At 40.5% G+C, this 144,179-nt stretch overlaps 1 protein-coding gene across 4 annotated transcripts; it reads right to left on the minus strand.

Annotated features, from left to right (window-relative positions):
* Window positions 1-25,935: 25,935 nt before the first annotated feature.
* LOC124795240 (cytoplasmic phosphatidylinositol transfer protein 1) lies at window positions 25,936-110,850 on the minus strand. 4 transcript variants are annotated; one of them, XR_007016665.1, is made up of 10 exons: window positions 110,668-110,850; window positions 109,954-110,102; window positions 88,281-88,369; window positions 88,147-88,154; window positions 79,377-79,448; window positions 79,274-79,282; window positions 78,704-78,802; window positions 64,061-64,216; window positions 28,418-31,850; window positions 25,936-25,968 (listed from the first exon to the last, which is right to left on the minus strand). XR_007016665.1 is itself a non-coding variant. In XM_047259186.1 (9 exons), exons 1-9 carry the CDS (start codon window positions 110,716-110,718, stop codon window positions 31,536-31,538), a joined length of 945 nt encoding a protein of 314 aa, XP_047115142.1. In that variant the 5' UTR covers window positions 110,719-110,850; the 3' UTR covers window positions 28,388-31,535. The 4 variants fall into 4 exon arrangements, 3 of the variants coding, with proteins under 3 accessions (XP_047115142.1, XP_047115128.1, XP_047115150.1); XM_047259186.1 differs by lacking the exon at window positions 25,936-25,968 and having other exon boundaries at window positions 28,388-31,850; window positions 88,281-88,366; XM_047259172.1 differs by lacking the exon at window positions 25,936-25,968 and having other exon boundaries at window positions 28,388-31,850.
* Window positions 110,851-144,179: the final 33,329 nt, after the last annotated feature.

Genomic DNA, 144,179 nt, shown 5'->3' on the forward strand with positions numbered 1-144,179 from the left:
TTATGCGATGAGGATTATATGGAACAACACAAGTCCTGAAACAGTTAGAGCGGTGTATTACGCTTGCATACATTCCCTATTGAGATATGGCATCATATTCTGTGGAAATTCTCCTCACAGCATAACAACATTCCGGAAACAAAAAAAAAAAAAGATTGTGAGGATAATGAAAAACGCTAACAGTCGAAAATCATACAAACCACTCTTTAAAGAACTGGGGATTCTACCCCTACCATGTATCTATATGCTAGAAGTTGTCATGTACCTAAAAAAAAAGCATGCTAAAAATGGAAATGTATTTATTCAAAAGAAATCTGTACATGAACACCATACAAGGGCAAATAGTGACATACACAGACATCATTGTTATACCACACTATGCAAGAAAGGTGTATGTCACTCAGGTTCACATTTGTTTAATAAGCTGCCAAGTAACTTTAAGGCCATAAACAAAATCCACAGCTTTAAAAAATCTGTAACTTCATATCTCTTGGAAAACTGATTTTACTCAGTAACACAATATCTTGAAAAATTAGCTAATTTCTGTTGTAACAATATAAAAATGTAATGTAGCAATATAGCAATATAACAATGTAACAATTTATAAATGTAATGTATACAATCAATGTAACAGTATATTAATGTAATGTCAATTTGTCCAACATCTAGGGTATAGCATATGTACCTCAAAGATTCAGGACGTAAATAAATAAATAAATAAATTTTATTTTTTATTTTAGGAGTGGTTTCGTTGAAACTCTTTATGACACCCCCTAAGGCCTTTTCGTGTCCACTCTGAGCGTCGTGGTGTCTGAAATGTTTTGCGTGGCCACCCATAAGAAAACCACGTGATTTCAACGCCGGGCGTTACGGATCTGACCTTCACCTGCCGAGGCTTCAAAAGAAGGGGTGATATGTGGGTGAGAGAGGGGTGGGGGGGAGGGCAACCTCCCCATCGTGTGCTAGTCCACAGTGGCACTGGGCAGAGCTGAGGTGAAATTTTTGCCTTTGCGACATCATTAACCCAACTTGCACTTCACGTAAACTTTTGAGCATTGCTCCTTTTCTCCGAGGTGTCGACACGTTGCTCTTTGAATCATTGCCGAGCCGCAGGGTGACATCGCGGGGCGCCACGCTTTTGCATCATTACAGAGGAAGATTGTAGGCACCTTTGAGCCAAATGTAAAAACTTACGTTTCTCAATGGGAGACAATTACGGCATTTTGAAAAAGTCATCCTTTAATTGTCTTGAGTAGTGTAATTTCATTAATTGTCTAAATACTGAAACAGCAAATACGTTTCCTCTGTCGAAGTACAGTAACTGGAAACCATCTCGGAGCCGTTAGGAACAAAGGGAGGTATTCAGAAAATCCCACTGTATATTTATAGCAAATGTGCTCTAACTTCTGCAGTCACCGTGATAGCAGAAGAAAAGCAAGAATTGATACAGAAAATGTAGAAATGCCTGTTGTTACAGGGAGGAGACGTACGTCTTTTTTAAGAATAAAGGCAGACATTAGTAGAAGCATGAACTACATTGATGAGTCAAAACATTATGACCACTTGATTAATACACTCCTGGAAATGGAAAAAAGAACACATTGACACCGGTGTGTCAGACCCACCATACTTGCTCCGGACACTGCGAGAGGGCTGTACAAGCAATGATCACACGCACGGCACAGCGGACACACCAGGAACCGCGGTGTTGGCCGTCGAATGGCGCTAGCTGCGCAGCATTTGTGCACCGCCGCCGTCAGTGTCAGCCAGTTTGCCGTGGCATACGGAGCTCCATCGCAGTCTTTAACACTGGTAGCATGCCGCGACAGTGTGGACGTGAACCGTATGTGCAGTTGACGGACTTTGAGCGAGGGCGTATAGTGGGCATGCGGGAGGCCGGGTGGACGTACCGCCGAATTGCTCAACACGTGGGGCGTGAGGTCTCCACAGTACATTGATGTTGTCGCCAGTGGTCGGCGGAAGGTGCACGTGCCCGTCGACCTGGGACCGGACCGCAGCGACGCACGGATGCACGCCAAGACCGTAGGATCCTACGCAGTGCCGTAGGGGACCGCACCGCCACTTCCCAGCAAATTAGGGACACTGTTGCTCCTGGGGTATCGGCGAGGACCATTCGCAACCGTCTCCATGAAGCTGGGCTACGGTCCCGCACACCGTTAGGCCGTCTTCCGCTCACGCCCCAACATCGTGCAGCCCGCCTCCAGTGGTGTCGCGACAGGCGTGAATGGAGGGACGAATGGAGACGTGTCATCTTCAGCGATGAGAGTCGCTTCTGCCTTGGTGCCAATGATGGTCGTATGCGTGTTTGGCGCCGTGCAGGTGAGCGCCACAATCAGGACTGCATACGACCGAGGCACACAGGGCCAACACCCGGCATCATGGTGTGGGGAGCGATCTCCTACACTGGCCGTACACCACTGGTGATCGTCGAGGGGACACTGAATAGTGCACGGTACATCCAAACTGTCATCGAACCCATCGTTCTACCATTCCTAGACCGGCAAGGGAACTTGCTGTTCCAACAGGACAATGCACGTCCGCATGTATCCCGTGCCACCCAACGTGCTCTAGAAGGTGTAAGTCAACTACCCTGGCCAGCAAGATCTCCGGATCTGTCCCCCATTGAGCATGTTTGGGACTGGATGAAGCGTCGTCTCACGCGGTCTGCACGTCCAGCACGAACGCTGGTCCAACGGAGGCGCCAGGTGGAAATGGCATGGCAAGCCGTTCCACAGGACTACATCCAGCATCTCTACGATCGTCTCCATGGGAGAATAGCAGCCTGCATTGTTGCGAAAGGTGGATATACACTGTACTAGTACCGACATTGTGCTTGCTCTGTTGCCTGTGTCTATGTGCCTGTGGTTCTGTCAGTGTGATCATGTGATGTATCTGACCCCAGGAATGTGTCAATAAAGTTTCCACTTCCTGGGACAATGAATTCACGGTGTTCTTATTTCAATTTCCAGGAGTGTAGCATGTTTGTCCACATTTGAAATGCAATGTAATGCAGCAGCAATTCTGCGTCGCATGGTTTCAACATGTCGTTGATTGGTTACCAGAAATACGAGACATCAGATATGGACATATCGCGCAGTTTCTATAAATTACAGGTCGGTGATTTCCGGATGCAGAAAAATTGGAAATTTGTAGTAAGTTCCTATGGGACCAAACTGCAGAGGTCATCGGTCCCTAGGAATACACACTACTTAATCTAGCTTAAACTAACTTACACGAAGGACAACACATGCACACACCCAAGCTCGAGGGATGACTCGAACCTCCGGGGGGGGTGGGGGGGGGCGGAGGAGAGTGCGAACCGTGGCAAGGCCCCGCAGACCGCGCGGCTACACTCAGCCCGATTCTGGACTTGTGCCACCGACTGTTATCCTGCTGCAAGGTGTCATACATTACGCGTGAAGGAACGCAACTGGTTCGCATTAATGGTTGCGTACTCCACAGCTGTCACGTGCCTTCGATTACTACCACAAGTCACACGGAAGCCCAGGTGAAAGTGACCATACCATAATCAAATGTTTTTTATTCCAGTCTTTGATCACAATATTAATTCTTTAGACGATGACCGGTTTCAGTCAGTAATTACCATCCTCATTACGGACTGAAACCGGTCATCGTCTAAAGAATTGATATTGTGATCAAAGACTGGAATAACATTTGGCAGTATTGGATCACTGTTTGTACACGCGACTATGTCGCAGTTGGTGATACCATAATCACTTGGCTGACGACCAGTTACGATGGCGACAAAAATTTCCACTTACTCCAAAACTGATATATTCCATATGATAATGTCTCTTCATTATATGAGTAATGGTGGTGGGAAGTTTGTCGTTTTCTACTACTGAGGTTGCGAACTACGCGGAAATCATGTACACTTACACCAAGAATTATGTGCGAATGATTTACAGAACCGCGTACAGCTCTATCGGCGTGCACAGCAGCAAATCCTCGCCAACCAGAACTTATTCTCTGACGTTCTTTTTCCTGACGAATGTCCATATCAAACAAAGAACAGGACATGATAAGTATGGAACTGCTGCTGTTTTGGAAAGTGATATACATTGGTTTTAGGAATGCTAATCTCCTGTTCAAGCTCACGTTTGGATTCATTACAACATAAGCGAGAAGAGTAACTTCAAATGGCTCTGAGCACTATGGGACTTAACATCTATGGTCATCAGTCCCCTAGAACTTAGAACTACTTAAACCTAACTAACCTAAGGACATCACACAACATCCAGTCATCACGAGGCAGAGAAAATCCCTGACCCCGCCGGGAATCGAAGCCGGGAACCCCGCCGTGGGAAGCGAGAACGCTACCGCACGACCACGAGCTGCGGACAGAGTAACTTCGGCGGCTTCGTCTGTGTGAGTTCTACGTAGATTGCGTTGAAATTTCATACGTGCTGAAGCGTTAACAAGAAGAGGAAACACCCGTCGGGAAGATGGGTCTTTGTCAGAATATTGTTCACATTAGAGTTTCTCTGCCTGAGTAGCATTATGACTACATTCAACGACAGTAAAAGAAAAGTAACAGGAGCAAATAGCACTAAGGGTAGATGACACATTAGTAACCGATGGGCATAGTGTGTCAAAACCTATTTAACAAGTACTTTATATCCGTTACTGATAGAATGGGATTGTCAGGATCAGTAAATAATGTCCCTGAATATCTGAAACTAGCCTTTACAAATAGCTTCAGGTACATGAATATGTCACTCACTTCACCAAAAGAAATAACTTCAATAACAATATCTTTAAAAACAATGCATTCTAGCGGTTACGATGAAATATCAACAAAGTTAATTAGGGCATGTTCTTGTGAGTTTAGTACAATTCTAAGTTACTTGTGTAATCAGTCAATTATAATTGGGACATTTCCTGAATGGCTAAGATATGCAGATGTTAAGCCTCAATTCAAGAAAGGGGATAAAGAGATACCATCAAACTATAGACCGATTTCACTTTTGTCAGCATTCTCAAAAATTTTAGAAAAAGTAATGTACAGGCACCTTCTCAACCATCTGACCACAAATAACATATTATCAAGAACACGGTTTGGATTTCTGAAGGGTTCTGATATCGAGAAGGCTATTTACACCTACAGTGAAAATGTACTTAATTCATTAAATAACAAATTACAAGCAGCAGGTATTTTCTGTGATTTGTCAAAGGCATTTGATTGTGTGAACCACAATATACTTTCAAATAAATTATAATTGTACGGGGTCGCGGGCAGCGCTGCAAAATGGTTCAAGTCATACCTCGCTAACAGGAAACAAAGGGTGTCAGTGCAAGGGACTAGTGAATTAAGTCATCAGTCATCATCAGAATGGGAAGAAATTACATGTGGTGTCCCACAAGGATCCATCTTAGGGCCATTGCTTTTTCTTGTGTACATTAATGATCTCTCATCAGTTACACTGCCAGAAGCAGAGTTCGTTTTGTTTGCAGATGACACAAGTATTGCAATGAATAGTATGTCCTGTGTAGTCCTAGAAAGATCTGCTAATGATATTTTGATGGATATTAATGAATGGTTTAAAGCCAACTCACTGACATTAAACTTCGAAAAGACTCACTATAGGCAATTCAGAACCTGTAAGAGGTTTCCACCCAGCACATAAAGTATGAAGAAGATCAGATAGAAGAGGTTAACAGTCTTAAATTTCTGGGATTACAACTTGATAATAAATTCAGTTGGGAGGAGCACACCACAGAACTGCAGAAACGCCTTAACAAATCTGTATTTGCAGTTCGAGTGTTAGCTGACATAGGCGACATAAAAATGAAAAAGCTTGCATACTTTGTATACTTTCATTCCATAATGTCATATGGTATCATATTTTGGGGTATTTCTACAAGTCAAACAAAATATTTCAGAGTCCAAAAGCGCGTAATACGTATTATTTGTGAAGTAAATTCACGGACGTCCTGTAGAAACCTTTTCAAAGAACTGGGTATACTAACTACTGCCTCTCTGTATATTTACTCCTTAATGAAATTTGTCCTAAGTAATATATCTCTTTTCCCAACAAACAGCTCAGTTCATACATACAATACCAGGAACAAAAATGATCTGTACAAGGACTTAAAAGCACTTACTTTAGTTCAAAAAGGGTCCACTACTCAGGAATACCCATCTTCAATAATTTGTCAGCAAACATAAAAGATTTAGTTACAAGTAAAGATCAGTTTAAAAGGAGCCTGAAAGACCTGGTGGCCAACTCCTTCTGTTTTTTAATAGAAACAAACGATGTATTGTATATATTCATACTATTAGTATTGTTATTTCAGCTTGAAAAAAAAAAAAAAAAAGAAGAAATTGACATGTTCCACATCCACGAGGATCTCCTCACCACGGATCTATGGAACGAAAAACTAATTTAATGTAATCTAAATGCAGTTTTTAACCAGGGTCTACCTCTCCTGTAGGCAACATAGTGTTTAAAATACTACAGCGTTGCACTATATGACCCATACTGTAAACAAGGAAACGTTATGCAATTACTTTTCTGCTGCCTCACGTTCTCCGTAGATGCGTACATTTTGTACCTACTCTTCGCTGGTGTACATTGCACTTACACAAACCGTCAACTGAAGACGACTGAGAGACCGACTAGTGTTCATTTCCTCGTGCTTTTATTTGTATACTGTAAACTCCAACAAATGGACGAATTGCGCTACCCCACGAACCTACACTGTGAGCTACGAAAGGTCTTCAAAAAGTGAGTTACACATTAGTATGTCAGACCAAACAAGTTTTATTGAATCCTGCACTACACTTGAAAGTGACACAGATATACAACACTCATTTTCAACAGAGCCAGTGGTTGGAAAATTCTACCAATTATTACTTTTTTTGTGGTAGGTTGGGTACAGCGTCAACTACGATCTCGGTCTTACTGTGTTGGTATAAGCGTAAATTTTTTCTATCCTGCAATGACATCATTCCAATGACATCACTGGAGTGGCCACCTTCCGACAGTGGAAGTTCAAGGTAGCAGGCAATCATTGATTTCCTCGGCGATAGGTGTCTGCTCCTTCGAGAAGCTCTGTGTGAACATCTTCACCTTTGGAAAATCTCTTTCCCTGCCAGTTTTCTTTCAGCTTCCAGAAAAGGTTAGCTAGACATTGTCGATGGCCTTCCTTCGTGACCATCCACGTCGGTGCAGCAGCTGCCTGTGCATTCTCTGGTTTCTAATTAATGCTTACCATTGTCAATTTTAGAGGTGTGATTGCATTGTGCATATGCAACAAACCGTAACTGGGGCAAGAGCTTCCCCATCACTAGTTTTGGGTTAAGGTAGGAGCACTAACTCTGGTGAGATTCCTCAGACAAACGTAATCCCGTACCTTGAGATTGTTAGGTCGTCTCCCTTTATTATGAAGTCTCGATTCATGCCAATAGGTGGCTTGAATTTTTTTCGTGGCCCAACACCAGTTCTGTTAGGTAGAAAGTCATCAATAGACCATAAATTCGGCAGAGGTGAATTCGGCTGAAAGGCAAATTTAAGGTCACCTCGAATGTCCTTATTGCCTCTTTTTTGGCAGTATTGAAACCAAACATTAACCACTCCAGTGTGTTGTCCCGCCGTGTATGGTCATGATTGTATAAGCAATTAATGTAGCATGAATGTTCTAGTTGACCCTTTCAGTCAGATATTAGTGGTGCTAGAGTGCCTCAACCCTAACGTAAAATAAAACTGTTTGAATACTTCAGACGCTAACACCATAGCATCATCCAACGCCAGAACCTTAGCCCTGATCCCCATAAAAAGTGGCTTTTTTCATTCCTTGCAGGCTCATCGTTTCAGACTCCCCATCGACCATTCGCATTTCACTACCGGCCCTCTGGCAGTTACCAAAAAAACTAATCCCTTCAGTTCATGAAATTCTTGGGATGTTGGGTAAACATTATCGACGATCTGTCCTGGGATTAATTGTTGGCAAACCTGTCTGTGAAAACTTTCAGTGGTTTCCCGTGACACTGCGGTCTTTGTCACCAGCTGAATAAGACTCCCTTTTACATGCGGATACAACATTTGCAGAATTTCAGTATCATGCAGCATAAACTCCTCTTTCTGCTCTTTGACCGACACCAAGTAATACGAGAACTGAACCGTATCACCAGTTGTGTCAACTGAACGCTTGTCCTTTCATAGTTCCCAAAACCACATGTGGCAACCTCGAAAACTGTCGCACTGGCTTGCCCTGGGAGCTTTCACCATCCTGTTCTGCGCTTACCACTTCCCTGTTACTCACAAGGGAACCTCCCCATCGCACCCCCCTCAGATTTAGTTATAAGTCGGCACAGTGGATAGGCCTTGAAAAACTGAACACAAATCAATCGAGAAAACAGGAAGAAGTTGTGTGAAACTATGAAAAAATAAGCAAAATATACAAACTGAGTAGTCCATGTGCAAGACAGGCAACATCAAGGGTAATGTGAGCTCAGGAGCGCCGTGGTCCCGTGGTTAGCGTGAGCAGCTACGGAACGAAAGGTCCTTGGTTCAAGTCTTACCTCGGGTGAAAGGTTTACTTTCTTTATTTTCGCAAAGTTATGATCTGTCCGTTCGTTCATTGACGTCTCTGTTCACTGTAATAAGTTTAGCGTCTGTGTTTTGCGACCGCACCGCACCGCAAAATTGCGATTAGTAGACGAAAGGACGTGCCTCTCCAATGGGAACCGAAAACATTTGATAGCAAGGTCATAGGTCAACCGATTCCTCCACAGGAAAACACGTCTGATATATTCTATACGACACTGGTGACGGCATGTGCGTCACATGACAGGAATATGTTGCCGACCCACCTAACTTGTACACTTGGCGAATGGGTAAAAAGATTCTTCTACCTTGCCCGATTTAGGATTTCTTGTGGATGTGATAATCACTCCCAAAAAAGTGATGAAAACAGAAGAGTTTGTCACATAAACTGAAAATAAAAAATTAAAGTTTTCTCTCGAGGGAAGACTTGAACCAAGGATCTCTCGGTCCGCAGCTGCTCACGCTAAACACAGGACCACGGCGCTCCTTATCTCAAGCTGTCCTAGTTGTTGCCTATCTTGTGCATGGACTACTCAATTTGTATAATTTGCGCATTTTTTTATAGTTCCACACAACTTCTTCCTGTTCTCTCGATTGATATATGTTCAGTTTTTCAAGGCCAATCTACTGTGCCAACTTATAACTAAATCTGAGAGGGGGTGCGGTGGGGAGGTTCCCTTGTCAGTACCGACGCTGCCGACAACATACTGTTTTATGATAACTCCATGTGTGCCTTTACCTGGAAAAAATTATCATGTGGCATTCCTGACCGGTAGGCGCCATCCGGGAAAGTTCGGCTGCCGAGCGCAAGTCTTATTTTAGTCGATGCCACATTGGACGATTTAGGTGCCGGTGATGAGAATGAAATGATAACGAGGACAAGACAACACCCAGTTCACGAGGAGAGAAAATCTCCAACCCGGCCGGGAATCGAACCCGGGTCCGCTGCATGGGAGGCAAGCACGTTACCACGGCTAAGCAGGCGGACCCTTTGCCTGGACCACTTCACTACTCTCCCCTTACTTATACAGAATTTTCCAATTACTCAAATGGTTAACATATGCTCTACCCTGGCCTCCAACCTCATCAGTTGGGACTGGGAAGGAACTTCCCCTTCCATAATTTAATAAAAGTCTCAGTCTCTTCCAAGGTTCACTGAACTGTTATTACGTCTTGTTGTCCCTGAGCAACTATCTAAACAGGCTCTCCCAGTACCTGAAGAAGCTGGTGCGTCAGCTTGGGCACCGTAGTTGCAGGGACCTGTTCATGAATGGCCTCTTTGCAGGACAGTTCCTCCTTACGGAGTCAATCTATCGCCAGAACATCTCTGACAGCCATACTGCAGCAGCAAAAAAGTGAACAGAAATAGTACCGAGCCTTATTCTACACAACAGCTACGCGTGTTCACAACACACAGCCAAGAGCTATCAGTTGGTGCTTAGGAAATGGCATTAGCAGCAACACCGACTGTGAGGTGGATGTGGCTAGAAGCTGTGGAAGTGTAAGGATACCCTTTATTAACAACACTGCTACTGAATACCATCACTAAACTTTAGAACGGAAAGTATCTGGTATGCCTTGCACAGAAGGTGACAGTAACAATTTGTTTGGAGAGCGAGTCTCATCGGCTGCTAAGTGGTTGAAAATTGTTAATTTGTACCATGACATCACAGAACCAGCCGGTAGACCCGCAATGATAGCTGCAAAAAACTTCCGCTATATGAGGCCTGTTTTACAGTGTGGTCACAGACATTCTAAACGACTAGCAAGGGAAATTTCAGGGTAGAATGTGCTGAGAAATAATTGTTAAGAAAAAATAGACACGTTGCGCTGTTTCCGAGATAATTAACATTGAAGTTAGCCAATCAGGCTGTTGCGCGCTCAAATTCAAGCGCCCCACATGATACATTTAGTGTCAGTTGTTACAGCTTAGATAATTGCGCTCTCTCGTTGTGTTTAGAAGACCAAGGAAGAACACGTTTGCCGACACTGTCTCTGGCGGGCCGCTTGAACTCGAGCGCAACGACCTGATTGGCTAGCTTGAGTGCTAACTAACACGGAAACCCCGCAACATATCCAATATTTTTCTAATAATTATTTCTCAGGACAACCTACCCCGCAACATCATTACACGGTTGTCGGACGGTTCCGACCACCCTGTATATGCGTAAGCATTACAAAACACACTGTGTAACTTACCAATCGGCGATACTTGGGGGCGTGCTATTTTGAAATACTCTCGGTCGTGCATACGTAGTACTGTCCTGCCATTTTGGTGAGGGGTGGACTTGTCCCTAGGCGATCAAGTTTAGAAATCTCACAAGCTTGAGAGAACTTGCAGTGCTGTTTGTGAAATCGAAAAGGATATCGTGATCCGAATCATTTCCCGTAGGAAGGGATTTGATTTGCACAATGCCTGTGAATGAACATCTTGGTCTCATGTTAAATTTCTCATGTCTCTAATTAAGGTTCAGGATAAGATTTTTCACGTGTGCACTTGAAATTACACTTATGATTGAGCACCTGAAAATCTACAGTCTAGACAGAATAAAATGTTTCTGTTTGCCTATTGTGTATAATCTGCACATGCATTTATGATGTGAAATGAATAGCTACCAGAATGCAGATTTTGCGTAGTAAGGGAGGATGGCTCTGCTAGCAGCTTCAACCTGTGCATTAAATGCTATCAGTGCAGTTTTCTTGACTACTAAACGGCGCAATGTCGCTGCGGGTCGATGATTTGATCTGCCTGCAAATGAGGCATCAATTCTTTTTGGTAGCTTTTGGTAGCCGCCCCATTCCTCACATGGCAATGCCGAAATGGCTAGAGTTTATACTGCTCTCCAACTTTCTGCGATGGATTTCACGCAGTGCACAGCCGATTCTGTGCTGCTGTCGTTGATCCAGTAACTGCTGAATGACATTCAGGCTTCCCGAATGGAAGTTCACTTTATGAGCTTCGAGTGGTGCGCAACAACTCTGTCCCAGCACACTGCCGGTGTGGATGTCAGATCTCATAAGTATTTAGTCACCATTTTTTTTAAAGAGATCTCAACATCTATTTCCGCATAAAACTGGATACAGACACATGAAATAAATATGCGTGATATACTGAGGAGACGAAATTCATGGGATAGCAATATGCACACATACAGATGGTGGTAGTATCGCGTGTACAAGGTATAAAAGGGCAATGCGCGGCGAAGGTGTAATTTGTCCTCAGGTGATTCACGTGTTAATGTTTCCGAAGATTGCGGTCGCACGACGGGAATTTACAGACTTTGAACGCTGAGTGATAGTTGGATCTTTACGCATGGGACGTCCCATATCGGAAATCGTTAGGCAATTCAGTATTCCGAGATCCACAGTGACAAGAATGTGCCTAGAATACCAAATTTCAGGCATTACCTCTCACCATGGACAACGCAGTGGCCGACGGCCTTCACTTAACGATTGACACTTAACGATTGAGAGCAGCAGCGTTTGTATAAAGTTGTCAGTGCTAGCAGACAAGCAACACTGCGTGAAATAAGCGCAGAAGTCAATGTGGGACGTACGGTGGCCGTATCTGTTAGGACAGTGCGGCGAAATTTGGCATTAATGGACTACGTCAGCAGACGACTGCCCCGAATGCCTTTCCTAACAGCACGGCAATGACTCCAGCGCCTCTTCCGGACTCGTGACCAAATCAGTTCGGACGACCGGAAAAGCGTGGCCTCATCAGATGATTCCCGATTTCAGTTGGTATGAGCTGATGGTAGAGTTCGAGAGTGGCGCAGATACCACGCTGTCAAGGTGCTGTGGAAGTTGGTGGCGGCTCCATAATGATGTGTGGTGTGTTTACTTGCATCACCGACGGGAAATTGTTATGTTCGTCTACTTACAGACCCTGTGCAGTCATTAACGCACTTCATGTTCCCAGTCAACGGTGGATTTTTTATGGATCACAATGTGCCATGTCACCAGGCCATGATTGGTCACGATTGGTTTGAAGAACATCCTGGAAAATTCGAGAGAATGACTTGGCCACCCAGACTGCCCGACATGAAACGAATCGAACATTTACAGGACGTTACACACAGTTGTCTAAGTCCAACATGCAGAAGCACCTCTGGAACAGTATGGTCAGAAAGTTGATCAAGACTGTCATCAACTAGGGATTCTTCTGCAGAAATCAACAAATCGTTTCTCATGAGTCGTCCTCACTGATGTCTAGATCCACTTCAGATGAAGTTCCCCTCCCAGGAAGTCAAAGTGAGTGTCAATCTGTATCCAGCCCGTCAACACGATCTAGTTAGCGACCAGATCCTGATTTATTTTCTTCACCCCCAATTTAGTTGCTATGCCCACGGCATATATTATACATGATAAGACTCAATTACAGTCGTACCTTGTAGGATGCTTCCAATTTGAAGAAAGACATACTGCAAAAAATATTTCAAGTCAGTTAAAGGATGTTATCACTTCATATAATTTTAAAATTACTGTCATAATAACGGACAAGGCTTCAAAGATGAGATCAGCTGCCATGTTTTCGAATCTTCTGTCCCATGCTTTGTACATACTTTAAACTTCACTGGGCAACACATCCAAGTCAACATAGAAAACTGTTGACAAGATCAAATGGTTTTCAGAGTCGATTTACCTTAGCAAAGTTGCTGACGTCCAAGAAATTTAGAAAGAAAATCCAATCGCCATAAAGGGTGAGAAATCAATCTGAGAGAACTTCAATGATATCACCAGTCACCTCCAAGGAAGTCACGACCTTAGATCTGCAGTGATGACCAAACTAGACAAATATTTGACAACTCGTATTTGCCTAGAAATTGACAGGTGATAGCAGGACACTGGGCTGCTGGAATAGAATGTCCAAATCCATATGAGAATACACTATAACGCAAGATTCAACCAACCCCTCCGAAAATGTGAACTTTAAGCAAAATACAATTAAAAAATATATTTCATAAAAATTACTGCGGAGAAAACCTTTTAGGCAGCAGGTTAAGTTATCAAACCTCTGACCGGATGGGCCCAGAACAGTGGTTCCCAACTTGGAGATAATTACCCACTGAGGGGCAAAACGAAATTTTCTGGAGGGTAAGAACACGAAATGTTAAATTACGGTTCAGTCCGGTAACTAAATTGCTTCAAAAAATCAATTTCACTACCTCATTAGACTAATAACTTTAAGAATGTTTGCTAATTCTAAAAGTGTCAAAAATGAGCATTAACGCATGACGGTACCTGGCGGAGGCCACAAATAATATATTAACAGACATTATTGGAACTTCGCGCGCAGTACGCGATAACAACTAGCTGCTGCAGGCTACTTGGCTGTATTGTTGCGGCAGTTCATTATTTACTCCGCCGAGTTACGTAGTTACCCTCTAGCTTATTTTGCTTCTCTCGTTAGTCACTTGTTAGCTCGCCAACCAAGTCGACGGATGCAAAGTGAGTGCCTCCGATTTCACTACCTTCTCGACGTATTTCGAATTGGGACGACAAACAGGTGACTGAAGTTCTTCCTATTCAAGCGCTTATTGTTGGGTAAGAAATTCCTAATTAACAACACTGCTTTTCGTTTACTACTGGACATAACAGTTGAGCCGATAAGATATAAGTAGGTTTATAAGTTTCTTTTTTATCTGTAGTTGTTGCCACTGAACAATAATCATAAAAAGATTACTACAATCTAAAAATTATTTAACAATAAGGACAGAGACAGCTGTATTATCTCAGACGTGGGCATGGTCGTGGTTAGAAGCTTGTGAGTTGAGGAAATCTAGAGGGAGAAAAATCCTTATGTAAGTCTGTGAGACTTACTCTAACAATATTCCAATTACAATGAAAAGAGATAGCATTCACTATCACCATAGTGTGGTGAATGGCTTCGCTTGTGACAAAGGCTACAACAAATTTAACACCTGGTCATGCTTCGAAAGAAAACGCACACTTTGCGCTACATACGGCTGTGTGTCCTCCCCATTTTATCACAACGCTTGTGTTCGCAAAGCTGTCTCCTGAAAACGCCTGACCTAGGCATGTATAAAAAAGGTGACAGCACCGCTCCTGTAAAATTCAGTACGCAATGATTCATTGTTCAAACTCACTGTCATAATTCTTTGTGGCAGACATTTTCGTCTTGCCACGCAAAGAATCGTGTGCCCATCTACGTAGATTTGATTCAAAATTGGTTCAATGGCTCTAAGCACTATGGGACTTAACATCTGAGGTCATCAGTCCCCTAGACTTAGAACTACTTAAACCTAACTAACCTCAGGACATCACACACATCCAAGCCCGAGGCAGGATTCGAACCTGTGACCGTAGCAACAGCGTGGTTCCGGAATGAAGCCCCTAGAACCGCTGGGCCACACCGGCCGGCATTTGATTCAAGGAAAGCATAAAGCTGCAAGTTGGGTCGTCTGCTGCGCCGCTAAAAAAAGTTCTTCGTGTAAAGGGACGAAAGCTACAACACTCGGTGAAGTAGTTTTCTTTCGGAAAATGGTTTGATTTTTGCATAAAAAATTAAAAACGACAGATTTTGGATTCGCATGTTTTTTCGCTATGCGGTCGTTGTGAAACTATTCGGTAAAAATGTTTGATTCTTTTGCATCTTAATCCGATATCGCAGTCTGATGATGACGATTCTTCGAAGTTGAGTAACTCACTTCCTGTTGTCCGAAAAATACGCGGTGAATTATGAGTGAGAAGTGCGACTGCTGATCCGTGGGAGGCAGAAATTAGAAGTCTGAAAATGCCGTCTTTTTCCCCAGATCCGTCTCCCAACCATCTCTACAAGCCTTTCGAAAACTTTTTTAGTCATCAGCACTCCATCCTCCATTTTTAGGTAACTAGAAGGTTCTACCCATGTGCGTTTCTTATTTGAAGCACCTCATGCATCCACCAACTTTTTAAGCAATGTTGCTACTTTTCGGTTGTTGCACTTGTAAGTCATATATTGCTGCAAACGAAAGTAGCTACCATATCGAAATAATTTTTTATGTTCATAATAGACCAATAACTATTTCTCGTCAGTGGAGATTCGTATGCCAGTCTTACGCATAATTTTAAAGTGTCCTGCAAAAGTAATCTGAATACGTTAAGGTCCATCTACACTAAGTGCTTCGCGTTGAACACGTCCCGCATGTTGCCGGTACTTCAAACGAATGTGAGTGTTCACGTTCATTCAGTCCGGGTGGGTCTGCGCCCCGTCGTGTATAGTGGTTCTCGCTAAGTCCCGCAACTGGAGCAAATTAAGACTGCAAGTGCCGCATTTATTGCGCTGTACCGTAATCTGAAAAACAGCTGCTGTCTGTGGTTAACACCGTAAAAGCTAGGGTAACGTACGGTGGAAATGTTTTCTTTGAACTAATTGCTCGGATCAAGGGCGAGAAGGGGGGGGGGGGGGGGAGGCGGCAAATCGGGTATCTGCTCCGGGCGGCAATTTCAGGGGGCACCAAATTCATTTCAATCAAAAAAAAAAAAAAAAAAAAAAAAAGACCTTGTTTCACAAAGTGTCTCAGCATCCAGAGCTCGTTGGCCTATCGGTTATTCTTATGATTTAGAAATTCATCCAGTTAGTTTTTGAACACATTCTAAGTTGATTTCTGAGAGAATCGTAAGTTGACTTTCTAATGCGCGCATAGTGTACGTGATGTCACTGCCAGGGGAATCCCTGTCGCATCTAGAAATGAAGAGACTTTCCCGCTGACGAAAGTGGACGGGGCTATACGAGCTGAGCCGAGTAAACCCGAACGGATGACTGCCAATCGCTGTTTATTTATGTGGTTGACTGGGTGTGTGAATGATCAGCACTGTCGTAATTATTAGCGAAATCCAGAGATTCAGACTACCATAGTGGAAATAAACGACTAACAGGAATAACAGCTCAGAAAGATTACATATTATCTTCTCGGTTTATCCAAGAAAATGAAATTTTGACAGAAATTTTTTTCCCCAGATCGGTACACTAACGGTTGTTCACTCTCCAGTAAGCAGCCGCTTTAAGTTTCTAGGAATAGCGCGGAAAACGCATTGTACGAATACGTAATAACGCTTGACCGGAGAATAAATACGGGATAACTCAACCTGTGTGTTAACCAGAGAATAAGTTTTGACAATGACAGAAATAGTTACAGAATTAGTGGAGACAAGATTGATTGTTAGAACGAGGAAGGAGAAGAAACGAGGACATCACACAACTTATATGGAAGAATATGACGATCCCAAATTTATATAAAAATTTCATACTACTACTTTCCGATCTCATGCTTGAGAAACTGGAGCGTATGAATGAGGTTTGAAACTATTTCCAAACTTAAAACTCTTTGCTTGTAGTAGACCTAATAGGCATTTGATATTGGTACTTCGTGAGTTATGTTCTGTCATGTTTCTATGTAAAAATGACCATTTGTGCCAGAACAGTCTCATTTATTTGGCTTGTGGTACAATTGCTGCAGTATTAGAATGGCCTGTTTCGTTTTATCTAGCAGACAGTGACAATACAGACCTAATCGAATTGAGAAACTACACGTCTTGCGTAGTAATCGTATTAACAACGTTTTCAGTATTAGAAAACATTTCGATTTTTCATGGAGCAAAATGTTTGACGAACTTTGGTAAGATAATAGATTCTTTCGCAGAAAGAAAAGCAAGCCTTGTAAAACTGTAGCAATTAGAGAGGAAAAAAATTGCTGGGACCTAAGGATTGGAGAAATGTGTACTGTCTTGCTAGCCTCTTGTCGTTATTGGTTTTATGTTTACTATATTTAATTTTATGTCATACAAAAGAGAAAGTTATTAGCTAATAGGCAATAAAGCGTTAAGATTTTCTCAAGAATTCTTATACTCCCAGTTACCGAGCCCCGTATCAACAATATTTCCTAATCGGGGCAAAAAGTTGATGGAGGCGCCCTGCCACTCCTCCCGCCCAATCCCTAGGTCCCAGCAGTTTTTTTTTTTTTTTCTCTCTCTCTCTCTCTAATTTTGCTACAACTTTACACGGCGTGCTTTCCTTCCTGCGACAGAATCAATTACCCGATCCATTAAAAATACAAATGTCGTTATCTAATAATGAAAAACCTGTTAATACGAATGGTACCTAAGACTGGTGTGGATTCTCGATTTCATTACGTCTATTTTTATCACTGTTGCTAGATGAAACGAAACAGGCCTTTCTAACATTGCAGCAGTTGTAACTCATGCCAAATAAGCGAGACCGTCTTGGCACAATGGTCATTTTTACGTAAATAACACGACAGAACATGATTCATGAAGAACCAGTATAAAATGCCTATTAGAACTATTACAAGCAAAAAGTTTTAAGTTAGGAAATAGTTTCACATTTCATTCATACGCTCCAGTTTCTCAGGCATGAGGTCTAAAAGTAGCAGTACGAAATTTTTAAATAAATTTGGGATCGTCATATTCTTCCATATAATGTGTGTGATGTCCCCGTTTCTTGTACTTCCTCGTACTAACAAACGATCTTGTCTTCACTAATTCTGTAACTATTTCTACCATTTTCGAAACTTATTCCCTTGTTAACTCCACTAATCCTGACAGAACCACAGGTTGACTTATCCCGTATTTATTCTCCGGTCAGGCGTTATTACGTATTCGTACAATGCATTTTCCGCGCTATTCCGAGAATAGGAATTATAGCGGCCGCTAACCTGGGAGCGTGAAACTGGTAGTGTAGTGATCTGGAAAAAAATTCTGTCAAAATTTAATTTTCTTGGAATCACCGAGAAGATAATATGTAATCTTTCTGAGCTGTTATCCCTGTCGATCGTTTATTTCCACTCTGGTAGTCTGGATCTAGGGATTTCGCTAATAATTATGACAACGCTCATCATTCGCACACCCAGTCAACCTCATAAATAAACAGGGACTGGCAGTCATCCGTTCGGGTTTACTCGGCTCAGCTCGTATAGCCCCGTCCTCTTTCATCAGCGGGAAAAGTTTTTTTTTTATTTCTGGATGCGACCGGGATTCCTCTGGCAGTGACATCAAATACACTATGCACGCATTGAAAAGTCAACCTACGACTCGCGCAGAAATCAACTTAGAATATGTTCGAAAACCAGCTGGGTGTGTTTCAAAATCATAAGAATAACCGATAGACCAACGAGCGCTGGATGTTGAGGTACTTTATGAAACAACGTTTTTTTTTTTTTTTTTTTTCTTTATGAATATGAATTTGGTGCCCCATGAAATTGCTGCCGGGGCAGATAGCCAGTTTGCTCCACCCCACCTCCTAGATTCGGGCCAGTGGTCACAATTAATCCCATCCAGTATAAATTTTGAGGTTTTTTTTTTTTTTAAGGGTGTAGGGTTTCAAACCGGCCAACTGGTAGCAGGAGCAGTCTCACAATACATTTTAATTTCCAGTGTCCTAAATGTAGGTTCGAGGGCTTCCATTACAAAATATACACGTTTGAATTCCACAGAGCGAAATACAGTGACGTGTGATAGAAGAATCCTACATGAAGAGGTGTGGCACTGCACTTTTGCACACTTAAGACCGAGTAACATGTCTTACATTTCCTCGAACATGTATGTTCTGTATATGAAACTCTTCAGAATGATGTGTTACAAAATGAACATTTTTTGAAAAATCGATCTATTTTTATATTTTTGCCACCCTGTCTATTTTTGAAAAATCGATTTATTTTTAAATTTTTGCCATCCTGTCTCAAATGCTTGAGGGGGGAGGAGGGGTGCGCCACTATCAAATTTTTGCCCTGATTCAGAAGTATCATAGATCCAGGGCTGACTACTTGTTGACAAAGTTGAACAGTTTGAAATTTTTTATTGAATGTCATTTAAGGACTTAACATCTGTTGTATATGAAAATCGAATAATGCACACAGATTACATAACTGCAATATCAAGCAAACTTTCTGGCAACGGCAGAATCCTTTGTGAGTTTCATGTATCATTCAATATATCAGCAGTTGTCACTGAAGTAAGTTTATTGTTCTTCACTTCATCGGTTTCGCATATGTTGCCCAGTCATCAATTAGTTTAGTTTTTTATGTGATATTTACTATCCTTAGAATCCCACAATTCCCAGTTTTCTCTACAAGGAGCTCTAAGTTGTTTAGTTTCTTTGTGGTAACGCTCCATACTCAGTGAGAACCAACTGGCGCAATGTGAATATAAACACTCACTGGGTCATTGCACATGCGAATATTAAGTCATTTATGCAAAATGTGATACGCTGCAACTTGTCAGATAGCACACTGCATGGCGGCACTGTACTATATTCACTTGTCAATTGTTTCTGTCTCACGTCAGCACTGGCAACCTTCCGCAACGCTGAGTATGAGAATCCCATTTCGGGTAGAATTCAAAATGCCTGGGAAATAGTCCTGCAAGCACCGGATCCAATATGCAGTGACATGAACTCAATGAGTTGCCGTCCGGAAGCAGCCTTGGCGACAGTGAGTAGCAGTTCTGCGTCTCACAATCAGAGCGTACTGGGCTTTAGACTGCTGCAGCGTATTCTTTTATTCCGATCATCTCTTTCTCAGACGTAAACTTGGTGCTGATACTCTGGTCAGATCTTCTCTTTCCTTTACCAGCTAATCGAGGGAGCTCCATGGTAAACTACAAATCTAAAAGCCTCGGGTTGGATCCCTGCTCAACCCTAGTAGTTTTATCTCTCACATAGTACTTCTTTCCGCTCTGGCATAGTTTGCTGGTGTGAAAAATGCCGAGTTATACTATGGTTCAGGATCTATGTTAGACAGTAGTTCCCTCCATAACAGGCTGGGTAAGTCAGTTGTAAAGTTGGAAGAAGGCAAGGTCATACCACCCCCAACAGGACCACATGTACTAAAACACTGTGGTGTTGAAAACAGTCTTTGGATTGATGAAGCTTTGCTTTACTTACATAGAGCAATATTAACATTCGTGTTAAGCTTACAATGAACAATAAAGCAAAAGTAATGTTGACACCCATGTTAAACTTACAATGAACAAAGTATAGCAACAGTATATTGATGATTCTGAGATTATGTCCAACTGCAGTTGAATTAATGCCAGGAGCAGTACGTAAATATGTATACACATCAGGCTACTAAAGGTGCTTTGTAATAACGTGTGGCAAGACATTTATGGCAAAACATAAATTATTTCAGTTGCAAATAGTCATAAACCAGAACTCATCAGTATCAGTTGCATTATGTTTTCTAACATTTTCGTGACCCTTTTTCCCTAAAACGCATTATGGTGTGCTTCTTTCTCAAGTGTCCACACTTCAGACAACTTTAAATGAAAGCCCCAGTGTGCTCTGTGCAGTGAATTGCTAACAGCAGAGATTATGAGAACCAGCAAATTAAAAGATCATTTTGAAAGAAGTCATGCAGAGTTCACTGAAAAGCCATTGAATTCTTCAAAACAAAGAAGTTGCACTCACAAGTTTACATATGGGTTCGGCTGCTTTCCTCAGTCGATAGAAGCTGGTCTTAAAGCTCCATACCAAATCGCTCTTCAAATTGCTGAAAAGGAGAAACCTCATACAATAGGAGACAATCTCATCAAGCCTTGCTTTCTAGATGTAGTGGTGTTAGTTCTACGAGAGCAACATGTAGGAAAGGTAAACAACATCTCTCTTTCTAACAACGCGATGAGAAGCCATGAGTTTGGATATTTTGAATACAATACTCAATGAAATAAGATCAAGTAGTTTTTTTGCACAGCAGTTAGATGTACTGAGTGATGTTGCATTTTGTTTCCAGCTGCTATGTTCGATACATAAAAGAAGATGACCTGAAAGAAGAATATTTTTGCTCAGAACCACTGGACACTACTACACGTGGTGAGGATGTTCTTCGACCAGTAAAGGATTTTGCTGAAGGAAATATGTTGCAATGGTCGAAGTTGGTGGTTGAATGTACAGACAGAGAACCTTCCATGTTGGGCATTTGCTCTGGATTCCACAGACTGTTGAAAGAAGTTCCTCCAAATGCAAAATTCAGCCACTGCATTATATATTGTTATGTTTTGGCAGTGAAAACACTTCCACCTGATGTGCTGAACATACTCGCCCAGCTAGTGAAGATTGTAAGCCATATCCGCAGAAGAGTTCTTGTTGGACCAAAATTTAATGTGCTCTTGCTCCACACAGAAGTTTGATGGTTGTCATGTGGCAAGGTGTTGCATAAAGTACTTGCGCTCTGACCCCAAATTGCTTTGTTTCTAGAAAAGGTGAGGACAGAGAAGGAGAAAGACTCATATGCCAAAATAACAGATAATATACTTATTTCCAATCTTTAAACTGCTGCACAGGAAAGTGAAAATTAATTGAACCACTACACCGTCTTTCTTATGTAACCACATCCAACTGCTTAAGCATATGTAGCACTATAAGAGCGACAGAATTCAGAGTCTGCTGAACCAGAACAGTAAAACAGTGCAATAACAGCATGGCACAGTTTATAAAAAGAAATGGGCCAATAACAACTTAATTGTTTGGCACACAGTACTTATAGTAACAAACTTCTCACCCACAAGAAAAAGTGCAGTCAGCAGCAGCAGCAGGAGCAGCGAGAAGGCCAAAGACATCATGCGATTCATAGGACAGGACACAGTAACGTGCAGGCGTAAACTGCCCACGCACAGCAACAGCTTCCACTATGGGCACTGCTAACCCCAGTTCTGCTATGCCAAGGAGGCCTCATGACATGAAGTCCCATCTACTGTACCGCCTCCCCGCGTCGCATCAAGCCAACAGCAACTCCTCCTTGCTCTAGCATGGGCTACCCACCCAGACCAAAACCGCCCAACCACTTTTCACACAGGCGTACTGCCCTTTCCTGATCATCCCTGTAACTCTCTCTCCAACTTTGGTGCAAATCAACCGACTTAATGACCATCCTAGCCCACTCCATTAAATCTTTATGCAACCAATCATGGCACAGCATAGGCAAGCGAAATGGAAGAGCCGACATACAATCAGCATCAAAGATAAAGAATAGGTGCTATGGCTCAGAAACAATGATCCTTTAAATTCGTGGGAATCCAGAAAATTGCTCTGCCCAACATTTTGCCAGCTACTTCTGAAAATATTGTGTATTCTAGCTATGTTGGTGCCCTGTAGGTGTATCTTTTCAACACCAGAAAAAATATACAATAAAGAAAGAAAACAATTCACCTGGAGTAAAATGTGTAAAATTTTATTTCTAAGTCATAACACTGACTAGATTTTTCTTCTTAGACAGATGCAGGGTGGAAATTATTTAAACCAACAAACTCTGGGAGGTTACACAGGACACCACAGTAAATATTATTCTCTAGTGTCATATTTCCCTGTGAGGATTTTTTAAACCAAAATTAATTAATCCAACAAACTATGGGAGGTTGCATGGAACAATGAAAACACTTTTTCTAATGTGTTTTACTATAAGGACAAAAAGTATCACTAACAAGTTTTAATTCTTTATTATGATGAGACAACAATGTTAACACAACACGATTACTAAATTTACAGTAAGCTTCAAAAATGCCCCCACTGACCTGTATACAGAGGTTACACTCTTGAGTCATGTTCCATCTAACATGATCAAAGTCCGCAGGAGTGTCAATTCCTAGTGCTGCTGCTGCTGCTGTTAGGACAACCAGACCCTCTGATTCAACAGGGATTGTAAATAAGGCTGCATATCTCTCGTCACACAAAAAAAGTCCAGAGGAGTCAAAGCAGGGAATTGAGTAGGCTGACCACAAACATTTATTTTACCTTTACTGCCCGATTATACAACATACCAGGCTCCAACATTATTGTTAGTTCTGTTTACTACTGCCCATTGCAACAACATTTAAATGCAAATGTATGGCTTGGATTACCTATGGGACCTCGTCCAGAGTTTGATAGCAATGAAATACAAGACTACACTGTTCATAGTCAGCACTCTACTTTAAGCATGCACACTGGGTCCAGATGCTGTCACGGCTATCAGGTGGTGAATGTTGATGTGTACTGGAGCCAACAATGACTAACACAGAATCAGCTTTTGTCATCCAGCACAAGAACTGCCTACTCTTGACATTCCATTTCAAGCTCTTAGGGCACCCAGAAACTGTACTTCCATGGTTTCAGACATTTCTTGCAACAACCCAATAAGCTGTGAGCAAGCTTTCACCCTAACATCATTTATAGAAGCACCCCTTCTTGTGTAACTAAGGCAATGGTGCTGTACATTTTCTGGGCCTAGATTGTGAGATGGTTTTAATTTTTGTGGCGTGTTGATCCTTGCAATAATTCTTGTTCATTGGAAATTATTTCATACCAATCCTAGAGTTCATTTGCATTTTGTTTCTCATCAACTTTCTATACCAAATGAAGGTTTTTACCACTTAGTTGTTCAAAACAATTTTTAAAGATGATTTTGCAGTACTGTAGAATCTTTCTTTGTAATAGTGGTAAGTAATTTGGCTACTTTATTTGAGAAATCTGAAGAGAGCAGAGTATATGGGCATTGCCCATGGCATCTAATGTGGGACACTGTGGATACTGTCAGTGGCTTCATAGTAGTCAACGTCTATGTAAAAAAGTCTATATTTGTCAGTTATCACTTCAGCAATGGACCAGTGTACACACAGTACACACAGTATATACAGCTATGTAAGTTTCTGTGTTCCAACAACACAACAACAGTAGAAACGTTCGATTAAAAAATAAATAAATAAAAAATCCAAAACTCTATCACTAATGAGTCTACTAATGTCCACCTCTTATTATTAAATAAGAAAGTTCAGAGTGGAGAGTCTCTCCCATCAACAACAGATCTGGGTGTCCAATGACTGTTTCCCACCTCAGTGCAAGGTAGAAGTGAGTGTACATAAGACATTATGACCACGTGAAAGATAACACAATGGCAGACAGTCATGTAAACTCAAGTCTCCTTCTTCACACCTGCACCTGATCTTTTTCTGTTGATATCTCAGATTGAGTGTGAAACAACAGTCCCAGTACCACAGTCAACCAACACTTCCTAATAATTAAGTCTTGTCATATGCTAAAAGTGTGACAATATTTCTAACTAAAGTAAGTAAAAGAAGAAATTGTACAGAAAAAGTATAAATAGTGTGGTGTCACCGCCAGACACCACACTTGCTAGGTGGTAGCTTTAAATCGGCCGCGGTCCATTAGTACATGACGGACCCGCGTGTCGCCACTTTCAGTGATAGCAGACCGAGCGCCACCACACGGCAGGTCTAGAGAGACGTACTAGCACTCGCCCCAGTTGTACGGACGACATAGCTAGCAATGCACACTGACGAAGCTTCGCTCATTTGCAGAGCAGATAGTTAGAATAGCCTTCAGCTAAGTCAATGGCTACGACCTAGCAAGGCGCCATTAGCAACATTGCATGTATCTACAGAGTCTCACATGTCTCATCAAGAACGATGTACCACAATGATGGATTAAAGTTAAGTATTCCAGCTGCTACGTACTTTTCTTTATAGCATTCATTACGTATCCTGTTGCAGACCTATCTCTATTCTGCGTGAGCTTAGCGCGTGCCTTCCGGCTACTTCTGTGGCGTGGCTGTCTTGCTACGCCACAACAAATAGTGTGTTACAAAAGCAGTCACAAGTACTACTACATAAATGACATATGATGTAAATGATGATTTTTCAAGTTTTATTAAATATTTACTTTTTCAGTAAGCAATTCCTTAAAAAAATTATTTTTGGTAATCCCCTACAGTGTTGTGTTACTTGAACAAATCTTAACAAGGTTTAAAGATGTAAATACCAGCTATGTAAGAATACATTTTTGCAACATGTTCCACCAGTTTGTGAGGCTTCGCAGCTTCAATTAAAAATGTCTCTTCACAAATGACACACATGGGTACAAAGGATGGGTTTCTATATTTCAAGTTTTCATAGACTATTTGCTACTACCTCTTCTCAACCATTGTGAGAAAATATCATTCTGAAATGTTTTGTTACAGACTACACACCATACTTCTCTGCCTGCTCCATCAAATATGAGTAGAAGCACAATGGTATAATAAATACCTATTCAGCTGCATCATTATCAATACTGAAGATCCTTGCTGCTGGAAAGATGGTCTCTTCCACGCTTGTGTGCTCTATGCACATACACTGACTCCAAGACGATCTGCTGAGGTGAAGTACCACTTCTAGAAAATTATATTTAGGGAAATTTTTGTTGTACGTTTTTTCATATTACTTATTAAACAAACATCTGAAACATAGTTTCAATCAATTATGCCAATTTCTGCTATCATGTCTAATCATACACTAATGTAATTGTATTAATATTTGTAAATTTTGTTTGCAAGTGGCCAAAGGCTCATACAAAGCGCGCACACACACACACACACACACACACACACACCTCCTTCTATCTGCCTGACTACCTTTTTAATTCATCTCCCCCTCAGTAAGAGAAATGCCATATTGAGAACCACTTCTAATGAATAAATTTCATATGTGCTTCAGTTCACAACAAATACTGTCTTCTGAACTGGGGGTTAGTGGAACACACAACCACTGACTTCAAACTCACCAAAACCTCCATTACACCACAAAAAACCTAATTAGCAGGTTTCATTAGGCCAATGACAGTAACATGGGTGTTTACGTTTGCTGAGAGGGTTCAGCTCATGAACATGGGCAACGATCTCCGTATATATCCATGTGACATTTTCAAATTTCTGCAACAGCCTGCATAACACCAACTCATATTGACTCATCTTAAGACAGAGTGGTTGTGTTGACTGAACCAAGTGCTTTGTCATTCTGAATGGAGAACCTATAGTGGCAAATACAGTAAAACCTAACTGAATAGCATTATTGCAATGCTCAGTTATACATGTTCCCAAAGCATTGGTTATTTTGTAGAAGAGGCTAAATACCTTAGCTAAATGTAATAACTGCAAGTATTTCCATTGAAGCAAGCAAATCTTAGCATGGTGTCAAGTTCCCTATAAAACATCCTTCCTTAGAATACTCGAGTCGCTTAGTCAGAGACAAAATCCCTAACACTAACTTATGGTGATGTAAAACCTATTTACAGAAATTGACAGCAAGATATGAAAATAAACAATTTTAAAAGAGGATATGCTCTGTTGTAACAAACATAATTGCCTGTAGGTAAACTGGAATGGAAAATAATAAAATCTTTATCTGTCAGCATCACTTCAACACTGGATCAGTGTACTAATAGTATACACAGTATATGCAATAATCAAAATAAATTGACCATTTCCTCTTTAGTTTGCAAGAAATATCAGAAAAATGGTTGTCCGAAGAAGAAGGTTTGTGTATCCAACTTCAGAAGTGGAACACTATGTAACCAAGAAGTCATTCCAGACAGTGTCAGTGCAGTCTTCAAACTTCTCATATTCTCTACAACGTAAGCAACTACTTTCCCTTCAATATTACCAGACAATTGGAATTCTCTTGTCAGCTATTTCAAAACTTTACAAACTTATTCATATAGACAAATACTGAAGCATTATGGATATTTTCTGGAAGCAATTTTTAGGTTTTCCTTCCTTCCAACATGCAAATGAATGAATGACTGCCATCTGTAACAACACAGCAAAGCAGTACTATACACAAAAGTTTTAACGATTATTTAATGTACAACATGTTCTGCAGATTCTAAATTCAGTTTTGATTTAAATGCAATAATTCAAGTCAGATATTTTGAATTCCGATCATAGAGCAAACAAAACCATAATTTCTAAGAATTGCTAATGAAAAACATTACTGCTTGTATTTGAGCAACTGATGGTCACATGTCCTGTCAGCCTGTCACATTGCTCTACTTTCCTTTTCTTAATTTTTCTTTATTTGCATGCTACAGCCAGAAATGGTCAATAACCAAAAATGAAAACAAAATGTTGCAGTGCAAAATCTGGGTTTTATTCTACAGATATTTATCCAACAACACAATACGTAACTTGTGTACAGACATTTTTACTATACATAAATACATACAAGAGGTGACAACAAGTCTTCATTTTTTTCTTTTTACAAAGTCATATAATGCAGACTCAAGACAGCGTAAAACAGACAATATTTTGCACACTAATGAGGCTTGTTTCAGTAACACTAAAGAATGGGAGAAAAAAATCCAGGTATGAGGCTATTACTGAGTCAGTATATTGCAAGTGTAAGGAAATAACCATAGACAAATAACGGTCAAGTACACCAGGGAATAACATCTGGCACACTGTTATTGTAAATAAAAATAAAAAAATAATATAATTGTGCAAAGTAATCTTCAAGCTGTTGCTTCTTGGATTGCAACTTCTCACATAATATAGAGTCTGAGCAGAAATACAGTAATTTTAACACCCTGAGACAATATTGATGATAAAGCCCTATAAGGTACAAACACACCAATACTCAGCATGAAGCTCTTCTGGAGAAATCAAACATCAGGAGTAGCATGACTAGTGTTTCAACAAATACGAACATGCTACATTAAAAAATGCTTACATTAAATGCAGTCACAGCTCCTCTTTGAAAGAGCGAAATCTGGAATGAACTACAGAGGTCAAATTACACTTGAAAATACTGTAAAATCCAGATCTCACAACTCTAATTTCTTGTAATTCGGGTTTAAGTTGTTTGGTCCCTAGTGATTTTTTCCCATCTCTTTCTTCATGTAATTATCTAGCTCTCCCTTTTACTTCTTTACAGCATCTGCTTTCTTTCTGACCTGTTAGCAACATAAAATCAGGGTTTTACTGTATAATGACTAACACTAAAATCAGCATAAAATAAAAGTTTCTTCCTGGGTCCTCAGATATAGTTAAATAGCAATGGGCAACACACACACACACACACACACACACACACACACACACACACACACACAGTGTGGGGTGGGAGGAGCACATTAACGAGCAAACACTTTGCAAGGAAGCACACAATTAATACCATACTTAAATACGTCTCAGTTCTTTAATGAACACCAGTGTTTTTCTCACAGTTTTGATTGTGCTTGAAGTGGAATAAACTAACATACCATAGACAATCTTTCACAAAACTGAGTCATAATTTAAATAAACAAATTAACTGCACAACTTTGAAATCTAGAATGTAACCAGGAAGCAAACCTTTATTGCCAAAAAATTGTGCCTTGTGAAATGGAAAAGAAAGTTTATTACCCCCCCCCCCCCCCCCCCCCACAACACACACATACAAATAAATAAATGATATATCAGTTTGGTCTATGGACGTACTCTAGAACTTTTGCAGTTTGCATTTAGAGAGGGAGATTCTTTTATAGAGTTGCTTGTTGTAAGATAGGTTCTCACAGGCTCTCTTGACTTTATCATTTTGAGTTAATTTTCTAACATCCAAATGAAAAAAAAAAATCCACATTACAATTAAGATATGATTGTTCCCTGACTGCAGACTCATGCAGCCACATTAAAAAATTTAACTTATCATTTCAGATAAACCAAAATATTTGACTAATAAAAATTCATAGGAAGTAAGTGTCTCACGGCTGTCAAAGAACAGCAGAACGCACATTCCAAAACAGAAATGTACAAGCATGATGTGGATATCTCCACAAATCTGTACTTCAATCATTCAAAGGACACAAAATAGTACTGAACATTAATCCACATCAGAGTCATCTAGTTTATGGACTGTACATGATGAGCAAGCACATATATTACAATATTTATGGATAAAATATGTCCAAGGTGATCAAACTTCCTATGATTACACGAACTTAAGGTGGTTGTTCCTCATAAATAACAACAATGTAAATCAGATGCATCAGCTCACAATGGAGAAATACTGCTTTATGACTGTGGAATAAGCAACCATTTCCCACACATACACTAATCCTGGATATTAGAATAGAAAGTTCAGAATAAGATGTATGAGATGCTTAATTGAGGTGATGTGATAATCCACAATATTTCTCATCCACCTACCTTTAAGAGCACTATATGTCCGGCAGATATGTGTTTCCCCTTCTGTTCCATAGTACTGATATTTTTTACAACTATTTGCATCTTTTCTCATACCTAAATCATTCAGCCAACATTTTTCCACTGATGACGTGTACTGAATATTAATTTCAAACCCAGGTGCAGCACACACCAACACAAAAGTCTCAGTACCAGGCAGTAAATATACTGACCACTATATTTGTTCCAATTAAAGTCTCCAAGTAAATGTATTCTATGTCTTTATGGTGCTAAGGAAACTTACTCTCTGGATAACCATAGGACATACATAGCAGGGTTTGTACAAACCTCTCATTGTGCCTAAATGTCTAGTCTCCCGTCATGTTGATGGACTACTTTTTTTCCAAATGAATAATTACTGATGTGGCCTGGTTGTTGTAACCTGTTTTCATAAGTAGCACAAATTCACCACTTTTTGTACAGTTGGACAACAAGAGCTCTAATGACAAACAGCTCTTTACTGTAGTTACAAGTGATTGAACTCTAATTGTTCCAATTAAATTTAAAATATGAACAATAACATTGTACATTAAATACTATGTTCATGTCCCATTTTCATTTCAGTTTATCAGATGGAAACATTCAATGCTATAAGGTATTGGGTCATAAAAACTAAATTTATCATCTCATTTTGATGTAAGGATACAAATGGCAAACATTTTTTCAATGTTTACAAGCAAACAGATTTTACATAGAATTTTAACTACGTTATACCTGGATGTTAGCGAATTAAGTAGAGTATCTATATCAAACTGCAAAGAAACATGTATAAACTATTTCGATATAATTTTTTTCTATCATCCACATGGTGAGAGTTGATTATGTGGCAATATAGTAAAGTTACATAAACTCTGTAATGGCACTGCCACATCAAGTACTAATTACACAGAAAATCATTCCAAATAAAAAAATTAAAAAAAAAATTAAAACAATCTTCTACACAGGAAATCTCTCTCTACTGTATTTTTTTAGGACAGCCTAAATTTTAGGAACAAACATACACACACATTTAAGGATTTTCAATACATATCACATTAATGATGGCTAATACGTATAGTGCAGTTATATATGCCAACTGCTAAAACTATTAAGAAAGCTCTGCATTTCACATTTGGAAAAAAATTGCATTTCTTGAAGAAAATATAAAATTTACAAGAATATATGAATAGCTGTCAAAAAAACATTCACTAAAATTTTTCCAATAATCACAATACAATTTTGTGCATTAATACTCTCTTCTTCTCATTAAAGAGGTATTTTAATAAGTCATAGATACTGTGTGGAACAATAGTACAAAATTAAAATAACAGAAGACTATCTTCTATCTTACAAAGAAGTCAAATGTTTTATACAAGGATGACAAGACCAGTGCAAAACAGGTAAAGCTTACTTTCAATTATATGCTAATTGATTATGCCAGGAATGAATCTGCAGTTGACAATAATCAGTAACATCAGATGCAATTCGAAGACTTTTCATGCGCATTCTTGTGGTATGTTCACTTGCCGATCAAGTTTGAAGAAGACAGTTTACAAACTGTCAAGTAGTTAAACTGAATTAACATGTTAAAGACAAGCATGTAAAGATGAAACAGCTCTCCACAAGTACATGACAGATGTGAAAGAAAAACTTTACTATTAACTTAATATTATCACCCTTTTGTCAAAATGTAAAAGGAACTGTTTTATAAATAATATTTCTGATAGCTAACATTAATTTACATTTTTAATTGCACAAATGCAACAGGTAACATTAAATATTGCTGCAGACAATGCTTTGTACTTGTCATGATAAGCAGGAAGGAGATCTTATCACTCTGTCAGAGCACAGAAAGCCACGACCATAAATAACTTATCAATAGTACATCAAAATATAACAACTGAAAGTCAACACTGATTGCAGATCAGATACTGTTGGCAACAAAGGCTCAAACATTAGAGATACGCAAGATGACAACATCTTATGACCAAGAGAACCAAGACCTAGGAGTTTTTGGAGTGTCAGGAACGCTATCAGCTGGTGTGACACTTGATGTGTCAGTATCAGGCAGAGCAGCAGGTGTGTCTGTGATGTTTGTAAGTGCATCTACAGGCGCCCCTGCAGTAGACGGTCTTGGACTGGAAGGAGGTTCTGTGTTCCCACCAGTTACCTTTGTATTTGTCTCCTTTTGCATGCGTCCTTCATATGCACGTACATCTTCCAAAGTCATTCCATGCCATTCATCGATCCAGGCAAATGCTTGTCTGTGGCCCAGTAATAAGATTTCCCTTATTGACTGTAACAGAGAAATTTTTCCTTATAGACTGTAATAGAGAAATTTTATAATCATGATGTAATACTTTCAAATGAGAGCCAAATGTTTTCAGTCAGTTCTCACTAAAACATTTATAGCTTTGCAAACACAAGCACACACCAACGATAACTGACAATTCTGCTAGGTAAACCATTCAGCAATGATGACCACAATGGAATATAGATGAAGAGTGGTCATCTTCCGCTGTATTGGATATTACAGAGAGTGAGTCAGGGCACCTCCCTATCTTGTTAACAGATTACATCTCTCGTGAAAATTAGAATTACTATCCATGAAGGGAATTTATTAGCATGTTCTTAACTTTGTGTTCATACTATCTTTTTCCCGACAAAAGAGTCAAAGAGTTTTCTCCTGTTTGTTTATGTCACAAGTTATTTGGTACTCTAGATGAGTAAGCTCCAAAAGTACTAAACTACAACTACAAGATCAGTGAAAAATCACATTATATAACGATTTCTTTCCACCCATTCTGTGAAAATAAGTAACAAAGTGAAAAAACTTGCAATGAAGATTAGAGTTTAACATCTCGTCAACAACAAGGAAATTACCGAGAGAGCACAAGTCTGGATTTGACAAGGATGGGCAGGAAATCAGCCTTGGTCTTTTCAAAGGAACCATCTGCTTCCCTCATTTACATGATCTAGGAAAGAAGAAACATGGCAGAGAGATCTTTAGAACTTATTCCAAAAGCATAAGAGACAATTGTGGTTATAACGTGGCAAAACATTACAAATTTCTACTAGCGCTACTATATAGCACTTTCCTAAATACACACAAAAACAAATATCTCGTTATTCATCAATTCTCAATCGAAGGGGATCTAAAATGGTACAGCAGAAAAATGTGGCTGGCTTATCAGTATAGGTGCCACCTTTTCCTGTTAGAAGTTTCTGATACATCTGTCTACAATTATCTTCAGAAATTATCATATACATGCTTTTCTTCCTGCATTTCAAGACTTCCTTATTTTTTACCCCTTCATCACTATTACAATCATTGTGTCATTGTTTTAAATGATTGAAATGATTGTGGAAAAGCTATAAATAGCTTGGTTTTGGTCCTCTGCTCTTTCAAGAATTTATTGTACATCCAATCTCTGTTCTGATATGACTAACAGATATTTATTTTTTGATTATAAATATAATAATATTTTTTATATAAAGTAATTTAACAACCCCTCCCCCCCCCCCCCCACACACACACACATTTCAATGTACCTTGTACTCTGTACAACATGTCAAGTATATTAGAAGACATAGTGTCTCCTATGGTAGCAGTGCAAGTAACTACAGGGAGTAAACTAGTTGGAAGCTCTGACTTACTCACCAGTTAACTGGATCCACTAACTACACTACAGTCAAATCACTGCCCTCTCAATATGTTCCTGCTGATTGCTGGATGATTCCAACAATAGTGCACAAGATAACCGTAGGGAATGTGTTACTTGGAACTTGCTGCTCAACAGAACATATTGACCAGCTCTAGTACCTGATGAGTGGAATAAATCCTAAGTGGCGAGTATAGCTTTATCCTGTTACTACAACAAGGAGGATGAATTCCATGATTGGAATGGTGATTTCAACATCAGCAGCTTGATGTTCCACACCTCCAGTAACTCTTCTTCCCACTGGCACAGGTCTGGCTCAACATTGATATTGTGGCACACGAGGGAATTTTTAACTGTTTTAAACCCTAGAGGTTTACTTGGCTGCAAGATCAGCTTGTTTATTTCCCCTGATTCCTATGTGTCCCAGTGAACAGCAGAATGTAACCTCCTTCCTCTGTCTTTGGACGAGGAGAAGTATCTACAATATATTCTCAACCATTTTCATGAAAGAAGTCAGTGAAACTTCTTTCTTTGGTCGTACCTCACTTTTTATATGTTCCAATTAACTCAGTGTTTTATACTGCAAGGTATCTGGCAGGCCTAGCATGACGGCATGACCATTGAAAACTACTGAGTGATCCATGAAGTTTTCCAGTTTCATCCCACCAGTCTACAAGATAGTAAATTACTGTGGCAGTCTAAAATATTATAAAGCATATCTAAAAATATTATTCCAATAAATACTTTTATTCATTGTGAACTTAGAGACAGCTATGTGATCATATAATTCAATCTTAGGTATTAGAACAATTATGGCACAGTCATTTTCTCTTTCTCTTGTGCAGATTTCAGTTGAGTAACTATTCATTATCAGATAGTCAAAATGTGTGGTTTTAACATATGTATGTACAAGATCCCATGCCAATAGCCATCTCAGTGTTACTGTTTGGTGCAATCATCTTCTGTTTGTAAAACTGCACCCAACAATAACGCTGGGACAGTTATTGGCATGAGCCCTTGTGCAGAAGTGTGTGAAAACCACATATTCCGCATATCAGATACTATTATAAACTGTAAAGGTTATGCACTGTAAACAAATAACAAAACAGAAATGACTAGTTCTGTTAAATATATTAATACCTAAAATTATTTATTGAACTTTTTTACCAAATTGTCAAATCTAAAATAATTATAGGAAAGGAGAATGCTGTTATTATTGGTTACTGGAATGCAGTAGTTTGAGAGAACACACAAAAATATTACTGGGAATTTCATGCTAGGGAAAACTAACAACAAATGACAACAGCTGGTTTGCCAAGAAAAGAAGATGTCATCCGTCAACAAACTATTCCAACAGGAGGAGGAGAGGAGATACACATAGGTTGCATCAGGGGTACAGGCAGATCCCAAACTGATTACATTAGTGTCAGAAAGAGGTACTGAAATGAAATAAAAAATGTAAAATGTATCCTGGAGCTGATGTTTGCTGTGACTGTACCCTAGTCTGCAGGAAAGTTCACCCGCAACTAAATAAAATAAGGGAAAAAAAAAAAAAAAATTTAGACTAAGTTCTGATGCAACAAAACTAAACAATGAGAACTCTATGATATGTACAATAAGGGAAAGGCAACCACTTACCTATATCAGACACATGTGGATGACAGAAACACATAACAGGGAACAGTCTTGGCATTAGCTTTTGAGCTCTTGATCTTTTTCTAGTAAAAGTACTCATGTTCACACACACACACACACACACACACACACACACACATTCTCAAGCCACTAGATCACAAAACGAAAAGTTTTTGTCAATGAGGTTTATGAAAAAGGATTTCCAAAGCTTTTTTTTCCTTTTTTACCAGTATCTAAGAAACTACAAATGACAAGTGTATAGACTATTGTACACTAAGTTTGGTACCCCATGACCCCAATATATTGACAAAGGTCATAAGTGACAAAATATCAAACAAACTTTATCAAAATCTTGCTGAAGTTTGTGTTTAGGCATTCTCCTATGAAGGCATCACCTACAAACTAATACTTTGTACAGCAATGGATAGCTGTACGCAACTATCCTATCCCAACCTATTCATGGGCCATCTACAAGAATCCTTTCTAACCAACAAGAACCCCTAACCCCTCATCAGAATCAGATCTATGTGATCTGGACCAAGACTGAGGACACCCCATCCACATTACGGCAGAACCTCAATACCCTCTCCCCCATTCACTCCACCTGATCCTCCTCAACACAAGCCACATTTATCAATGTTGACCTCAACCTCAAGAAGGGTAAGTCATGTGAGGCAAATGCTGGGATGGTTCCTTTCAGAGGCCAAGGCCAATTTCCTTCCCCATCCTTCCCTAATCCGAGCTTGTGCTCCATCTCTAGTGTTCTCATTGTCAGTGTTATGTTAAACACTAATCTCCTCCTCCTCCTCCTCAAGAATGGTGACATCAGTACCTTCGTCCACATCTAAACTACCAACCACCAATAATACCTCCACTCTGACAGCTGCTGCCAATTAAATACCAAGAAGTCTCTTCAAAACAGCTTTGTCACCATGCTTGCCGTGCCTGTAATGATGAGCAGATACTTTACAAATACGCCAAGGGTCTCACTAAAGGATTCACAGACCAAAATTACCTTCCCAACCTTGGCCAAAACCAGATTTCCTCTGCCTTGTCCCTCCAGTCACCTGCCACCTCCCACATACATCCAGTCAAAAAGCAGCACTTCTCCAGTGACTCAGCATCACTAACGACAGAAGCAAATAGATCACAATCTCTGATAGGGTTTCAACCATCTCTCATTCTGCTCGAAATGAGGAGTAACCTCCCAACCCCTCCCACAGTGGTATTTTACCATTCACCAAACCTATGCAATATCCTTGTACATCCCTAATCCACTCCTCCAAACTCCTTGCCTCATGGCTCATAGTTCTGCAATATACCTAGATCCTACCCCATCACAGAAGAACCACTTGTGAAAGCAGACATATCATCAACCAACTAAGCTACAACACCGTGCTGCCTTCTACGTGGGCATGAGAAATAACAAGCTGTCTATCCACCCAAATGGCCACTGCCAAATTGTGGCCAAGAGACAACTGGATCACTTAGTTCCTGAACATGCCGCCTAATATGATGTACATGACTGCTTCACAGTTTGCACCATCTGGACTCTTCCTGCCAACAGCAGCTTTTCTGGATTCCACAGGTGGGGACTCTCCCTACAACATATTCTTCATTCTTGTAGCACCTCGGCCTCAACCTTTGCTGGACCCTGTTATCCACCGATTTATCCTTTCCCTACTCCCACTCCAGCACTACACAAACTTTTTGTCCTACAAATGCACCTACTAGACTTTTCTCCTCCTCTAAATCCCCCCCCCCCCCTGCCCCCCAAACACACATGCTGCACATAGCAGTCCTATACAGGTCCCTATCTGCACACACACATACACACGCAGGCAGCACAGCATTTTCCTCCACATCATCACATCATACCTCATTCTTACACCCTACCCCCCCCCCCCCCCCCCCCCCAAATACAGTACTCACAGTCATACCGCAGCACACAGAGACAATAGTCATGTGTATGTGAGGTGTGGTTAAGTAAATGTGCATGTTTTCCACTTTGGAAGGTGGACTCTGTCCGAGAGCTTATACATTTTAGCACTCCTTTTCACTGTGCCTGTCTTTTACTCAGTGCCTCCTCTATGTGGTGATTAACATTTATCCTTTCCATATTATTGCTGGAAAGATAGTGATACAGAAAAGTGTGACAGTGATACAAATATAGCCCCATTCTTATCCATCATCTATCAGAGATCATTGGAACAGTGGAAAGTTCCATGGAACTAGAAGAAGGCCCGGTTATAGCAATCTACAAAAAGAGTAGAAAATCAAATGCACATAATTATCAGCCAATTTCACTGACATCGATTTGTTGTACAATCATGGAACATATTTTGTGTTCAGATATAATGACCTTTCTAGGCTCTGAGAAGCTCATCTGCAGAAATCAGCATGGTTTTAGGAAACAGCAGTCATGCGAGAGACAGCTGGCCCTATTTGTGCATGATATACAACACGCTCTAGATACTGGCTCCCAGGTTGATGCCATATTCCTTAACTTTTGAAAGGTGTTCGACTCGGTTTTGCACTGTCGCTTGCTCCAAAAAGTGCGTGCTTACGGTCTATCTGATAACATATGCGGTTGGACAGAAAGTTTTCTAACAGACAGAGCAGTATGTTGTCATGAATGGGGAGACTTCAACAGAAACAAAACTTAACTTCAAGTGTGCCCCAGAGCAGCATAATAGGTCCGATTCTTTTTACGATTTACATAAACGATCTGGTTGATGGTATTGACAGCAGCATTAGACTGTTTGCCGATGATGCTGTTGTCTAGAGGAAAGTAGTATCACACAAAAGTTGTGAACAAATCAATGAGGATTTGCAGAAAATAAATGCCTGGTGTAATGACTGGCAGTTATCTCTCAATATTAGTAAATGTAACCTATGCGTATAACAAAGAGAAAATCCCCATTAATGTACGAGTACAAAATAAGTGCCCAGTCTTTGGAAGCAGTAACCTCTGTCAAGTATCTGGGTGTAACTATTCGAAATGATCTCAAATGGAGCGATCAGATGACACAAGTAACGGGTAATGCAAACACTAGATTGTGATTTATTGGTAGAATCCTGAAGTGATGCAGTCCTTCAACAAAGGAAATTGCTTACAATACTTTAGTTCATCCAGTCTTGGAGTATTGTTCGTCTGTATGGGACCCTTCCCAGTTGAGTCTGATTCAAGAGATTGAGATGGTCCAAAGAAGAGTGGCAACATTCGCGACTGGTACATTCAGCCATTTAGAAAGTTTGAAGTGGGACACAGTTGCAGATAGACGACACACTAAATGGAAGGGGCTGCTCACTAAATTCCAAAATCCAATCTTCGCCGAGAGTGCAGAGCATATATTATTACCACCAACTTTCAAATCGTGCAATGATTACCATTCAAAGATAAGGGAAATTAGAGTTTGTACTGAGGCATTCAGTCAGTAATTTTTTCCTCATGAACCCGCGAGTGGAACAGAGGGGGAGAAATATGACTTTGGTGTGAATAGTGCCCCCTGCCACACACCGCTTGGTGGCTAGTGGATAGTATACATAGATGTACATAAGGCATTTGACAATGTAAACTGGTCTACAATGATGCAAATTTTAATGTGCAGTAAACTGGATCATCAAGACAGGAAAACAATCCAGCAGCTTTACAGGAATCAGAGAGCGGTTGTCAAAATAAAATGCTGTGACGCAAAATCTGGAAGAGCAAATAAAGGTGTTCAGCAGGGATGCTACCTTTCCCCATTACTCTTCAACTTATACACGGAAGAAAATAAAAGTACATACAGTGAAATAATAACTGTATGTGGGAAAAAACATGAAAATGCTTAGATTTTTAGATTATATACACTGAAGTGCCAAAGAAACTCATTTAGGCATGCATATTCAAATACACGGATATGTAAACAGGCAGAATATGGCACTGCAGTCGGCAATGCCTATATAATACAACAAGTGTCTGGTGCAGTTATTATATTGGTTACTGCTGCTACAATAGCAGGTTACCAAGATTTAAGTGAGTTTCAACATGGTGTTATAGTCGGCACATGAGTGATGGGACACAGCATCTTCGAGGTAACAATGAACTGGGGATCTTCCCATAAGACCATTTCACAAGTTTACTGTGACTATCAGGAATCTGGTAAAACATCAAATCTCCAACATTGCTGTGGCTGGAGAAAGATCCTGCAAGAACAGGACCAACAATGACTGAAGAGAGTCGGTCGTTCAACATGACAGAAGTGTGATCCTTCTGCAAATTGCTGCAGATTTCGATGCTGGGCCATCAACAAGTGTCAGCGTGCGAACCATTCAACAAAACATCATCAATATGGGCTTTTGGAGCCAAAGGCTCACTCGTGTACCCTTGATGACTGCATGACACAAAGCTTTAAGCCTCACCCGGGACCGTCAGCACCGACATTGGACAGTTGATGACTGGAAACATGTTGCCTGATTGGATGAGTCTCATTTCAAATTGTATTGAGTGGATGGACGTGTAGAAGTATAGAGACAACCTCATGAATCCATGGATCCTGCATGTCACCAGGGGACTGTTCAAACTGGTGGAAGATCTGTAATGGTGTGGGGCAAATGCTGTTGGAGTAATATGCGACCCCTGATACATCTAGATATGGCTCCAATAGGTGATACATGTGAAAGCATCCCTTCTGATTACCTGCACCCATTCATGTTCAATGTGCATTCCGATGGACTTGGGCAATCCACCAGGACAATGTGACACCCGAAATGTCCAGAACTACAATAGAGTGGCTCCAGGAACATTCTTCTGAGTTTAAACACTTCCGCTGGCCACCAAACTCCCCAGACATGAACACTATTGAGCTTATCTGAGATGCCTTGCAAAATGCTGTTTGGAAGAGATCTCCACATCCCCTTGTACTCTTACGGATTTATGGACAGCCCTGCAGGATTCATGGTGTCAATTCCCTCCAGCACTACTTCAGACATTAATCGAGTGTATGCCACATCATGCTGCAGCACTTCTGCGTGGTCGAGGGAGGGGAGGTAGGGGTCCTACATGATATTAGGCAGATGTACCAGTTTCTTTGGGTCTTTAGCAAAGTAGTCTTAACCACTACTTTGCTAAAAAGTCAAAGAAACCAAATCTGAATATAGTCTCCAAAAGATCATAGAAGACATTGAACAAAGTATTTTCAATATGAAAATAAAAAAAAGAAGAAAAATCTTAAATGCAGTACAGTTTCAACAGCAGCAAACACACATTTGCATGAAGAGAATCAAAAACAAGCCACCAGATTTAAGTACCTGGGTAGTACAATAACAGAGAATCATAGATCATGGCGGGTGATTAAATGTAGAATTGTACAGGCTAAAACAGCATTCAATACAGAGATGAGGAAGCTACTCCATCATGAAATTTTAGTTTATACATCAGGAAACAGTATGTAAGAACTTATGTTTGTAGTATTGCCCTATATGATTTGGAGACACAGAGAAATAATGATCAATGAAGAAGTCTTTAATAACACAGGAAAGATTTTTCTGAAAAACTATCAAGGGAAAGAGAGCCCAATGAGTTAAGACACCTCATGCAGATATTGCCCATCCATTGTGAAATGAATAGACAAAAAAATGCTCGAGTAGAATGCAAGAGGAAGAGGAAGACCAAGACTTCAGTACATCAAGCAGAAAAAAAAAAAAGATTTGAAATTGTTAACATACTCTGAAATGAAGATACCTGAAGAAGATAGGGAAAATTGGAGGTGGAGAATTGCTGCTTTCCAATCTACAGATTGAGCACAGAAGGAGAAAAAGTGGGAGAAGAAGAAGAAGAAGAAGAAGAAGAAGAAGAAGAAGAAGAAAGCACTGGGCAAGCAATGGTAAGGTATGAAAACATTTTATGTACAAAGTACATGGTGCGATCACTTTAATGTGACCACCGACTACCATATTTACCCAATTATAAGACAAGGTTTTTTCCCAAATTTGTCTTTCAGAACATACATAGTCATCTTACATTCACAAATTAAATTACTGTTGCCGAGGTTAACATTTTTATGTTGTTTAACAGAGTAAGACGGATAATTTTACGCGTATGGATGAAAATTTGGCTACTGAGGGCATATGCAAGTTTAATTTTGAAGAATCCAGAAGGGCAGGACTGGGCAAATGCTACTCACATTCGAACAGGCTCAAGACTTCCCGATACACCAAAGCACTCAATACAATGTTGGCATAGCTTGAAAAATCATGCGACATTTGACCTGCATGGCGCTAGTGCAAGGGATATGCGAGAAACTATGAACTAGCTGGTACAACAGTCTATTGCTCATTTAAAATTGCACTATTCTGTGAAACACAAAAGAAAATAGCACTAAATTCCTTCATTTTACAAACTCTCATTTTATTTGAAACAGTTCTGCAGTATATGTTCTCATACATGTATGGATTCTGTGTACAAACATTACTGCTGCTTTTTAAGTAAAGATAATACTCAAAAATGAAAATGTTGTCTTTCAAAAACATTACTACATTCTGAACCCAGATCAATAACTCATTTGATTATCAGAGACTGTAATGATTTACTAAGTGGGTTGCAAATGAGAAATTCGGTTGCTGGTCACGTATTAGAATACCAGGTAAAAACATTATCAGATTTTAATCAACTTTACAACACGGCGGTGACATGAAAAAACAAAAAGGAAAACCAACACAGAATGAAATGTTTAACAAACAAAATAAATCATATTAAACTGACTGTCATTGTTGACACAAGAACAAATTAGAGTGGCAAGGCCTGTCATAGAGATAGTACAAATAGGTGTCAGTAGATTGCGGGATGAGCGAAGTTTGAAAATTGGACTGAGTAGTGATTAAGTTCTTTTATTTGCGTATTAGTTGCTGTTGCTACATATGACTTGCACCCTAGGAGATACTGGCCCATGTCTCACGCCTGCTCAAACACAGCAGTATGGAGGGATTGGAGGTGGAACAGTGATTCCAGTTTGACAGAAAACTAGCACATTACATCATGTTGCCAACCACGGGAATCTATATCATGTACTTTGACTTTTTAGGAACATCTACCACTTTTAAACTGTGATTTGCCTGAATCCATTTGTAGTCAGCATTGAACCAAATTTGAAATTAGACAAATTCTCAACAACATATTTCATTTCTGCAAAAAATGATAAGTCTAGAGAGATGGTAAAAGTCTAGATAGGTGCCAGTGGTGTACTTAGGTGTTTTGTGCTGCAGTGTTATCGATGCTCACCATGACGTATGACAGGAACAAAAGGCTGCTGGTTCTATGCAGGCAATGTGAGAGCAGTGGGCAGATGATAAGTTTGGAAGCAAGAGACATCCTCATGTCAGCACAGAAGCAAAATCCAATATGCAATCGGATAAAAACAACTGTGTTCTCAGGTCTCATGGTAACCACAACCTCAGAAATCACAACATATTTGAAAGAAACAGCCAAATATTTGTGACAAACAAGCTCCAAATTTCACAGCTATGCTGTTAGGATGGTAATGATTAAAAATAGTGATACCACAGACGACAGGGTTAGTAAGTGAAAAATGTAGAAAACAAAACAGTCAGTGAGTTCATGTAAACCATTTCTTTTCATTTATTTTATTTCTCCTTGTTTTACCAAAATATAGACCGACAATAAATGGCATTAATTTAGAACATATATAATGGCACCTTTTTAGTGAGATACTTTGCTAGTAAAACAGTCTATAATTCTGATTAGTCAGAATATGTTAAAAATAAATTTTAAGAAGCATCTTGAGAAAAACAGGTCATCTTATAATCAGGAGTTACTCAGGTAAATACATTATGTTCAGTGTCACCATGCAACAACCATTCACTGATGGCTGGCGGCAGAACTAGCAGTGTTGGATACATGAAGTGGGAGAGGGGACACAGAAAACAGTGTAGTAGTTGTTGTAAAGCAGAAATGGAGTGATACATGCAACTGTTGAGCAACTGTCTGTGCAGATAAACCAGGGGGCTACCAACAGTGTCTTCTTAATGACCGTTCAGCAAACATTGCTGCATATGGACCTCTGCAGCAGCACTCGATTCATGTACCCATGCTGACTGTTCACTGGTGATGAAGGGTGGAATTTACATGCAAATACCACAACTGTACGTCCACTAACTAGCAACAAGTGGCCTTTTCTGATGATCCACATTTTATGCTCCATTGGGCAGATGGTCGTTGGCATGTGAAATGCCTGAACACCCTGCAACAATTGTTGGAAGGCTCCGGGACAGAAGGGCAATGGCGTTGCCGCAGTGGATACACCGGTTCCCGTGAGATCACCGAAGTTAAGCGCTGTCGGGCGTGGCCGGCACTTGGATGGGTGACCATCCAGCCACCATGCACTGTTACTATTTTTCGGGGTGCACTCAGCCTCGTGATGCCAATTGAGGAGCTACTTGACCGAATAGTAGCGGCTCCGGTCAAAGAAAACCATCATAACGACCGAGAGAGCGGTGTGCTGACCACACGCCCCTCCTATCCGCATCCTCAAATGAGGATGACACGGCGGTCGGATAGTCCTGATGGGCCACTTGTGGCCTGAAGACAGAGTGCTTTTTTTTGCAGGACAGAAGAGGGAGTGTTATGGTCTGGAGAATATTTTTGTATTTGTGCCCTGGATCCTCAACTATGAAAGCTAGCACAGCTGACCACGGCACTAAAGTCAGCATGGCTCCACATTATCTGTTGGTACCTTCCACAACATTATTGACACTCTTCCCCTCACAAAAGGTGGTTATTCAGGTTTTTGACAGATGGTCACATTAATGTGACTGGACAGTGTATATTCTGCATGCCTGTCACATCACAAAGAAATCTCTTATCCAGCATTTGGAGCATGCTGATTCAAATCCAGAACTATAGAATTTTGAATAAAATGTCATTACCAGTTGCACTTTAATTTTATTTTAAAAACTACAATTGGTTTTGGCCCTCAATGCCATTATCCAGTGGTTATATGTTGGTCATCCCGAGAAAACAAAAAAATGAGTCTTCTACGTTTTCTCAAGACATTTGACATATCACTGGATAATTGTCTTGAGGGCTAGAACCTGTCATGGTTTTTAAAATAAAAATTAAAGGGCAACTTGTGCTTGCATTTTATTCAAAACCACACAGAAATTCTGCACAATCTGAAGTGACATTTACCAGCCTTGAAACAGGGGCTAGGAATGGAACTGATATTAAAAGCTCATGTGGCCAGAACATGGTGAATTGCATATAGTACCTTCAGGTATGATGGTTTGTTTGATCCATAAACCATGAATCTGTATGTAAGCAAACAAAACTGGAGTATGCAAGATCTGTCTCATACACATTTACTACACACAATGCACTTTAAATTATTAATTGCCTTGAGAGGCCCAGTATTCAGGTCTTTCAGATGTGGCTTCTGATCAAATGCAACATGCAGAAACTTCACCAAACCTACCAAATTTAAAAGGATGCCGCTCACTACATCACAGCCTTATACACTGACAATTTACAAACTGTAGTTAATGCCTATTTCTCTAATCTTCCAACTCTCAACTGCAGCAACCATGCATTGCTGCAAGGCTGAAGGAGAAATTGAGACCTTAAACATGGGTTTTTACTGTGGATGTAATAGAGTCTACTGCTACTGCAGACATCACACTTAAAAAGCTACCTTGAGAGAGCATTCTCTTGCACAAAGTGATCAGATAGGATTTAACAATTATGTGTGTGCAACACTGTGTGAAGAGCAAGGACAGGAAGTCATTCAGCAAGTGCCATCTGTGGAGCTGACAAGGATATTGTGCCTCCAAGTAATGTCTTAGGCTTCTCAAGATCAAAGGAAATCACTATTAGATGATGCTGTGCAGGAAAGCCAATTACAAATCTGCCTGCAACAGAGGCAGTTTATTAGTGATGACACTGAACTCCCACTGAGGGCTATTAAGGAACTGCCTGGATTCAAAGAACTAGAAATAGTGGTAGTTGAGTATGCACGCAAAGGTCTTTCCCAGGTTTCAAGAAGGGTATTCCAAAAATGTACTTAGTTGAAGCCAGTTTCCACATGGAAAAGGGGTAGCCGATGTAAACCCATTCACTGGCAAAAGCGGAATCCCAAAGATCCTTCCCAATAATAACTTAGAGGCAAGTGAAAGCAAGAGCCTGACTGATGGTCGCAATGACTCAAGTGAACTATTACACCGTGCTCTGAACAACATATCCTTGGTTAATCAAGAGAATCCTACTGTTGATCACATCATTAATAGTGTATCAATTACCTCTCCCTTTTCGTGATTGCTCATATGCATATGCCCCTTTAATTGAATGGTTAACTGAATTAACATTAGCTCATGAAATATTACGATCACATCTCTTTGTTTTTCATAATTATGAAACAGCATTTTGCCCTCCACCTGGGAAGTTTCTAGATACTCTGGAAATAGTCTGCAGCTGAACCCCAATACAACTACGTGCCTGTCCCCAGTTGCAGAATGGCACTCATCACTCCACCAAGGGACAGACTATCTTTTAAGCTACCTTCAAGATTTGATACTAATTCGTCATCAGCACAGTTGTGTGTATTGGTGATGTGATTCACCAATTCATTAACACTGTCTCTATGTCCAAAAACAAGCAGTTGGATGACTGGCTCCTGTTTCACCTTGCTGGGACCCCATCTCGTTAGATCACTTTTGGGCACTGCCTGATCTGCTAGGTGTATCTATATCAAAAATCAGTCATGAACAGATCATCAAAATGCCTGTCACTGAACAATTTGTATAGAAGTGCTGAAGTCAAAATAAACGACAGTGAACACTGCTCAGTATGGGTCTAATGGGCTAATAACATTTACCAGCACTAGCTCATGAATGTTGAAATCTTCAAACCTAATCACAAGCCCACCCAGCACACTTCCCTCAAGTGCTCTCCATTTGGTACACCCCATAGGCAAATTTAGGATACTGAACACTATGCACACTGCAAGCAGTGTCCCATTACGCACCCTCCCCACAGCCTAATAGACACACACTTAGCCAAAGTCAATTTACAGATCTGATTATAGGAGGTAACAAGTAGAGTACTGCACCTACATGACCAAACTGCATGACAAGCATTCATTCCCCATCAATCGCTTCACACTCATTGCAAAAGTACGTGGCTGACAGTTTCCTCATGCACCGTCATGCAGATGCACACTCAGTGAGTAGTGCATACTCACTAAGTGGGCCTGGCCATGCAGCTAAGGAAACAAACTCTAATAAGCTTTGTCACAACATCGCAGCACTAATGGGCCTGCCAATTGTTGAAGAATGTTACTGATGGTCACTGATTTAGATGAGGAATTGTAAATTTGTTTGAATGAATAGCTGATGAAATAATGCTCCCATCAAGTTTGCAGCTTGTTGAGAAGTGTGACCACTTATAATTGCCAACTTAGTTTATAATTAACAAAAAATAAATCAATCCAGCAACACTGTAGGCTGGCTCTCCTGAGTCGAGCAAATAAACTAATAGGACACACAACAGCTGTCATTGTGAACTGCACTGACCACAAAGAGAAAGGAAGCGCAAGATTTAGCAGTAAGCAGATACGGACAGCATTTGAATCAATTTCTGTCTGCATCACTATTCAAGTAAGTAGATCTTATGGAACAAATCTCTTCACAAATAAAAACAAATCTCTTCACAGATAAATTACTTGTGTTTACTCTGTTTAATTCCTGCTTCTCGTACAGAATTCTGTAACTGATGTTGGTTTCCTTTGCTTGCTCCAGTTTCTGTTTAGTAAATATTTACAGTGTAATACATGCAACATAAAAACACAGCCTTTGCAACTGAACTACTGACACAGTCCAATTTAACTGACTCTGCACTTGCCAGTACTCCTGCCGCCCTCAATAGTAACAAGCAAAGTACTCTATGCAAGTAACCAAATGTGAGATGCAGCTAACAGAAACTCTTAATATATAACATCTTCCATTGTACCAAGGTTGCTCGTACTATCAGCTATAGATGTCTCACTGATATAAATATGCAATTTGTTAATGTTTGTAGTGTTAAAAAAATGAGCAATTCAAGTAAGACCTTGCGGTTGCTAACAACTAACATCAACAAACTTTAAAGTCTCCTAAAATGTTTGTGGAATGCTGCTGGACATACAAAGTCTTCTGAAAGTCTTTAGTGCTAACTAGGAGATTAGAAAATGGAACAGCTTTTCAATCTGACACGCATCAATGCAGTTACACAGATTTTTCAGATTGAAAAGATTCAGAGCATACACTGAGGTCCAAGAAAAAAACAAAAGAGGTGTTCACAATATTGCAGCACACTGGCAACTGTTTTTATCGAGAAAGTGGAAAGAGACAGTTGAAAGAATTTTTTCCTTTTCTACACCAACTCCAATTATTGCAGCAACATCTTACACTTCATTTAAAAACAAATAGTTCACCTGTATTATGGTCCATTAGCGAGAGTTGCTTACAACAAACTACAGACATATAACAACCAAAAAGGTCAACAAAAACATGAAAAGGAAGTTTGTTTTGAACATGATTTGGAGTTAATGCCAACATCATGAATTATTTGCCAAAAACTGCATCGGAATTGACGATTTCTCAATTTTTGCTGAAGGAACTGTGATTTGAAAGTCTTACACCATTACCTGGAAATGAAGAAAATTTCAGGAGATACAACACAATGATATCCTCTTGGTAGATTTAGAACATATTTTCTGTAGTGTCTCACAATGTTAAATCTTTAAAAATCAAACAAAAAAAAGAGTTGTTCTGAAAACTAATTTAAAACAAACAAAATGTACATTTCTTTAATAAATGACAAATAAATGGAGCAATGAATGTCATTGGATTCAAATTTATCTATTTGTAATTCGCTTAACTGATGAACAAATGTTTTTGTTTGTGTAAATGAATAATGTTTCGAATAAATATTTTTATTTGTTATTCATGAATAATAATTTTTATCTGCATTTATTATTCATCATTCACATAAGTTTTGCCTCACTCTGGTAGTAAGGTAAGCATACTGTGCATGAACACACCGAAAATTCACAACATCTGTGCAAGTGAGTGCGAGTGGATAATATCTGGATGGCTGTGGACTAGCATGTAACATCAGCATGACTGTTGGCAAGTGCTCACTTGTGTGTTATTAGGCAAGGCATCATCGCTTATCTTCAGCAACATCCGCTGATATCTTGGACGTGTATTCATGCTCTCTCTCGCACACTTCAGGTGCATGCTGGCCATGTGAACGCGCCATGCACTTGCGTGATTCTTGCAGCAGGTATGTCATCCACTTATGGGATTACAATATTAATAATAACCATTACTACTGTCTAATCATGGATGAGGAAGAAAACCTACAAAACTCTGAAGAAAATGACATGTTCAAAAAATTGTAAAAAAAAATGAACTGGTCCCCAAGCTAAAGATTAGATTGAACACTATAATGTTTTACTGAGCACTGTGTGCTCTTAGCTTCCACCAACCTATGAACTGACTTTCCCAGCAAGTTATAAGAGGACCTAAGGTTTTATGTGGATTTGAAACCATTATCCACCTTGGTATAAACCAATTAGTGCTAAGAGTGAAGGATGCAACAATGGCAAAAAAAAGTCCTAGAACCAACTGCAGATCCAATCATGTTGTTGTCTGACACTTACCCATTAGCCACAGAAACACACTAGTAAAACATATTAACTTCTCTGCAACTTGTATTCAAATATCAGCTTGTGTATTCTTAATATTTACTGAGATTTCGGCTTCTCAGTTATTGCAACAAATGATGTATGACACAATTCAACAACATGACTCTCTAGTTAGGTTAACGATACTTTATGGAGATAGATGGATAAGGAACAGTTGCCTGTTCTAGAAAAGGAAAAAATGCCTCTATTACATGAAAACCGTGATACATATATACTAAAAATCATTAGGCAGCAAACGTATAGATAAACAAGAAACACAATTTCATAGTGAGCACTTCTTACACTGATCTTGTCTCCACCACAATAAGTAAGCAGCAATAAAATGGTGTACAACTTGATGGAAATAAAATATCTGACTGACGGCAATAATATGTTTTAATCGTTTCACTTCTATTGATGAGCTGTCCATGTTTTGTGTCCCTGTGAATCGGGAATTATGTGGTCATAACAATAGTCGTATTTCATAAACAGTTCAAGATATCAAAATTAAGTTTTTTGCAAATGACAGCATGCACAGAGGCACATATGTTGTATGATAAATATTCAAAACACTTTTATTCACTGAGATATGGAAGTAACTCATCCACAGCAGCGAGAGATCAGCCGTTCAGGTCGCTTACAAATGTCAATTACACTATAGGGAAAACCCAAGTGCTGCGCATATACACATTCACAGCAGAATTGCTCTTTCAAAGTTTAATATAATAAAAATTATAAAACGTTAAAACCCCGATATTCATTTATAAACACACTGTATAATGACTAAGAATAACTGTCTACAGAAGAAATGTTTCATATCACAACATTTACCACAAATAATGACTAAGAACCAAGTATTACTCAACAAAGCCACTTTTTGAGAGAAAGAAAAACAGTAACAATCACTAATGCTTGGCATTTTTACACATGGAGAGCTGTCACATGCTAACTACTTCACAACCCTTAAATGTTAACTGGCACTTTGTATGATATTTATTTATTTACTTGTTCACAATTACGTCATCATATCATATGCTAATCATGTTATCACACTGGCATAAAATTATTACTACTTGCTGCACACTCAAAATATTCAACTACTTGTATCATAATACCAAACGTCACTTCGTGAGTATTCCGGCACAGTGGAGTGAGAGTGAATAAATGCCTCATCCAAATAAACCATTGGTTGTCTGAATCCCGGCAGTTATTTTGTTGCCATAAAAATATAGTACTGTATACTCTGTTGACATTTGTTTGCTCAAACACCTTCAAAAAATGATTTCACAAAAAGAATAATTTTTCTGAGCACTTTTTTACCAGGCTAGAGTTTGGTATAGTTGGCAAAATGTGGCATATGCTACATCAGTATGTGTAGGATGTGTTAGTTATGCTCGATGAAAGGAGTAGTAACTCTAAATTTTTCTCATTAACAAATGTTGCCAGAGGTGAAAGAATTGAAAAGTGACATAAAAATCCCATGAAAAACTATAAATGAACTATTAAATAAAAAAATTACTTTTAAACCAATTAACTGAATAAAAATAATGATCAATGCCATTTCAATAAAAATTTTAAAATACAGAAGTTTACTGCACCTGACAAGGTTCAAACCCACAAACTCCTGCATGTTAAACTATTATCCTATCCACAACAGCACGCAACAAGTCTATGTAACACGAATTTTCCAATGTTACTGAGAATCACGCAAAATTCTGAAAACTTTTTTCATCAATAACTCGCAAACAAGGGCCCGCCAGAGAGAATGGCTGCACGGTGTGATACCTGGGATCTTAACCTACTTCACTATATATTTGATTTCAAAAAGTCGATCCCACCACTGGGGACCACTCCTTGTAAGTTATTTCAGGTGAAGTATAAAAGTGTATTTACACATATTGTCAATGAAATTACTACTCTAATCATTTTGTTTCTCCTTCTCCTCTGCAGTAAATACTAAATTCATTTTCCTCCGCACAGTTTTGTTCTGACTTCAGTATCACACAAATTTCTATCTCAACACCAATATTTTGCATGCACATTCCTTTGCCTACATTGTTGGTAATGTCAATTCTTCTTTTCACTGCCTATTAATTCTATGAGCTCATATCAAACTATGATGTCTGCCCACAAAGACAATTTATCTAATCACTTTCTGAACATGCAAAGTGAATTAATGATGTACAAACTTGGGATCTCTGTTAGCTGTGTTTGTTCAGCTGACAGGTATTTAGATGAAAGGTCAGATGTAACGAGTAGTTGCGCTGAAATCCTCCTCCAACATGAATTTTGGGCAAGATATAAAACAGTTAGATGAATTAGGACACATATGGAAGGAACATATTTCTTCCTATACTCTGTCTACTAATGGGATAACAAGGCAACCAAATATACACCATACAACGATACCTAGTATTCATACAAAAGACATGATATGTCACATCGGGATTACAACTTGATAATAAATTCAGTTGGGAGGATCACACCACAGAACTGCAGAAACACCTTAACAATTTGCAATTCGAATGTTAGCAGACATAGCCGACATAAAAATGAAAAAGCTTGCATACTTTGCCTACTTTCATTCCATAATGTCATATGGTATAATATTTTTGGATAACTCTACAATTCAACCAAAAGTTTTCAGAGTCCAAAAGCGTGTAATACGTATTATTTGTGGAGTAAATTCACGGACGTCCTGTAGAAACCTCTTCAAAGAACTGGGTATACTAACTAGTGCCTCTCAGTATATTTACTCCTTAATGAAATTTGTCCTAAATAATATCTCTCTTTTTCCAACAAACAGCACAGCTCATACATACAATACCAGGAACAAAAATGATCTGCACAAGGACTTAAAAGCACTTACTTTAGTTCAAAAAGGGGCCCACTACTCAGGAACACTTATCTTCAATAATTTGCCAGCACACATAAAAAATTTAGTTACAAATAAAGATCAGTTTAAAAGGAGTCTGAAAGTCTTACTAGTGGCCAACTCCTCCTATTCCATGGACGAATTTTTTAATAGAAACAAATGATGTATTGTATATACTCATACCATTAGTATTGTTATTTCAGCTTAAAAACTGATGTATTGTATATACTCATACTACTAGTATTGTTATTTCAGCTTAAAAAAAAAATTGACATGTTCCACATTCACGAGGATCTCCTCAGCACGGATCTATGGAACGAAAAACTAATCTAATCTAAACATTACAGCAAAGATCCAAATTTGTGAAGAAAATCTGAAGATAAAATCATACACATAGAAGCTGACTTACACATCAAGTCACTATTAAAAATATGGCTAATGTAGGAATTCACATCGTATGACAATTTTGTGTTGAAGATGGCCTACACATAACTGAAAAATTAGCGAGCATAAAAATTTCATTAAAAATTCAGCAGTGCAACCTTTAAAAAAATCTCTGTGTGTGTGTGTGTGTGTGTGTGTGTGTGTGTGTGTGTGTGTGGGCGCGCACACACACACACACACACACACACACACACACACACACACACACACAGTATCTTACTTAGCAAAAGGATATTATTGTTGTGGTCTTCATTCCAAAGACTGGTTTGTTGCAGCTCTCCAAGCTACTCTATCCTGCGCAAGTTTCTTCATCTCTGAACAACTACTGCAACCTACATCCACTTTAATCTGCTTACTGTGTTCATCTCTTGATCTACCTCCACAATATTTACCACTCACACTTCCTCCAATACTAAACTGATGATTCTTTGATGTCTGTGATTGTATTCTATCAACTGAACCCTTCTTTTGGCCAATCTGTGTGGCAAATTTCTTGTCTCCCTAATTCTATTCTGGACCTCCTCATCAGATACATGACCAAGCCGTCGAATCTTCAGCACTGTTCTGTGGCACCTCATTTCAAAAGGATCTATTCTCTTCTTGTCTGAACTGTTTATTGCCCCTTTCACGTATGGCTACAATGCAGACAAATACCTTCAGAAAAGACTTCCTCATAGTTAAATATATATTTGACGTTAACAAATTTCTCTTCTTCACAAACACTTTTCTTGCCCTTGCCAGTTTACCTTTTACATCCTCTCGACTTCAACCACTGACAGTTATTTTACAGCACTAATAGCAAAATTAATCTATCAATTTTAGTGTTTCATTTCCTAATCTAATTCCCTCAGCAACATCTGATTTAATGTGACTAAATTTGGTTATCCTTGTTGATGAAACTTCTTGGCAGATTAAAACTCTGTGCCGGACTGAGACTCGAACTCGGGACCTTTGCCTTTCGCTGGCAAGTGCTCTACCATCTGAGCTACCCAAGCACGACTCATGCCCCGTCCTCACAGCTTTACTTCCATCAGTGCCTCGTCGCCTACTTTCCATGCTGTGAGGAGGGGGTGTGAGTCGTGCTTGGGTAGCTCAGATGGTAGAGCACTTGCCCGTGAAAGGCAAAGGTCCCGAGTTCGAATTTCGGCCTGGCACACAGTTTTAATCTGCCAGGATGTTTCGTATCGGACCACTCTCCGCTGCAGAGTGAAAATCTCATTCTGGATCCTTGTTGATATTCATCTTATATCCTCTTTCAAGACAGCATCCATTCAATTCAATTGCTCTCCCAAATCGTTTGCTCTGTCTGACAGAATTATCATTTCATCAGAAAAACCTCAAATTTTTTATTTCTTCTCTCTTAGTTTTCATTCCTTCTCCAAATTTTTCTTTGTTATCCATTACTGCTTGCTCAATGGACAGAACGAATAACAGCATAAACTACAATCACGTCTCATTCCCTTTTCAACCAGTGCTTCCCTTACAAGCCCCTCAACTCTTGCAACTGCTGTCTAGTTCCTGGACAATTTGTAAGTAACCTTTCACTCCTGTATTTTACCCCTGCTACCTTCATAATTTCAAAAGTGTATTCCAGTCAATATAATCAAAAACTGTCTCTAAGTCTACAAATGCTGTAAACATAGGTTTGCCTTACCTTAAACCAATCTTGTAAGAGAAGTTATAGGGTCAGTATTGCCTTGCATTTCCCTACACTTCTCCTACACTTCTCCAGAATCCAAACTGATTTTCCCCAATGTCGGCTCTACCAGTTTTTTCACTCTTCTTTAAATAAGTTGTGTCAGTATTTTACAACCATGACTTATTAAACTGATAGTTCAATAGTATTCACACTTGTCAGCACCTGCTTTCTTCGCAATTGGAATTATTACATTCTTCTTGAAGTTCTGGGGTATTTCACCTGTCTCATACATCTCACACATCAGGTGGACTATTTTTGTCATGGCTGTCCCCATGAGATCAGTAGTTTCGATGGTACGTCATCAACTCTAAGGCCCTTGTTTCCGCTTAGGTCTTCCAGTGCTCTGTCAAATTCATCTCGCAGTATCGTGTCTTCCATGACATCTTCAACTACCTTTCACTCATACAGTCCCTCGATACATGGAGAACAGTGATAAAACTGACATGCTGCAGGGACGGATTCTTGGCTGGGAATGGAGGGAAAAAGTCCTATGAACAAGCGTCTGGAAATGTATCATTGATATACAAGGTGGTGCTGACGAATGACAGTTCCTCTGACCATGTGCTGTGTGTTTCTTTTATGTTGCAGGCTGTGCAATTGACAACATACAGCAAGCAGCAGAGTGGTTCGGTATTCAAGTCAGGAACAAGCTGAGATCGTGTCTGTGAATGGCCAAGAAGATGGGAACTGTTGTGATCACAAACTCCCAAAAATCGTTTGAAATGCTGTGTGATGTGACTGGTGCCTGTGAGAGTACTTGTTCTGGTATAGCCATGCTGTCTCAACCATTTCCATCTGCTTGGTTGTACACAAACACTATCTCGGTTAGTTCCCAACATGAATACCGAACCATTCTGCTGCTTACAGTATGCTGCATCAATCACACAGCCTGTAACACACAAGGAACATGCGGCACATGATCAGAGAACTTTCATTTGTCAGTGCCCTCTATTGTGGCAATGATACATTTCCGGACACATGTTCACAGGAACTATTTTCCTCCATTTCCAGTCAGGAATCTGTCCCTGTAGTTTGTCAGGTTTATTTCTGTTCACCCTGTATACTCCTTCAACTTTTGAGCTTTCCCTTCTTTGCTTAGTACTGGTTTTCCTTCTGAGCTCTTGATACTGATACAGCTGCTTCTTTTTTCTCCATATGCTTCTTTAATTTTTCTATAGGCAGTATCTATTATTTTCCCTAGTTATATATGCTGCTGTAGTGTTACATTTGTTCTCTCGCTATTCCTGCTTAGCCGTTTTGCACTTTCTGTCAATCTCTCTCTCTCTCTCTCTCTCTCTCTCTCTCTCTCTCTCTCTCTCTCTCTCTTTAGACGTGTATATTCCCTTTTGCCTGTTTCATTTGCTGCATTTTTATATTTCCTCCTTTCATCAATTACATTTATTATCTCCTGTGATATTCAAGGATTTCTAACAGGCTTTGTCTTTTTACTTATTTGAACCTCCGCTGCCTTCACCATTTCATCTCTCATAGCTACCCGTTCATCTTCTACTGTTTTTCTTTCCTGTTTCAGTCAGTCATCATCTGATTTTCCTTCTGAAATCTCAATAACCTCCAGTTCTTTCAACTTATCTCGGTCCTATCTCCATAGTTTCCTACCTTTTTGCAATTTCTTCAGTTTTAATTCAGAGTTCATAACTAATGAATTGTGATCAGAGTGCATTTCTGCCCTTGGAAATGTCTTACTGTCTAAAATATGATTCCAATGCCTGTCATAGATTTATATAATCAATCTGACATCTTCCAGTTTCTCCAGTTCTCTTCCATGTATACAATCTCCTTTCATTTTTTTTAACCAAACATTAGCATTGATTAAACTATGCTCGGTGCAAACTTCTACCTAGTGGTTTCATCTTTCATTTCTTTCCTCTATTCCACAATCACCGACAATTTTTCCTCCACTTCCTTTCCTACTGTTGAATTCTAGTCCCCCATCACAGATTTTTCTCTCCCTTAACTATGAGTAATTTCTTTTATGTCATTATACATTCTTTCAATTTTTACATAATCTGTAGAGATAGCTTTTACTACTGTGGTGGGTGTTGGCTTTGTATCTATTTTGGCTATGATGATGATGATGATGATTTCACTATGCTGTTCATAACAGCTTCGCTTATTTCCATTTTCTTATTCATTATTAGAACTATCCCTGCATTACCAATATTTTATTGTGCATTTATAACCCTGCATTTGCCTAGCCAGAGGTATTGTTTCTCCTACCACTGAGCTTCCCTATCCATGTCCCTTTTTAAATTTTCTAACCTACCTGCTCAATTAAGGGATCTAACATTCTGTATTCTGACCCACAGAATACCAGTTTTGTTTCCCATGATGACAACATCCTTCTGAGTAGTCTCCACTCGGAGATCAGAATGGTTGACTATTTTACCTCTAGAATATTTTACCAAGATAATGCTACCATCTTTTAACCTTACAGTAATGTTGTCATATTGGTTGTAGTTTCCCCTTGCTCTCAGCTGCTTGCAGTATCAGCACAACATGGCCAGGTTCTTTGATGTTACAAGGTCAGTTCAGCCAATCATCCAGACTGCTGCCCCTGTAACTATTGAAAAGGATACTGTCCCTCTTCAGGAACCACAAATTCGTCTGGGCTCAACAGATATCCCTCCATTGTGTTTTTTCTGCAGTATGGCTGTCTTTATCATTGAGGCAGGCAGGCCACCCCGCCATGGTAAGTTCTGTGGATCATGGGGAAGAGTGAAAGGATAGCATTCACAAAAAATACTTGTAATGAGCTCAAAGTATCATGACGTGGTGCCTGTAAAAAAAAACCCGCAGCCAGCCTAACTGGTGAGCAGAGCCCAAAAGTACAATGAGGGACCAACACAGAAATCAGAGTGCCAACAGTGGGAAGTGTTCATATAGCAAATGTGACTGAGTGTTGGCCAAAGTAAACAAGAGTATGGTCTAGAGCTAGCTTGAGGCTGATCTCTCAGTCCACAAGCTCACACAGTCCACGAGCTCATGCCAGGGAAGTTATGCATCTGAAGCAATGAAAGTGACACTCCCCCTGCTTATGATGGAGTTGCAAATCACTTCGACTCTCCGTCACAAACAACTCATCATCCAATACACAGGAGTCCGAGGGTGATACCAAATCCCTTGCTCCTTTAAGAGACACACAGGGCTGAAAATGCCCTGGCCTCACCATAGGCAACAGGGATATCTGCCTGGGGTTCTGCTAGGAGCATTCCACCAGGACATCAGAGATGACACTGGTGGTGGTGATTGTCTGATGCTCTTCCACCAGAGGTGGTCTGGAGATGTCTAGGAGGAGGGCAGGCTCTTAATCCTAGCTGTTTTGAAGATGGAGGGAGGTTCCCCACTTCCATCAGACCCCCCTGGAATGCAGGTTGCCTATGTGGCAGTTTTCTCCAGTTGAGGGCACAAGTCATAAGGCAAGCAACATAAAGGCAATGGGAATGTCTGTGGGTGTAGCTCAGTGGTGTAAGCAAGGGTTAGTTGACCCTTCCTGCCCATGGCAAGGGCTCCTGTTTGCCTGAGATATGGACATGCTGCTCATTTTGATGAAAGCATAGCTGGTTCATATGATGTGTCGGGCACTGCCAACCCACCACAATTATTATACAGGGTCTATACGTGGACGAGGAAAAAAAATTCCTGGATTTTTCTCAGAATTCCCGGTTGAAAGTACATTTCCTCCCGGGTGAAAATACACTTTTTCCGTGTTAAGTGAGAGTACACTTTTCCTCGGGACTGTAAAACTTATCAGTCTTTTGAATTGTTATGGTTTTATACATGGGCGTAGACTTTCCCGGCACTTTAGAAAACGACACTCAGGGAACCAAACACGTTTAGGGAAGATGTCTGACGTGCAGCAAATGTACACTGCATATTTTCATAGTAAGAAAGTATAAATTCGAATTCCACCAAACACCGCAAGTTACTTTCCAAAGCATTGAAATCGTGATTGCGATGCGCTTTTGTAAGCCAGTCATAGCTCACATCACGTGATCTTGCCACCCGATGATAGCGGATATTCAGAACATAGGACGCGTGATGTAGTCGGCCAAAAGCAACATCACTGTTAGGTAACGCGAACACACAATAGGGAAAGTTAATGGCTTAAATTAATATACATAGTGTTGCTACAAGAAAAGAAAAGCTTCCACATAGAATGTTGCCCCTTTTTTGCGCTTGTTACACTTTAAGATACATCACACAAATGTGCCAATAAAGTGTCTAAGAACGACATAAATGTTAGATCTTCTGGGCTCAAAATTATTCTAAATCATCGTATTCAAAGACTTGATTTTTAAATGAAGAGTCAAAAGCTCTGGGATACGTGAAATTCATTGTACATTCTCGCACATAGTTCATCTTGCGTAAAAGGAAATTTACTTTGAAAGTAACGCTTTTCAAACCACCATTCGCAATATTTTCCAGCAACCAGTTAGAAATAGGTTCGTTTCAGCACTTGCCAGAGGGTGCCTGATAACAAGCGTCTTACATAATGTCATAAAAGAAACAATATTCTTGGAGTACCAGCACTGTATTATCTCATGTTTGGTCCTTTATTATGGTATAATGCCATACGTTCTAGAAGATGAAAACATGCACTTGAAATGCAGCGAACAGTTGAAACTAGCCAATAGTGTGGAATTAAACACTCCATTTCAAATAAATAAATTGGAAAAGATTAATAAAAACCAAATTTCTTTAGCCAATCGACAGAAATAACTTCATTGTTGCCCCCCCCCCCCCCCCTCGAGCGTTTGAAGTAGGACACCAAAAATATTTAAAACATCGACTTTTCAAAAATGTCTATTTTGTAGCGCACATCTTTCTGAAGAGCCTGATACATAAAATATATGTGTTTGAGGAAATGTAAGACATTGTTTGGTCTTAAATGTGCCAAAGTGCAGTCCCATGCCTTTTCACACAGCATTCTATCGCACGTCACTGTATTTCGCTCTGTGGAACTCAAACATGTAAAATTTTGCAATGGGTGCCATCAAACTATATTCAGGACAGGTGCCTCTCCTGCTCCCAATCGGCCGGTTTGACAACCTGCCCCTGTTTAAAAAATAAAATTAAATTAAAAAAAAAAAAACTCACAATAAATACTGGATGGGATTATTTGTAACCGGGAGAACAGTAACTCTTCAGAAAATTTGCACTCGCACTCTTTATAGCCTGTTAGCTAATAACTTTATGTTTTGTGTGACATAAAATTAAATATAGGATACATAAAACCAGTACGACAAGCAAAACAGTACACATTTCTTCAGTCCTTAAGTCCTTGCATTGTTTTTCTCACTAACCTTAGTACAGCTTTACATGGCGTGCTTTCCTTTTGGGTAAGAATCTATTAGCTCAACAAAGCTCGTCAAACGTTTTGCTACATGAAAAAACCAAATGTTGTCTAATACTGAAAATGCTATTAATACGAATAGAAGCCAAGACTGGCGTGGTTTCTCGATCTGATTACGTGTATTTTGTCACGAAATAGGTCTGCCTAATATTGCAGCAATTTACACACACCGAATAAACGACACTGTTTTGGCACAAATGGTCATTTTTATAACACGACAGAATATAATCAATGCCTATTAGGTCTACTACAAGCAAAAAGTTTCATGTTAAGAAATAGTTTCACATTTCATCCATACGCTCTAGCTTCTGAAGCAGTAGTACGAAATTTTTATATAAATTTGGAATCGTCATATTCTTCCATAATTTGTGTGATGTCCCCGTTTCTTCTCCTTCCTCGTTCTAACAATTTTGTCATCACTAATTCTGTGAATAGTCCTGCAAGGGTTAAAACTTATTCTCAGGTTACCTTGACTAAACCTGCCACAATCACCATTTTATTTATCCCGCGTTTTTTCTCTGGTCAGGTGTCATTACGTGTTCGTACAACGCGTTTTCCGCACTGCTCCCACAATAGAACTTAGCTGCTGCTAGGCGGGTATTGTACAACTGGCCCTTACCAGTGTAGCATTCTGGCAAAAAAGCGGGAGAAGGTACTACTCATATGCGACTCAACTGCGTATGCGCATGAGCTCGCTAGCACCTGCTCAAATGAATCTACTGTAAGCAGTTGTGACGTCACGCTAATCGGAGGAAATTTGCTGTTATGAAGCAATGCATAGTCTTCCTAAAGCTGTTGACACATTTTGCTGTTGGCAGACGCCTGTGTGAGCACTTGTTTTGTTGCTGTATATGGTGTATTTCCTTGGCAACTTTGTTTTATTTTCGTTTTTTTTTTCTCTATTTCAAGTTTTATTGCTGCAGTATTATTCTGCAGTTGCAAAATACAGTAATATCCTTTGTTAGAGTATTGGTTCTTACTGGTCAATGTTACAAAAATTTAACTCAAAACTAAAACAATGAAAAATTCCCGGAATTCTAAAAGAAGTCCCGGGCTTTTCCCGGTTTTCTCCCGGATGAAAAAATTCCCGGGTTTTTCCCGGATCTCCCGGTTGTCCCGGGTCGTATACACCCTGTTATACAACTTTGCTGCCCCTTATGCCCCATCACAATGCCTTGCGTCTATCCAGGTGACTGCACAAATAAGCATGCCTGGACTGTGGAATTTTGCCAATACCTTGGAATGGCCCATGTGTAAGAGGTTACGGCACTGGGCACAACAGGTCAAAAAGATTGCATGGTTGATGGTCATGCAGCACTCCTGCCAGACTGCGCCTGCTGATTGGAGTTGCCCAGTAAGATCCGAATAAACTGAACAGAGCATCCTTTTGAGGTACTGTTTTCTTTAATTGTGACTTGAATGTCTTTGACCGACCACTTGATCTCTTCACTTGGAGCCAGATAGAACACCTCAGTTGTCAGGTGCTGAATTTCAATCTGGCAGCAGAATGTTTCAAAATCCTCAGCCAGGAACTGACAACCATTGTTGAAGGCTAAGGTGCACAGCACACCTCCAATAGAGAAAATAGCAACTAAGACCAAATCTTAGTGTGTTATATCACGGAGGAAAACTGAGCAACATAAGAGAAATTAGACAAGTTGTTTATCACCAACAGCCACTTGGCCCCCATCAAGGGACCAACAAAGTCCAAATGCAGCTGATCCCATGTGTGCTCTGCCATGAGCTATGGAGAAAATTTTTGTGGTGGAGGCACCTGGTTGTGGGCATCCACTAAACAGGCACACACCACATGTTTTATGGCAGAATCAATTGCTGGCCAATGGAGATGTCACTGGGTACGCACTTTTACGTGGGACATTCCCCAATGGGATGCATGTAACATTTGCAGAATGTGTAGTCACAGCAGTGGTGACATAATGAAGGAGGAGGAGGAAATTAGTTTTTAATGTCCAATCAACAAAGAGGTCATTAGAGACAGAGCACAAGCTCAGATTACAGAAGGAGATGGGAAAGGAAATCAGCTGTGCCCTTTCAAAGTAACCATCCCAGCATTCACCTGAATGATCTGGGGAATTCACAGAAAACCTAAAACAGGATGGTTGGCAGTGGGTTTGAACAGTTGTCCTCCCAAATGCGAATCTAGTGTGCTAATGAATGCGCCACCTCACTCAGTTGGGTGGAATAACAATGCGGCAATTCTGATCTGTAGCTAGCAGTAGAACACCCTTTACAGCATTGAACCTATCATAAAGTTTGAAATATGTCCAAGGCACTGGATCTGATGCTTTGGGAAAACATTCTGGTCATCCCTGCTGGACCACTGTAATGATGTTGTGCTGGAGAGGCTCCTCACTCGTAGCTGCAGCGACTTCCCATGCAGTCAGTGTAAAGACAGTATCCTGAAGGTTTTGAGCCAGTGCAAGACAGCCTGCCTCCTACTTCTCGAAGTTGACATCGAGATCGATTGGTAAGCATGACAAAGTGTCTGCAGTTTCGTGCTGGGAGGTGGGACGGTAGTGAAAGTCATAAGAATGGTTACCGAGAAACAAGACCCAATGCTTTGCTCTTCTGTCCAACAGCTTGGACTTGGGGCCAAAAAGGAAGGTGAGTGGCTTTATGGTGTGCAACGAGGTGGAACTTAAGTGTCGTAGAAGAATACATGGAACTTTTTTATGCTGTTTTTGAGTACATGTGCCTATTTCTTGATCTAGGAATAATTTCTCTGTGCTGCTGGCAAAGCCTTGGACATGAACACAATAGGCTGCTCAGAGCCATCAGGATTTCGGTAAGAGAGAGTGGCACCAGTGCCATACTGGGACACACCTGTGGCCAGAGTTGAAGACCTATTCTGATACTGAACTAGGCCAAACAAGGACTGGAACATGCTGCTTCAATTTCTGAAACACCAGCTGACAAGCCTCCGACCACTCTAACTTCGCTCCCTTCTTACAAAGCTGATTCAATGGATGACAAAAGTGAGCAGCTCTTGGAATGAATTTCACATAATAATTTATCTTCCCTCAATAGGACTGCAGTTCCCTAATATTCTTACAATCTGGTACTTTGTCCATCACTGCAACATATTCTGCCATTGGAAGTATGCCATCCTTACTTAACACATGCCCTAAGCATCCTTACTTAACACATGCCCTAAGTACGGCACTCCTGGAGCATAACAACTACAACATTTCTAAAAAGTTCACAACATAGCCTGTTGTCTAACAGTTGCTGAAAAACCGGCTACAAATATGGAAAATGCTGTTCTCTTGTGGAGCCAAAAAACCAAATGCCATCCAAATAAGTGACCAGCATAGAATGTCTTTGACAAGTCACTTGGGAAACACTGAAATATTCATAGAGATGAAGCTACGCCAAATGGTAAATGGTTAAGTTGGTACATCCCAAAAAGAGTATTTAATACTAAGATGCACCAAGACTCAGCATCCAATGGCAATTGCAAGAATGAGTGCCTGAGGTCAATTTTGAAAAAGTATTGACCATTAGCCAACTTAGGCAACAACTTCCCTGAATGTGGTATGGGATAAACATGTACTTCCTTTGTGCACTAACTGTGTGTTTAAAACTGCCGCAAAACTGAACATTGCCATTGGGTTTCTGGATCATGACCATTGGGGTGGCCCACTAGCAGAATGAAGCCAGTGACAACAGCCCAAGATTCTGCCATCTGTTCAGTTATACCTACAGTTTATCTCATGGCATGGGGTGGACTCAACTGAACTTAGGAGCTACCGATGGTTTCATCGTAATGTGGGCCTCAAAATTGGTGGCTCAACCCTGATCCTTACAAAAGAAATTTCTCAAATGACTGTAGCAATGCCTCAAAATTTTAAAATAGCATTACACGAGAGACAAGGTTAACTTTGTTGCTACTTCAAATTCAATAATTGTGAGAGCATCAAGATCGAGAATATATTCCGCCAACCTCAAATTTACAACCAAATGTGTGAGGTGTTGCCCACATATTTGTGTTTGGCCTCGACTAGTAGTTGTTCTTGATCAGACTGGTAGAGGCCCTTCTGTTCAACTGAAACCTCATGCCACACCCAGCTACCTCCAAGTCTTCCACAATATGGTGAGGCTGCAGAACTGCTGATGAGCTGGTGTAATTGATTGCTAACACAGGAACATTACTCCATGGCACGAGCAGCATTTTCTGCATGTAGCAGCTAAATGTTCCAGCTGTGTCAGGCTTCACAAGTTACATAGAAATAGTGGCATTATCTCCTTTTGTGTGAAGACCAAAAATCTGGGCCAGAATGCTGTACCTGTAGTGGTGCGTCCTTTGCAGGGGAAGGATCGTGCTCTGTGCCTGCAGTGAACTTAGTGGGGCACTCAAGTGGCAGCAACTGAGTAGCTGGCCAGTTTCAGGATGCTGTAGTACCCTATGTCACAATGCTTGACTGACCAACTTTGTGGTGTGCTCATTAAAGCCTGAATAGCCTTCGATTGAGCTGTGTCCTGCTAGCGTGACTCATCAATTTCCGCCACCTGTCAATCTGCAAAAACATTTTGGCTTCAGCAATAAACACCTCTGCTTCTGCACTTTGTGTTATGTCTTCTAAGGCTGGATCTGAATTTGCTAATGCCTTAGTCTGTACTGCACTGTCTGGCAGTAGCCACACTACAAAATAGCAAATTAGAGTGTCTGCACACAATAGGCTACATTGTTTACATCCAAAATGTCATCTAAGTGCTGACCCCTGCAAGTTGGCTATCTGCACCATGTACAACTGCCTGGAACACTTGTGATGCTGATTAAATTGTAAGTATGCAGCTACCACGAGCATCTGCCAACTACAGCCAACTCCTCATCTGACGTACAGGAATCTGTTGGGGGCATCAAACCAACAGAAAGTTTAAATTAAAAATATTGATGATCTATTTTTAAAAGTGATTACTAACGTAAATATTTACAGACCAATCTCCAAGTGTTTCCTTTTCTTCTGAAACTGCGTATGAATTTCACCTCAGACAGACAGACAGACAGAGACAGAGAGAGAGCTCTGAGAAAATGGTAAGATATTTAAGTACTTTATTGATCATCAAGAGACACTTACTCTTTGTATCATTTCTTCAACTCTTGTCTGTAGTCCCCAAACTTCAAATGAAACTTGGACTAATTTGTAAGAACACATAATAGGAGATGTTTTATCTCGCCATCCTTCAACAAGTGGCCCTCTACCAGTCTTTTGCGATCTGAAGAATCTCAAATCCTGAAAAGAAAACAGTGCAATAAATTCACATGGTTCCATTAGCTATGATATAGATAATTTTTTAATTAAGTAATATACCATGGATGTCTATTCATATGATCCCACAGTTACAGATACCCATAAATAAAAGAAAGGTAGATACCAAACTTAAACAAGTTGTTTCATTGAAAAACATTTGGTACTAGCAACAGAAAACTAAACACACATTTAATGGTGTGCAAACTGCCATGTGTTGTTGTTGCCTTCAGTAAGAAACAGAGGCCCGACATGCCTTTCAAGTTCCAGACGGAATAACATTCACCGTAGCAGCTCAGAGAAAGAAAACATTAATATAGTACTGGTCAACTGCAGGAGCATCTATGGAAAGGTCATGGAACTAATCTTGCTTCTAAACGGTAACACCACCCACATAACAGAAGGACAGAAAACTGACTGAAACCTCTGGTAAATAGCAATGAAATTCTTAAGTCTGAGTGGAATGTTTATATCAGATAGGTTGAATGCTGGGGCTGGAGGTGTGTTTGTACTAACAAAAATTATGATAATCTCTAGTGAAATTGGTACAGATTCAGAATGTGAAATAACTTGGGTGAAGATAAGTGTTAAAGGTGGATTAAACATGGTCATACTGGATGCTTTTCCAGACCTCCTGCCTCAGCAACAATAGTGGCGGAGCAGTGGAAGGTCAACATGGAGAATATTTTGCATAAATTTCCTGGTCATGTCTTGGTTTTAGATGAAGATTTTAATTTACCAGCTACTGACTGGGAGACTCTAGTGATCAGGGTGGGTAGCAGGAAGAGAGAATTGTGTGAAGCTGTTCTAAGTGCCTTATCTTAAAATTACCTTGAGCAGTTAATCTGAGAACTGACTCATGAAGATAATATCTTAGACCTGCTGATGACAAACAGACCCAAGTTTTATGACTCAGTTAGTGTAGGACATCAGTGATCATAGGGCCATTACAGCATGACTGAATACGGTTGTGAATAGGAATACAAAGAAATGCATAAAGACCTTTCTGCTCAGCAAGAAACAGATTTCAGATTACCTGAGCTGTCAGCATGAAAATTTGCAGCACTAACAACACTGAATATCAACAGACAAAATTCGACAGCATTTTACAACATGCTTTAGACAAGTTCCGAGCAGAATTGTGAGGAATGGAAAAGACCCACTGTGGTTTGACAACCATTATAGGAAGCTACTAGAAAAGCAAAGAGAGCTTCAGTACAAATTTTAGTGTAGCCAAACCCTCACAGGAAAACAAAAACAAAAGGAGCCAAAATTAGAGTGCGGGCCAGCATGAAGCGTTCAATGAATATGAAAGTAAAACTAACTACAAACTTGACAAAAACCCTATGAAGCTCTGGTCTTACGTTAGATCAGCAAACGGATTAAAGCCCGCTGTCTAAACAGACTGTCACCATCATGGGACTGAAACAGAGAATGACACAGAGAAGGCCGAAGTACTAAACGTCTTTTTCCAAAACTGTAATTGTTACATAGAGGAAGATAAAATTGTAGTTCCTCCTCTAAATCATCACAAGAACAACAAAATGACAGATATCAAAATAAGTGAGCAAGGAATAGAAACCCAACTGAAATTGCTCAACACTGGAAAAGCCACTGAATCTGATGGGATACCCATTCGATTCTACACAGAGTATGTGAAAGAACTTGTCCTTCTTGCAATGGTGTACTATAGGTCTCAATAGGAGCAAAATAATTCCTAATGATTGGAAAAAGCACAGGTCATTCCCATTTTCAAAAAGGGTCATTGAAAAAATGCACAAAACTGCAGTCCTATACCTCCGACATCTGTCTGTTGTAGAATTTTGGAACATGTTTTATACTCGAATACAGACAGAGAATCTCCTTTGTAGTAACCAACATGCATTCCAAAAACAATGATCATGTCAAACCCATCTCACTGTGTCCAACCAAGAGATTCAGAAAGCAGTAGATACAGGCACCCAGATGGATGATGCCATGTTCCTCGACTTTTGGAAGGCATTCAATATAGTTTAGCCCTGCTAACTAATGAACAAAATACAAGCATATGGGATAACAGACCAATTGTGTGATTGGACTGAAGAATTTCTAGCAAAGAGAATACAACATGCCATTCTGAATGGAGAAGATCCTTCATATATAAAAGTACCTTTGGGCATGGCACTGGGGACTGTTACAGAACCATTACTATTCACAATACTGAGTATATAAATGACCTTGTTGGTAACATAGGAAGTTCCATAAGACTTTTCACAGATGAAGCTATGTATTCAGAGAAGTAGCAAAGCAACAAAATTGTAGCAAAATGCAGGAAGACCTACAGAGGATCATCAACTGGGACTAAGTGTGGCAACTGTCCCTCAACATAAACAAATGAAACATATTACGAATATGTAGGCAGAAAGACTCTTCATTGTATGATGATGTATTGCACAACAATCAGTGGAAGCAGTTACTTCCATAAAATATCTAGGAATATGTATACAGAACAATTTGAAGTGGAACGAACACATAAAAGTAATCACGAGTAAGGCAGGTGCCAGACTGAAATTCAATGGAAGAACCATCTTTAGGAAATGCAGCCCATCAACAAAGGAAGGGGCTTACAAAACAATCATTTGGCAAATACTTGAATACGCTCTTCAGTATGGGATCAATGCCAGATAGGATAGGGAAGATCCAAACAAGAGCAGCATGTTTTGTTAGAGATTCATTTAGTAAGTGTGGAAACATGATGGAGTAATCCATTTCTGGTGGCAGACACTGCAAAAAAAAAGCATTCTGCACCACAATAATGGTCCATCGTCAAATGTTCCGAGAGTGTACATTCCTAGAAGAGCATAACAATATGTTTCTTCCTCCTAGGTATATCTCGCAAAAAGATTCTCAAGATAAAATCAGAGGCTTACCTGCAATCGTTGTTCACGTGAAACATATGCATGTGGAACAGGAAAAAGAGGAAGCAACTCTGGTATAGGAAGTACCCTGTGCCACACAGGGTAAGCTGGCTTACAGACGTTCTGCAGTCTCGGAAGAATGAGGTGCATCCAATGAAACATTAATATTTTCAGTATCTTGGAAACTACAGATGTTAATACTCTGTAGTGACTGCATATTTTCACTATGACCCTTATCATCAGTAACTTCTAAATGATTCATGCGATTTCAACAAAAAATGTTTCAGATGATAGCATTGCAATATAGTTTTCACGTCTGAAAGCTACACATCTGTATCTATTTCATATATTGACTTATTACAGTTTTATATCTTCTCCATTATGCAAATGTTTTTCAGAACACCATAGTCTCCACACTCACAACACAGCAACTGAATGCAGTATGGGTTGCCTCATATGTTGTCTTATTTGTGTAGTTAGCTAACGAATATTTTACCATTTTTTGCCAGCAACTTTATTTTAATACTGATTATGGCTGATATAAAAAACCACTGTACAGGGTGTTTCAAGAAGAGTACATGTATTCTGAATGCATATATTTATTAAACTTTAAGACATACGAATTTGAAACTTTACACACATATTTATGAACCTCTCAAGTTCATATTACAGATGTTCAATATGTCCTCCATCAGCGACACAAACAATATCACATCGAAACTGAAATTCCTCCCATACTCAGGCAAGCATGACCTTTGTCACTGATGTTATGGCAGTACGGATCCGGTTCTTAAACTCTTCCTCGTTCTGTGGGACTGGTGGTACATAAACATGGTCTTTAATGAAAGTCCACAGGAAGAAGTCAGAGGGTGTGAATTCTGGTGACCGTGGAGCACAGCTGGTACATGCTAAGTCGCCAGCTCCTCGATGACCAATCAAACAGTTCAGTAGTGTTTCATTCAGATATTGACCAGGGTGTATACACGGACAAGGAAAAAAAATTCCAGGATTTCTCGTCGGTCGAAAATACACTTTCTCCCGGGTGAAAATACATTTTTCCCGGTGTTATGTGAGAGTATACTTTTCCTCAGCACTGTAAAACTTATCAGTCTTTTGAATGTTTATGATTTTATATGCTGATGTAGAAATTCCCGTACTTTAGAAAACAGAACTCAGGGGGGGAAAGGGGGGGGACACGTTTTGGAAAGATCTTTGATGTGCAGCAGCAACATGTACGCTGCATATTTTCGTGTTACAAAAATATAAATTCGAATTCCACCAAACACCGCATGTTACTTTCCAAGGCATTGAAATCAAGATTGCGACACACTTTTGTACGCCAGTCATAGCTTATATCACGTGATCTCACCAGCTGATGACAGCATAGGACACGTGATGATGTCAGCCAATAGCAAGATCACTCTTAAGTAGCACGAACACACAAATAAGAAAAGTTGATGGTTTAAATTATATACATAGTGTTGATAGAAGAAAAACAGAGGTCTCGAAGATTAATACGCTGCAAGAGAAGCTAAGCTTCCACATATAATGTTGATATTTTTTGCGCGTGTTGCACTTTAAGATATATCACACAAATGTGCCAGTAAAATTTTTAATAACGACGTAAATGTCTGATCTTCTGCACTTGAAATTCTTCTAGATGGTCGTCCTCAAAGATTTGATTTTTAATTGAGAGTCAAACGCTCTGCGATTTAAGAAACTCATCGCACATTCTCGCATATAGTTCATCTTGTGTAAAAGGAAATTTACTTTGAAAGTAACGCTTTTCAAACCACCATCCGCAATGGTTTCCCGCGGCTTGTTAGAAACATTCATTTCAGCAGTTGCCAGATAGCACCGGATAAGAGGCACCACAGCTTTTGCGCAGCTATGATGACACAGGAAGCCCGTATGTTCGTACGTGTAAAACATTAAAAGATCTTGCACTATGTCACAAAAGAAACAAGACATAAGAGGACGCGTCAAGTTCATCGGAATTTCATGAACCATACTAAAATGTATAATCGGGCTTTAAGTGCACATTCGTATGTCCAGATTCGGATGTAAATTTTCTTGAGTACCAGTACAGCATTATCTCATGTTTGGTTCTTTATTATGGCATCATGCCATGCAAGCTAGAAGATGGACAACGTGCACTTGAAATGCAGCGAACAGTTGAAACTAGCCAACAGTGTAAAATTAAACACTTTGTTTCAAATAAATTGACTGCCTCAGCGCAAAATGTTAATAAAAGCCAAATATCTTTAGCAAAGCGACAAAAATAACTTCATTGTTCTGCAAGGTGATTAATGCTTGACTGTCAGAAAGGTGGAAATAAAACTTTAAAATAATAATATATTTTAGCCTTCCGTAATTATCTGGCCACAGAAATACGTTTTGTTTTCATTTGATGTGAGAGTAATAAATGAAGAGGAAACAGCAAAATCACTAAATGTAAACACAGGTCACATGAAGACTACCCACCTCCCCGCCACAACTCAGACTGCTCTGTGCATCAGCCCCAGATCTACGATATTTCCGAACCAGGGCAATACTAGATAGTGGCGCCCAGCCACACATCCGTAGCCAGAAGCGGGAGAAGGTACTACCCATACACGACTCAACTGCGCATCCACAAGAGCCCGCCTGTAACTGCTCAAATGAATCTATGTCAACAACTGTCACGGCACGCTCATCGGAGGCAACTTGTCGTTATGAATCATTGCATAGTCTTTCTAAAGCCTTTGGCACACTTTGCTGCTGGCAGATGCTTGTATGAGCACTATGTTTTGTTGTTGTATATGGCAGATTTCCTTTGCGGCTTAAGTTTTATTTCCGTTTTTTCTTCCTCTTGTTAATGTTTTGTTGCTGCAGTATTATCCTGCAAACGCGGGATACAGTAATATCCTTTGTTGGAGTATTGGTTCTTACCAGTCAAAATCACAAACATTTAACTGAAAACTAAAACAATGAAACATTCCCGGAATTGTAAAAAATTCCCGGGTTATTCCCGGTTTTCTCCCGGATGAAAAAATTCCTGGGCTTTTCCCGGATCTCCCGGTTGTCCCGGGTCGTATACACCCTGTTGACGCACTTGCGACTCCAGTGAGAGGGTGCCCCATCTTTTTGAAAAATGAAGTTGTCTTCTTGTATCCTCGGAAACAACTAGTTTTGTAACATAGTGAGATACTGCTGACCGTTAACCATGTTTCCATGAAAGAAGAATGGGCCGTAAATAGATGATCGTGATATCACACAAAACATGTTGACTTTGGGCAAATCTCTTACATGTTCAATGGCTGGATGTGGTTTCTGTAGGCTCCAAATTCGAACATTGTGTTTGTTTACCTGACCACTAACATGGAAAGTCGCTTCATCACTGAACATGATGCATTGTCTGTGAGTGCTATCATTGTCAATAGCATCAAGAATCTCATTAAAAATGCCACATGTTTGCGTTTGTCATCAGGATGCAGAGCTTGTAACAGCTGTAACTTGTGTGGCTTCATAACCAACCGACATCTTAAAACACACCAAATTGTTGTAGGCAGTTGTAACTCCCAACTGGCACGATGAGTTGATTTTGAAGGACTATGTCAGAAAGCAGTTTGAATTCGTGCAACATTTCCTTCAGGAACATGAGGGCGCTCAGGACTCTTTCCTTTACATACACATCCGGTATCTAAAAGCTGTCGATACCATTTGCAAATTTTCCACCCATTTGGAGCATCAATTTGATACCTCATCCTGCAATGTCTTTGCACTGTAATCATGGAACTGCACTTTACAAACTCGAGAACACACAATGATTTCTGCTGTGGAGTAGCCATTTTAAACATATGATGGTTACCGAGCAAAACAGAAGACAGCTGACATCTAGCGGCTATTAATATAAACTAGACTCTGTATTTGTTTCTCCAACAGCCGAACTGAGGTGCAGCAATTAATAGTTTGGGCAAAATAATACTTTGTAATACATATATTCTTTTTGAAACACTCTGTATTTTAAAAGTGGTCAGTTGCACGTACAAGCTGAAACCATCAATGAACTCAGAATGCCAAAAGGTGCTGCATCAGTGCTGCCAAAGTTACTGTTTAACAAACATTTAACAACATTTTACTATCATTTAACATAAACACACCTGTGTGAGGATTGTGTTATTCATTTATCATCAACTATTATTTATACTTATTGCAAATGGTCTGAGTGGGACCAAATGTTAATAACCTCCCATTTATTAAATATTGTAGTAATATGCTAGTTTAATGCAGAAGGTGGTCAAGTAAAGTCAAAGTAAGTCTTTAGAAGCTAAGAATACTGTACATTTTGGTGGGAATGGCCTTCAGCCAATGAGAATCAGGCAGTGGCAGAGCTAAGCTTGGTACTGGAGATGGGCACTTAGTTCTGAGAGCTGGAAGAAGGCGGACCTGCCGAGATAACAAGTGGTATTCAGCTGTGAAGATGGTAGATTTTGGGTGGTCAACAGCCACTCGAGTCCTCTATCTTTCAAGGTGACTTTAATTTTCACGAGTTCTGAATTTTGATTTTTCTGCTTGCATTGTGGAATTAAGAGTGGAGACAGTATGTGTTTTTACTATTTAGCTGATGTATGTAGGTATGTGGTCACCATACCTAAGCTTAATTTATTTTGAGCTGGTGAATATTTCGTGTTTTGTAATCACAGAATGGGATTTAGTTTTCATGCATCTTTGATGATTAGCTGGGGTATCTGCTACCATTCTTGCAGTGCACTTAACGCAACTTTACTGCTTTTCAATATGCTTTTATTTCTGATTGTATTATAACTATTAACTGTAAGACACTCTTTCCAAGTATTTATGATTATTTGATTGAACAAACCAACAATTATTCACATGATCCTCTAATGTTTGTCAACATCAATTTCAGGCATTAGAAAAAATATCCTATTGATTAATTATTTAATCTTCTCTCATATTTAATACAAATGATTATTTTATTAATTTGCAATTCCAGCGAATCCATAGACTATTTGACTGCAGGATCACAGATACAAATTATTATCTGCAGCGAATTTAGCTGTTAGGTATGAAAGCAGACACATGCAGCTCGACTCTATGACTTCATCAAGGCTACCTTTGTAAACATAGTTGTGCATAGCCCAATTACCAATCTACTGTGTTTAACCACTTGAGTCAGGTTACAGCTGCTGTAAAAGACTAGTAATGTCACAAACTGAGCATCTTTTTCTTCTTAAACTTTACCCCTATCCCACCAACAATCTGTGCTCTCTTTGTACTCTACAGACCAAGCATCTTCCTTCTTTTTAAAGGTGTTTCAGTTTCCTTATTTCATAATTTGTAAAAACTTCAATATTTTTCTCCTTTTTCCATCAAAAAGAGTTACACACAATAATGTGATAATAAGCATCTTAAAACAAGCAAGGTTAAATTTATCTTTATTTTTGTTACTCACATGGTCCGGAAACTTTTCCAATTTCTTGGCCAGGTCTGTAAGAATATATTCATTACTCAAATGCAAGGACATTAACTGCTTATGCCACAGCTAGGATATCACATTTTATAACAGCACCACTTATTCCTGTACTTTGAATTTATGACTAGAAACACTAATTGTGCTTGAAATTTTACTGCTGTACTTGGGCAGGGATTTTAATGAAGTCAGAACTCACTAGTCTGCAGTTAACTTTGACCTCCATGTTGGGCAGTGATAACCAAACACTGTTCAAGCATTATTGCAACATTTCAAAACAGCTGTTAATATTGTTGTTGTTGTGGTCTTCAGTCCAGAGACTGCTTTGATGTAGCTCTCCATACTACTCTATCCTGTGCAGCCTTTCATTTCTGGGTAACTACTGCAACCTACACCCCTTCTGAATCTGCCTGAGCGTATTGATCGCTTGATCTCCCTCTATGATTTTTATCCTCCACGCTTCCCTCCAATACTAATTGGTGAATCCCTTGATGCCTAAAAACGTTGTCCTGCCAACCGATTCTTTCTTCTAGTCAAGTTGTACCACAATTTCCACAATTCTGTTCAGTACCTCCTCATAGTTAATTGAGCTACCCCATCTAATCTTCAGAATTCTTCTGTAACACCCACATTTCAAAAGCTTCTATTCTCTTCTTGTCTAAACTGTTCCTGTTTCACTTCCATACGTGGCTACACTCCACACAAATACCTTCAGAGAGGACTTCCTAACACTTAATATATACTCGATGTTAACAAACTTCTCTTCTTCAGAAACGCTTTCCTTGCCATAGCCAGTCTACATTTTATATCCTCTTTACTTTGACCATCAGTTATCCCTCCTTAAATAGCAAAACTCATCTACTCATTTCCTATCTAATTCCCTCAGCATCACCTGATTTACTTTTCCTACATTCCATTATCCTCTTTTTGCTTTTTGTTGATGTTCATCCTATACCCTCCTTTCAAGACACTGTCCATTCCGTTTAAGTGCTCTTCCAGGTCCTTTGCTGTCTCTGATAGAATTACAATGTCATCGACCAAACTCAAAGTTTTTATTTCTTCTCCACGGATTTTGATACCTACTAACGAATTTTTCTTTTCTTTCCTTTACTGCTTGCTCAATATACAGATTGAATAACATAGGGGATAGGCTACAATCCTGTCTCACACCCTTCGCAACCACTGCTTCCCTTTCATGTCCCTCAAACTCTTATAACCGCCTTCTGGTTGCTGTACAAATTGTAAATAGCCTTCCGCTCCCGGTATTTTACCCCTGCTGCCTTCAAAATTTGAAAGAGAGTATTCCAGTCAACATTATCAAAAGCTTTCTCTAAGTCTACAAATGCTAGAAACATAGGTTCCTCTTTCGTTAACCTATCTTCTAAGATAAGTCATAGGGTCAATACTGCTTTACGTATTCCAAAATTTCTACGGAATCCACTGATCTTCCCCAAGGTTGGCTTCTATCAGTTTTTCCGTTTTTCTGTATAGAATTCGTGTTAGTATTTTGCAATCATGACTTATTAAACTGATAATTCGGTAATTTTCACACCTGTCAACACCTGCTTTCTTTGGGATTGAAATTATTACATTCTTATTGAAATCCAAAGGTATTTCACCTGTCTCGAATATCTTGCTCACCAGAAGGAAGAGTTTTGTCATGGCTGGCTCTCCCAAGACTATCAGTAGTTCTAATGGAATGTTTTCTACTCTCCGGGCCTTCCTCTGTCAAATTCTTCATGCAGTATCATTTCTCCTGTTTCATCTTCATCTACGTCCTCTTCTGTTTCCATAATACATCGCCCTTTTATAGACCCTCTGTATACTCCTTCCACCTTTCTGCTTTCCCTATTTTGCGTAGGACTATTTTTCCATCTGAACACTCTATGTTCACACAGGTGGTTCTCTTTTCTCCACAGGTCTCTTTAATTTTCCTGTAGGCAGTATCTATCTTACCCCTAATGACATATGCTTCTACTTCCTTCCATTTGTCCTCTATCCATCCCTTTTTAGCCAATTGGCACTTCCTGTCAATCTCATTCTTGAGATGTTTTTATTCCTCTTCACCTGTTTAATTTAATGCATTTTTATATTTTCTCATTTAAATTCAATATCTCTTCTGTTACCTAAGGATTCATACAAGCCCTCATCTTTTTACCTACTTGATCCTCTGCTGCCTTCACTATTCATCTCTCAAAGCTACCCATTCTTCTTCTACTGTATTTCTTTCCCCTGTATCTGTCAATCATTCCTAATGCTGTCTCTGAAACACTCTACAACCTCTGGTTCTTTCAGTTTATCCAGGTCCCATCTCCTTAAATTCCTACCTTCCTGCACTTTCTTCAGTTGTTTTAATCTACAGTTCATAACCAATAAATTCTGATTAGAGTCCACATCTGCCATTGGAAATGCCTTATGATGTAAAACCTGGTTCCTAAATCTCTGTCTTACCATTATATAATCTATCTGAAACCTTCCAGTATCTCCAGGTGTCTTCCACGTAGTATAAGTATATTCATGATTATATATTCATAGTATACATATATTCATGATTCTTAAACCAAGTGTTAGCTATGATTAAGTTCTGTTCTGTGTAAAATTCTAAGAGGCAGTTATCTCTTTCATTCCTTACCCCCCTTCCATATTCACCTACTTCTTTTCCCTCCCTTCCTTTTCCTACTATTGAATCCCAGTCCCCTATGACTATTAAATTTTCGTCTACCTTAACTATCTGAATAATTTCTTTTATCACATCAAATATTTCTTCAATCTCTACATCATCTACGAAGCTAGTTGGCATATAAACTTGTACTACTGTGGTAGGCATGGGCTTCATGTCTATCTTGGCTACAATAATGCGTTCAATATGCTGTTTGTAATAACTTATCCACATTCCTACTTTTTTATTCTTTATTAAAACTACTCTTGCATTACCCTTATTTGATTTCACATTTATAACCCTGTATTCACTTTAGCAAACTTCGCTAATTCCCACTATATCTAACTTTTAAATTGTGAGACATTTCCAGGGGCAGATGTGGACTCTGACTACAATCTATTGGTTATGAACTGTAGATTAAAACTGAAGAAACTGCAAAAAGGTGGGAATTTAAGGAGATGGGACCTGGATGAACTGAAAGAACCAGAGGTTGTAGAGAGCTTCAGGGAAAGTATTAGGGAATGAGTGACAAGAATGGGAGGAAAAAATACAGTAGAAGAAGAATGGGTAGCTCTGAGAGATGAAATACAGTGAAGGTAGCAGAGGATCAAGTAGGTAAAAAGACGAGGGCTAATAGAAATCCTTGGGTAACTGAAGAGGTATTGAATTTAATTGATGAAAGGAGAAAATATAAAAATGCAGTAAATGAAGCAGGCAAAAAGGAATACAAACATCTCAAAAATGAGATCGACAGGAAGTGCAAAATGGCTAAGCAGGGATGGCTAGTAGACAAATGTAAGGATATAGAGGCACATATCACTAGGGGTAAGATAGATACTGCCTACAGGAAAATTAAAGAGACCTTTGGAGAAAAGAGAAGCACCTGCATGAATATCAAGAGCTCAGATGGAAACCCAGTTCTAAGCAAAAAGGGGAAAGCAGAAAGGTGGAAGGAATATATAGAAGGTCTATACAAGGGCGATGTTCTTGAGGACAATATTATAGAAATGGAAGAGAATATAGAGGAAGATGAAATGGGAGATACGATAATGCGTGAAGAGTTTGACAGAGCACTCGTTGAAACAAGCACCCACGTTGAAACGAGGCCCCGGGAATAGACAACAATCCATTAGAAATACTGACAGCCTTGGGAGAGCCAGGCCTTACGAACCTCTACCATCTAGTGAGCAAGAAGTACGAGACAGGCGAAATACTCTCAGACTTCAAGAAGAATATAATAATTCCAGTCCCAAAGAAAGCAGGTGTTAACAGATGTGAAAATTACTGAACCATCAGTTTAATAAGCCACGGCTGCAAAATACTAACATGAATTCTCTACAGACAAATGGAAAAACTGGTAGAAGCTGACCTCAAGGAAGATCAGTTTGGATTCCATAGAAATGTTTAAACACGTGAGGCAATACTGACCCTATGACTTATCTTAGAAAATAGATTAAGGAAACCTACATTTCTAGCATTTGTAGACTTAAGAGAAAGCTTTTGACTATGTTGACTGGAATAATCTCTTTCAAATTCTGAAGGCAGCAGGGGTAAAATCAGGGAGCGAAAGGCTATTTGCAATTTGTACAGAAACCAGAAGGCGGTTATAAGAGTCGAGGGACATGAAAGGGAAGCAGTGGTTGGGAAGGGTGTGAGACAGGATTGTAGCCTATCCCCGATGTTATTAAAACTGTATATTGAGCAAACAGTAAAGGAAAGAAAAGAAAAATTCGGAGTAGGTATAAAAATCTATGGAGAAGAAATAAAAACTTTGAGGTTCGCCGATGACATTGTAATTCTATCAGAGACAGCAAAGGACCTGGAAGAGCAATTAAATGGAATGCACAGTGTCTTGAAAGGAGGGTATAAGATGAACATCAACAAAAGCAAAAGAGGATAATGGAATGTAGGAAAATTAAATCAGGTGATGCTGAGGGTATTAGACTAGGAAATGAGACGCTTAAAGTAGTAGATGAGTTTTGCTATTTGGGGAGCGAAACAACTGATGATGGTCGAAGTAGAGAGGATATAAAATGTAGACTGGCAATGGCAAGGAAAGTGTTTCTGAAGGAGAGGGATTTGTTAACATCGAGTATAGATTTAAGTGTCAGGAAGTCGTTTCTGAAAGTATTTTTATGGAGTGTAGCCTTGTATGGAAGTGAAACGTGGACAATAAATAGTTTAGACAGGAAGAGAATAGAAGCTTTCGAAATGTGGTGTTACAGAAGAATGCTGAAGATTAGATGGGTAGATCACATAACTAATGAGGAGGTATTGAATATAATTGGAGAGAAGAGGAGTTTGTGGCATAACTTGACTAGAAGAAGGGATCGGTTGGTAGGGCATATTTTGAGACATCAAGGGATCACCAATTTAGTATTGGAGGGAAGCGTGGAGGGTAAAAATCGTAGAGGGAGACCAAGAGATGAATACACTAAACAGATTCAGAAGGATGTAGGTTGCAGTAGGTACTGGGTGATGAAAAAGCTGGCACAGGATAGAGTAGCATGGAGAGCTGCATCAAACCAGTCTCTGGACTGAAGACCAGAACAACAACATCTAACTTTAACCTATCAAATTTCCTTTTTAAATTTTCTGGTCTACCTGCCCAATTAAGAGATCTGACATTCCATGCTACAATCTGTAGAAAGCAAGTTTTGTTTCTCCTGATAACAACATTTTCCTGAGTAGTCCCCACCCGGAGATCCAAATGGAGGACTATTTTACCTCCAGAATATTTTACCCAAGAGGACACCATCATTATTTAAGCATACAGTACAGCTGCATGCCCTTGGGAAAAACTACAGCTGTAGTTTCCCCTTGCATTCAGCCATTCAAAGTACCAGCACAGCATGGCCGTTTTGGTTGATGTTACGAGGCCAGATCAGTCAATCATACAGACTGTTGCCCCAGCAACTGCTGAAAAGGGTGCTGCACCTCTTCAGGAACCACACGTTTGTCTGGCCTCTCATCAGATACCAGATACCCCTCCGTTGTTACACCTATGGTACGGCTGTCTGTACCAATGAGGCACACAAGCCTCTCCACCAATGGCAAGGACATGGTTCATGGGGGGGGGGGGGGGCGGCGCAGCAGCCAGAAGCTGTTGATATTATATCCCTTAAACTGAGATGCACTTAAGGATCCATGCTCACTACAAATAAATTTTAATAACATGTCCATGAAACTTCGTATTGTTTCATTACAATCACAAAATGCGTAAATTTTCAAAAATATATTACACATATACAGCAGATTTCTTCTTATACTTTTCGCTTATATTTTCCAATGAAGGATAAATGTTTTAACCTGCAATGTCATAATCAAATACATAACTTGTTTAAAACAACAATGTCTTTTCTTGGGCACCTACATATAACTATCGACAGTAAATTATTGATCACCTAAGTTACACAGTATGTGCTGAGGATGGCAGAACTTACCTCTTCCTCTTTATAGTGTTTAGGACTAACTTCATCGTACGCAATGTCTATTTCATCTATACTTCTCTCAGCTAGGACCTCTGGCGTCAGGTTGAGGCACTGTAGGCAAACAGAGAGATATCAAAAACTGTCCAGACTTTACATAAACTACTTTTTTAAACAAACTTTATTACCAAAGCATCAAGTAACACTTATTAGAAAGATATTCAGCCTTCTTTGGAAAATATAAAATGTGATCAGCAGACCTCACAATGATAACAAATAAAATTAGCCTTTCTATAAACTTTATTAAACAGTCACAAGTACAGAGGTATGCAATGAGAAAATTTCAGTGGTCTAAGACAGTGAAGGGAGAAAGAAGACTACCTAAATTATAACTGAAAGCTTTTACTAAGAGTTTACTGGATCTTTTAAGAAAAAAAATGCATGATAAAATATGAAAGTGAAATCTAGAAAAAGAAAGAAAGAAAGAAAGAAGAATGAAACATTAATAATAAAAAGACAAAAACAAATAAATGTCAGTAGGTGTTACTTCAATACATGTTTGAATATTTGAAATTTGATAGCTACCCAAAAAACCTAATAGCAGCACAAAAAACAAAAATATATTTCCATTAGGTGGTTGAGTTAATAATTACTCTTAACTGAAAGCTAAATCAGTAATTTTGCTTACATTTTCAGTAGAACCATTGTTGTTTTCATATTTTGTCTTGATGGATATGTTGAATTTTGGTATGAATGAGCACTGAAACAAAATTTAAAAAGAAAATTTTAATGGTCTCATACAGGACTTATGTATCACATGTCAAACAAAGCCTTCAATGGAAATGGGTGGAAGGCAAATTTATTCTAACACTGTAAACTGCACTTAACACTTAATCTTAAACATTCACTAAACTCACAGTTTCCGTCTTCCAACGTCCAGCAAAGATATAAACATATCATGGTGCTACTAACTAGTTCTTCTACAGGAGGGTATGTAGAACAGAGCTGTAGAAATCGCACTATTAGCTTATTAATTACAGAATGACTTGATTTATTAATGGTATGTGGAAAATGGTGATATCCATATTCATTTTTACTTATTTCTTTTAATGAGTGATAAATTTATGACAGTTTCACCAGAGTTCATCCTTCAGAAAAATCTAAGCACAATTTCACAATAATGCTGTTATGGAACTCAGTATATGACATATGGAATTATTCAGCTACTAGCAGAAACTATCAAGAGAAGAAAGACAATTAATGAAACTTCCTGGCAGGTTAAAACTGTGTGCCAGACCAAGACTCGAACTCGGGTTCGGGCTCGAGTTAGAATCTCGGTCCAGCTCACAGTTTTAATCTGCCAGGGAGTTTCATATCAGCGCACACTGCACTGCAGAGTGATAATTCCACTCTGGAAGGTAATTAATATTATCTTTTGTGCAAAACCCAATTTTAGCAAAAACATTCAGGTGATGGAGGTAACAGAAGAGAAACTGAGTATCATTATGCTTCAGGATTATCTATAAGTGGCAATTCAGGTATTTTTCAATAAACTATTTCTGACAATGAGACTGACATGACAGTTATCAAAACATAATTTACACCCGGCCTGCCACAATCTGCAGTTTCTCAGAATGATATTTATATTAATTGTTATCCATAATGCCAATGCAATTTAATGATGGTAAATATAAGTGTGTAGTATCAGAGCAAAGTGACACATCATCTGGAAATATGAACAAATATCAAGTATGTCTACATGAACTTTCTAAGATAAATGTTCCATATATATTCACCATGAATGGTGGACAGTATGTAGGCTACATGAAAGTATGAGCGAGTGATTTGTTTTCCTTCTTTTTTGTGTGGGAAAGTCAAAACAATCATCACTAGTGGGCACTTAAGAGCAGCTGCAGCAAATGAAAGACCATCTTCCAAATGGAATACTGCAAGCTGAAAGATGTGTTCCCTGCTTTTTGACTTGCAAACATAGAAAGTGTGGAGTCTGAAATCCCCTAGTTTCCCTTTAACATTATTCTCTGAAGGATAATATTTTCTTGCACCACATCATCATTTGGAAGATGTGACCAAAATGCATTTCATCCCTACTGGAATGAAACAATGATGTAATTGCAAAATGTGTAATTATCTTTTAAAACAAATTTCAAAGGTACAATCATAACAGCAGAACAATGCTACGAAATGGTTAATGGTATCGTGCTAAAGCATGCAAAAATAGAAGCATGAAATATTTAACAAAGGTATGAACCTCTTGCTCAGTGACTCCAAGTTAGTGGATGTCAAATATTCTGTGCTTCAAAGTTTTCATTTACATGTGTCCAGCAAATGAGGAATTTCTGGGTGTATGATAATCATTTAAAGATACACTCTTTTCTCAATCTGGTTCCGTGATCATTGAACAGCCTATTGTCACCAAAGCATCAAAAGATTATTGCCACCATAGAAGAAGCATATAAAACTGAAGCTCACAAATGTGAATGCGAAATTTTAGTTGTGGTGACATGCTGATCAGTGGCATAGTCCAAGATCTAGATTAGGTTGAAAGATGAATATTTGATTGTAAGGAGAAAAGTCAATGAATGAAATGAAAGTAATTATAATTCTTGTTATAACACATATTTTACAAATACTACATTTCAATGAGTGCTTTATGTGTCATAAAGTAGACAGGTGGTATTGGTAGTTTCACTGACCCCCCACCCCACAAACATCATGGCATTTCATTGAAGAGTAGCTGACTACTTTTCTGGTTAATTTCTTTCCATGGGATTTGTATGCACATTGACAAAACATTAACAGTGGTTGCTGAAAGACTATGACCATAAAAGTTGCCAACAAACCACATCCCAGACTTTTCATAGGACAGCATGTCACATGAAAGTTCAGCCCAGAGAAAAAGTGTTCTCAGAACATGGCACATCCAATGGAAAAATGTCATGCTGAAATATTGCACACGGGGTTGCCTGAAAGAGGGAGAAGTATATCAAGGACTAAACTGTAGCAGCTGAGATTCAATTGGTCCTTAATATGTAGAGGTCAAGATAATGTGTGGTATCCAAAGTCATACCAAAACGTAACACTACATTTGCTCCTCAATAGTGCCACTACTACTACAGTAGCCACAGTAACATCTACCACATGTGGCCATCATTATACGACAGGTTGATGTGACCATCATTATACGACAGGTTGATGTGAGATTTTAAAAAAGATTACATTTCGTCCCTCCATTCAACAGCTTTAGTTTTCAAGGGCTCATTGCAGTCTAAGGCACTAATTTTCTTAACAACGGAAGCCCACAAAATGGCATGCCTGGAATCAATCCATTCAACAGTGGAAAGCATTGAAACATTGCAGCAATCAGCTCTGAAGACAACTCCAATGACAGAGCCATGCAATATGCGTCCTGCTGAAGTGGGGTAGCTTATGTGTCTCAGTGATACAGGTAGTCATACTGCAGGTGGACCTACATTTATGGAAAGTCTTGACTAACATATTGCTTCTGTTTTCAGCACTTGCAGGGGCAACAGTTTGGATGGTTGAGTGACCTGGACATATGACATTATCCAATACTTTCCTCCTACATTAGTACTGTGAATGGCTGAAAGCAAGTGCAAACTACGGCTATTATGTTTCAGATGGGCATGCAATCTTACTGCATGGCTTAATAATTATGTCACTCTCTTGGGTAAAATATTCTGAAGGTAAAGTAGTTCCCGACTCAGATCTCATGGCAGGGAGTACTCAGGAGGATGTTGGATGTTCAGGGGGTACTCAGGAGGATGTCATCATAAGGAAAAACAAAATTACACTTCTATGGGTTGCTGCGACAATGTTAGATTCCTTAACAGGATAAATAGGTTCAAAATTTTAAAGGGCAAATGGATAGGTAGGTTAGAGAATTTAAGAAGAGAAATGGATAGGTTGTAGTTACATACAGTGGGAATCAGTGAAGTCCAGTAGCAGGAAGAATAGTATTTCTGGTCATGTGAATACACATTAATCAGCAAAAAATCATATAAGAGTGATGCAGGTGCAAGACTAATAATGAATAAGAAAATGGAAATACAGGTGAGATTCTTTTCAGCCCCCCCTCCATCCCCTGCCTGATGATTACACAGCCAGAGCCATGATGCGCACAAAGCCAACAGCCACCACAGTAGTACAAGTTTACAGGTGAACAACCTTCACAAATAAAGATACTGAAAGAATCTTTAATGAGATAAAATAAATTATTCAGTTAGGTAAGGGAGATGAAGATGAAAACTTAACAGTGATAGGTTGCTGGAAAAGGAAGCAGAAAGAATATGGACAGTGAGACAGCAATGAAATGGAGAGCCTCCTAGCAGAATTGCTCAGAACATAATTTAATCATTGTTAACTTGTTTTAAGAATCATGAAAGACTGTATAGGTGGATAAGACTTGGAGACACAGAAAGTTTTCTTATATATGACGTAATAACAGTAAGGCAGAGATTTAAAAACCAGATTTCAAAATGCAAAAAACAAGCAGATGAAGATTCTTGGCATAATTTATTGGTTATGACCTGCAGTTTAAAACTGGAGAAACTGTAGAGAGCTAGGAAATTAAGGAGATGGGATGTGGATAAAGTGAAAGAACCAGATGATATTGAGGTTTCAACATTAGACAACTGACAAACAGGAGAAATGAACACAATAAAGGATTAATAAGTAGATCTGAGGAATGAAATACTGAAGGCAGCAAAATGTCAAATAGGTAAAAAGATAAAACCCGGGAGAAAACCTTGGATGACACATGATATACTGAACTGAACTGCAGAAAGAAAATATATAAAAACATAGTAAATTAAACAGATAAAAGAGAATATAAATGTCTAAAAAATTAGATTTATGGACAGCACAAAATGGCAAAGCAAGGATGGGTAGAGGAGAAACGCAAGGCTCTAGATGTAGGCATGACTATGGGAAGGATTTATGCTCGCTAGTGAAAAAATACTGGGAGAAAAGAGAAGATCAATATGAATATTAAGAGCTCATCTGGCAAGTCCGCACCAAGCATACAAAGGAAAAATGAAAGGAATATGTAGAAGGACTACAGAAATGAAATGACCTTGAAGACGGTATTATGAAATGACAAGAGAAAGTAGGTGAAGCTAAGGTGACAGGTATGATACTGAGAACAATTTTGAAAGAACACTGAAAGACCTTAGTGAAAACAAGGCATCTGGAGCAAATTCTTTAGAATTATTGAGATCCTTGAGAGAACATACCTTGGTAAAACTGTTCTGCCTGTTGCACAAGATACATGAGGCAGGCAAAACATCCTTACACTGCAAGACGTATATATGACTAAAAATTCCAAAGACAGGACTTGCTGACAGTTGTGAATGTTACCAAACAATCAATTTAATATGTCCTGGTTGTAAAATTCCAACACCAATCATTAACAGCTATTAGACTTCGACCTCGTAAAAGATCAGTTATTATTCAAGAGAAGTGTAGGAACATGCAAGACAATACTGATCCTATGATTTATAGTACAAAGGCACACTGAAAAGTAATGTCTCTGAATTTTTTATGGGGAAACCTTTATGCAGCTGTTTAAATAAAACAAACATTATTAACATTCTACATCTTTATTCCTCATGTCTAGAAATTTATTTCTCAACATACTGACCCTGGTAATGAAAACAATTCTCCCAAAGAGACACCAGTTTGTTGATAACATCACTGTAAAAAGTTTGACTTTGCTGATGGAACCACAACCTCACCTCTCCTTGCACTGCTTCATCACTATCAGCATAAAGTCCTCGAAGGGGGTCTTTACAGAAAGCGACAAAAGTCGGATTGGGTCAAGTTGGTTCTATAAGGAGGATGATCGATGACAGTGGACCCAAGGAGTTAGGTTGTTGCAGAGCTCGTGCATGGTCTGGCATTGCCATGCTGAATGAGAGGGTGCACCATGCGTGGACAGTTAGAAACTCGATTACAAGTGAGTGACTCAAATGAGCAATATGGATGACATGTAATACTTCAACTGATACTGAGAACAAAATAAAAAATTCAGAGGCATTACTTTTCAGCATGCACTTGAATGATAGAAAAGGCAAAGGACTTGGAAGACAATTTGAACATGATGGATAATGTCTTGGAAACAGATTATAAGATGAACATCAACAAAAGAAAAGAATATTAATGGAATGTATTCGAATTAAATCAGGCAATGCTGACAGAATTGTGTATATTACAAAATGGGATCGCCAAAGTGGTCAAAGGGTTTTGCTATTTGGGCAGCAAAAAAACTGACAACGGCCTAAGTTGAGAGGTTATAAAGTGCAAATTGACAATGGTAAGAAAAGTATTACTGCTACAGAGAAATTTGTTAACATCACATACAGATTTGTGTGTTAAGAAAGCATAAACTTTCACAAAAGTGAGACACATGCAGTTCAGATAAAAGAATAGAAGCTTTTGAAACATGGTTTAGCAGAAGAATCTGAAGATTAGTTGGATATATTGAATAATTAATAAGAAGGCACTGAGAAAAGAAACATATAAAATTATGTACAGGCAGTCAAGGCTTGACTACAGTAACCAGGTTCAAATGGATGGATGATACTGTAATTACACAACCATGAAGAGCCTTTTGGGGTAGACTTGCAAGGAGAGCAAGTATAAGTCTGGCTGTAACATTTAATATTAGTGCTAACTATGGAAACATTTTGAGGTAAAGATTAGGGCCAAAGAGCTAAATGAGTAAGTTAGAGTGTCAAGAGTGAAGTTGCAAGATTTGGTAAAGATCAGTAAAGGCAAGTTGGTGATTACTGCTATGTGGTGCAACAATCAATAACATTCAGTAAAATAACTATGTCTAGGGCACTGATTCCAGAAGCAGATAATTGTTTAGCATTTGAAGTCTGTCACTTTAACAGCTTATTCTAAAGTTTTCCTCTTTACTTTCTCTGATATAGCTGCTAGGTCTAGGAGAATGGAGGAAACTTCCTGGAGAAAAATCATGGGGCAGGACTAGAATATCAATTTACAGTATGTGGTCAGCAGAATAATCTGTGAAAACTGTAAGGAAATGGTACAGATAGTACAAAACATAAGAACAGCTGCATCAACAATGCACTGTCTATAATGGATGATGATAATCCCATTGAGGAAGTAAAGGTAGAACTGAAATAAAAAGAGTACCACAAATTTTATTGTCCATCTAGATTGCATATATTTTTAAGATTACAACCTATTGCAGTTGAAGTAATGCGCAAACACCTGAAAGCTACATGCATAAGCAGTGTGTTATCATCTGCAAGAGTGCACTGAAAAAGAGCTACACTGTGAACTTCTAATAGAGCCCACCACAGGTGAGTGCCTATTTAAACCCTGTCACGCTACGCTCATTTATCATGTTATTTCTTCTTACATACGTTGTTTTATCTTATTGCGTCCAGTGTAGGTCATGGAGATTGGCATACAGGCGCAGTCTAGTAAAGTTGTACTAACATTCTTGGTTGTGTTGTGTGTCCCACTTACAACACTAGCAATGACAAGTGTAGGAGTGTTCTCCGTGTGGTTTTCAGTCTCTGGTTGGTCATCTGTTGCACCTATGATGTCTAACGTGTTACTGATGAGTTTTTACGCCTGCTGATTGATCAGCAAGGGGTTCTTACTGCAACACTGCAGCATCGCTGTCATTTACCCTCCACAGTATCTGGCTTATGATGGGTCTGTCAGAAAATAGGATGAATTCGAAAAACAAATGCGACAGCAGTTTCGCATGTGTTTGGATTGACTGTTGTTATCTCATGCCATGCTTTCTTTTTGTCTTGATTATTGCTTCGCATGTATCAACTTCTTTGCCAACCAGCCCCCTGTAGGATATGTCTTCTCTCTCTTTTGATAACATGTGTGACCCTCTTTCGAAATACTACTGTAAAGGAACACAAGTCATTGCCACTCAAGTTGAGTTCTATATGAATCACAAGAAAGCAGAACATTCCTATAAGACTTGGGCAGCTGAGCATCACGGTTTAAGCTGTCATTGTCACTTTGTAACTGATGTACATAAGGAGTTATATGCTGACCAAGTGGTTCATGCTGCAATCATTCAGTATGGTTACAGTATATTCTCAATGCACATCACAGCAATCTGCCTTGCGGGAAACGTTGTCTCCGTGACTGCAACCTTCGCAGGCCTTGGACCATCTCCACATCGATTTTGCAGGCTCTTTCCTTAATGCATATTGGCAAACAGTAATTGACACATCGTCTTGGTTCCCATATGTTGTTCGGCACCCATATATTTCGGCCGCTGCCACTGTGCCAGCCCTGTTGAAAACTTTTTCCATCAAAGGACTTCCAGCAATGTTGGTCTCTGTTAACGGCTCTCAGTTTGTGTCACAGGAGTCTGCCTCATCCTACAACACCTGTGAGATTCGCCACATCTTCGTCCTGTTCTTCCACCTGCAGTCCAACAGTGAGGCTGAAAGATTAGTTAGAACATTCAAAATGGAAATGAAAAAGTACATGACTCAGTCCCCATCCACCATTGCCTTGGATCAACTTCTGTCTCCCTACTGTCTTTGGCAACAACAGCCCCACTGAGCTCCTCCAGGGCATTAACCCTGGACGCTCCTGTATCTTGTGCAGCCTGGCTGGGAATGTCAATCCATGCAGCCATCATCCTGTTTCCCACCTGGGGGAGTGAGGGGGACGGGGGATGGTCTAGGCACATGGGTTTGGTCATTGGCCACGTTCCTAGTCTTTTAGGTGAGTAGTAATCTTTTCCTGGACTCTTACTTCAGGATTATGAACCCACAACAAGTATAACCACTGTAAGGTTTACAGACTACAACTCTTTCCACATTTCCTGTTAAAACACAGTAACACTTCGGTCACATTAATAGTTACACAAATGTGTACATATACCTCTGCTACATACTGGGTGAAATCAAACTCCAACAAAATTTCGGATGTTTTTCAGGCATATTTTCTGAGTATTTTGTTACAAGGGAGCATTTGATTTTCTACCCCCACTTACTTTTGTATCTTATTTCAATGAAAACATCAGCACAACAGTGCAAATGCCTACAGTATGTGCTGTGCGTATCGTTTGGAGATACACTTGTTCCATTTACTCATTGTACATGCCACTGACAACAGCATTGCTCACTTTACTCTTTGCCCTCAACCTTAAGTTATGTACTGCTCGGTTGTCGAAGGTTTCTTTTTCTGATATTGTTAGTTGTATGGTAACACAGCAACATGGAACTTAAAAGTAGACACTCCAGACATCTAAAAATAGGCTGTGCTGAGTAAAAAGACACCAGAAAAAAAACCTAGGTATAGTAATTAAGCTGCAACATAAAATGCTCTTAAAATATAAATCCTTTGCAAGGAGCAAATTGTAATAAACAATAGCCCAGAATACTTATTAAATACTTTATACTTACAGTGTATTCTGAAATCCACATAATTTGGAAAAGGAAGCACATGTAAAAGAAACACTCAATTAGTAAAAATGCCCAGAAAGTATTTCAACTCTATGGAGGCTATGATAAAGAAAGTTAACAGCAAAGAAATCTACCTGTAATTGTGAATGGGTAGTAATTCCATGCTTTCTCTGTAACGTAGAATACTCGTGGTATCAATGACTGAACCCAGTATGGAAGTCTACTACAAAAGAAAAAAAACAAAGCTTAAAAATATGTAAAAGCTTCCAACTAATGAAAGATTTTTGTACACTTGTTCATCAGACTACGAAAGCACCCACTTCACTTACTTTCAAACCTGTAATAATATCACTATTTGAAGCAAAAGCATAATAAACCAAGTACATACTGCACTGATAATAATTTACTAACATAACAATATGAACAGTATTTAAAATGTTATACAATAAATGGAATCCCTTCTGGTTCAAAAGTGATAAAGCAATTGGTTCTGGAAAAACAAAATTCATCAAAAAAAAGATAAGTCTACTATTAACATCCGCAAAATGACCATCGCTAATGTTTCAAATAATTGGAGAAAATACCAGGGAACCAAAGCAAACAGAGTAATGGCCTTCAACACAAGAACATACTGTTTCAGAACAAACACAATGAACCTAACACAAATTATATACATATAAAAAAAAATTCAGCAACAGTCCATGAATTAGGTTTAGTTTATCACATGGACCAAGATGTGAAGATTGGGCGGCCAGTAGAACACCACTTTAGGAGGCGTGAGTAGGACCTTGGATAGGATGTCCCTCATTTCAGTGCAGGATGAGGGATAATCAAGGCTCTTTCCTGTCCAGAGTGATAGTGGGTGATGAGGGGGACACTCTTTTGTAGTGGTTTCTTGGGGGTGGTGGGAGAAGTGGGGGGCAGGAGGAGGATATGGAATGGGAGATTTGTTTATGGATTAAGTTTAATGGGTACTGCCTTCAGCATTCTGGGGAAGGGAGTTCTCATCACTTTCAGATACATTGCCCACATGTGGCTAGGTCATATGTGTGGGATTTTTTGGTGTGGAAAGGATGGCAGTTGTCAAAATGCAGATACTGTTGGTGGTTAGTGGGTTTAATGTGGAACCAATGGCCTTTGTAGTTTGGTCCCTTCAACCCCCACATTTTAATGTGGACACAAGTGTTGGTAGAGCCATCAGAGAGATAGAGGTCAACATTCAGGAAGGAGGAAGGACTACCATATTGTGCATCAAAACACATTTTAACCCTTCCACATCTGCACCTGCCATCCAAGAACAAGTAATGCATTTCCTGCAACAGTCTGTCATCCTGCACCATTAGTCAGAGACTAGCAGCAGCCAGATGAGGGAAACGTTCCATGCATAGGCTGCCATTAACACCACAGCACAAACAGCTGTGTTTGGAGTGGTGCCGTGTCTGCAAGGCAAGGACTGCTTGTAACATCATAGCTTACACACTACATACTCTTTGTTGATTCATTTAGCTTTCTATTTTGTTCAACATCCCATCATTGAACTTCTGTAATTAGTGTATGATTAATTCGATACTGTAATGAAGTGTCATTTTTGTAATATGCATAATATGAGCAAATGATCTTTTGTTTTCCTATATAATCTCTTTGGTTACCTTTAAAATTAAATAATTTTATTTAAATAATTTTGTGTAGAACTACCAATATATGCAAATGTTCTGTTTTATTTAAAATGTTTGTTTGCTGTTATATAAACTGCTGACCTTCACTAAGGGTTCCTAGTTATTTTGTATGTAAAAGGTGTTGTGGTTCCCCTCAGGAACGGAACTGTGTAGCACGCGCAAATTGTGCTTGGCCTAGGTAGAAAAGGTGGAACAAAGAGTCAGTCAGGGATGAGGCTACCAAACTGTCAACTGCTCATGTAAAAGTTGTATACTGAGCTGGTGCCGAGAGAGGCTTTCCGTGCCGCTTTTCAATGCCTCGGATGGATGGATAAAGAGCTGGAACTATTCTGGAATTGGTATCTATCATCGCCACCAAGAAATGACAGAGTCCAGCAATTCTACCTGCAAATCCACCTACCGACATGCAATTGTCACCACACTGAGCAATCACTGTAATGGAACACTATAGTATTGTACAGTGAAGGATCAGCTCATAGGATGTTATAGTGCACCCAAATATAAGGTAAAATTTGACTGAACTCTTGTACCTACCGTGATTTATCCTCAGTCACATATCCATTTAGGGTTCCTCCCACGCTAAAGTGTTTACCGAGTGTCCTTTATTGAAGGCATATTAAAATTAATATGGCATTACAGTGCGCTAAAATTAATATTGTTTGTTGACAGGATCTTACAAATATCTCAAATTTGTGTTTCACTGTAGTAAAAGTTGAAAACTGCAATTGTGGAAAGTTATATACTCATGCTTGCTAAGCACTTGTTTCTCTTGTGTATTAAAAGTGCATACTAATGGTGTAACAGGGTCAACAGTTTGTCTATTGTGCTCATGCTAGATAACGAATAATAGAAAGGCCACTATCTATGAAAATAGTAACTTCTTTATTCAAAAGACAGTGAGAAGTAATTTGTTAGTGAATTCCAATTAATTTTCATTCTAAGTAGAAAGGTGTTTAGCAGTGAGAGACTTAATCTATGCACAGTAACTAAATTTGCTGTGAACTATGTCCATATTTCATATCAGATAGGAATTTGTTTGAAAAGTAATACTAAACCTATGTCCAATTTACGATTCTACAGTGAATATTAAGAGTAATGTTATTGAGATCATTCAGTTTGACCAAATCTTCAAGATAAAAGTGTGTTTTGTTATCTGTTATGTTTATGCAAATAGTTTGTTCTGATCTGTTAGCTCCAACCTTAATGTGAACATACTGTATTCAGGTGCCAGAGTTCATTGCACTCGCGTGTGGAAAAGTATAGGTTGTGTTTGTCCGTTAAAGTTACTCATACCTATTTTCTTGAACAAGATTGTCAATCATTCTCTTGCCTAATTAGGCTGGCGACCATTTTCTTTATTCTTTGAACAGTGTAGACAGGTAAAATATTGTTTGTTACTGTTTAAATATTTACGTAATTCTGACTTTCACTTCCGATAAGCCACCTCCGTTAGGTACAACACAGTCAACATAACAAAATTCCTCTCAGAGGATAACACTGCTCTGCTTCTTTATACTATAATTGCTTGAATAAAAATAATTTCATTATACAAACTGCCTCCAGCTTTAAGGTTATGGTATAGCAGTAGCAGATGGAAGTGTTATATGCTGATGACTGGCAACGCATAATGTTCACGGACAATTCGCAGTTCTACATTACCCCGGATGACCATCATCAACAAGTATGGTTATGACCTGGGGAGAAGTCCCATTTTTCCAATGTTTAGGAGAGGCAATGGAGTTACTCCTGGTGTCATAGTGTAGCAAGCCATCACACATGACTTCAACAGCATTACATCATAGACGTCCTTCATGCTCATGTGTTACCTCTTGTGCAACAGTATCACTGTCATATTTTGCAGTAGGACAATCATCCTCCACACAAGGCTCATGCCTATGTGAACTATCCGCGTGTTGTTGGGATATTCCCATGGCCAGCAAGATCCATGTGTGGCAAACAAAATACAAGCTAACTGAATCTTGCCCTATCTCTATGACAGACTGGAGACTTCCTTACAGATTGAATACAGTACATCTTTCTTGTGGTGAGAAATCTTCCAATGTGTAACAGTTTCAGCGGAAACACAAAAGGAGTCTTATAAGATCATTACTATTTACGGTGTGTGTAAGTGCTGTAGTAGATAATGTCACAAGCTCCACAAGGCTGTTTGCTTCTGACACCATTGTATATTAGGGAGCTGCGACAGAAAAAAAAATGTTAGTGAACTGTATGAAGAGTCACAAAAAGATAGTTAGCACAGGTGCTCAAAATAAAAGAAAATGTAACAAATTACACATAAGAAAGTAGGAAGAACCATTAGCATTTGATTTCATAGCTGGCAATCAATCACAGGAAACAGTTACAACAACAGAATATCCCAAAGTATGTCACCAGTAGAACCTAAACTGAAACAACCATATGAAACTAACTGAATGAAAAGCAGATGCCAGAGAGATTGAGTGGTAGGATCCAACAGAAATGTAATTCACCCACAGAGTAGTGCCTGCAAAAGTCTCAGTGAATTGGTTCTTGCCTGCCATTCATCATTCTGGGACACTTATAAGGTAAGATTGATAGAGGAGATACACAGAAGAGTGGCAAGTTTGTCATGGGTTAATCTAGTAAGCAAGAGTGTGCCATGGCTGGTTACTGTGGTTTCTGAGAGCATGCCTTCATGAATCAGGGAAATTCATGCTTATAAGGAGACTTATCAACAGTCACTCCTCACACAAACAATACATGATGGAACAGAAAAGGGGTAAAATGATATCAGAATCAAAAGTACTCCCCACCACTCGCCAAAATGTGGTTTACTAACAAGGGAACCTCCCCATCGCACCCCCCATCAGATTTAGTTATAACTTGGCACAGTGGATAGGCCTTGATAAACTGAACACAGATCAATTGAGAAAACAGGAAGAAGTTGTGTGGAACTGTGAAAAAATAAGCAAAATATACAAACTGGTCATCAGTCTTGGCCACATAGGCAACATAAAGGACAAAACGAGCTCAGGAGCGCCGTGGTCCCGTGGTAGAGTGAGCAGCTGCAGAAGGAGAGGTCCTTGGTTCAAGTCTTCCCACGAGCGAAAATTTTACTTTCTTTATTTTTGCATAGTTATTATCTGTCCGTTCGTTCATTGACGTCTCTGTTCACTGTAATAAGTTTAGTGTTTGTGTTTTGCGACAGCATCGCAAAACCGTGCGATTAGTAGACGAAAGGACGTGCCTCTCCAATCGGAACCGAAAACATTTGATCGCAAGGTCATAGGTCAACCGATTCCTCCACAGGAAAACACATCTGATATATTCTATACGACATTGGTGATGGCATGTGCGTCATATGACAGGAATATGTTGTCGACCCACCTAACTTGTACACTTGGCGAATGGGTAAAAAGATTCTTCTATCTTGCCCGATTTAGGTTTTCTTGTGGATGTGATAATCACTCCCAAAAAAGTGATTAAAACATAAGAGTTTGTCACATAAACTGAAAATAAAAAACTAAAGTTTTCACTCGACGGAAGATTTGAACCAAGGACCTTTCGTTCCGCAGCTGCTCATGTTACCACGAGACCACGGCGCTGCTGCGGTCCCAGCGTCCTTAATGTTGCATATCTTGCCATGAACTACTCTGACTGTATATTTTGCTTATTTTTTCACACTTCCACACAACTTCTTCCTGTTTTCTCAATTGATCTGTGTTCAGTTTTTCAAGGCCTATCCACTGTGCCAACTTATAACTAAATCTGAGGGGGGTGCGATGGGGAGGTTCCCTTGTAAGTGTAATTTAATTACCTTTGTGCCACAGCTAAACCACTAGATGCAGAGTAGAATTTAAAAAATCCACACTACTAACTAGGTAACTTTGATTCCTACAACATCAACATTTACATCTAAATACATACTCGCAAGCCATTGTACAGTATGTGGCAGACAGTCCTTCATGGCAAAATTATATTAGTGCTTAAGTAAAAAGGTGGCTCATCAAAGCATTCTGTACAGAAAGGGAGGGACAATACTTCACACATCACCAGTTTGCCCTCTATATGATTCCATTTCAGCACTAGTCAAACAGTTGTTCTGGAAGCATGGACGTCTCATTTTATTGGATAACTCTTGAAATCTACAATTTTAAACATACTGATGAGTAGTCTAATCTGCACTAATGCCAGCTCTACGGAATCTATTAACTTGGTGCCTATGTTGTTTTGTAATCCCTATTTCAAAAGGAACGTACGCAAACTTAGAGACACTGACAACCAATAAAAATTCCAGTCTGGTTTGCAATGACTTGTGGGGGATTCTACTCCTCAATATCCAAGTGATATCACAAAAATTTCCTGGTTTGTAAAGCAGCAGCTTTAGTGGTTTACATGGAGTGGATGCTGACATTGTCAATTACAACAACTGCAACATAGAGGGAGGTATGGAAAACAGTAGTTTGGAAATATTTCATGTTGTTTTACCATGGTAAACCTCCATCATTACATATACAGGGTGTGTCACAATTCATGTTACACACTTTTAGAGGTTGTAGAGATGACTTAAATAATAACTTTTACACAGGAACCCATGTCCAAAAAGGGCATCCAACAATGCTACAGAGGAACAAAGTTATAGTCACCAGTGCCTGTGAATGTATGTACAGGACAATTCCGTGACGATGTTACAAACTTTCCAGGACGATGGTGATGGACAAATGTATCAACTTGAGGCAAAAGTTCCTTCAAGAAACAAATGAGTTGAAAGTTATAAGTGAAAACCATTCCGATACTTCCGACAGTGGAATACATGTACCGGTACTGTTGTGGCTAAGAATGTTGGACATGCAACTTTCAGAGGTGGTAGTATGGACTAAGACAAGGAAAATGTATCCAGTACACATGGGCTCTAAAATGCACACCTCAGGACCTACAAGCACTTGTTCATCTTCGCTACTGTAAAACACAGCTTCTCTGTTGAAAAAGTGCTCATAGGCACGCATTTTAGAGCTCACGCTTACTAGATAATTTTTCTTGTTTTCATCCATAATACCACCACAGAAAATTATCTACCCTACGATCTTAGCAACAACAGTACCATATATGTAATATACTGACAGAGAGATCAGAACAGTTTTCGCTTATAACTTTTAACTCATTTAATTCTGGTGCAGGAACCCTTACCTCAAATTGATACATTTGTCCTTGTCCATTATCCTTTAAAGTTTGTATCATCATCACGGAATCATCCTGTGTATACGAGGTCTGTCTAAAAGAGTATCCGACCTTTGATTTTCCCACGCAAAATAGAGACGATAGTGCAGCGCCACAGTAAAGGAAGAGACCTTTATGTGCATGCATGAATTTTGTCCCCACCTTCCAGCGTGTCAGTCGCTGTCAGATGCAGTGGGTGTAACACAAATTAAGGAGTGGTTCAACCGATTCAAAAATGGTTGCACATCAGTGGAGAGTGACCAGCATTCTGGCAGGCCCCAAGCTGCTCGGAGTGCAGCTATTGTTGAGAGGGTGCAAAATTTGGTGATGGCTGATTGTCGTTTGGCCGTGCAGGAGACTTCCCAAGAGGTTGGAGCGAGTAAAGATTCTGCACATGCAATTTTGCATTATGATTTGAACATGCACCGAGTGGCTATGAAATTCGCACCCAAGTTGTTGTCGCTGGAACAAAAAGATCTCCTTTTTGACGTTGCACAGAGCCTTCTGGACACCACCAACACTGATCCTGGATTTCTGACCACGTGATAAATGAAGATGAGTCATGGGTGTACAGGTATGACCCACAAACAAAAAGATCGTTATCGCAATAGAAGCATCCCAAGTCTCCAAGACCAAAGAAAGTGCAGCAGGCGCGAAGCAAAATCAACGTGCTGCTGACTGTCTTCTTTGACATCCGTGGGATTGTGCATCACGAATATGCACTGGGAGGACATCAAGATGTTCTTTGGTGACTCCATGACGCAAATCAGCGCAAAAGACTGTGGACAGCAAAAAACTGGTAACTGCATCATGACAACACCCCCGCACTTTCATCCCCACTTGATCCAAAATTTCTGGGCCAAACATGGAGTCACAGCCATTCATCAATCTCCCTACTCTCCAGACACGGCTCCTTGTGACTTCTGGTTGTTTCCAAGATTGAAGACGCCACTGAAAGGATCCCGTTTTGAGAGTAGAGAAGAGATAATGTGGAACACGACAACAGAGCTGAACACCATCTCAAAAGAAGACTTCCAGAGATGTTTCCAGCAGTGGAAGGATCGGTGGGCTGAGTGCAAGCACAAGGGGCCTACTTTGAAGAGGATTAGGGTCCTAACCTCGTCAGGTATTCGAAATATTTTTTCTGGCCAAATGTCGGACAGGCTTCATACATAAATTTACAGGGGCCAGCTGTAACATCTTTGGATGACATTTCTGGGCATGGGTTCCTATGTCAAACCTGCTCTACTACATCCCCTCTACAATTTCTAAAAGTGTATAACATGAATTGTGAAACACCCTGTACAAGCATACTCCAAGAAGTACAGCCCATGTGTGGTGATTCTTCATAAGCAACAAAAATGTGACCATCTTTAACATGCACACCACCAAGTGCACCGCTCATTCTTCATGACACTGATATATATATAAAAAAGCATTATTAATGTAATAAATGCCAGATGTGCTATCACAGATTTCTGTCATTCTCCCTTGCACCCAAAATATAACTCCTGTCCAATGCTAATTTCCTCCCACTGGTCATTCTAAGACAAGTGGAATCTATGCCTTTTAATATTCTGAACACGATTTGTCAGCTTCTGTTGAGATCTACAACTTCTTTCATTCATGAAATTGAGATATCTGCAGTTGGGTATTCATTTCTAATATTCAGAGCACACCAAGCAACATGCAGCTGGTAGAGTTACATTACTGACTGCAGCATTAACTAGTATACTGCCTCTTGCTACTATGATTCTCCCAGAACCCACCTCCTTAACCGCACAGGACTCTAGAGATATTCTGTCCTATTTCATTCACATCCTCAGCAAAGGAAAAATGATTGCATATGGAACCCATGTACACAACCTATTCTTAGACAGTGGCAAAACTGTCCAACAGTCTTCCTCAAATGCTGGTTATCTGATCTTACAAAATAGGATTGTGGATCCTTCTTCCAAAGATTCCCACAAAAGCTACCCAAGCATCTCTTTTACACTTACGTGTGGGTTGTATGGACCTGATGACCTGTCCTCCCCTTGGGAGAATAATCTCTATCTCATATAAGCCAAGATAATGAGGGGGTGGTGGAGGAGTAACACCTAAAATGCCTTGATCCAAGTGCCTAGGTGATACTACAATTTAAGAGCCTCTATCCATATTTAGAGTAAAGATTGCAGCTGACTGTGATGTGTATGGGACAAGGCTATCATCAACACAGGTCACAGAGCAACAACAGCTACCCTTTGTGTTGGTGTTGGAGCACAGAGATGTTTCATCCTATTTGAAGACAACAGTTACCCAATTGACAGCAGAAATGAAACTGATGCAGACTGACATTTTAGGAATCAGTGAGATTCAATGGCTAGAAGGAGGAGGATTTCTGAGGTCACAGGATTATTCATGCTAGGTCAGATAGTGGAAGAGTAGGTGTACAAAATGATATTGAACAGGGGACATGGCACTGGAGTAGACAATTATCTGTAGCAAACAGTATGAATATTGATGGTGAAACTGAATGTATATCCAAAAGACGTTACTATCACATTGTTACGCATGCCAACCACATATGCAGATGACAATGAAAGTGAAAAATTTCATTATATTAATGAATTCATAAAATATGTCCAAGGGACGAGAATTTAATCGTAATGGGAGACTGAAATGCAGTCGACAGTAAAAGTAGTGGACAGAACACAACATGAGAGTACAGTCTCAGCAAGCAAAATGAGGAGGGAGAAATGGTAATAGAAGCCTGAGCTGGGCTCAAGTTTGTCATTGCAAATACACTTTTTGAAATCCTTTGGAGAGGCAGTATCTGTCTGGAAATCAAAGTAATCAGATTGACTACATTACCTCCCCAATTGACATTATACACTTATTACAAATCAGGTTAGTGAATTTCTGTACATTGTGTAAAATGTAAATTTGACAGAAAGCTCTGGCGACACATCTTCGCTTCATGCACTCTGTCACTGCTGTCAATCTTTCCGCTTTACAGTGTGTGTGTGTGTGTGTGTGTGTGTGGGTGGGGGGGGGGGGGGGTGGGGGGGGGGGGGGGGGGGAAGTATATAAATAAGTAATGTAGTTGTGTCACAACTGTATCATGTCATATTTGAACACAAAAGTCTTTAAAATGTTCTATTTCCATGTGACATCTCTGTCATAGCACATCATATGCACAAAAAGTATATTTTCAGCACTTCACAAAATGCTTTAATCTCTACCTGTACTCCTGTTGCTGATGGAGCATTCCCCCTCTCCATTCAGTAGGTGAGCTCATTTTAAGTGTGTTAGTGCGGTGCGCTGGCTATTGGGTGACTTAACATGTTGCAAGCCAGAAACAGTTCACTAGCCAGGAACGGGCAACATTTTCTCACTCATGACCATGCATATTCTTCAGGACTCTGAATTTATCAGGTTGATGATTGATACTGTTGCTGAATACAGTGCAAAAAGATGAGACTGAGTTCGAAGTGCCACAAAAATAGATGGTGGCTGGGCCCCTTTGTCATGTATTGGCTTGGTCAGGAACACATTGCATTGACTGTCTTGTTTTTCCACTACCACTGCAACCCAGCAGTAGTTGCACCATAATTGCGTGGTGAAGCTAAAAGTTGCAAGTTGTGTTGGCAACACCAATTGCAGATTATGTCAGCACTTCCATTCTCACATCTCCTCTCTCCAAAATGGCCTAAAATATTCCCTTAATTCTGCCACCACCTGTGGTGCAAACCTTCTGTCTTTTGAGCCACTTAAACTTCATCAGGCACATCAAATGTCAACAGGAAGAAAACGAGATGAAGTCAAGTGAGCCGTCGAGTAAGAACTTAGAGTAGAGGTAAGCCTTACTAGGAAGAAATGCACACTACTGGCCATTAAAATTGCTACACCACAAAGATGACGTGCTACAGACGCGAAATTTAAACAACAGGAAGAAGATGCTGTGATATGCAAATGATTAGCTTTTCAGAGCATTCACACAAGGTTGGCGTCGGTGGCGACACCTGCAACGTGCTGACATGAGGAAAGTTACCAACCGGTTTCCCATACACAAACAGCAGTTGACCGGTGTTGTCTGGTGAAACGTCGTTGTGATGCCTCATGTAAGGAGGAGAAATGCGTACCATCACGTTTCCACCTTTGATAAACGTCGGATTGTAGCCTATCGCGATTGCGGTTTATCGTATCGCGACATTGCTGCTCGCGTTCGTCGAGATCCACTGACTATTAGCAGAATACGGAATCGGTGGATTCAGGAGGGTAATACAGAAAGCCGTGCTGGATCCCAAAGGCCTCATATCACTAGCAGTCGAGATGACAGGCATCTTATCCGCATGGCTGTAACGAATCGTGCAGCCATGTCTCGATCCCTGAGTCAACAGATGAGGATGTTTGCAAGACAACAACCATCTGCACGAACAGTTCGATGATGTTTGCAGCAGCATGGACTATCAGCTCAGAGACCATGGCTGCGGTTACCCTTGACGCTGCATGACAGACAGGAGCGCCTGCAATGGTGTACTCAACGACGAACCTGGGTGCACAAATGGCAAAACGTCATTTTTTCGGATGAATCCAGGTTCTGTTTACAGCATCATGATGGTTGCACCCGTGTTTGGCGACATAACGGTGAACGCACATTCGAAACAAGTATTCGTCATCACCATACTGGCGTATCACCTGGCGTGATGGTACAGGGTGCCATTAGTTACACGTCTCGGTCACCTCTTGTTTGCATTGACGGCACTTTGAACAGTGGAAGTTACATTTCAGATGTGTTACGACTCGTGGCTCTACCCTTCATTCGATCCCTGCAAAACCCTACATTTCAGCAGGATAATGCACAACCGCATGTGCAGGTCCTGTACAGGCCTTTCTGGATACAGAAAATGTTCGACTGCTGCCCTGGCCAACACATTCTCCACATCTCTCACCAATTGAAAATGTCTTGTCAATGGTGGCCGAGCAACTGACTCATCACAGTACGCCATTCACTGCTCTTGATGAACTGTGGTATCGTGTTGAAGCTGTATGGCAGCTTTACCTGTACACGCCACCCAAGCTCTGTTTGACTCAATGCCCAGCCATATCAAGGCCGTTATTACAGCCAGAGGTGGTTATTCTGGGTACTGATTTCACAGGATCTATGCAGCCAAATTGCATGAAAATGTAATCACATGTCAGTTCTAGTATAATATATTTGTCCAATGATTACTTCTTTATCATCTGCATTTCTTCTTGGTGTAGCAATTTTAATGGCCAGTAGTGTACAATGGCTAATTTTGATCTCATGGGTTTTCCACAGGGGCTACAAACTTAAGGTGCAGAATCATGAAAAACGTAAAATCGGAGAATGTAAAATCAGAGTTCCACTGTATTAAGTATTTTAAAGTTTGTGATTTATAAGACTCAATAAAATTTAATTTCAATGTTAGGTTAAAAACACAGAACTCAATGAGATTTTACAAAACGCCTGAAATTCCCCGAGATTTCCCTAAAAGTTCCAGGTAAAATGTAATTTGTTGAGAATTCCAGATTTTCCAGAAGAATCGCCCTCCTGCGTAAGAGTTACCCAGATGCTGACATTGATAGTGACAATAACACAGTACCAATTAAATGCTGCTTAAATTCAGAACACTACAAAGTTGAGACTTAGGCAAGATGAAGGATCTAAACACTCCAACCATCTTGAAAGAATGTGACAAAAGAAGTAGGAAGACCTCAAGGAATTATTGGTGTAAAAAACTAATGGAAGAGTGTAGTAAAAACAGTCAAGACGTACTAGGATTGAAAAAGGCAGAACAAAAACAGCCATGGACAACAAATGAGCAACTGGAATTAACACAGAAACAATTATCTAGAAATGTAGAAAAGCTGAAAAAGAATGAATGTAATAAAAATGTCACACTATAGAAGTCAACTTGAAACATGTTACAGTAAAATCTGCCACACACTTCATAGCGTCACTTTAGGGAGCACAGAACATGCAGCATAATTGTCAGAGATAACATAGGAAACAGAAAATGCAGCAAGACAATATAAAAAAATACCTGGAGAAACTTCATGGTTGCCCAGAAGAAATTAGGCGAAATGAAAATGAGGGCACAGTGAAAGAAGATGACTATACTTCTCTCAGTTTCAAAAAGCTCTGGATGAACAGAAGGGACAATTTCAGAGTACTGATGCAATGCTGACAGAGCTCTATATACAGGGCTCAGGCTAAACAGTGGAGCAGGAACAATACAAGCTCATGAATGAAAACTGTGTACCTGGGGAAGTTCTACCAGATTCTGGAAACAAAATAATTTTACACACTCAAAGAACGCAAGAGTGGATGGATGTGAAAATTACCACACACTCAGTCTAATGTAATTTGCATCAAAAATACAGAAGATAACTTCCTCAAAGAATGGAAAGGAAACTTTGAAGTACATTTGGAGTTGACCTGCCTCAATAGCAATATATAAAGCAGACAGTTGACAATGCAGAATGCAGCAGTTATGGTTATGTGATAAGGATAATAACGAAATGACAGAAATATAAAACTGCACAAGAACAACTGCAAGATCAGCTAATTTTGACACAGCATTCTTGGAAAGTAAGCTGAATCAGTAAAAGAAACTTCACACACACATGCTAGTACAACAAATTATAAAGTACATTTAAAAACAAAGATGATGTGACTTACCATACGAAAGTGCTGGCAGGTCGATAGAAACACAAACAAACACATACATACACACAAAATTCTTGCTTTGGCAACCATTGGTTGCTTCGTCAGGAAAGAGGGAAGGGGAGAGGGAGAGGGAGAGGGAGAGAGAGAGAGAGAGAGAGAGAGAGAGAGAGAGAGACACACACACACACACACACACACACACACACACACACACACTTTTTCCCTCTAAGGTAAGTCTTTCCGCTCCTGGGATTGGAATGACTCCTTACCCTCTCCCTTAAAACCCACATCCTTTCATCTTTCCCTCTCCTTCCCTCTTTCCTGACGAAGCAACCATTGGTTGCGAAAGCAAGAATTTTCTGTGTATGTATGTGTTTGTGTTTCTATCGACCTGCCAGCGCTTTCGTATGGTAAGTCACATCATTTTTGTTTTTAAATATATTTTTCCTGCGTGGAATGTTTCCCTCTATTATATTCATATCAAAATTATAAAGTACTGTATACTGTACCAGTGCTTGGAGTTCTCATCAAGTAGGCATGACAGCATACATCGAATGAATTCATACACATACTGCCAAGATTGTAACAGATCAGTACAGTCCATATGAAGCTGTAAAACAGATGGTCTGAGAATTCTAATGAGAACACCACTGGATTTATGCAGAGTGCCGATATTTGACAGAAGACCAGAAAAAAATTCTGCACCCTCCATGGTTTATCGCACATAGGAACTGTGAGAACATGTACTGAGACATATCAGCATAGAAAGTAATTTTTTCCCCTCACACCAAACACAAATTGAATAGGATAGAAAATTATCAACACCGTTATGAAATATCCTCTATCAAAAGTATTATTCAGTAGCTTCCAGAGCGTATGTTAAGGTGCAGAAGCTAAGACGTCCAAAATGTTTCCCTTAAAAGTGGACTGTTCAACTAATTTTATGAGGCAGTTGTCTGATAATGTGTTCAGAACTACTTCTGAAGGCTTTGTCACAGATGACAAATGTACCCACAGCTTCATCAAGCAAAACTTGGTAAATTAAATTCACCCTTATTATTAACATCATAAGATCAGAAAAATATCTGATTATACGGTGTTCATAATAAGGGTGAAATTAAATTTTCTCTGCCATCAAATTTAGATTTGGTTATCTGTGAATGAGGCTACAATAATTGTGGTTCAGTCTGACAGCAGAAAAAAAAAAATTGTGAATCAAAGTCTGACATCACCACTACTTACTTTCTGCCTGTATGAGCTCAGTCAGTTTTACTTTGAACCTCACTACATTTAATGTTTTTGCTATGAACAATCCACTGCCTGCGTTAGGATAAAGAGAATTAAAGTTCGACTTCCCTAGAAGTCAGGATCATTAGTTTGAGAATAAGTGCAGGTCAGGAGAAAGGAGGGGGGGAGATTGGTTATGTCTTTTCAAAGGAGCCCACATAACAACTGCCTGCTACAAACATATCTGCTTATTACTTTGGGTTTCAATGAACTGCCGGTACCTGGTAGCGTGTGAAGTCATACGTGTCCACAGTACAGAGTTTTTATTCATTACAGAACACTCACTCATACACTTCTAGACATGGTTTCCACTTATCCAAGTTGGCTATGGAGCGTACCACAATTGTAGCAGAATCAAATTACTCTTCACAATCTTCAACAATAGCTGAACATGCTTCCTAGAGCATTGTGTGGATACACAGACACGATATGTGGTATCTGTATGCATTTGTCGTGCCTTAATGATCGCTTTCACAGGGACTTTGTCATCTACACCGCGAGATGACATCCATGTGTATGTTTCACCATTTCACAGAGGTAGAAGGAAAAGTAGCCTGCAGAAGGAAGCTTTGTCAATTAATTGAGTGCATTAGGTTTACATAAAAAGGGAATGCTACTGCCAGGTCTGACTATTCAAAGTCTTAATCCTATGGATTTCAATAGGCTAAAGCCAGAAACAACAATCATCCTTATTTTTCACTGTTGGTATGGCCTGGCAGGAGTCAGTGATCGATGTTTTTAAACAGTAAACCACATGTCCTAAGTCATCAGCTGAAACCATTTCTAAATAATTAGGACTTTGGGGGAGAAGGCTTTGGGTGATGAAAGCTACTGATAATGAAGTTGTGTTTCTTCATTTGTCTCAAATACAATAGTGATTAGGCTCACTCTGCAATTTTCTATGTGTATGTCATACCTGGATGTGCACTGAATGGCTACCATTATTTCTCTTATCGAAACTATTCACAAGAAATGTTGTATGATGTGACACATGTATTGCATAATTTACAGCTCAGCAAAGCTAATGTTTTCTGGGACAAAGCAACTCAAAAATATTACAACAATGAGCTTCTTACTCGAAGCGATACTAAGATATGATTTTTGGCCAACAGCACAAATGTCTATAAATCTATCAATCACTGATGATACTGACAAACATACAGAGCTTTTTTCCTGCCAAGAAAAAGGCTGTATTAACTGCTCCAGCTTTGCCTGCTACTATATGCATGACTGAACAATCCTTCAGACTATAGGAAGAGTAAAACTGCAGTTGTATTCTACAACGAGTAAAAACTTGGTATGTGAGTTGTACATGTAAAGTATTCACAGAAGAAAAGTGATTGAAAACCTTATTTTACTAAGTTAGTCAATACAAATTCGGGTACCAGACTCTGTGATTGTTACTCACATTCAAACAACACCAGAAGTAATATTACATTTTTGGTAGTTTCATATCACATATGGTACTTCACCTTTTTTTAAATTTTTTTTATTGGCTTTGCGTCATGCCCATTCAGCCACCTCAATAGTAATATCAATTTACATGATATAAAAGTAAGAACAACGCAGTGCCCAGTCCCCAAGTAGAGAAAATTTCCAACCCAGCAGGGAAGCGAAACCACGCCCATTCGCTTAGCAACCCGTCACTCTACAAAGGTGAAAAATTTCTTCATGGTTAGTCATTTTTTCATCAGCTCATTAGGAGAACATTTATTTCAAACTGTAATTTGATATGATTGAAACTGCATTTTTGTGAATGTGACTGGACATACTTTTTGTTAGCAGAGCTTTTGATAACAACTTATAAGCAGTTTTAAAATTTGTTCTCTGCATCTTCACTTTCAAGGAAGATTAGTAAAAGGTTCTTTATGAATGGTTATTTTTGTTTATAAAACAGTATTCCTATTTCTAATTTTTCCTACTTCACGATTTTCACAAACTAGATCAGTTTACCACTATTCGTGTATGAATAAAAATATAGTTTCTAAATACTTTATGCTTTATTTCCCTACGTGTTTTCAACATAAAAGTTTTCAATCGGTTTTCAACTTAAAAGGATACACTTTTAGCAATTTACTACAAACATGTGTCATACCCATAACCATTTTATAATACGAAAGAAAAGGTAACCAAACTCTGCAGCTAAGGTTACTAACACATGTGCTGGCAGTGGCATTCGACGTGGAGGTAAGCTGGTTTGAATCCTAGTGGTGGAAAAAAAAAATTCACTTTCAGCATTTGGCTCGCAAGGGGAGGAGCGTTGGTGGCATAAAGTTCCTCATCACCAGACTTTCCGCCAATGTGCTTGTCTGAGTACCGAACCTCTCCTCAGTGTCTCACAAAATGAGGGCACATGAAACTGCTGATGAGGATCTATACATGAGATGGGAACATTAAGCTTGGTGGCCCCCTTGGTGCTGTTCACGAGTGGTAGGCTACATGCTGGCACTGGGTTTCACCTTCTCCTTTCTCTCACCACACACATGTACTATTAGTGGAGCATGCTGTAAAAAAAGGTTACTTTGAAGGTAAGCTTGAAATCATGCTTAATGTTCAATTATCAAGATAATCTACCCAGAAAAAATACCAAGTAGATAATCATCGTTTCTTGGGGATACAATAATAAATGGCAACTTTAGAACTTTGCTCCCAACTCCCTCACTTCACCCGGAAAATTTTCTGTGGATGCCTGTGTGTGAGGGCAACTGCTTTCATGGAATGAACAGTATAAAAATAATAGTCTTCTACATCTCCTTCAACTTCTTGATTGTTAATGCATTTACCTGGTTCAACCATCAGTTTCTTTCAATTGTGCCTTAGGCCAGATGAATTTTCCTCGCCATATCTTTATTTCCTTAAACTCTCTCTCCATGAAGCATTTGCCACTCTGCCCTTTAGGAGGAACTTTGTCCATGTTTTTGTAGGCTTGAGCCAACACAAAAAAGTGCTTCTTCTTTTCAATCTACAGAAATGGGCAATAAAAGTGACCCAGACAAGGGGATATGAAAGTATGCATACAACACACCCTGTGACGAACACACGACATGATCTACACCAGTTCAAAGTGCACTGAGGACGCTCTCTCTCTCTCTCTCTCTCTCTCTCTCTCTCTCTCTCTCTCTCTCTCTCTCTCTGTGTGTGTGTGTGTGTGTGTGTGTGTGTGTGTGTGTGTGTGTGTGTGTGTGTGTGTGTGTGTGTGTTGAGGAAAGTTTGTGGACAGTTACGTGACAACAAAGTCATGGAAACAGTGTTGTCAGTTGTTTGCTAAGCAGTTTAATGGTGTCAAAGTGCCAGCAAAGAATGTCATACAATGTTTAGTCTCAAAATGGGGTCAGACAGGATCTGTTTTAAACAAGCAAAAAAGGATTCCAAAACATTCCTGCACACCAGAAATGTTGCTGCAGTTCACCAGAAAATGCTTCAAAGTCCTACCAAACCAACCTGACACCTTCTGCAAGAGACCAGCATATCATGTTGATCATCCAGACGAATACCCCTGGACCTGAACATACATACATACCTACTGAGGGTCTTTTGTTCATGCATTAAAACCAGCAAATGCCACTCAGAGCGTCCACTTTTGTGAGTGGCTGTTCACTGAGATAACAATGAATGGCTTGGACATGGATCTGTTCTGTGTATCTGAGGAAGCCTTGTTTCACCTCAGTGGTTATGTGATCTGATAATCACAGGTTCTGTGCAGGGGAGAATCCACATAACTTCCACGAAACACCTCTCCATGATAAGAAGGTTGGGGTTTGGTACGCAGTGCCTGTACGTCACATTACTGGTCCCATCTTCTTTCATCAGATCCTGTCTTTGGTATGTTACACTGCCAACATTTTGAAACAATTTGTGGCAGTGATAACGGAGGAGGAAAAGACCTACAGTTACTTCCAACAAGATGGTGCAACTGCCCATTACTGCCAGCTGAACCTTGGTGCACATTTACACTGTCTTCGCGCCTGACATAGTTGTTAGCAGCGGTTAGTCTGGTCATGGTTCTAGGTGGCCACCCAGGTCACCTGATCTTTCATTGTGCAGTTACTTTGTGTAGGAGCCCTTAAGTCTAACGTGTATCACAACAACCCTCATAGTCGTCACGATCTGAAGCAGCACATTCTGGACACAACTGCAGCAATTTCAGCAGTCCAGCTTCGATCGGTCTTCAGCAACTCGCTGACCAGGGCCCAAAAATGTTAAGAGGTGACTCGTAGCCACTAGCAACACTTGCTGTCGGCAGGTTATTACAGTATTTCCTTTCTTCTGCTGTGTCTTTTTGTACCTCAGAACTCCATTTTCCACGCCACTTATTTGCCCCACCCTATACAGGGTGTTGCAAAAAGGTACAGCCAAACTTTCAGGAAACATTCCTCACACACAAATAAAGAAAAGATGTTATGTGGACATGTGTCCGGAAACGCTTAATTTCCATGTTAGAGCTCATTTTAGTTTCATCAGTATGTACTGTACTTCCTCGATTCACAGCCAGTTGGCCCAATTGAAGGAATGTAATGTTGACTTCAGTGCTTGTGTTGACATGCGACTCATTGCTCTACAGTACTAGCATCAAGCACATCAGTACGTAGCATGAACAGTTAGCGTTCATTACGAACGTGGTTTTAACAAATGCGGAGTTGGCAGATGCCTATTTGATGTATGGATTAGCACGGGGCAATAGCCGTGGCGCGGTACGTTTGTATCGAGACAGATTTCCAGAACAAAGGTGTCCCGACATGAAGACGTTCGAAGCAATTGATCAGCGTCTTAGGGAACACTGAACATTCCAGCCTATGACTCGCGACTGGGGAAGACCTAGAATGACAAGGACACCTGCAATGGACGAGGCAATTCTTCGTGCAGTTGAAGGATAGCCATAATGTCAGCGTAAGAGAAATTGCTGCTGTACAAGGTAACGTTGACCACGTCACTGAAGAGTGCTACGGGAGAACCAGTTGTTTCCGTACCATGTACAGCGTGTGCAGGCACTACCAGCAGACACCACACACAATGGAAATACTTCGTAAACAGTTGTTGTTCCTCATATCTTTTAATCTTTTTCCATAAATTTTGGTTTCTTATTTTGTGTCTGATTTGAAATCCAAAAGATGATGGACATAAGACTACAATGTCTCACTTACACTGTTCTACTACAATCACGTAACAGCTGTTTTGCCAACAGACAGGGCCGATAGCTTTTATAGCATATAATGCAATAATGTGGTGTTATTTATGTAGGCCTACACACGTTTTGGTAGGTGAAATGTTAAAAGTATATCACTATGTATAATATACAGCTATTAACTTTTGAGTTGAGTCTTCAATGGTGCATTATGTGGTCCAAGAAACTGCCTCCTTTACTTCTAATAGATTTCATTGTTTGAATGATTTACAATGAAGATGCACTTCTTAAAAAATGTCTGTCGTAGTAGCAAAGTTATCAGTGTTTTGTGATATTTTGTCAATAATGTGATACATAGCTTACTTAGAATAAAGGCTACACAACCACTGTAGGCGATAATAACAATTTTTAAAAAATGATCAGGAATCACCTTTTCCAAATTTTGATTACAATGCTTCAAAGTACAGGTTTCATGTAGATGCAGAAGACATTCAACCTAGACCTAGGGCCTACCAGTGTGTCTTCGATTCAGTTCATCATATGTAGCGTTTTAATGCAACATAGGAATTTGACTAATGACTTGAATGGCAATGATCATAAAGTTGATAACGAGTGTACATTTTTTGTATAGTTCTGATGCTCAAGATGATAATGGCACAGCAACAATACACATACAATATTTCAATATATGTGCTGGAGAAGGGAACAGTTAAGTAATTGTATTATCGGTGGATTGCTCTGACAAAATGCATTAGTAAATTTCTTTTGCCGTCATCCTTAATTTAAAAGGTTACAACTCAAACACAACAGTATTTCTTTATAAACAAGTCTAAAAATGTTGGTGACAATACTAAGCACAAAACACTTATCAAGTTTGTGATCAATTATTTTTCCAAATAATAAATCCCAAACAATTACAACAAAATTATCCTCTATGAAAGCCAAGGTGAAATGAAACATAATTATATGTAATAAAAGCTCACATTGGTTTTATAAAATAATAAATGCACATACAAGAATGTATTGCTACATCACAAATAGTGGTTTCAATAATACAGAAATTCACAGCAAGTTGTGAAGGTTCACAGTACTGCAGATGCTCCTGCACCAAAGTAGTATTTACAATACATCTTGGTGATTGCCATCTTCAATCCACCATTTGCCCAAAACCTAACTTCTGACAGTTGAAAGCAAGGGAATCAAGAAGTCAAAAATAAAAACGTGCACTACAAAACTACATGTTGCAAATATTGCCAAAACTTTTTGTATCTTGATTAAATGTGACGTTTTTAAATTATGCGTACTATAAATTTTACATCTGCACATGCCTGTCATATATATCACAAACATTTTTTAATGTTAGAATGTATAATTGTGTTGCGATTTATATTTTATCATATAAGCCACAAACTTCAGTTTTCTACATGTGCGCATACAGACATAGAAAATCATTGGTATAGAATTTAAATGAAGAGTAAAACACTACAGTAAACCCAAAGTTATACAGATAAGGCAAAATAAGTGACACTCTTAACTAGATTTCAGTCATACGAACACAAAAAGAAGAAAAGGAAGAGAAAATGAGGGACTTGTTGGGGAATGGAGGTAAGGACTTGAACAATGTCTTGGAGCAATATATTACCACAGCTTGGATAACACATGCTTCATCTTAAACACACAAATATTTCAGAATATCTCATGCAACATTCCTAAGACCTCGTTCATGCCTTTATTGTTTAAGGCCACAAGGAATCTTACCTTTAATTCAATTGACACTTTACAGCCATTGCATAACAATTTTAATCAAGCAAATTAATTAGCGGCCAATATAATATTGTAAAGCCAACTACCTAGAGAGATGAATCCTTTTCTCCGTGTACTGGCCATTCCCATATTCTGGATCCTCGCAGGCAGTGTTTTCTATCACCTCAACACCTTCTCCAGAATCTGTTTGTTCATGGCTATGTCGAGCAATCATGTACAACTGCCCTATCTGATACTGGAATTGAAAAGAAAAAGAGAAACAACTGAAATGAGTACCAGGCGATTAACATGATAGGGACAGAATACACCAACAGTTCAAAATTATTATTTCTGCAAATAAGTTATTTCAAAGAGAAAGACATAATCCGCAGTAAATGCGCAGCCTATGTTAGAGACTGGAGATGAGTTCTTGGCAATTCCGAGAATAACCAATCAATTGTGCGCCCTGAACCAAATACCAGCTAAGCTAGCTGATTATCTCAAATTTAAACTCTTTACGGTACAGGGATCTTTTTTTCACACGCATCAAAGGGAAACAACTGATAAATGTACCTAATTCCGACATATTAAATATTCTACTCCTAACTCGTAGTTTTATGTCATTGGTAGCTAGAAGCGATAACAATTTTAATAACTTATTGCCAGAGTGTGCAATACAACTACATAACAGCCAACTGTTAGTAATGTGGCTTTATTTATGGTGTTTATATACAGGACGCCTATAGACACCCGCCGTGATAAACTTTGGTTTTCTTTTTCATCTCTTCTCAAATTGTTTAATTAAAAAAAAAATGTTTTACCTCTTCAACTGTCAATGGCATACATATCCTATACTCCTTCGTTAGAACCATTCTACTGTGACTTGCGGGAACGGCACCGGTGCGAAAATATACACTTCCCCTCAACTAATTGCATCCACAGAGATGCCGCATAACAACAAACACAGGAGCTCACTATCACCTGCAATTTAAGTGCACTACCAAAACGCTGGCGCAAAGACGATTTCTCAAAGATACTTCACACCTTCCGCACGGGAAAGATAATGTGCAAAAGCAGTGAAGAGAATCCAGGTTTCTACCCGCAAATAAAGTGAGGCCCTAAAAAGTGGCGTTGATGCTCAAAATGTAGTATCGCCGTGAAGTAGCCTTTCCCAACACAGAAGAAAAACTTATGATGTCATATTTCATTTTTACAATAATTCACTGTCGCAAACGTGACTATACCGAATAAAGGAATAATATATGAACCTAAGTTTTCAGCAAGAAATATTCGTGCTTTATCTACATCTACATTCTCCTTCTCCTTACCGTTTACACCGTCTAATACACTGTCCGTTTTTCAGGAAACATCCAATTTTATTTTGTTTAACTTGTGGCTGGACAGCCTTTCTGATGTCACAGTCGCCACGGTAACCTCCTGTGTTCTGTCTGTCTGTAAACTGTAGAATCTTTCTTCTCTGTGTTGTCGTGTTTTAAGTTTCTGTATCATGTCCTCTGAGCGCGTCTTACAAACCATCCCACCATTTACCCCAACACACACAGCCTGATCAATGCACCTGCCCACAGTTGTTAAGATGCCACGTGGATTCGATCTTGGTGTAGCTCATCTCCCAGTCTCACAAACTAGCATGCTGCACATTAAACTATACTAGGAAACCTGGCCAGAATTGGCAAGAAAACTAACAGTAACACCGTTGTCAGTAAATTATCTGTGTAATTAGTGACAGTTATCCACAACACACATCACTAAACATTTACATCTGCATCTACATCTAAATCAATACTCCGAAAATCACTGTAAAGTGCATGACAAAAGATACTTCCCATTGTTCCATTTATTAAGGTTTCTTCCCATTCCATACATGTATGGAGTGTGAGGAGAATGATTGTTTAAATGTCTCTGCACAGGCTGTAATTAATATAATCTTCTCCTTATGTTTTCTATGGGAGCGACACATAGGGGGTAGTATTTCCTAGAGTCAACATTTAAAGCCAGCTCTCGAAACTTTGTAAGGGGGCTTTATCGGCATCTTTTAGAGTCTGCCACTTCAGATTCTTCAACACCTTTGTGACACCCTCCCATGGGTCAAATAAACCTGTGACTTTTTGTGCTCCACTTCTCTGCATACATTCAATATCTCCTGTCAGTCCTACTTGGGGACCTTCACCACACATCAGCGGTATTCTAGACCAAGTCACATGAGTGACTTTCAAGCAGCCTCATTTGCAGACTGCTCATATTTCCTCAGTGTTTTACCGATAAACTGAAGCGTACCATCTGCTTTACCAATGACGGACCCTATGTGATCATTCGATTTCACATACCTACAAAGTTTTACAACATAGTATTTGTTTGAGTTGGCTAGTTCCACAGTAACTAATTGATATTTTCTCGTTGTATGAAGTGCACAATCCTGTATTTCTGAAAATTTAAATTAATTTGCCGGTCTTGGCTCTACTTTGGAAACTTATCAAGATCTGACTGAATATTTATGCAGCTTCTTTCAGACTATATTTCATTACAGGTGACTTCATTATCTACAAAACATCTGAGGTTACTATTAATGTTGTGTGTGAGATTGGTAATAAATGACATGAACGGCAAAGGGCCCAACACGCTTGCCTGGGGCACACTCGAAGTTACTTCTACACTTGAAGAGACCACTCTGTCCAAACTAACACGCTACATCCTCCCTATCAATAAATCAGTGAACCAGCCACAAATTTCTATTGATACATCATATGATCATACTTTCGATAATAAGTGTAGATGTGCACTGAGTCAAATACTTTTCTCATTACTAAAGGGTGAACACATTTTGTTGAGTGTCTGAAAGAAGAGTTGTTAGATATTTGTCCTATTACTTTGTGTGGAGGAACAAAAGCAGGAACTTTACCTGAATTTCAAAAGATGTACCATGTGAAATTAAATATTTTATTGCAAGGAAAGGTATTAATCATAATTTACGACTTGTACATCGTTTGAAAAAGTTGAGGATGCACATGATTATTTAATGATCCATAGAACATCAGCGGAAGTCAGAGCCTCCTTGTATAATATCATATTACATTGGCAAATAATTAATGTAAACCAAAACATTGGCAAATAATTCATGTAAACCAAACGTTTATAATGAAGCATACTGATTTGTTTACGAATCCCTGGTTTGGCATACTGATATAGAGAAATTAGCTGTTAAAGACAGAAGTCATCGTTTCTGTCAAAAGAAACCTATTAATAGATTTTGTGTTTTTCATTTCTAGTCAGCCATAGGCTTGGCTCACAGGGACCTAGAGGGTAGCTGCAATTTAAGCCTAGTTTACACGACGAAATCTGGTTGCGCCACTCGTTGCGTGAATGAGTTGCCTAGAGGGTAGCTGCAATTTAAGCCTAGTTTACACGACGAAATCTGGTTGCGCCACTCGTTGCGTGAATGAGTTGCACGCAAGTGGTTTCATATATGACGGCCACACCAGTATACAATTCAGTTTCTTCATTTTGTGGGTAAATCAGTCGTGTCTGAAATGAAAGTTTTGGCAGCTGCACATCGCACGAGTTGTGATGGAGTTAAAGTCTGTTGTGTGGAATCGCTGCATAAGAAAAAAAATAAGAAATGTGTTTCGATACAGGACTGGATGAAGAAAACACGTCAGCTCGGTTGCTCAGCATCCTTGCTGAAATAATTTATAATGGAAGATCTGAGAAGTTTTTTTAATTACCTTAGAATGTCACCAGAACTGTTCACGTTTTTTCTAAATAGAGTTAATTATGCAATAAGGAATAAAGGTACTATAATGCATGAAGGACTGTCACCAGAACTGAAATTACATATCTTATTGTGTGCATTACAATCAAGAACACTCGGCATGGTATAGGATACAGTTTTAGTTGGTGATGACATTATTTCATTAACAACAATAATTATTAACCACACCAGTAATAATTATTAACATTAGCAACAATAATTATTCGAAGCAGGCCACATTAAGAAGAGAATGGTCTGCAAACTACTCTCTTGAAACTTCCTGGCAGATTAAAACTGTGCTGGACCGAGACTCGAACTCGGGACCTTTGTCTTTTGCGGGCAAACTTTACAGAAGCTCTCCTGCGAACCTTGCAGAACTAGCACTCCTGAAAGAAAGGATATGGCGGAAACATGGCTTTGCCAGAGCCTGGGGTAGGAGACGAGGTACTGGCAGAAGTAAAGCTGTGAGTACGGAGTGTGAGTCGTGCTTGGGCAGCTCAGTTGGTACAGCACTTGCCTGCGAAAGGCAAAGGTCCCATGTTCGAGTCTCGGTCCGGCACACAGTTTTAATCTGCCAGGAAGTTTCATATCAGCGCACACTCCACTGCACAGTGTAAATCTCATTCTACCCTCTTGAAGACAGATCTGTACAGTGGTAATATTTCAGAATTATAACATATGTGAATGGGGAGCACTGCAGCTACGTTTTAAATAGATGAATATTTAATAAAGAATGCAGCTTCTTGAATCTGTATAGCCTTCCCACCTGTCAACAATATTCCTTAACAAAGAGTTGGTCAACTCGAACGATGGGATTTTAGTCTTGTAGACGAGAGCATTGCCACAGCTAGAATTACACTTGCTTGTATTTTTCTTAATTCAGTTGTTAATGTGCTCCTAACTCAATAAACTTTGTCCTGCTGCTCAGATATTGTCAAACCATCTATGTTATGATCGCACATGACGGTCTCAGCGGCAGCAATATGTTGCTAATTTTTGTAATCAGCATCACTGAAATCCCACAACACCTACGCAAAGCATAGATATCCAAAAAACAAACATTATTCTCCGTTCCCCACTTCATATTTCAGTTTGTCTACACTCTACAAACACACATAACCGCAGAACTCATGCAGCTAGTGTCGCCAAAGTTGGAACACGCCGAAAGTGTTTAGTTTCTCCAACTAATTGCGCAAACCCGCGGCGACATGCACAGTGGCTGGTAACGCAGTTGCCTGCAACCTAGTGTCGTTATGTAAACTAGGCTTCGACACAAATTCTTTGTTACCTGATATTACTTCTTTTTCGTCAATAATTTTTCATATTTGTTTTGGTTTATTAACAGATCATGCAAACACTTTACAATTATATCCTAATTTAATTTTCTTAATATCCATTCTAAACTGATGTTTCAGTTCTTTGTATCTTACCCTGGCAAGCAAATGAGAGTAGATCTTTGCTAGGGATTAGAAATTATTGTACTGATCGTCACGTTTTTGTAGTTCATGTGTGTACCACTTATTGTTTTTGGAAGTTAAAAAGATTATTGAGTTGCTTTTCTGCTTCATTATTACCATACATACAATACCAATTAATTTTTCTAAGATAATTTAGAAAAACAGGTGTATTACAGTTACTTACGGTAAGCTGTATCTTATAAATCACAGAAGGTAGATAACACTAAGTTATCAGAGATTCTGGATTCGAATTTAATGTTAAAATCAACCAATAAGTGTACATTAACTTTTATTAAAAACAATGTATTTAATAGGGCACTAAAATTTCAAAAATTTCTCTTTCGTTTTCTATAATAGTGGTTCTCTGTATGTAAACACTGTTCCATAAGTTACAGTATAACAAATAGATATTAAAAAGTCTCCTGCACTGGTAAATTAGTTATAATAAGCAATAACTTAAATACAAGAGAGTTTATAATTTAAATAGCAAAACCACATTGTTTTTTTTCTATAAAACGAAAGTAAGTGACTACTGTTGCAGGCCAACCTTATACAGGGCAGTAAAATAGGTAAAGCTTTCTAAGTCTCAGAGCAAAATTATTTCACTAAATTATGGGAATGTCGAAACGAGGTGGCCACTATGAAAATATTTCGCCACAGTGACTGGGTCAGAGCAAAACACATCAACGTTTCTGGCGAGCCACGCAGCAGATTTCAGCAGAATGTAGTGTGTCAGAGCAGCCAAACAGGGTCACGCCAACTTCGTTATGTGATGAAAGAAAGCTAAGGCGAATGCAACAAACGGTACCAAGAGCTCTTATGAACCAGTTCTATACTATAACAAACTCATTAAGCAAGCACAGTAGAACGGAAACTGCTGATACCTGTGTAATGGCAAGCCCTACGGGGTCAAGATGAAGGATGCTGGCTAACATTGGCCACTACTTGGCACCATAAATACCCCAGCAGTTTAACTTGTGAGACAGATGGTCAGATGGATCAAAGGCATATATGATGTTTACACTCAATTGCCTCATTGCAGTGAAGTAACGTCTGGCACAAGTTGGCTGTAAATTTCCTGCGTGCTATAGACAATAACAGCAGCTATTGGGATAGATGACTACCTCGCCATAATCACCAGTCACAGAGTTCAGCACCACAGTTTGCCTCTGACGCAGACTGGAGGACCTGGAGGCATTTCTGTCCCACCAGGATCGGGACACCAGTATTCCTGACATTCTGGCGAACTGAATAGTGCTTATCTGGATGGCAGACAACTATCATCAAACTTCACACCTGCATGACAACAGTCAACACTGTACAACAGATGACAAAGAAGGGTGGTGAGCAGGAGAGAACAGAGCAGCTCCCAAGTCGACGTATGTAAATTCAGTGCAAGTGCCGCCATCACTCATTGTTGTGGTGTTGTGGAACAGCCAGACTGGGCTCACCACAAGCTGTGAACTGCCAGTGCAGCAGTTGGAATGAATTGCAGCATGTTGTAACGGCGACTGGAACGGTCGCGGGATTGAAGTGACGGAAAGCGCGGCGGGACCCGTGGAGCGACCCACGAATAACAACACAACAGAGAGGATGGACACGACCAACAAAGGACAGAACGAACAACAACAAGATCGAAGCAACGGAGTCGCAAGAAAACCTAACAACCACGCCCACCCATACACAGAACAAGAAAGTAAATAAGATGTCTAAGGCGAGGCGATGTGTCCTGAGACATATGCAAGATTAGACTCGCTAGCTGAGCGAGAGGCAGGCGCTTAAATACTCTATCGGGGGCACCGCTATTGGCCGCTCGAACCACGTGTTCCACTGTGGCGCCCTCACACTAAATGCAGGCCAGGAGGTGCACACCACCACAGCTTATGGCGCGATGGTGCAGAGACCTCTAGGGGTCTTCATCGTCCATGACGTCTGGCGGGGATTCAAATTCCGAGGCGCATGGTACCAGATCCCTCCCCCCCTGAAACTTGCGCATAGGGGAGGAAACGCCCCGGACAGTGTCGAGGTGGGTGGCAGTGGGAAGAGGAGCTGGGCTCATCAACCGCTATCGGCGGGGAGGAAGGGACGCCTGAGGTATCCATGATAGCTGATCCAGGTCCAGTGTGGGGGAGGGAGCCGCCAAATCACCCGGGGGCGGAGAGGGCCGGTGGTAGGCCCACAGGGAGACGGCAAACAGGGGGCAAGGACGGTGACTCGAGGACTATGTCTGCACCCTAAGGAGGTAGGGGAAGAGGTGGTGGTGCGAGTCCCACAGGGGCACGTGGCAGAGCTGATTATGATGGCGGCGCTCCAACCCTTTCAACGTCTGCACAGACGTCGCACACCACCCATGGGCCGCGATGACTGTGGTGGGTGTCCAACCTGCCTTGCACCCGTACTCACGGGTCCACAGGGCCGTGCCAGGGGCATACCACTGTGAGGACCAACAGTGGGGGCGGGAGGAGGATGGCATCAGCAAATGGAGCAGGGTCCATGGCTGTCGCCCATGAAGGAGCTCTGCCGGACTGCGTCCATCAATTGGCATAGTGCAATAGGTGCTCAAAAACAGGGTGAGGGCTGATGTTGTTGGAGATGTGTCGACCGCCTTAGTCAACTGGTGTTTAAAAGTGCGTACAAACCTCTTTGCTGCGCCACTGGATGAAGGGTGGAATGGGGGGCTATGGATATGCTTGATACTGTTGGCCTGACAGAAGTTGTGGAGGGAGGACACTGTGAATTGGGGACCATTATCGGAGACCAATGTGTGTGGCAGGCCCTCAATGGCGAGAACCTGGGCCAGAGCCGTGAGTGTAGCCTCTGTGGTGGTGGATGCCATGTGGAAAACATATGGATACTTGGAGTAGGCATCAACGATGAGTAACCACATGGACCCCAAAAACAGGCCTGCCAAATCGATATGGATGCAGTCCCAGGGCCAGCAAGGCACAGGCCAGGGTGCAAACGACTGAGGTGGGCTTGCCTAGTGACGCACACAGACAGTGCATCCACGGACCAGGTGCTGAATATCGCCATCGATGCCGGGCCAATACAAGTGCCAGCGAGCTAAAACTTTCATACAGGACATACCCCAGTGCCTGCAGTGTAACAAACCGAGCACCTGAAGCCGCAAGTCCGGAGGGATGACCACCCGATGGGCTTCTGACTCTGTGGCCAACAGAAGGACATTATCGACCATGGAGAGCCTGTGGGACAGGTGGCGCCAGGGGTTGAAATCAGACTGAATCCCATGAGTAACATAGGAGGACCACCCGTAGACCATGTAGTGGAGAACCCGCCACAAGACAGTTTCGCGGCAGGTAGCTGCAGCAATGTGAGCAGCCATGAGAGGCAGTCCCTCCAGAGCATCCTGGAGGTCGGAATCAATGTGAAAGCAGAGTATCTCCTGTTGGTCAAAGACAGGATCGGGGAGTGCTGGGAGATGTGACAAAGCGTCCGCATTAGCATGGTGGGCGGTGAGCTTATACCGGATGGTGTACGCATAACTACGTAAAAACAAAACCCAGCACTGGAGATGTTGAGCCATCTGCTCTGGAAGGTGAGATTGGGGTCCGAAAAGTGTAACCAAGGGTTTATGGTCCGTCAGGAGGGTGAACTTTGCCCCAAAGAATTAGGTGTGAAGTTTTTGGACAGGAACACGATCGCCAGGGCCTCCTTTTCAATCTGGGAGTAGTTCCGTTGTGCTGGGTTCAACAACTTAGAGGCATAAGCGATGGGCTGTTCGGAGCCATCGGCATCCCAGTGCGCAAGGGCGGCCCCCATGCCGTATGCCGAAGCATCAGCCACCATACCCAAGGGGCAGTCCGAAGAGAAGGGAGTAAGGCAAGGGGCGGACTTCAGCATCACCTTTAAATGGAGAAAAGCCTGGTCACTGGCAGGAGTCCAGTCAAAAGGTACCCCTTTGCGGCGCAAGTGATGAAGGGGTTGAGCAACAGAGGCAGCCCAGGGGAAGAACTTTAACTAATAAGTAACACTGCCCAAAAACACCAGCAGTTCGAATAACTCCTTGGGACGAGGAAGGGCCTCAATGGCCATGACATTACAACCCACAGGGCGAATGCCATCTTTGCTAAGCCAGTGGCCTAAGTATTCCACTTCCGGTTGAAAAACACAACACGTCTCCAGCCAACAGCGTAAACCAGCTGATTGCAAAGCGTGGAATAAGGTGCTGAGGTTTTGCAAATGTTCATGGCGGGAACGCCCGGTGACCAAGATGTCATCCAGATAATTCACACAGGCGGGGATAGGCTGTGTAAGCTGCTCCAAGAATCGCTGGAAAATGGCCAGCGCCAAAGAGATACCAAAGGGAAGGCGCTTGTACTTATACAATCCGAAAGGCGTGTTGATAACCATGATGTTCTGAGATTCGGTATCTAAGGGCAACTGGTGGTATGCCTCAGCCAGGTCGATCTTTGAAAAATACTCTTCCCCAGCAAACTTGGCGAGAAGGTCTTCCTGTCAGGGAATGGAGTAAGAGTCAACGAGGGACTGAGCGTTGACTGTAGCGCTGAAGTCCCCACACAGCCGAAGGGACCCATTGGGTTTCCGTATGACCACCAATGGCGTCGCCCAGGCACTGTAAGTTACAGGCTCCAGAACGCCAGCTGTCTGGAGCCGACCAAGGTCTTGCTTGACTGCCAGTCATAAGGCCACTGGAAGGGGCCAGGCCCAGAAAAAGCGAGGCTGTGCATCCAGCCGGAGGGTGGTGTGCACCTGAAAACCGGAAGCACATCCGAGATCCGTTGCAAACAACGATTCAAAAGCGGAACACAGATCGTGCAAGTCATGAAAAGGAACAGCCGTGGAAACGACCTTAACGTCATTGGAATTTGAAAAGCCAAACAGTTGAAATGCATCCAGACCAAAAATATTTGGAGCCGACAGATGGTCGACGACAAAGAGGGTAAGGAGCCGGGGAACACGCTTGTATGTCGCCTGGACGACGAACTGCCCACGAAGGGGAATGGAACCATCTCCATAGGCGACCAAACGGCGAGAGGGAGGTGACAACTCAGGAGAGCCCAGCCGGGTATATGTCGCCATATTAATCAGGGCGATGGTGGCCCCAGTGTCGACCTCAAAACTGACATCCTCAGAGAAAAGGTGGAGCATGAGAAAAAGCTTCCACGCTGACGGGTCATCCAGATAATTCACACACTGATTGCAGACTATGGACTGTATCTTGAGGCCCAGGAAGGGCAGGACTGGAGCGAGTCTAGCGACTACGACAAACCTATTGGATGTGGTCCTCCTTGTTACACAGCATGCACGTTTTCCACTGGTGGGGACAATCAGCCTGCGAATATGCATTAAAGCACTGTGGGCAGGATGGAAGTGGGCAGCGCGACCGGCGACAAGGGGCGACCTGAGGAGCCGATGCCATAGAGACATCAGACAACGAGGAGTCCCAACAGCGCTGGCCCTGGTCGGCTGGGCTATGTCGATGCCGCAAGGGCGGAACCCGCCATGACACCGCGATCTCCGCCACCTGTGGTCGCGCCATAAGGCGCTCGTTAGCCGCCTAAGCAATTTCAAAGGAGTGGGCAATGCGGAGAACCTCTTCCAAGGAGGGGTTGTCGAGTTTCACCGCCGCAGTACGGACCTCAGGATCGGGAGCCAACTGTACCACCACATCCCGGATCAGAGAGTCCACATACAAAGCCTTACACTGCTGATTGGTGCACGTAAAATCGCATCGACAGCTGAGACCCTGCAAGTCCGTGACCCAGGAACGATACAGTTGACCAGGCTGTTTATGGTACTGGTGGAACTCCATCCAGGAGGCGACCACATGGTAGCGTTGGGAATAATAGTTTGTCAGCAAAAGGCGTATCTCCTGGAAAGAGAGAGCCACAGTATCGGACAATGGTGCCAACTTGTGGAGAGGAAAGAACGTGTCTGGGGAGGCCCAAGACAAAAACAACGACCACTGCAAGGAGACGTCCATGACTTGAAAAGCCGTGAAATGTTGTTTCAGCCGATGTAAGTAGGTTTCCCAGTCCTCTTTAGCGTCATTAAATAGTGGAAACGACGGCGGACGCGGGAAAGCATCGGACACCCGAGGACTCGGAAGCTGTTGTGGTAACGTGTCCCGGGCATCGACTTTGTCCATTAGTTATCGCAGCCACTGTCTAACTGGTGCTGCTACTGCTGCATGAGCTGCTGCTGTTGCTCCAGCAGACAGACCAACTTCGCCTCCATACCAACGACGACCACCGTTTACCTCGTCGCCAAAATGTTGTAACGGCGACCGGAACGGAAGTGACGGAGTGACGGAAAACGCGGCCTGCGAACAACAACACAGTGGAGAGGATGGACACGACCAACGAAGGACAGAACGAACAACAACAAGATCGAAACACCGGAGTCACAAGAAAACCTAACAACCACGTTCACTCGTATACAGAACAAGAAAGCAAATAAGCTGTCTAAGGCGAGGCGATGTGTCCTGAGATGTACGCAAGATTAGACTCGCTGGCTGAGCGAGAGGCAGGCGCTTTAACACTTTACCGGGGGCGCCGCTACTGGCCTCCGGAACCACGTGTTCCACTGTGGCGCCCTCACACTAAATGCAGGCGAGGAGGTGTGCGCCGCCACAGCTTACGGCGCGATGGTGCAGAGACCTCTAGGGGTCTTCGACGTCCATGACGTCTGGCGGGATTCAAATTCCGCTGCGCGCGGAACCAGACAGCATCTACATCAGAAGGCTATATGAAGCGTTTTGTACAACTGTGGGATGAGTCAGTGGAAAGCTTTGTTTCTCACACAAGTGTATTTTGGTGGAGAATGAAGCAAAGTGAGTTTGTAGTTTCTCTTTGGATAGCCAGTACCTTAATTTAAGGGGAACTATGTTATATTTTGTACCGGTAAATTGTAAAATTTAAAATTTGTCTGGGTAAAGAGCGCCTTGCAATAGATTTGTTACTGTGATATAGTCCACTTGCAGTGTGGTCATCCAAAAGAGAGCTTAGTTAAGTGTCATTAGGTGTAGATTAGGTGAAGTAATAAGTTATTCTGATATTCGTGATCATGTATGTTGTGTGTGATGTATAAGGCCCTATGATAGAAGAGGAAACTGCAGAAATATGGCATAAATGCGAGCTGCTACTACAGCTCTGATAAAACAGGCTAAATTACTAAAAGAACTGAACTATGAAATGGCATGGCACTCAGGTAGTCAAATGGGACATCTTTCACAATTGGGTCCTAGTGAAGTACCTAGCAGTACCTTCCCCACCTTTGGATCCTGTAGCCACTAGCCTTATTTCCCTTTTTTCTGGTAAAACATCAGAGAATGTCATTATATTTTTTCGGGACATTTTAACCATAACCAGCTTGTGCAATTGTTCTGGACAAACATCATTGCAGATGCCGAAATTGCGCTTGACAGATGAGACTAAGAGGTACATAATATACTATGAGGTTTTAAGTAAAGTAACCACATTTACAGAGTTGGCAAATGGCTTAAGGTAACGGTATAGAAAATGAAACAGTGCTCGTTTCTTCTGCGAAAAATTTAGAAATTTGAGACAATTGCCAAATGAGACTGTCGAAGTGTTTTCGGACAGGATAAGCAAGTTGAACACCCAAACTTACGAGTTGACTAACAAACCGGACACTGATGCAGTTTTATTGGGAGAGTCTGAGAACAGGACGCTGGATGTGTTCCTGAGGGGGATTTCTCCAGAATTTTCTAGCAGAATGAGAATGGAAAATCCACAAGACGTAGCGGAAGCGATGCAGGTAGCCAGTTATCTGCAAGAGATAGATAGTGCTGATATATAGTGCAACTAAGTCTCAGGCTGATGAGAAAATGTTTGTGTCGAACAAAGAATGTTATTGCTGTGGAAGAAGGGTCATTTTAAAACACAGTGCTGTCAACTGCAATGTTGTAACAGTCAACAGATTGGTCGTAAGGTGCAGGAGTGTAGGTGAAAGAAATATAACTGGAAAAATAAATCGTTAAATGACAACGGGCATCTTCGTTCTGTCAAGAAGTGTGGTGCAGCACAACCGACTAAGCAGTTTCTATCGATTACCGCTGGAGCTGTGGTGGGGGTAGACAGTTGCACATGGTCGGCCTTTGTTCACTTGTTGACCTCATTTCAGTAGCCAACATGGTCTGGACGGGTGCACATCGTGGTTTTGCCGTTCGTGCTTATTATGAAAACAACAGATCTGTGATCGCTACACAACGAGCTTTTCGGTGACAGTTCAATGTTCCAAGCAACAATGCGGTTCCTAATGCAAACACATTTAGGTCCTGGGTTCGGAGTTGTCGAAAACTGGTCGCATACTAAGAATACATACACATGACCGACGCAGATCCGTCAGAACGCCAGAAAATGTGCAGCGGATGAGCACAGCTGTTCAACAATCGCCGCAACGTTCTGCTCGACGACTCACTGTTGCATTGGGGATTGCAGACCACAGTTTGAGAAGGATTCTGCAATGCGATCTGAAGCTTCATCCTTTCAAAATAATGATTGCTCAAGAATTACGCCCAGCAGACTACACCAACCGTCAAAATCTGTGTGAGCATGTGCTTGCTCAGATCCCTTCGAATGTAGCTTTCTTTAGTAGTGGGTGCGTGAATAAGCAAAAGTTTCGCTACTGGGCTGAAAATAACACTCGAATTATTCATGGAAGACCGCAACGTTCTCCTAAAGCGACAGTGTGGTGTGCCATATCACAATTTGGTGTGGTAGGCCCTTACTTTTTCCAGGAGGAAGGAGTGACCGTGACAGTGAATACCACATGTTATGTTTCAATGTTGCAAAAATTTTCTGTAACCCAGAATGGACGAGACTGTAGACGAATATGGACTGGGGAACTTGTGGTTCCAACAGGATGGAGCTACTGCTCACACAGCTCGAATTTCACTTGATGTTTTGAGAGAAATGTTTCTAGGACTCCTCATCCCGTTGAGGGGTGATGTCGGGTGGCCTGTGCAGCCACCAGATTTGAGCATTTATGACTACTTTCTTTGGAGATATCTGAACGAAAATAGCGGATTATTGACGAAGTGAACGCCATACCCTGTGATATGTGTGCAACAGCTGCTCGAAACTTCAGGGATCGTCTACAACAATGTATTGATGCTAACGGCCGCCATCTTGAGGATATTATTTTCAAAATTAAATTAATGTAAAATGGTATACTGTACTAACTTAGAAAATAAAACCATTTTTTTCCCTATACATACAGATTTACATTTTATTGCTCCTTAAAACTGCTTAGACGGTTCTGCCTCACCCTGTAGACGTGCATTTAATGCACAAGCAGGGATGGGTTGTTCGTTGGTGGTTTGTTTAAAAGGGAAACAATGAAAGTTTGGTAGATACAGGGGCACCTATATTGATCGTCGGTCTGGAGCTCATGGATAAGAGGAGACTACAAGAGCCAAGGTACAGGTTACACACAATAGGCAGCTATGCAGTTGATTCACCCAGGAATACACGGATTGGTTTTAAAAGGGAAATACAAAGTTTCATGACAAATGGAAGTGTTACAAATTGTGGAACAACATGTCACTGCGATACTTGGGCTATATTTTGTGATTAGGGATCATGTTAGAATCAAGCTTTGGCAATGGACAATTGAACTCAACGGGAAGTTATTTCCGTTGGGTATAATAGTTGCAAATGTTTCTATATCGCAAGATGCACCCATTGCAAAAGTCGCATTGAATAGACTATTTGTAAGTGCATTAAAAGTTGTTTTGCATTACAGAGTACCAGCAGTTACGGGAAGACAAATCTGGGTACCAGTAGACAGTAACATTCCATAGCATGTAGTTTGTTTGGCAAAACTACTGACAAGTAACGATATGTTGGATGAATAACATTGTTTTGTACATAGGTGTATAATGCACACAGGGATTACTGATAGCCATATTAGGGGTTCTTGAAGAGGAAGGTATTGTGATTCTAGAGTATGAGGTAGAACAGAACTAACTGTCATAGTTGTGTTGCAAGAAAAACTTAAACACCTTCAGGGTAAAGATAGAGCATTAATGCAATTAGTGTTAATATGGTATAAGGATTCGTTCAGTTCACAAGGAGTATTACCTGCTACTCCAGTCAAACAACATAGAATACCAACAGCCAATCATCCACTAGTATTTAGAAAACAATATCAGCCACCTAAGCATTTACAACAGCCTTTGATAGAAGAAATGGAGGCTCAGCAATTACCAGATGGGAGTATAGAACATGGTGATAGCCCATGGTCAGTGAGTATTGTGATTGTAGGTACTAAGTCACCAGATGGAACAAAGAAATACCGGTTTTGTTGCGACTACAGATTCTTGAATGGAAAACGGTAACAGATGTATACCTGATCCCTAATATTAGTGACACATTAGATAAAATAGGTCAGTGCAAGTTCTTTTCAACTCTAGATTTAAGAAGTGGATATCATCAAATTGAGATAGACTGTGAGGACAAACCAAAAACAGCATTTACCACAAATTACAGTCACTACCTATATTGCAGGATACATTTTGGTCTCAAAAATGCCCCAGCTATCTTTCAACGTTTATTAGATGGGGTCCTGAGAAGTTCAAAACCAAACAAATGCATGGCGCATTTCGATGATATAATTATTTTGCAGAAAGCCTGGAAGAGCATGTTTGGCATTTGGAAATCGTATTTCACGGATTGAGAAAGGCTCGACTTATGCTTTAACATTGATAAGTGTCACATTGCACAATCACAAGTAAACAATATAGAGCATACAATAAGCCAAGATGGAGCAAGGACAGATCCGCACCTTACATCAGTAGTACATGACTTTCTGGTCCCTCATACAGTTAAACAATTACAGTCTTTCTTTGGATTAGCAAATTACTATAAAAATTCGTGTACGGGTTTGCTGAAGTGGCTCAACCACAAAAAAAAAAAAAATATTGTGGAAAGGTATTATGTTTAGTTGGACTCCTAAGTGTCAGACAGCATTTCAAAAATTAAAAGCCATATTAACTTCAGATCCAGTTTTGATGTTTTCAGATTTCGCAAAACAATTCATATTGTCATGTGATGCAAGTGGTACAGCTTTGGTTGCAGTTTTAGGACAAATCATTGATGGGAAAGAACACCCAGTTGCATATGCATTTCATCAGCTTAATATGGCCAAACAAAATTATTCTACCATTGAAAAGGAGACGTTAGCATTGATATATGGTATTTCTTATTTTAGATATTAACTACATGGATGTAAGTTCACAGTGATTACTGATCTTGGAGTCTTAAAATGGCTACTAGGGCTAAAAGGTCCGTCAAGTTGTCTAACGAACTGGGCTTTCAAACTAAGTGAATTTCAATATGATGTGAGCCACAAACCAGGTGTTAAACACACAAATGTGGACACACCTAGTAGGAAGATTGGCGCATTTAAAGTCTTTGGATTTGATTTAAAAGCTCTGAAGAAAGCACAATTAAATGATAAAGAGTGTCTGGTGTATTACAAACAACCACAGTCTGTCATGCAAGATGGGGTTTGTGTAGATCAACCAAGTATGGACTGTGCATTACATTTCCAGCAGCTTTGATGACACAAGCACATGATCATATGTTATCGGGTCACAGGGTAAGAGAATGAGTGATAGAAGAGTAGCAGTAAGGTACTGGTGGAGGATAAGACATACTGATGTCCAACAGTACATTAAGAACTGTATTCCAGGTGCACAATGTGATGATTTATGCCATTAAAAGATACAGTTACAAAGGTTAGCAGAATCTGATTATCCATTTCAAATGGAAGAAACAGATATTTTGCGGCCATTTCACAGACGTCAATTGGGCAACAACTATGTGTTAACAATTATTGATCACTCCTCAAAGTATCTGGTAATGACAGAAATATCAGATCAGAAAACAAGCACAGTAGCTCACACTATGGTAAATCATTGGATACACAAATTTGGAGTGTCACAAACGATTGTTAAGGACCAGTGCACAAACTTCTTCTCCGATCTTGCTTACTGAAAGTTAAGAAATAATGTACAAGTCCATTCCACCCACAGGCAAATGATCATGTGGAAAGAGTTCTTAGGACTATATCTAAGATGCTAAGCCATTATGTGAAGTCTCAACACTTAGACTGTAACGTACATTTAGATTTTGTAACTTGCACCTACAATTCAAAAACTCATACAGGAATAGTGTTATCGCCTAATGAGGTGGTATATGCCTTCTGCATTTGATGTGATTCAACAAAATTTGGGAAAAGAGGGTAAACACGTTAAGTTATTCCCAAAAACTCTAGAGAAAGTCTGGCAAAATGTAAAGCAGGCAAACACTACAGTGCAGGAGCAAAAGAGTAAAGAAATACCGCAGAATAGGCCATATGGTATGAGACCAGGGAATACATAGTTGTGGGTGTAGAGGTACATGGGAAATAGTAGAATTTTTTCTTTGTTTTCATCGATTTATATAGTTAGGAATATAGACATTTTTGCTGTGTTCCCACCTTTTTCTAAGGAGGAAGGGAGTCTATATAAATTTTTTCCTCTAGGGGATTGCAAGGATGATCCCTAGATGTAGTATAGCGAGTGTTATACAATTCATCGTATCCAATTGGATGGAGTCTTATTAACAGATGGATTAAATTTCCGGTCAATGAGGTATTACATGTATTCCAATATCATGAAATGCACGTAATTATGTCAGTAGAAAATCTTGGTAAGTGTAATAATGAAATTATAACTATTTGTCCTGCATGAGTGTTCAAACAACTACCTGATCATGTGAAGTAAAATTATTTTTGAGAAATACGAATGCACCAGAGGGTAAGATGGTAGCTATGAAACCAAGGACAATGGCTCTGAGCACTATGGGACTCAACTGCTGAGGTCATTAGTCCCCTAGAACTTAGAACTAGTTAAACCTAACTAACCTAAGGACAGCACAAACATCCATGCCTAAGGCAGGATTCGAACCTGCGACCGTAGCGGTCTTGCGGTTCCAGACTGCAGCGCCTTTAACCACATGGCCACTTCGGCCCGCAAACCAAGGACAAGTTTTCAGCGATAGGAAATTATTGGATTTATTCTGTATACAAGCCACAAACGGTAATAGTGAACTGTTATAAACACAAGACTTTTACAGGAATGACAGGAGTAGAATTACAGCTTAGTAGTATATTGATCAACAGAAATGAATGTGATATAGTAGGAATAGACTTCCATCAACCAGCAACCATCGCAGATACTGGCGTAATTAGTAGTGTGCAACTGACATTGTATTGGCCAGAAAATCCCTTCATAGTTTTTACCTATTCAGAATACTACCTTTCCAAATTACACAATAGGTGCTACAGTGTTACAGAGCATAAATAAACTGGCAGAAAAGGGGCAAATTGCTGTTGCTCAGATGTTAAGACATATTCAGGGATATCACCATGGGTGAAAGCAGAACACATTCACCATCAGTGTAGCTACTGCTAGTATAATACAGTGAATTTACGCAGTTTATCTTTTCCTAAGGGGTAAAGTACTGAAAGCAGAGTTAAAGCCCACACAATATTCCTCTGGAAAGGGCTGTACCAGAAAGGAGAAGAGAAATTATGACATAATTATACTGATCAAGAATTTTGTAAGTGGAGTAAGATTATTGCATTAAAGGTTAAGATTTTTTTCCTACAAATTCGGAAGATGGGTATGTTGCATGCCAACCTGGTACAGGGCAGTAAAACGGGTAAAATTTTCGAAGTCCCAGAGCGAAGCTATCTCAATGTCGAAACGAGGCAGCCGCAACGAAAACATTTCGTCACTAACACTAAGTCAGGGCAAAACACATCGGCGTTTCTGACGAGACAGGCAGCAGACTTCAGCATAATGTAGTAGGTTGTAGCAGCCAAACAGGGTCGTGTCACCTTAATTATGTGACGAAAGAAAGGCTAAGGTGAATGCAACAAACGGTACCAAGAACTCTTATGAACCAGACTCTTTAAGCAAGCACAGCAGAAGGGAAATCACTAATACTGTTGTGGCGTAAAGGCAAGAGGTGGCACGCCAGTCGGGAACGATAGAGAAGAGATGGCTGTAAGAAGGCATCAGCCACTTGCACGCTGACCGACCCCTCTCCAGGGCCAAACAAGAGTATGTAAGATTCCTAGACTCCTCATATTCGACTACAAGCATAGAGAAATGAAAGTTACATTCGTGACAGCAAGCCCTACACGGTCATGATGAATGACTTGATAAATATTAGCCACTACTTTGCTCCATAAATACCCCAGCGGTTTAGTTTATAAGACAGTCGGTCAGATGGATCGATGGCATACATGACATTCACACTCAGTTCTCCGATTGCAGTGAAGTGGCGTCTGGCAAAAGTCTGTTGTAGATTTTCTGCAGGCTACAGGTAACAACAGCTGCTACTGGGAGAGATGACTACTGCGCCATAATCACCATTCACAGAGTTCAACACCACAGTCTGCCTCTGTCGCAGATTGGAGGACCCAGGGGTCTCGCCAGGATCAGAGCACCAGCAGTCCTGACATTCCGGCAGAATGAATAGGGCCTACCTGGTCAGCAGACCAATATCACCAAACTTCATGGCTACACGACAACCTTCATTGCCATATGACAGATGACAAACAAGGGTGGTGAGCAGAAACAGACAGATCACCTCCTTAGTCGGCATGTGTAAATTAAGTACATGCAGTGCTGTGACTCTCTGTCACAGCATTCAGATCTGGGAACACCAATGTCAGCTGACTTGAGTGCACTGAAGGCCACTTACAATGCAATTCCTCAGTGGGTATTGACAGATGATACCAACCACAAGTTAAGATGCCATCTGTATTTTCATGGAAATAAATAACAAATTCTGAACCTCCTTTCACTGCGCCTACTGATGAAGACAGGTCACTATCAGCCTTCCAAGGAAAACTGGCGGGGAACGAATTGGGAGATATCTCATGACAAGCGACGTACCAAAGATTTTATTACTGCAAATCAGCAGCTGCCTGGTATAGACGAAAGTTGAGTGTAAATAGATTCCATGTATATTCTTCAGGCAACAGCTGAGGAACTTGGTCACAATACTGAAGAATTCTGAATTAATAAATTCCACTTCTCATATAATTGTTCATTGGGATAAAATCGTAAACTCTTGCCAGCATTAAAAAGAAAGAAAGACTTCCAATCATTGTTACATTTGAGGATAGTGAAGAGATCATTGATCTTCCAAAATAACAGAATGGTTCTGTTAAAGAGCAAGCAAGCGAGGTCTGGAATGCGTTGAGGAACTGAGATATTGAACACAATGTGAAAATTCTCTGTAGCGACACAGCTGCTTCAAAGACTGGCTGTCTTAATGTTGTATGCACCTTACTTGACCACAAATTGGACAGGAAGTTGTATTTGCAATGCCAGATCACATATATGAACTTAAACCAAAAATTATTTTTGAATGTAAAGTGCATGGTGTAACAAGTAGTCCTAACATAGTAGTTTTTAAGCAGTTTACAGAAAACTGAGAAAGTGTCAATGTCAGTAATTTTCAAACTGACAAAAATATTGTCGATTTCATTTTAGTAAGTGAAAAATTAAAGAGATGTTAGACTTTTATACATGCGAATTAGATAAACCACCTGTGGGAGGTAATCACTGTGAACTCATAGGGTTCTGTGTAATATTTTTGGGAAGAGTCTTCAGAAAAAACTGAAAATATACCTTCCTGGAGCAATGTATCAATCAAGATGGGTGGCAAAGGATATTTATTGCTTAAAAATGTTTCGCCAAGAACACAAAATGAACTACCCATTGAAAATAAAAATGTATTGAGCAATGTCCCTTTGTTCACGGCCCTCCTCCCCCCCCCCCCCCCCCCCCCAACATGAACCATGGACTTTGCCATTGGTGGGGAGGCTTGCATGTCTCAGTGATACAGATAGTCATAACATATACGCAACCACAGTGAAGGGGTATCTGTTGAGAGGCCAGACAAATGTGTGGTTCTTGAAGAGGGTAGCAACCTTTTCAGTACAGGGGTTACAGTCTGGATGATTGACTGATCTGGTCTTGTAACATCAACAAAAATGACCTTGCTGTGCTGGTACAGTGAACAGCTGTAAGCAAGGAGAAACTAAAGCCACAATTTTTCCCAAGGACATGCAGCTCTACTGTCTGGTTAAATGAAAATGGCATCCTCTTGGGTAAAATATTCTGGAGGTGAAATAGTCCTCATTCAGATCTCCAGTTGAGGACTGCTCAGGAGAATGTCATTATCAGGGGAAACAAAACTGAAATTCTTCAGATAAGAGCAGGGAACGTTAGAGCCCACAACTGGGCAGCTAGGTTAGAGAATTTAAAAAGAGAAATGGATACATGGAAGTTAGATATAGAGGGAGTTAGGAATGTTTGGTGGCACCAGGAAGGGACTTCTGGTCATGTGAATATCGGGCCATAAATACTTAATCAAATACTGGTAATAGAGGTGTAGGTTTAATAATGAACAAGAAAATAGAAATGTGGATAATTTAGTATGAACAGCATAGTGAACAAATTATCATAAGCAAGATAGACGTTAAGTCCACATCTACCACAGTGGTGCAAGTTTATATGCCTACTGTCTCCGTAAATGAAGAACAGACTGTAGAAATGTGTGATGGGTTAAAAGATATTACTTAGATAGTTAAGGGGGACGGAAATATAACTGTGACGATGGACTTGAATTCGATAGGAGGAAAAGGAAGAGAAGGAAAAATAGTATGCAAATGTGGCTAAAGGGGGGGGGGGGGGGTAATGGACTGAAATAGTAGGTCATTTGCTGGAATTTTGCACAGAACATAATTTAATCATTGTTATCATTTGGTTTAACTATCATGAAAGAAGACTGTATACTTGCAAGAGACCTGCAGTCACTAGAAGGTTTCAGACTGATCATCTGATAATACAGCAAAGATTTCGGAACCAGATTTTAAATTGTAAGACATTTCTAGAGGCAGATGTGGGGCCTGGCACCAAATTATTGGTTTTATAAACTGTAGAATAAAACTGAAGAAATTGCAAAAAGTTAGAAAATGAAGGGTATGGGTAAACTGAAAGAACCAGATGTTATTGATAGTTTCAGAGGCTGCATTAGGCAACAGTTTACTAGAACATGGGAAAGATATACTGTAGAAAACCTAAGGTTAGTTTACAGAGATAAAACAGTGAACGCAACAGAGGATCAAATACACAAAACGACAAGAGAAATGCACTTGAAGACAATATTATAGAAACAGAAGAGGACGTAGAGGAAGATGATCTGGGAGATATGACACTGTGAGAAGAATCTGAGAGAACACTGAAAGCTCAAGTCGAAACAAGGCCCCGACAGTAGACGACATTCCATCAGAAGTACTTGTAGCCTTCGGGGAGCCAGCTATAACAGAACTATTTCATCTGGTGTTGAACATGTATGAGACAGCCGAAATACCTTAACACTTCAAGAAGATTGTCATAATTCCAGTTGCAAAGAAAACAGATGCTGACAAGTGCAAATAATACCGTACTATCACTTTCATAAGTCATGGTTGCAAAATGCTAACACAAATTCCTTACAGAAGGATGGAAAAACTGGTAGAAGCCAACATCAGGGAAAGTCAGTTTTAATTCCAGAGAAATGTAGAATTGCACGAGACAATACAGACCCTCTGACTTCTCTTAGAGGACAGCTTAAGGAAAGGCTAACCTACGTTTGTAGCATTTATAAACTTAAAAAAAACTTTTAACAATATTGACTGGAATGCCCTTTTGAAATTTTGAATGTTGCAGGAATAAAATACAGGGAGCAGAAGGCTATTTTTAACTTGTACAGAAACCAAACGGCAGTTATAGTAGTGGAGGGGCATGAAAGGGAAGGAGAATGGAGTGAGACAGGGTTGTAGCCTCTCTACAATGTTATTTTGTGTGTACATTGAAAGGAACAAATGGAAAATTTGGAGTAGGAAATGAAGTCCAATGAGGAGAAATAAGAACTTTGACTTTGGCCGATGAGATTTTAATTATGTCAGTGACAGCAAAGGACCAGGAAGAACAGTTGAATGGAGGCTATAAGATGAACACCAACTAGAGCAAAACGAGGATAATGGAATGTATTCGAATCATATCAGGTGATGCTGAGGGAATTAGATTAGGAAATGAGACACTTAAAATGGTAGATGTGTTTTGCTATTTGGGCAGCAAAATAACTGATGATGGTCGAAATAGAGACGATTTAAAATGTAGACTGGCAATGGCAAGAAAAGCGTTTCTGAAGAAGAGAAATTTGTTAACTTTGGATGTAGATTTGAGTCTCAGGAAACATTTTCCGAAAGTTTTTGAATGGAGTGTAGCCATGCATGGAAGTGAAACATGGTTGAAAAACAGTTTAGACAAGAAGAGAATAGAAGGTTTTGGAATGTGGTGCTACAGAAGAATGCTGAAGATTAGATGGGTATGTCACGTAAGTAATGATTAGGTACTGAATAGAATGGGGGAACAAAGAAGTCTATGGCACCACATTTCTAGAAGAACGAATCAATGGTAGGACATATTCTGAGACATCAAGGAATCACCATTTTAGTACTGAGGGATATGTACGGTTTAAAAACCGTAGAGGAACACCAAGAGATGAATACAGCTGGCAGATTCAGAAGGATGTAGGCTGCACCAATTACTTAGAGATGAAAAGGCTTTCACAGGATAGAGTAGCGTGACCAGGTGCATCAAACCAGTTTCTGGGCTGAAGACCACAGCAATAACATATGCCAAACTGTAGCTTCAGTTGCAGTGGACCTGTAAAACCTTCTCTTCTGGATCTCTGCTTCTTAAAAGATCTGAAATCGTATGAAAGTATATATTCCACCATTTCAAAAGCAGCTGCCCTAAGGAAAAACTGTGGTGGTATTTATCAAAACAGATATCTCTTTGATGATGAAGTGGACATAAAATCAATATTAAAATGGTAGCACACTTGGAGAGAGAGAATCTGGAAATGAAAGAAAGATGTATGGCTTTCTGTGGAGAGGGATAGACCACTTAATGTTAATATTATTGTGATTATTAATTAAATCTCCTAATTCACTCTCATCTTCGTTTCAGAGAAATATTGCCCGACTTCATGTCAAGCAAGAGCAGTTGATCTGTTATCTTGACTGAAGATTATGATCACTAGTTTTATTCCAGAAAGACCTTCGACGTGGACGAGAAACACTTTATATTTAGGCACTAAAATATGCCGAAAGGGTAGTCAAGGAATAAAAACTGTTAATGACTTTGCTGAAATGTAGATGAGAACAAAAGGAAATTGCGTTTTGTTCAAGAACATTGTAGATTGTACCCAGATTGCAAGAAAGAAACATTGAAAAGAAAATATACTAAAGAATACTAAACGCAATCTAAAAAGCAAAACTGAATTTAATTTTAAGTGAATGCATTTATCAATAACTCACTGCAGGAGTAGCTGCTCCCGCAGTACCGATGACGCCACACAGAGTGTCTCTGAAGCCAGAGACGCTCACAGAGGCCAATTCGAAGCGCTTGATAGGCTGCATAGTCACCAGTTTAGGCCAATGCAGGAACAGCAGCTAAGCTGCTTACACTGCCTACAGACCTGGCATATGTAGTGAGTGTTTTTCAGCGAGCGAACCATCATCGACACAAGACGAAAACCATGGTAGACACAAAAAAGAACAAATCACTAGATTCGGATTCACCACACCACTTCTGCTGCCTGATTCTAGAACGTTTAGCTTTCCGATATTCAAATGCGCTTTCCCTCCCTATATCATTTTCGAAGCAGTACCAGATTCACTTCAACAGAGTCCTCTGGACAACAAAGAAATTAACGAGATCGTCTACAAGCCAAAATACCAACAAGAATTTCGGATGATATAGCAACTTGATACAGAATAACTGAATGTGCGATAGTACTGCAATCAATTTATACAGGCGAAGACAAAAATTTTCTACATACTGTAGACTAAATTTTCAAGATTTCAGTTTCTACAGAATAGGAAAAATTTGTCTACATAAACAACTTTTTCAAGATTACTATGTTAAAATATTAAGACTAGTGAGATAAGAAGACACACAAGCCAGAACATCAGACAACCAATCCTACCTTAAATTTTTTCTACCAGGAGATTTTTCCCTCAGTTGTAAGATGAATGCCGGGATTTAGAGTACAGGAAACACAATTAAGAACGTTTTTCTCCCAAATATCCATCCAGTTTCAGTAAAGAACATTACAAAATTACATAAGCACCCAGTTACCCTAAACAAACTGTGTCACAAGAGAGCAAATTACACCCACTAGCTGAAAAGATCTATCTTAGTAGTAAGGATCTTGGTACACTTTTGGTATCAAATTGATACGATAATTAATTGAATTGATCAATTGAACCATCCTCTCTTCTCTTTCCATTAACCTGTTGTTCTGACAATTGATTTATGACCGCCTGAGAGTTGATTTATGACCTACTGGTGGTAATCAGTCCTTCTGAGAAACCCCCACCCTCCCTCCCTCTCCTGCCCTCCCAACCATCTGGTAAAGGGGCACTTGCTCAGTTTGAATCACCTGTCCCCACTGATAGAGGTGGCGCTGTGGTTAGCATACTGGACTCGCATTCGTGAGGATCATGGTTCAAACTCCGTCTGGCCATTCTGATTTACGTTTTCCATGTTTTCCTTAACTCGCTTCAGTCAGTTGCTGTACATCATCAACTTCCCACCCCATCCTTCCCTAATCCGATGGGACCAATGACCTCACTGTTTGGTCCCTTCCCCCAAAACAACCAACCAACGACTTGTCTCCCACGTGGGAAATCCCCCAGCCCTCCCCTCCTCTCTCCCACTCTCCAATCCCCTCCTGGAAATTGGTGGGAAAAAGACTCAGTCAGTGCTGGAGATGAAGGATCTCATGACATGACATGAATGTCAATGCTAATAATGTATTGTTCAGTTCAGTTTACAGATTTTTTATTTGATCTGTTTGCTTGAGATAGGGCTCCCCCACTTGGGGGAAGCTCACATCTGCACACCTACTGCCCCACTTCCCATGACATAATAACTGTAAGCATCGAGAAGTGGAGTGAAGTGTGGTTTATTAGCTGCTGTTTTGGGTCACATGCACATGTGCCTGTTGTTCAGGCAGGAGGCATGTGCATCTGCATGCCACACACGTCAGGCCCCTACTGTGGCTCTAGTTCCATATGCCGTCAGCAAGTGGCAACAGTGTTCCAGTTGGCACCCACCCTTAAACTGATCGATCTGTGTTGCGCTGTTGGGCAGCAAGGACTCACTATGGAGCACTCGAGCACTCGTGTGATGACGAAAAAAATGGCGATGTTGTGCTGTAGTATGCATTCTGCTGGATGTTTTATCTCAGTCTGGAATCATTTAACTGGAGAGTCTTAGTATGTACTGTCCTAGGAAAGTACTGTCGTAATGTGTTCAACGGAGAAGTTGGTGCTGGACAGAGTGGAGATTAATGAGTTTATTACCTGTAAGCATACAGTTGAAGACTGCTTCCATAGCCTCCCACATGAGAAATGGAAGGAGGAGATAATGGATGAGCATGGGATGAATACTTTTTCAGCGGCGGCATGGGCTGAAGATGCACTTCGCAACTCATAGAGACTGCCACCTGTGTTGGAGCTGTTCGTGTTTTTCAAATGGCCTGTTAATCTACAGTGCAGAAGACAATTTTGTCCTGTCCCACTATACCAGACAGAATCAACCAAACGTGTTCACTTTCGTGTATGGGCGTGGACTGAGGTTGTTCACAAAACTGCCACAACGGACGCTTGAAGCAGGTTTCTCCTCCATTACCACTTCCCTTGGACACCAATAGGAACCCTTCTCCGATCTGAGTCAGTAGGAATGTGGGAAAACATCACCTGGTCACGTGATTGTGACATTGGTGTATATAAGACAGACGCACTCTCACTCGCAGTCAGTCAGTGGAAGAACCATAAAGTGTAAACAGCAGCAGAGATCCTCATCCACCTCTGCACTGTAGAAGAAACATAAAAGTAAGTACTCATTACATGTCTTTGCTACTATTATCACACATAGCGGTTCTTCCTCTTCTTTGTCTAGTTCCATTTCTTTTTTCAACTCCATTTCTTTGTCTGTGGATGCTTATTGTTTCCACTTCTTTGTTCAGTAGCATCCAGAGTGTCCAGACAAGCAGCGACTTCTAGCACGTCTGGACCAGCAGCGGTCTCCAGCTGGCAGTGACCTTTGGCATGCCCGGGGCAGCAGCAGCCATCACCAACTCGTTGGGACCTACAGTGACCTCTGGAACATCAGGGCCAGCAGCGGCGAGCTTCTATTATCCATCCAGCTCAGTGATTTGTGTAGTGAAGACACCCAACCAGTCTCTGACTCTCAGAGGAACTGTGCTGGATGCCTTACACCACATGGTGCGGGTCAGTACTAGTCTTCAACAAACGCACCATCCCAGAACATGCCAGTGTTACTGCAAGGACAGAGTGTTGATGTGGTACATGAGATGCTGCCAATTCCTCCCAGTGCCCTACTGCTTTTCGCATCAACTTATAATTTAACAGCTAGCGGTTCAGAGTGCTTAAATATTGGTTTAGAAGCATCGGTGGTGTGACTGTTATGTTGTACTAGAGACTGAAAATGCATTGAACAGTGTTAAAGTATGATCTACGGAGTTGGAATGGGATGAACTGTATAACACAGAACCCTGCATCAATCAGCAGCTGACCTTAATGTATTCTCCATCTCTCTGGACATTAACTGTGCTGGCCTAATGGTATCTATAACATCACTGTATGACAGCGTGACACTCATGGTGAGATCAGGAGGTCGATCCATTTGTCTTGAACACCCCACCATTACAAACTTTTTTTGCATAAGGATAACGCTATTCCTCATGTTGGAAAGACTGAACTGTGGGCTCCTATGTGTCCTAACTGTGACTAAAGACGTTGTGAGTTATCTCTATACATACAGTGTGCATGCAGACGACTTAGCTCACAGTATCAACACAGTGTCAAAATATGAAGCTAAAGGAACACCCACCAGTTTGAGAGAAATACATACTGAATTATGTGCATACAAGAGACACACAGTATCAACACAGTGTCAAAATATGAAGCTAAAGGAACACCCACCAGTTTGACAGAAATACATACTGAATTCTGTGCATACAAGAGACCAATATCCTTTCCTCCAGGAGTGCTAGTTTTGCAAGGTTCGCAGGAGAGCTTCAGTGAAGTTTGAAAGGTAGGAGACGAGGTACTGGCAGAACTGAAGCTACGAGTGCGGGCTGTGAGTTGTGCTTGGGTAGCTCAGACGGTAGAGCACTTGCCCGCGAAAGGCAAAAGTCCCGAGTCCGAGTCTCGGTCTGGCACACAGTTTTCATCTGCCAGGAAGAGACCTTTTTTTGCAACATACTGTACTATTGTGAAGATTGAACCAGTGAATTCTTATTTACGAATACCATTACTGATGTGTAAACAACAAAAAAATGTTATCGCAAATCTTTGTTGTTTTTCTTATTTAAGTAACCTGTCATTATACAATGTAGGTGCAGCGACAGAGGCTCTGTCGGTAAGATGATTGCGCTATAGTGGCTTCACATATTATTACTACTACTACTACTACTACTACTACAAGTGTTCATTTTCCTACAAGCGCCCACTGTACTCCAGAACATGATGTAATCAGTATCATGACAGTGTGGGTGAGCCGTGGCTGGTGGTTTATCTTTACTGCCACGGTCAGGGCGGTAAGCAGCGCCCTCTGGGGCCTACGCGAGGAGTAACGAGGCGAGGTCCTGTGGTGGTGTGCTCCGGGACGTGGTGGAAGACGGTTGTCGGTTGACGCAGCGAGTGTGGGACCGGACCTATCGCATTGAGATATACAAGTTGGCTCTGAACGGAAGGCGCCGTAGCAAGCAGCGGGAAGCGGGCGTCCTGTAATTTGTGTGAAGGAGTAACGATTTTGCATTGGATGTCCTAGTGGTTCCCGAGAGTTGCGGTGGCTGATTTCGGAGAAGAGAATTGGTCTGTACATGGAATGATGTTGATATTTTGTCGATTGCGGCGATAACTTCCTGTGTGGGGAGATCCTCTGAGGGACTTGTGTTGTATTGTTGCAGTGCAGTCAATCTGAAACGTGCTGCTTAAAACTTGGGACTGCAGCTCTCTGATGTTATATATTACTGTTCAATCTTAAATGTCGTGGATGTAATATGGTTGTTGAGGATTATGTAATTTTGATCGCTGGTTCCTTAAAGGAAGTATTTCGTTTTAAAATATGTGCTCGGTTAGAGCCTGTTTAAATATGATTTTAACGCATCATTCAAATTTTCTAGTCTTACTTTCTTAAAAGGCTTTCAGTTAAATGAATGTTATTTGCCTGTTTAAATGTTTGAGTGACTTAAAGGAAAAGAAAATTATTTTGAAATTTGAACTGATTATTCCTTTTGGGTAATACCTTATGTGTTCAATAAATGTGTCTAGTCAATGGTGATGCACTGTTCTATTGCTAGTTTACCCCATCCACTCCACAGCCTATTGAGTTGCTTTGTGTCGAAATTGTGTTCAGAACACCCCTCTGACCTGACACCTCAGTGGGTGAAGCATCAGGACTTTGTTGTAAGTGATTGATCCTCTGGTGGTGTAGAAGAGGACCGAAAGAAAAAGAAGAAAGTTATTCTTACCCGATAATATACAGTGATTATTGTAGGTCCAGCCAACGGCAGTAAGACAAATGTTTTCATGTCACTACTAACACACCTGGATAAAGTCCGCTTTGAGCATGTATGTGTATTTTCAAAAACGCTGTTTTAGCCCAAGTACCATCTACTGCAAAAGATACTGCAGGGTGTAGATGGTATAGGGAGCTCCACATTCAGTCAAAGCAGTCAAATCCCCCCACAAGAATCTGTAAAGCCAAACACAGTGATCGTATTTAACGACGTTACTGTAGAAAACCAGGATCAAATTCCACGATATTTCCGTTTTGGTCATCATACAGGTGCAGATGTGTTGAGACTGACATATATCATAACGCAAAACAGTTGGTGTGGGATAATACGAATCTCATTACAGTTTTCAAACAAGACAGTTTGAATTTAAAACACATTTACCAGCTGTATGTAGGAAACGACATGTCATTCAATTATTTTGTAAAGATATATGCAGACTGATGGAATCACGCACAGTACGAATTTCTCGTTATTGGCAAATCAAGAAAACTGAATGACAGTACTTAAAGATGGAGCTTCTAGGAGTTTGTTTTATAGCTGTGAAAAAAGTGATCATGGACAAGTTTACACATATGTCAGGCACTGAGAGGATAGGTGTGCATAGATACAGAGTATGTCTATACATAGGTGGTAAATTTTAGTCTCTCGAACGTGAAGTTGAGGAGCTAAAGACGTATGTCCAGATTCTTCTGAGACTGATCAATGTATCAGATGCTAGGGTTAAAGAACAGAGACATGCACCCAGATCGTTCTGAGAAAGAAAGTTGTTGATGAGGTTGAGAGAACTAAAAAGAAAGTTCATAAGTTAATTTGGAAGTTGGAAATTTGTGGTAAGTTCCTATTGGACCAAACTGCTGAGGTCATCGGTCCCTAGCCTTACAAACTACTTTATCTAACTTAAACTAACTTACGCCAAGGACGACACATACACCCATGCCCGAGGGAGGACTCGAACCTCCGACAGGCGGAGATGCATGAACTGTGGCAAGGCGCCCCAGACCGCGCGGCTTCTTGACTTAAATGTAAAGGTTGAGTGAAATGTATATAAGGTGCAGTCTGTGAAGTAGCCCACTTAGTGTATAACAAGACGTCAACTAAGCATAAGTCACAGCATGGGAGGCTGTTTGAAAGAAGTTATGGCTGCTAAGGTTAGGACATTTGGATCGACACTGAGACAGCCCTTTAAACCAGTCACTGAATCACTGGATGAACTCTCAGCAAATTTACACTATGATGACGATGATTCAATTGCAGGTTTCATTAACTGTCACATTCAGTGTCATTGGTGAAAACCCACACACGTTGATCATGCAGTTTATAAGTTTAAACGAAAAAAAAGAAACAATAGAAATAGATGACAGGGAATCTCAAAGAACACCAGTTCTGCTGAACCTCATTTTCCCAAAACCCTCAAAAACAGTAAAATTGTCACCCAAAGATCTGGAGGTGTATGGTGAAATATTACAATTGACAAGAGTACACAGGAAAGAGGGAAACCAATGCAGCACGACATACAGAGACAGTATAAGACAATTATTATTAGATGTTTGGTATAGCTGTGGTGAAGATATTGACATTCAGCATGAAAGAGTTAGCAATCAGGCCCCTAAGTATGTATTACAACGCCCAACTGAGCCGTGCGTGGCTAGTGTTCATGCTCTTTATTGTCATCTTCTCTTTACGATACTACCGCCTCGTTTTCTTATTTGACTTACTGGCGTCACTAAGTTCCTGTCTTACCTGCCTGTGAGTGGCACCAGCAGCGCTTATCGATAAGAGCACAGACGTATTATCGTTGAAGCGACCGCTAGTATTTCCCGCTCGTGGTGAGTCGGGAGTTCAGTCGGGACGGAACAGCAGTGAAGTTGGGGACGGAGCGCCAGTGAGGCGCGGACAGCCAGTACTTGCCGACCACTGGCCACACACATATGAACTGTCCGACAGAACGCCCGTTGGTTGGTCGTTCGGTTGGTCGCCTCATTGGTTGACGTGTATTTGGTCTTTTGACCGTTTCTGGGCTTCGTCAGTTGGTCATCTTGCCCGACGTGGGTAGGTTCCTTCCTCGTGCAGAGATGTCGTAGTGCTTGGGGAAGAGTTATCGCTGCATGGATGGGTCTGAGCAAGTGTGCCTGGGTCACTGTGTCTCCGAGTTCCGAACGGACATCGAGTGAGTCGGGTTGCAGCTGCTGTGAACTCCAGACAGCCAAGACTCGTCCGACCGTTGCCGACACACACAACTTCAGTGGGAACGACCTGGGTTGGTCGTTCGGTCGGTCGTCTCATCGACGAAGGACTCAATGAAAAGACCGACGGACATCAAAACTGTTAATTGGGATGGACATTTACGATTTAGAGTGTAAACAGTGCAACCTGTGGTTTCCATATCGTCTCAGATGTTCATATCAGACATAGGACAGTGTTGTGTTTTAACGTTGAGTGGCTCCGCTAAACCTGCTTGCATAATTCGATAGACAATTTCAGGCAAGCCAGCAGCAGGGTGGAGCAGAACAGTACGACCGCCGCGGGATTACCAGATAGGTGGTGTGGACAGGGAGCACGGTCAAGACAAGAAACGGTCACGAAACGAGAAGTCAGTTAAAGGTCCCCCACCCTCAAGTGAACTCCCGGGCGTGTTACATGGCGACTGTAACGTTCCCTGGCAGCACACACACTATTAATAAACTAAAATTTAATTGTACTATATATGCCGCTATGAAGCAATTCGTATATACTGTAATTGTTTAACAAAAAATATTATTTAATTTTGTACAAAGGACGTTGGTTATTATTGTAATATTTTCTGTAATAATATTCTCGATGTATTTATGATTGTAATATTTCTATACTCATAATGTAATTACGAAATACACTCCTGGAAATGGAAAAAAGAACACATTGACACCGGTGTGTCAGACCCACCATACTTGCTCCGGACACTGCGAGAGGGCTGTACAAGCAATGATCACACGCACGGCACAGCGGACACACCAGGAACCGCGGTGTTGGCCGTCGAATGGCGCTAGCTGCGCAGCATTTGTGCACCGCCGCCGTCAGTGTCAGCCAGTTTGCCGTGGCATACGGAACTCCATCGCAGTCTTTAACACTGGTAGCATGCCGCGACAGCGTGGACGTGAACCGTATGTGCAGTTGACGGACTTTGAGCGAGGGCGTATAGTGGGCATGCGGGAGGCCGGTCGGACGTACCGCCTAATTGCTCAACACGTGGGGTGTGAGGTCTCCACAGTACATCGATGTTGTCGCCAGTGGTCGGCGGAAAGTGCACGTGCCCGTCGACCTGGGACCGGACCGCAGCGACGCACGGATGCACGCCAAGACCGTAGGAGCCTACGCAGTGCCGTAGGGGACCGCACCGCCACTTCCCAGCAAATTAGGGACACTGTTGCTCCTGGGGTATCGACGAGGACCATTCGCAACCGTCTCCATGAAGCTGGGCTACGGTCCCGCACACCGTTAGGCCGTCTTCCGCTCACGCCCCAACATTGTGCAGCCCGCCTCCAGTGGTGTCGCGACAGGCGTGAATGGAGGGACGAATGGAGACGTGTCGTCTTCAGCGATGAGAGTCGCTTCTGCCTTGGTGCCAATGATGGTCGTATGCGTGTTTGGCGCCGTGCAGGTGAGCGCCACAATCAGGACTGCATACGACCGAGGCACACAGGGCCAACACCCGGCATCATGGTGTGGGGAGCGATCTCCTACACTGGCCGTACACCACTGGTGATCGTCGAGGGGACACTGAATAGTGCACGGTACATCCAAACCGTCACCGAACCCATCGTTCTACCATTCCTAGACCGGCAAGGGAACTTGCTGTTCCAACAGGACAATGCACGTCCGCATGTATCCCGTGCCACCCAACGTGCTCTAGAAGGTGTAAGTCAACTACCCTGGCCAGCAAGATCTCCGGATCTGTCCCCCATTGAGCATGTTTGGGACTGGATGAAGCGTCGTCTCACGCGGTCTGCACGTCCAGCACGAACGCTGGTCCAGCTGAGGCGCCAGGTGGAAATGGCATGGCAAGCCGTTCCACAGGACTACATCCAGCATCTCTACGATCGTCTCCATGGGAGAATAGCAGCCTGCATTGCTGCGAAAGGTGGATATACACTGTACTAGTGCCGACATTGTGGATGCTCTGTTGCCTGTGTCTATGTGCCTGTGGTTCCGTCAGTGTGATCATGTGATGTATCTGACCCCAGGAATGTGTCAATAAAGTTTCCCCTTCCTGGGACAATGAATTCACGGTGTTCTTATTTCAATTTCCAGGAGTGTATGTTAATATCTGCGATGAAAAAAATGTAAAATACAGCCACAGAGGAAAATAATATTGTAAGATTACAAAGAGACATTCA

Source organism: Schistocerca piceifrons, chromosome 1, assembly GCF_021461385.2.
Source record: "Schistocerca piceifrons isolate TAMUIC-IGC-003096 chromosome 1, iqSchPice1.1, whole genome shotgun sequence".
NCBI lineage: Eukaryota > Metazoa > Arthropoda > Insecta > Orthoptera > Acrididae > Schistocerca > Schistocerca piceifrons.

Bases quoted from the DNA above. Each gene is read 5' to 3' on its own strand.
- LOC124795240 (XM_047259172.1), bottom strand. From the start codon at position 110,718: ATGGTTCTAACGAAGGAGTATAGGATATGTATGCCATTGACAGTTGAA. The intron at 110,103-110,667 runs GTAAAACATTTT...TTTCAATTCCAG, and splicing joins TGCCATTGACAGTTGAAGAG to TATCAGATAGGGCAGTTGTA. The intron at 64,217-78,703 runs GTAAGTTCTGCC...TTTTCTTTTCAG, and splicing joins AACACTATAAAGAGGAAGAG to GATTTGAGATTCTTCAGATC.